Here is a 121,896-nt window from a genome sequence, read left to right on the forward strand (position 1 = left end):
AAGAACGGCTTTAGTTCACAGCGTCGAAATAGCTAGTAGCAGACAGAATGAGCAGATTCGTCAAAAAAAAAAGTAGATCAGAAAAAATAGTCCCAGCCATACATCAAAAAGATTTCTTATCTCTTCCAATCAGAAATCTCCCGTCCGTTGTAACCTTTAAAATGCTATTTTCCATGTCAGCTTTTTGCAATAAAAAAAAAGATAAGCTAGTTATATTTTCTTCCCCCTTAGTTCCGTGAATAAAAAAAGGAAAGTCTTACCTCACCTAGGTTATCTCAATTGCTGTTACTTTGACAAATCTCTTTAGCTGTATAGATAAGAAAATGATGAATGTAGACAGGAGGGTTTGCCTGTTAGTCCGTATAAAAAAAAACGGGTCACTTATCCAGCTGAGCTAGCATAAAAATCCTCGCTCTGTCTGAGCTGCTGGAAGACAGACAATTCTGACGAATTCCAGACTCCAACAATCAAAACAAAGCTATGTGGGAAATCTCACGTTTCTTCTTTAACCGGAAGAAATTATTCCCAGTTCTGACTGAATTTAATCTGGATAAGTTTCATCCAAGACGGAGCTCGTCTCAGAGGCTGCACAGGCGTAGGGATCCTCCTGGGAAGTTCAGACCTGAACTTACAAGATCTGAACAGGGTGGTTCATGACAGATACTCTTGGAGGTCGCTGATTCATAGGGTTGCCATAAGTCGTAATCGACTTGAAGGTACATAACAACAACAGGTATGTAGCTAAGATTAGTTCTTGCAATATATATATACAGTATGTATTTATTTAGTTTCCTTTACAAATCACTTCCCCATGGAGGCTAGCCCATTAGGGCCAGTAGACCACTGCCCCACTAAACTCAGCCTGCCCTCAGCCAGCCCCCACCAGCTTGCCTTCTTACTTACAACCAATCCAAGGGGTGTCCCTGGATGTCCCCTTCCTTCCTCCTTAGTCTCAGGGTTGCCCTTGTAGAACTCAGCAAGGAGGAGAAAGGCGGGCAAAACTAGAATTAGTTGGCTCCACCCATCATTGGCTCTGGCTCCACCCACGGTAGTGCTCCCTGCCTCCTGCCCCGCCAGCCCCAATGGGCACCAGCCACCATTGCCACTTCCCGTGAAAGTCCCCTCACAAAGAACGCCGATGGGAACAAAAAGCAGAGTCCCCTGGCCCTCAAGCTGGCCTTGGTGAAGGAACCCTTTCCCAGGAAGAGAGCTGGAGGGCTGCAGAGATGGAGAATGGGAGAGAAGCCGGCCAGGATGAAACCAGCAGTGGAGCATCATCGCTAACTGATCCTAGGCTAATGATGACTGATTCTGTGTCTATAATTATTATTTTAGGCTGTTTTGGCAGAAATAGGATCAGGTCAAGATCTGGAATTCATTTACTATTTATTAATGGGGGAAGGGCTGTAGCTAAGTGGTAGAGCATCTGCCTTGCATGCAGAAGGCCCCCGGTTCAGTCCCCAATGGCATCTCCAGGTAGGGCTGGGAGAGACCCTTGCCTGAAACCTTGGAGAGATGCTGTCAGTCAGTGTAGACAAGGTGGACCAGTGGTCTGACTCCATGTAAGGCAGCTTGCTATGCTCCTGTGGAATGGGTGAGAGCATTCTAGTGGCACAACGCCCAGGCCAAAAGGATTTGAAAAAGGAAATGGACTGCCTTCAAGTTGATCCCGACGTGGCCACACTATGAATAGGGATTTCAAGATAAGCGGTATTCAGAAGGGGTTTGCCATTGCCTCCCTCTGAGGCTAGTCCTTCCCAGCCGGCTAGGGCCTGCTCAGCTGGCCCCTTCCTTGTCTGCAACTGCCAGCTGGGGGACAACTGGGCTCTTCGGGACTCTGCAGCTTGCCCACAGCTGCACAGGTGGCAGGGCACGTAACCCCTGAGCCACTCAATGTGGGGTGATCTTTAGCTGGCCCTTGACACCCAGAAGAGACGATTTGAACTCACAGACTCTGGACTCCCAGCCAGGCTCAGTAAAAACCTAACATGGAAATGGACTGCCTTCAAGTCGATCCCAACTTATGGCGACCCTATGAATAGGGATTTCATGGTAAGCAGCATTCAGAAGGGGTTTACCATTGCCTCCACCTAAAACCATCAAATAACAAAAAAGAGTAACTAGGATAGCACACACCAAGGGCCAAAGGCGAAGAGTAAGGTCTTTGGTGCCTGAAGAACGGTATCCACATGATGCTGATGTCTGTAAGAAATATATTCCAACCCAGCCAGGGCAGTGAGGTCTTCGGACGATTGCATAATAGATGGTGGGTGTTTAGCCTCCCAGGCTTGAAAGTATCTTAGCGACCATAAGGACTTGCAAAGTCCACTTTTGTGGTCCTGCTGTTAATCCTCATACTAAATGTAAATGTACTGCCTTCAAGTCGATTCCGACTTATGGCAACCCTATGAATAGGGTTTTTGTGAGGCTGAGAGGCAGTGACTGGCCCAAGGTCACCCAGTGAGCTTCATGGCTATGTGGAGACTCATATCCTGGTCTCCCAGGTCATAGTCTAACACCTTAACCTACAGGAGTACAATGTAAAAGTACACGATTTCTCCAATACAAAATTAAAATGGACAACAACTTCAGCCCAAAAAAGAATGCATCACTGGTCAGTCCTCTGCTTTCTCTTCAGATCATGTGAATATTTCTCCTTTAACAACTGGTTGATCCAACATCCATTGTTTAACCTCCCGGCGAGTAAATCAGAACAAATGCTTAATAAAGAGCCAACGTCGCCTAACCACCCTGTAAACTTTGTGCAGGCAAATCAGGATGAATGTGCAATAACCGGGTTGTCTAGAAGCAACCAGAGATGGCCAAGCTACTGCTTGCCATGTTGTTGTTGTTATGTGTCTTCAAGTCGATTATGACTTATGGCGACCCTATGCAGTGGCATCACTAGGGGGGTGCGGGGGGTGCGGGGGGTGCGGACCGCACCAGTGACACCATCAGAGGGGGGTGACTCTCAGCTTTAATTAAAAAAAAAAAGTTTCTAGGTGGTCCGGTTCTCTAGATATACATAAGAACATCAGCCGCCCCCAGTGGCGTCACTAGGGGGTGCGGGGGTTGCGGAACACACCAGGTGACACCATCAGAGGGGGGTGATTCTCAGCTTTAATTTAAAAAAAAATTAAGTTTCTAGGTGGTCCGGTTCTCGAGATATACATAAAAACGTCAGCCACCCCCGTTAAATCTTTTTTTAAACTACTGTATAGCACTTCGTAGCTTTAACCCTGCCCGTTCAGGATTGCAGCCAATCAGTGAAGTGTTTGTTTGACCTGTGGCAGTGTCTAGTAAACCTCATTGCAAGGCCAGAAAATGGTGGTTTCCCCCCCGTTTATCTGAAAATCTCATAAATTGGGTAAGTATATATATTTCAGTTTTTTCCCCTCTTGTGTGTAGGAGTCAGATCCTGGGCAGTGTTTTCAAAACCTTCCCAATACTTGCTTTTGTGGGGGTAAAAGCATTGCTAATCCCATATCTCCAGAGTAAATCCCATTGAATTCAGTAGGATTTACTTTTGAGTAGACATGGTTATGAATGTGCTGAAAATCAATGGGACTTTGGAGTGGATGTAAAAAAGAATTGTGTTTGTGTTCTCTTTCTGTCCCCCCGTCCTCCAGTCCTATTTTAAAGCAAGTAGGCAGGGCTTACTTAGGTATTACAGTTTTTATTCTGTAGGAAACGAATACTGATTTTTCTGCAATGACCAACTGGTTTGACAATAAACTATTATATGGGCTGTATGTATTTATACATCTGCAGTGTGTGTGTGTAGTCTTTCCAACAACCCTGTGAGGTAGGGTTGGAAACCAAGCCAGCTCACAAGAAGAAATAAAGCCATTTAAAATCAATAACCACAAAGCAAGAATAAACAGTTGGAAAACAGCCTAAAGAGGCATGATTCTGAATTTTGGGTTGGGTGAATGAAGTTTATTTATTTATTATTTGATTTATATCCCGCCCTTCCTCCCAGTAGGAGCCCAGGGTGGCAAACAAAAGCACTAAAAGCACTTTAAAACATCATAAAAACAGACTTTAAAATATATGAAAACATCTTTGAAAATATTTTTTAAAAGCTTTAAAAAAAACATTTTTTTTAAAAAAAGAAAAGGCTTAAAAACATATTAAAAAGCAATTCCAACACAGACTCAGACTTGGATAAGGTCTCAACTTAAAAGAACAAGTTGAAAGAACAAGTTCCTTATCACTTGAGGCTGTAGTTCTCTGCACACTTCCCAGTTTGAGTAAGCCCCATTGAATACATTGGGACTTGCTTCTGAGTAAACAAACATCGGATTGCACTATAAATATATTTACAGATTGTGTAATTCATAAACATATTTGAGAGTCATGTTTATATAAATATTTCTTCATACTGTGTCCCAATAAGTATTTGATTTCACACTATGGTTGTAGATGATTTTTTCCTCTACATTTTAAGTGTTCCCTTCTTCCTGAGGGTGGTCATGGTTCTCCATTGTTTTCATCCTGAGGGGAGGACAGGCTGAGAGATGGTGAGTAGCACATTTAAGGTCTCTTCACCTCCCCCCCTTTTTTTATTTGTATTTATTTTATATTTCTCAAATATCTTCCCCTGGCTGTTTTTATGTATTTTAAATATTTTTAGATTAAATAAATAGGAAATCATAATTGTGAACCTCCCTAAAAGCAATTTACCTATCCTTATGTTTTGACAAAGTGATGGTGTGAAGGCATGCTGGTAGAACAAGAGACCATGTTTGAGGCATGTTACAAGGTGTTTGAGGACTTTGTCACACATTACTTTTTGAGACCTGTAGATTCATGTTGGAAAGAACATGTGCACGTATTGAATGGTGGCTTGGGTGCTGTTTTTTCAGTCTACGCTGCATGCGTAGGGAAGGTGATACATCATCTGGCAGCTAGCTTCATAACGTGAGAATGAAAAACATTTGGATCACCATTCACTTGTTTACTTTTCTCACTATTGAGACCACTTCATATATTACTTTTTCATACACAGAAATTTAATCTTTGTATAGGAAAAAGTATTTTGTAAAATGTGAAGGACAGTGGCTGTCTAGTCAGTATAACCACTGTACAAGATCTACTCAGCCACTGTAATTACCTTTTTGTTTTGAGTGCCCTTTTGTCTGGGTCTTGGTTCAGGTGTGTATCCAACTTTGATGTGCTTATGGAAGGGGTGTGCAAGTAGTGCCCCCCCAAGTGTGGTGGCTTGGACAAACATTGTGTTATGGAAAACCAAAGTCTGTGTGAAAGTACATATTTGGGAATGCCATCAGTGTAATCCTAAACACACTTAATAAATAATGTCGAACTTGCACGTCACAAAATATATTACGGTCATGTCCATAAGCACCAGGAGGGTAGTCGCCCAGGGGATCTTAGTCCCTCTGCTGTTTTGGGAGCAAGGTCCCTATGTCTCCAAGCAACCTACAGTCAGCATGAAAAGGGAGTGTGTTAGTCACTGAGAAGAGTCTTCTAATATGCTTCCTTGTCTTTTCTGCAGATTGGAGCCAATCAGAGTGAAAGGAGGTGAGTCAGCCACTGAGAAGACTCTTCTCAGTTGCTAACGCTCTCCAGTTTCATGCTGATTGGCTCCTAGAGATGTTTGTTGTTGTGAGAGAATGCATTAACAAAGATCTCATTCTTAATCCAGGAGCAAAAAAGGGTGTATGTGGCTGTAACTATCATGAAGGGACCCTGCAGCTCTGAATTTTCTACCAAACAACTGATAAATACATATGTAACTTTGTGACTGGAGACTTATTATTAAGAATCACTTTCCATAATTGTAAGGAGGTGTGTCCACACACATGCATCCCAGGCACCTAAATGAGGGGAGAGAGCAGCATAGGGACATAAGCAGGTGTCTTATTCCAGGAGTTCCCAAACCTTTCTTCTACATAGACCACTTGAAAATTGCTGAGGGTCTGAAAGTATCTGAAAATTTACTATGGGCATATGCAAGATAATTAACTCCCATTAGTAATAAGAGCAAGAATTTGGGCTGTGCGTATGATAATTGTAATTTAAAGGCGTAATTTTAATTTTGCTAGTTGTTTATGTCACTACTATTGCCATTACATTCAGTGATATATGGGAATTACGATTTACAAGTAACATTAGTACAAAAAACATTACTAAGGATTCTGTATGGTCTGATACGGGAGGAGGTCCATGGGGGTGATACCATGAGTTACTGCACCAGGTGACACCAACCCTAGTGACGCCACTGGGACCCTATGAATCAGTGACTCCAAGAGCATCTGTCGTGAACCACCCTGTTCACATCTTGTAAGTTCAGGTCTGTGGCTTCCTGTATGGAATCAATCCATCTCGTTTGGCCTTCCTCTTTTTCTACTCCCTTCTGTTTTTCTTGTTTTCCTGCCATGTAGCAGGTCACAAGTTCAATCCCCGGCAGCTCCAGGCTGGTCTCAGAACCCGTTTGCAAGTCTGGAGAGCCACTGCCAGCCAGTGTCGACAATACTGAGCTAGATGGACCAATGGCCTGACCCAGTAGAGTGCCGCTTCCTGTGCTCCTGTTCAGGTTGAGAGGGCCATAGCTCAGTGGAAGAGCATCTCTTGCATGCAGAAGGCCCCAGATGCAGGCCCCAACGGCATCTCCAGGTAGGGCTGGGAAAGTTTCCTTGTCTGAAAACCCGGCAAGGCACTGCCAGTCAGAGTTGATAGTGCTGAGTTAGCTGGAGCAACAGTCTGACTCAGTACAAGGCAGCTTCCTGTGTTCATTCTAAATATGTTAAATCAGCTTATTGGGCCAAGAGTTGGGAGAGAAGACGTAGAAACTGGAGGAAAATGAATTGTTGATACCTTAGTTCAACCTTATAGAACTGGTTCACAGTCCTATCCACACTACACATTTGGAGCGCATGGATTTCATAGAATCGTAACACAGTAGAGTTGGAAGGGGTCTCTAAGGCCATCTAGTCCAACCCCCTGCTCAATGCAGGAATCCAACTTAAAGCATCCCCGACAGGTGGCTGTCCAGCTGCCTCTTGAAGGCCTCGAGTGTTGGAGAGCCCACCACCTCCCGAGGTCATTGGCTCCATTGTTGTAACTCTCTAACAGTTAGGATGTTGTTCCTGATGTTCAGCCCCTGGGAACTGTGGTTTATGCTTCACAGAGCTGCAGTTCTCAGCACCCTTAACAAACTACAGTTCTCTGGATTCTTTGGGGAAAGCCATGCACTTTAAATGCATGGCGTGGATGTGACCTAGTTGCAATGAACTGAATTCCAATTGTGGTCATTCACTTTGAATGTAGATGGTAGAAGTTATTTGTGCACCACTGAAGAATTTCTGGATCAAGCGGTTTGTAAATGGTCTAAATAAATAAACAAATGCTAATTATTATGGCCTGTATCCAGCTAAGTTGTACTCGGAGTAGACCCACTGAAATTGATGGAACTGGGTCTATTCACTTCAATGGGTCTGCTTTGAGTAACAGTTAGCTGCAGTCCCAGAGGATAAAATCAAGTATGTTTTACTCAGAGTAGACCCACTGAAATTAATGAATCTAAGTTATTCATTTCAATGTTTCTACTCTTGAGTAGGACTAGCATCGAATCCTGCCCAATGTGTACAGGGGACTTTATTTTTCTTCTCTATTAAGATTATGTAACTAATCAGCAACTGCTGTGATCATGCTTGTGCGTTCAGGATAAATTTTGCATGGATCGATTTGGAAACCTAGCTAGACCCTTGCATCCATTATATCAAAGTGAGATTCAATTAGGTCTCTCCTCCCCCTGCCTTATTATTCAACATTCAAAGTTCAAACACACCACAGTGATTTTATTAGGGGCAAGGAAATGGGGGGGGGGAGAGAGAGGAATATAAAAAGTATTTTACAGTACAATATCTGAAGCAAAGAATTTCAAACACTGCTTTGCTAGTGGGTTAAAGATCCGCATCATCTGGGAACGTCCTTGGCAGACTTCTTTGGAAAATCTTAACGCTGATTTCCCTCTTGGTGATTTCTCAGGAACATTAAAATTGAAACCCAGTAATCAAAAACACTATTAACAGACATTCTCAGAGAAAAGAGATGATGCAACCCCAACTCTGTATAGTTCTATTAATGGGACCACGACGTAGATCAGGGGTCGAGATGAGTCTGCAGATCTCCAGATGTTGTTACACTACACGCCCATCATCCCTCACCACTGGCTGTGCCAGATGAGGCTGATGCGAGGTGGAATCCCAACAACATCTGGAGGGCCACAGGTTGACTCTCTTGCTGAAAAGATATGATCACAACGACCATTAAGCAGACTTCTTTTGTAGACTTGCTTGTTGTCAGTGATGATCAGCTGATTTTTCTACACAAGGTGTGGAGAAACTTTTTCAGACTGAAGATCACATTTCCTTCTGGGACATCTTCCAGGGACCACATGCCAGCAGTGGGTGGGACCAGAAGAAAAAGTGGGAGGAGCAACAAATATAAATTTTTCCTAGGCTAGTTTCTACACACACTCACACCTCTCTCTCCTTGTCCTCCATCTAGTCACGTGTAGGGCATATTTGAATACAAACCAGAGTGGGGTGGTGGTTTCTGCCCCGCTCCCAATATGGTGTCTTTTTTTTTTTTAACAACCATCTCTGTGTTGAACAGTTGTCTGTAGAGGAAGGCTAAAGTGTGAGTGCCTCCTCGTGTGCAGAGGCTCTGCACATTCAGGACTCCTGGTTGTGCAGGTAACCTGAGGATACTCTTGTCCTCCTTTATGCTGATGAATTTTCATTAGGATTTAAAAAAAAGAAATTCACAAACTGCTGCCGAAATTTGGAGAACTGAATTTTGGAATATGAGCAACTGAGAGAAGTGAAACTGATAGATCCTTCCATCCCTACAGGTAAGTAATGTGTGCATAGGGCTATAGTTTTCATTCTTTTATGGATCCAAGCAATTTCCTCCTTACAAACGTTTAAAGTTTGTCTCATCTATGAGTTCTCTGTTGATTTTCAGCTATCACAAAAGGTCATGCTACAGTGCAACCATTCATATTGTTTCACCCTTGCATGCATTTTTTGATGTGAAGTAAGGTTTGAGTCCTTACAGAAGGTCTTGCCACATTCCCAGCATTTGTATGGTTTCTCCCCAGTATGAATCCTCTGATGTGAAGTGAGATGTGTACCCCGGCTGAAACTGTTTCCGCACTCCAAGCATTCATACGGTTTCTCCCCTGTGTGCATTCTTCGGTGTCTAATAGAGGTGTGAATTCCGACTAAAGGTTTTTCCACACTCTGAACATTCATATGGTTTCTCCCCTGTGTGAATTCTTTGATGTGAACTAAGGCTTGCAGTTTGATGAAAGGTCTTTCCACACTCCAAACATTCATATGGCTTCTCCCCTGTGTGAATTCTTTGATGTGAACTAAGGCTTGCAGTTTGACGAAAGGTCTTTCCACACTCCAAACATTCATATGGCTTCTCACCTGTGTGAGTTCTTTGATGTAAAGTAAGGCTGTGGCTAAAACTGAAATTCTTTCCACATTCTGAGCACCAATACGGCTTCTCCCCTGTGTGAATTTTTTGATGTGAAATAAGGTGTGCACTCTGCCTGAAACTCTTTCCACACACCAAACACTTATATGGTTTCTCCCCTGTGTGAATCCTTCGATGGGAAGTAAGATCTATCTTCTGAATGAAACATTTTCCACACTCCAAGCAACTATATGGTTTCTCCCGTGTATGAATCCTTTCGTGCCTAATAAGTTTTTCCTTCTGACAAAAGCTCTTGCCACACTCTAAGCATTTAAATGGTTTCTCTCCAGTGTGGATTTTCCAGTGAACATTAAGACTTGACTTACTGCTGAAGCTTTTCTCACACATGGGGCATGTATTCCTTTCCTTTCCTTTGTCTAGTTGTCCTTGGACTGAGATTTCATGGAAGTCACCACCCTGAAAATTAGCAGACTGATTGGTTTCTTCCTGTTCTTCCATTTTCCAACTCTGTTGTCCGCCCTCTTCACAACCAGCTCTTTCGAATGACACCCCAGGTGGCTCTCCTTTACCCTCTCTCTCCCACTTATCAGCTGCTGGAATAAAGAGAGAGAAAATAACAAAGTAAGAGCCCAAGGGAGAAGTGGCATTTCAAATCAGGAACAGAGCCAATGAAACCTGTTATAAATGACAGAATGGAAAAGATTTAGATGAGAGGTGTTAACTATAACCAATGTGATGTAGAGCATTCAACTTGGATAGCTGGTTCAGCTCCCAGCTCAGCCATGCAGTTCATAGGGCGGCCTTGAACCTACCTCGCAGGGCTGTTGTGCAAATGAGTGAAGTAACCACATGCCTGCTACTCTGAACTCCTTGGAGGGAGGGTGGGATACTGACATGATAAGCAAACAGTATAAATATCCAAAGAAGGGGAGGTCCATAGTTCAGAAGCAGCATATGTGCTTTGCAAACAGAAGGTCCCAGGTTTGATTCCTCACATCTCTAGTTAATGGGTAAGGTCTAACATGGAAAGGTCAACAGAAAAGTTTAAATTACAGGAAAAGGATTTGAACGAAACATTAAGAACACAGGAAGCTGCCTTACACTGAGACCATTGGTCCGTCTACCTCAGTATTAGTGACACTGACTGGCAGCGGCTCTCCAGGGTTTCAGGCAAGGAGTCTCCTATCCCTACCTGGAACCTTCTGTATGCAAAGCTCTACCACGGAGTTACTCCCCTTCCCGCTTAAATAGAAACATCCTGATGGTACGTGCTGTTGGACAGTGGAGCAGTTAGGGTTGCCAGGCTAAGGGCCTGAGACTGATCTTGTATCTTTAGGAGAAGAGAAAGTCAGCCAAGTGCAGGTGCTCTTGCAACTCTGTAATGGGAAAAACCACAAGGTGGAATTCTCCCTTCCCCTGCACAACTTTTAAAGATACAGAAGACCTCTGGGAGGCCAGGCCTGGCAACCAAGAGGTCTTTTGTATCTTTAAACGTTGTGCAGGGGGAAGGGAGAATTCCACCTTGTGGTTTTTCCCATTACAGTGTTGCAAGAACGCCTGCACTTGGCTGACTTTCTCTTCTCCTAAAGATACAGGATCAGTCTGAGGCCCTGAACCTGGCAACCCTAGGAGCAGTCCCTACAGTTCGAGCGCAAGAGAGGTGTCATTTTTGTTCCCTATTATAACCTACCTTCCATAGTTTTTTTCTTAGCTTTATGCTCCATTTTCGTTCATCAGGCCCTCAAAGCATCTTACAAGGTATGCAAATACAATGTTAACTTCTCCTTCACCCCTTCCCCACCGCTCATGCTGAGTAACACACACACAGAGGGCTCACGATGTACTAAGAGAGCTCATGCTTTACATTAGGGTGCTGATGACATACACTGTGGCCCTCCAGATGTTGCTGGACTCCAACTCCCAGTGTCCCCAACCATTGGTCATGTTGGCTAGGGCTGATGGGGCGGAGTCCAACAGCATCTGGAAGGACACAGCCTGCCCCTGCAAAGTTTCCATGTTTATTCAGTGGCATCTGAAAGGAAAAATTATCAGCTAGCATGGATGACAGTTTCACAAACTCACAGCTTGATAAAGGCCCCCTCCTTCTAAAGAGAGCCCACAATCCTGCGAGCAGAATTGGCTGAAAGAGGGTTCAGGGTACTGTGAGAAATAACAAAAATAGGAATTTCTTCCATCAAGATTCATGAGCCAAAGGAAAAGAACAGGATTATCTGCATCTGCAAGGGGTTGGTACAGATGACCTTTGAGGTCCTTCCAACACTTATGATTCTGTGTCTTATCCAAAGAGGTCACGTTCCCACAGTTCTCCACCATGACTTCGCTGTGCAGGGCCTTTTGGCTGGCATCCAGCAGAGCCCACTCCTCCTTGGTGAAATGCACAGCCACCTCCTCAAAGGTCACCAGATCCTGAAAGAAGGAAGTGGTGTCCTCTGTAGAGATCCTGTAACAGCTCTTCCCTTTCTGAGTACAACCAGAAAGTATAATCAAGAGAACTGCAACAAAATGCTGTAGTGTAAAGTACCACTTTTCAGGATTCCAGCAATCTTTTCATATTTCATCCACTGGCATTGCACCTCTACCTGCACCCGAAATGTCAACGTTCTGTAGCCACAGAGCACGATCAGTACACATTGGCTGCTTTGGGTTCTCCCCCCCCACACACACACACAACTTTTAGGGCGGTTGAAGAGGAAGGGATGACAGAGCCAAGGATGTCCCCTAACCATCTCCCACACAACCCTACCTGATCAGGCTCTGCAGCACCTGTTTCTACTCCACCAAGGTCTTAGAGCAGGTGGTTGCTAACCAGCTCCAGACACTCCTGGATGAAACCAATTATCTAGATCCATTTCAATCCAGTTTCAGGCCCGGTTTTGGTACTGAGACAGCCTTGGTCGCCCTGTATGATGACCTGTGTCGGGAGAGGGATGGGGGGAGTGTAACCCTGTTGATTCTCCTTGATCTCTCAGCTGCTTTTGATACCATCGACCATGGTATCCTTCTGGAGCAACTTATCGAGTTGGGAGTGGGAGGTACTGCTTGGCAGTGGCTCTGCTCCTATTTGGTAGGTCGGCTCCAGAAGGTAGTGCTTGGGGAGCATTGCTCGACACCCTGGGTTCTCCAGTATGGGGTCCTGCAGGGGTCAATTCTGTCCCCCATGCTCTTTAATATCTATATGAAGCCGCTGGGGGCGGTCATCAGGAGTTTTGGAGTGCGTAGTCATCAGTATGCTGATGACACGCAGCTCTACTTCTCCTTTTCATCTTCTTCAGGTGAGGCTGTCAATGTACTGAACCGTTGCCTGGCCGCCATAATGGACTGGATGAGAGCTAATAAATTGAAGCTCAATCCAGACAAGACTGAGATGCTGTTAGTGAGCGGTTTCTCTGATCAGATGGTGGATATTCAACCTGTTCTGGACGGGGTTACACTCCCCCTGAAGGAGCAGGTTCGTAGTCTGGGAGTTCTTCTAGATCCTTCATTGTCACTTGAGGCCCAGGTAGCCTCGGTGGCACGAAGTGCGTTCTATCAACTTCGGTTGGTAGCTCAGCTACGTCCCTATCTGGACAGCGACGACCTTGCTTCAGTTATCCATGCTCTGGTAACCTCAGGATTGGACTACTGCAATGCGCTTTACGTGGGGCTACCTTTGAAGACGGTTCGGAAACTGCAGCTCGTGCAAAACGCTGCGGCCCGATTGTTGACTAGGACCAAACGATCCAAACATATAACACCTGTTCTGGCCCGTTTGCACTGGCTGCCTATATGTTTCCGGGCCAGATTCAAAGTGTTGGTTTTGACCTATAAAGCCTTACACGGCGCGGGCCCGCAATACCTGATGGAACGCCTCTCCCGATATGAAACTACCCGTACACTGCGTGCAACATCGAAGGCCCTCCTCCGGGTACCGACTCATAAAGAGTCCCGGAGGATGACGACAAGATCTAGGGCCTTCTCAGTGGTGGCCCCCGAACTATGGAATGGTGTTGCTGACGAGGTGCGCCTGGCACCAACTTTGCTCTCTTTCTGGCGCCAGGTTAAAACGTACCTCTTTTCCCAGGCATTTTAATATTTTAATATTTTAATATATTTATTACATCTTAGTATACTAGAACAATTATGTAATATGTTTTTAGTCTTTGGAATTTTGTTATGTGTGTGGTATTGATATGTGATTTTATTATATTGTATTTTAAATTTATGCTGTTCATCGCCCAGACAGCCGTTGGCTGTGGGCGGTATAGAAATTGAATAAAATAATAAATAATAATAATAGTGCATAATGCAAGTGTCATTCCCCCACCTATGAGAGAAACATATTATTATTGGTTGTGTCCAATGGTAGTCCTATAACAACTCATTGAAACTAATGAACATGGCCAACTTAAGTCTATCAATTTCAATGGGTTTACTCTGAGTAAGACTTAGTTGACAATGACCCAGTATTATTATTACTACTACTTTTATATTATTACTGTCATTAATTATTGTTGTTTTTCAGTTTACATCCCCCCTTTCCCCCAAAAGGTGCCCAGAGTGGCAAATGCACCAATATTTTTTAAATGTTCTACAGACAGATAAAATCGTTCTGAAAACAGTTCAAAACATTGCCTCAGGCAATGATCTCAGGGTTGCCAGGAACAGTCTCTTTCAGCCATCAAATGCCTGGGGAAACAGGAATGTTTTTACATTCCTCTTGAAAGTCAACAATTAATTGCATCCATTTCCCACTTTTTCAAAGCGACTTACAAAATGTATAAACCAAAAAACTGGTCAGTCGTTTAAAACCAAATACTTAGAATAAAAATACGAGACCAAAAATTCTAAAGATGTTGAGAAGATTGAGGTTGCAAGAACAAGTTTTATCCTTGGCACGCATTCTTCATTCTTACATTCACTGTGAATTTCAGTTCCTTGGACCAAATCAATAAACCTCCCCGCACTGACTCTTGGCCTACGATGCAAAGTGATGGTTTCGATTCCCACAGGATGCAATGATGACCACCAACCCGGACGGCGATAAAGAGGGTTTAGAGCACAAGAGGAGAACTTGCGGCACTCTAGATGTTATTGGCTTTCTACTCCCATCAGCCTCAACCTACGGCCAATACAATAGCAAGAGATGATGGAAATTGGTAGTCCAGCAACAACTGGAGGGCCAGACGTTCCTCACCTCTGGTTTAGACAAACACATGGAGGATAAGGCTATCAATGGCTTCCAGCCTCGATGGCTTTGGCATGGTCCAGCTGTAGGGCTCCTCTGTTTATTTTATTTATTTATTTATTTAATTACATTTCTAGACCGCCCTATAGCAGAAAGCTCTCAGGGCGGTGTACAACAAATAAAATCACAATTAAAATATGAGCAAGTGTGGAAAAAAAAAATATATAGTACAATTATAAAACATTAATAAAATTGCCATTGAGATTTAAATTAAGATCATATTAAGTTTAAAATGTTAAATTAAAATATTTAAAAATTTACAAAATTTAAAAAGCCTGGGCGAAAAGGTAAGTTTTTACCTGGCGCCGAAAAGATAACAGAGGCGTATCTTGTCTGGGAGGGCATTCCATAGTTCGGGGGCCACCACCGAGAAGGCCCTAGATCTAGTTGTTGCTCTTAGGGAGATGCATTCTTAAAAGAGTTGGAATGAAACTCACTTTTAAATGTGGAGGAGACTTCTGTAGCTCTCTCGCACAAATTCAGGGGAACAACAGCAACAAAGGGCAGGCCACAGATCCCAGGGATGCCACATGAAAGAGGGACACTACGTCTGCCCCAGGAATCCTCACCCACCTCGATCGCCTTCCTGCACAATCCACTTGAAGAGTGGGCTCTCTCCGGGGTCCAACGGAACATTCTCTGCCTCGTGAAAATCGGCGCCCCCTTCTGCCAATGGCCCCTGCAACTGAAACAGCAGCGAGGACCCCGAGGGCACAGAGAGGGATGAGGAAAGGAATGCAGGAAGCAAAGGTGGGGTTTTTTGTTACTTAATTCAGGACAATTCTGCCCAATACATGTCAAGCACTCTTATACCACAACAGTCATGGCTTCCTGCGAAGGATCCTGGGAACTGTTGTTTGTTAAGGGTGCCAAGAGTTGTTAGGAGACCCCTATGCCCCTCACAGAGCTACAGTTCTCAGAGTAGTTTAACAACAAATCCCTCTTTCCAGGGAACTCTGAGAATGATAGCCCTCTGAAGTCAATCGGGGTCTCCAAAAAAACTCTCAGCACCCTTAACAAATCACTCTCCCCAGGATTCATTGGGGGAAGCTATGACTGGTGAAAGGGGTATGTGTTATGTGCCTTCAAGTCGATTACGGCTTATGGCGACCCTATGAATCAGCGACCTCCAATAGCATCTGTCATGGACCACCCTGTTCAGATCTTGTAAGTGCAGGCTAAAGTGGTATCATATTGCTTAAAATGTATGGTGCAGATGCAGCTCTGGATATTAATTCAATTTTGTTGTTGTTGTTACATGCCTTCAAGTTGATTAAGACTTATGGCGACCCTATGAATCCTTTTTGGATGTATTCATGGGTTTTCATGGTAAGAGGTATTCAGAGGTGGTTTCCCATTGCCTTCCTCTAAGCCTACGGCACCCAGTAGTCCCAGGCGGTCTCCCATCCAAGTACTAACCAGGCCTGACCCTGCTTAGCTTCCGAGATCAGAAGAGATTGGGAGCGTTCAGGGTACTATGGCCGTAGCAATTCAATTTTATGAGTTGTCTAATACAAAACATTCTCTAGGCAACATTGGATGTCAACGTAAGGCAGAGATGGGGAGGGTGTGTCCCTCCAGATGTTGCTGGACTACCATTCCTATCATCTCTGGCCATTGGCCATAGTGGCTTGGCCTGATGAGAGTTGGAGTCCAAGAACATCTGCAGGGCCACAGGTTCCTCATCCTTCACACAGGGTGCTGAGCTATCTCATGTTTGGACAATTTCCAAAGGAAAAAATGGGACAACCGGATGTGATTTTAAAGATACTCTTGGATATAAGCCCCTTGAACCTACCCTGATAAAAATGCTCTCACCTGCTGCTCTTCCTGCTTCTTGTCCTCTGCCTGGCTCAGGAGGAAAATTTCTGCCAGGGCCACTGCCTGGGAAGTGGTCTCCGCTCCACATTCCCTCACCCAGCTTGCCATCTCCGGGGGAAGGACAGCCAGGAACTGCTCCAGGATCACAGGTCCAGGATCTGGCTCTTTGTGTGTCGCTCTGGCCTGAGCCACTGATGGCAGAGATGGTGGAGTCGGCTGCAAGCCTCTCGGGGGCCCTCAGCTTCCTGGTAGTGGAACTGCCTGAAGCATTGGTGCTGTGTATCTGAGCTGAGGGTGTCCTCTTTACCCAGGATCTTCCGCATGGTTCTTTCCCAGAATTCCCCTCGGCTCCCAGCTTGGAGGGCACCAAAGCCAATTAAATCTGGCTCTTCCATCTTTGATGTAGGCTTCAAAGCAACCTCCAATGTGCCAAGGAACCTCCTGGACTTGCTCACAGGCTTTCTCCAGGCACAAACCACCCAAACTGGTGAGGCCGCCACAGCCTGCAAAGCCCACGAGATATTCTGACCTGTGAATACACATTCCAGGTTGGAAAGTAGTTTACAGTCAAATTCCAGCTAACAAGCGGATCCTCTTCCTATAGGTAAGGCAGGGAAATGCCCCAAGATCAGTGAAAACCCAGAGGCTGGGGAAGGGGTCTTTTTTCCTCTGAAGGGTCATTTCATTTAATTGCCCTATTGCTCCCCACAAGACATCCCTCAAGCGATTTAACAATTAAAAAATCAACAATTTAAAAAATACATCAAAACTATTCAAATTAAATGACAGATGACTGGGATAAAAATCTCCACTTAAAAGGCTTTTTGAAATTGGAAGGTCTGAAAAAGGACCTTTTCTCAGCCCAAGGGCCACATTCTCCTCTGGGCAACCTCCTGGGGGCCACATGCCAGTGGTGTGCAGAGTCAGAGGCAAAGGTGTGCAGAGCATCCAATGTAAATTCTATTTTTGTACCCTAAGCTAGTTTCTAGATACACACCTCTTCACCCCCCATCCTGGCATGATCAGAGTTCCAAGACACATCCCGGCCAGGCAACAACATCCCTGTGAAGCAGGGTCAGTGTGGGATGTGCTCTGGGGAGGGACTTGGAGGTCTGCATTTGGCCCGAGGTTCCTCACCTTTGGTTTAAATCATCCTTCCCCAACCTGGTGCCATTCAGATGTTGCTGGACTAGAACTCCCACCATTTCTGACCATTGGCCCTGCTGGCTGGTGTTGATGAGAGTTGGAGTCCAGCAACATCTGGAGGGCCACAGGTTCCCCACCCCAGGTCTCAATCTACCCACAGTGATGGGGCAGACTGACTTGGCAGAGAAAAAGAAGGGATAACTTAGGAAGCAACCTTACATCAAGTTGGGCTGTTGGCCTGTCTCAGTGGTGGACCTTGGACAGTTCCTTGGAAGTTCGGACTAAAACCTGAAGTGGATTCCGCTCCCCCCCCCCCCGGCATGGAGCCACAGCCACCACTGGCTCATCTAGCTCAATTTCATCTAAAGCAGCTGCGAGGAGCCTTTGGTGAACCACAAATGCCACTATCCCCAGTCATTGTGCATTGTCTGTGCTTGCTGGGGCCGATGGGAGTTCTAGTTCAGCATCATCTGGAGGGCCAAAAGTTTGTTTATTTATTTATTATATTTATATCTCACCTTCCCTCCGAGCAGCTCAAGGTGGCATACAAACACGGTTCTCCCCCTCCCAATTTGATCCTCGTAACACCCGTGAGATGGGTTAGGTTGAGAGAGTTAGAGTTAGGCAAGTGGCCCAAGGTCACCCAGGGAACCCACTCCTGGTCTACGCTTCCTGGCTGACAGCCGCTCTCCAGGGTTTCAGACAGGGGAAACTGCCAGCCCTCCCTGGAGATGCCGCTGGGGATTGAGCCTAGGACCTCCTGCATGCAAAGCAGATGCTCTACCATTGAGCTACAGCCCTTCCTCCAGGAAGACAGGAGGCTGCCTTATACTGAGTCAAACCATTGGTCCATCTAGCTCAGTACTACCTGCACCGACTGGCAGCAGCTCTCCACGGTTATAGACACCAGCCTTCCCCAGCCTTACGTGGAGATGATGGGGATGGGACCTGGGACCTTCTGCGTGCAAAGCAGACGCTCTGCCCAGAAGCTATGGCCCTTCTGATCCCTTCCAAGGACTGTACTGGGAACACCACAGCGTTGTGGGGGAACCTGGAATCAGCCAGCTGCATGGGACATCTCCCTTTCAGGGAAAGCTCAGCACCCCTCCTCCCATCAGCAGCTGCCTTTTGCCTCCCTGGCTCTGATCTGAGGTTAGGAGACTCCATCTGAGGACACACATTTTCCTGTCTTTTCCACTAATCCTCCATTGCAGTCTTGCCTCCCTCTGCATCCATCAGTCAGTGAGAACTCACCAGACTCCCCCTGGATGGAAAAGACAAAGGGCTACTCCCCCCTCCCTCTAGAGAAAGAGGCGGGGCAGGAAGCCACTGTCACACTCCACGCACACTCTCCCTTCTTCCCAGACAGCCCAGTCTCTCCCTTTAACCCTTAGACTGAACCTCGCTAGGAAAGCTAAGGGAAGAAGGCATTCATTACCTTGGCTGGCGTTCAAGCAATGCCTCAAGCATCAAGGCATTTATAGTCAAGCTCTCGCTCCCAATTCAGCAAGCTGGATTCGGCCATCTCTGGTTGCTTCCAGACAACCCGGTTATTGCGCATTCATCCTGATTTGCCAGCACAAAGTTTACGGGGTGGGTAGGCGACGTTGGCTCTTTATTAAACATTTGTTCTCATTTATTCGCCGGGAGGTTAAACAATGGATGTCGGATCAACCAGTTGTTAGGCGAAAGATTCACACGGTCTGAAGAGAAAGCAGAGGACTGTGATGCATTCTTTTTTGGGTTGAAGTCGTCCTCCATTTTAATTTTGTATTGGTGAAATCGTGTACTTTTAAATTGTACTCCTGTAGGTTAAGGTGTTAGACTACGACCTGGGAGACCAGGGTTCGAGTCCCCACGTAGCCATGAAGCTCACTGGATGACCTTGGACCAGTCACTGCCTCTCAGCCTCATGAAAACCCTATTCATAGGGTGCTATAAGTCGGAATCGACTTGAAGGCAGTACATTTACAGTTAGTATGAGGATTAACAACAGGACCACAAAAGTGATCTTCGCAAGTCTTTACGGTCGCTAAGATACTTTCAAGCCTGGGAGGCTAAACACCCACCATCTATTACACAATCGTCTGAAGACCTCACTGCCCTGGCTGGGTTGGAATATATTTCTTACAGACATCAGCGTCGTGTGGATACCATTCTTCAGGCACCAAACACCTTACTCTTCGCTCAGGCATTTGGCCCTTGATGTGTGCTGTTCTAGTTACTCCTTTTTGCTATTTGGTGGGTGTTAGGTTTTTACTGATTTATTATGTATGGCTTTTAACATACAGTACTAATGAATTTTATTGATAAATGTGTGCATGTTTTCATTCTGTTGTAAGTCGCCAAAAACCATTTGCTATTAGGTGACTAACCAATGAAATAATAAAATAATGATAATAATACACACTTCCTCTCCATTCTCCATCTAAGCAACCAAGAGGCATTACTACAATTCAGAGACGCATTCCAGAAAGGCAAAAGTACTTGAGGAGCGCAAAGAGAGCCTCGGGAGAGTCCCAAGGGCCGGCTAGGCCTTGAGGGCCACATTTGGGCCCCTGGCCTGAGGTTCCCTTCTCCTGCTTTGTGTTGTGGTACATATGTCAGGTCCAAGCAGAAAGACTCACACATAGTTATGTTTATTAATAAACAGAACTTCCTTACGGACAAACTTCGGCTACAATAGTTAGGTCTACAGACTCCCAGTGAGTGCAGAGTGCAACAGATATCAAGCTGAAAGGCAAGAAATCTAACAGGATACAGGTAGGTGCTCCATGAGAAAGGAAAAATAATTTTTAAACTTTTTTTAAAAAAATGAATGATCAGAGGGATCATCACCTCACCCCTACAGACACAAACACACACACTCTTTAAACAGATTGTTTCAACAATCATTTTAACATGAAGTAATAATCCAGGATCAATGCATTTTCTGTTTTCCTCCATTCCTCTCCTCTCCAGCTCCCAAAACACATTTTAGGCATTTCTGACGAGTACCTTGACCAATAAAAATATTAATGCCAGGACACAGTAGCACAAACAATATCAATCGCAGTATGCAATTCCTTTCTAAGTTTTACCAGGGCAGCAGCATTTGGTCAATTAACCAGTTAGATTAAGATGCGCTCCTGGTACATAGGGCATCATAAGTTGAGAGACACCAGTCTGAATCCAGACTAAATTACCTGAACTTAGGTCCTGTTGAAATCAGTGTGAATGGGAGTTCATCATGACTTAAATCCTACTGCTTTCAGTGGGAACGTTTTCCCAGAGGGTAGCTGTGTTACAAAAATCTTGTGGCACCTTGAAGACTAATCTTTCATAGAGGAGTAGCCTCTTGTCTATAGGAACTTGTACCATAATAAAAATGTGTTAGGCTTGGGAAGGCACCACAAGACTCTTTGCTGATTTCAATACAACACACATAATGCAGCCACCCCTCTGGATATGAATACGATGAACCAGATTAAGATGTTATGTATTAACTTCATGAAGAAACTTTCCCAGATAAATGGGAACTAAGTGCAATAATATAATTTACAGTGCAAGCCTATGCATACCTACACAGAAGTAAGTCCCTCTCATTTTAGTGGGGCTCACTGCCGGGTAAGTATCTATAGGACTGCAATCTTAGCCTAGATCAAGGTTGGGGAATGAGTGGCTCTCTAGATCTTGCCGGACTTCAACTCCCATCAGCCTCAGCTGCCAGCATTGGCAATGGGAGCTGTAGTCCAGCAACACCTATTGTTTATTATTTACTTATTAAATGTATATCCTGACCTTTCTCCCAGAAAGAGCCCAAGGTGGCCAACAAAAACACTAAAAACCATTATAAAAATTTAAAAAGCAAAAGACTTTCAAACATATCAAAACAAAACACATTTAAAAACATATTAAAACAAAGTATCTTTTAAAAAAACTTTTTAAAAAAGCTTTAAAAACATCTCAAAAAGTAATTCCAACACAGACGCAGAATGGAGGCTCACACATTCCCCACCTCTGGTCTAGATTGAACCCATCGTAACTACCTTTCATTTTTAAAGTACTTAATGCCCCACCTTACAAGAGGGGGGTGTTTCTCCTTCTCATACACACAAAAGTCTTTTCTATGATGGTGCCTGGCGTTCACACACATTTGTGTCACAATAAAAACAAAAAGCGTACCCCTCTGTCCTTAGAACTGTTTTTCCTCTTATGCAAACATACACAGGACTTGACAATTAAAACCGATCTGATGAATGAACTATGGACTTCTTCCACTGAGCGATACCCCTGCTTATCACACTTGCTAAGCGGTAGCCTAACGTGAGCATTTTAAATGTTCTCAAATGGAACATTTAACACAGCAGTCCCCAAGCTGTAGCCCTCCAAAGGTTGCTGGACTACAATTCCTATCTTCCCTGACCATTGGTCCTGCTGGCTGGGGCGGATGGGAGTCGGGAGTCCAACAACGCTTGGAAGATATGAGGTTGGGGAAAGCTGCCTTAACAGAAATGGCTGGTGAAGGGTGGCTGCCAAGCCAAGAGTGGGGAATGTCTGTGGCCTTCAAGGTGTTGTCAGACTACTCCACAACTCCCAGCAGCTTGCAGAGCCAGTGGTCACGGAAGTTGGGAGTCCCAATAACATCTGGAGGGCCATTGGTTCCAAATCCCTGTGCTAAATTTTTCTGGGCCTGGAATAGCTTCGGTCGCAGCTAAACCCAAACTAGAACTGTACCAAAAGAAATGTCACGGGATGACTCTCTTCTTTTGTTTCCTTCCCTTGTGAGATAAGGTGGATTCTCTGGTATGGCTTCACTTCAATGTGGGTCTTTGTCTTTCCTTCACGGTCCCGTAAAAAGCTAGCTCAAGACAAAGGTTTTCCCGGAGCGTCCCATCTGCGGCTTCTCAGTGCCGTGATTCCTCCGGTGCCTGATCAAGTGCGACTTGCTAATGAAACCCTTCTCGCACACGGCGCACTTGTACGGCTTCTCCCCCGTGTGGGTCCTCCCGTGCGCCAGGAGGTTGGACGTGCTACTGAAGCTCTTCCCGCAGGCGCAGCACTTGTAGGGCTTCTCCCCCGTGTGGGTCCGTTCGTGGAGGATCAGGTGGGAGCTCTGGATGAAGCTCTTCCCACAGTAGGAGCATTCGTAGGGCTTCTCCCCCGTGTGGGTCCTCTCGTGCGTGACCAGGTGCGACCTGCGGCTGAAGGTCTTCCCACAGTAAGAGCACTGGTAGGGTTTCCCCACAGTGTGGACCTGCTGATGCCTCAGAAGGTGCTCTGGGCAACCAAGGCCTGCCCCGTCCTCGCAATGATCGGTTGGCTCCTGGATTTTAACTTGTTCGTATTTTATGAACCCCAAGTCCTGTTCAAAGCTTTGCATGGCTGCTTGGGGCTGCTGCAGCGGACCTTCATCAAGAGACTTCTCGCTAGCCTCGCAGGAAACAGATTCCCCCACCCTATTCCTTGGGTGGCTCTCTCGTCGCCTCTTTGGTTCGCTCTGATCCTCAGAGGATTCGCCCTCTTTGCAAGTCCTGGCAATGGTTTCCATTCCTCTTCTCTGGGACAGTTCTACTTCCTCATGGCTTTCCTGGGGGCAGCTCTGCCCGTCGCACACCTCCACTTGCATGTAATCTGTCAAAATTATTTAAAAGAAAGAAAATAATGTTGGATGCAATTCAAACCTGAAAGATGGCCTGCCTCTGTAAAGACCTGTAAGATAGCTTACATCATGCATAGACATTTGCTGTTGTTGTTTCTGTACTGGGGAACTTATTATTAATTTTACTTATCACTACATTTATATACCACCTTTACTCCTAGGAGCTCAAGGTGACATACAGGAATGATTCTCCCTCTCCCGATTTAATCCTCACAAAAACCCTGTGAGGTAGGTTAGGCTGAGAGACAGTGACTGGGCCCAAGGTCACCCAGTGAGCTTCATGGCTGAGCGGGGATTTGAACCCTCATCTTCTGGGTTCCAGTCCGACACTCTGACCACTATACTACACTGGCTCTGCCCTTCCCCCTGCCATATGTGAAAGAGCTTCAGACGTCTTTCAAATATATAATAGGCAAAAAACCCTTGCGGTTTAAGAACGTATCTATAGCCAACAGATATTTCTATCAAACTTTAAAAAGCAGGGAAATTGGGCAGCTATAGCGAATGCACCAGGGGAGCAGGAGACCTGACCTCCTCTCTGAGATATTGGACTGCCCTACAAATTTGTCAAAATGCAAACACAATTTGGGTTGGTCTATCACAGTCCAATCCACTTCCTGTGTAGCTTGGAAGAATGTGGTAACACGTGCCTCTGAGCCACTCTGCTGAAAGAACAACTTTTAACTCCTCTCCTTGAAATCTTTTCTGCAGTGAAGAAACTGTGCCCAAGTTTGCTTTTATTTCCTTCTCCCTCCCAACCCCTTTCCCTTTTGTATCATGCCTTTTTGATTGTAAACCTGAGATTTGGCATCAGCCTTACCTTGTAGGCTCACCTCTCCAGAGTCCCCCTCCTGCTTTGTCTCCCTGTACTGCTGCCTCTGACCCGTGTCAGTCAGAACCTGTGCTGGTTCAGAGAACCTGGAGGCTGCCTCCTCAAACGATGCTGGTATCTAGAACAACACCCAAGATTCCTTGTTCAACTGCACTGCCATTTTGCTGGATGGGGGAACCACAGCTCAATGGCAAGAGGGCATGCTTTGCAATACAGAAAGTCTCAGGTTCCATCTCCAGCATATCCAGTTGTATTATTAATTATTATTATTATTTCTTAAAAATGAACCCAAGGCAACTTACAATAAAAAAATATTAAAACCAATATAAAGCGAACACAAATAAAAAGTTTTTTAAAAGGATCAGGGTGAGCAGGGTAACGGGACAGGCACCTGAGAGCTGCTGCTTGTTACCTAGCAGCAGCTATTCCATCTGACTACAGCAGAGGGAGAGAAGGGGAGCAGGGCCACTCCATCAGCTCTGCTAAGGCAGAAGCATCACTGGGCTCCACTGTCAACTCTTCCTAGCAGTAGATATTCCATCAGGCAGTAGCAGAGGGGGAGAAGGGGAGCAAGGCCACTCCATCAGCTCTGCTAAGGCAGAAGCATCACTGGGCTCCACTGTCAACTCTTCCTAGCAGTAGATATTCCATCAGGCAGTAGCAGAGGGGGAGAAGGGGAGCAGGGCCACTCCATCAGCTCTGCTAAGGCAGAAGCATCACTGGGCTCCACTGTCAACTCTTCCTAGCAGTAGATATTCCATCAGGCAGTAGCAGAGGGGGAGAAGGGGAGCAGGGCCACTCCATCAGCTCTGCTAAGGCAGAAGCATCACTGGGCTCCACTGTCAACTCTTCCTAGCAGTAGATATTCCATCAGGCAGTAGCAGAGGGGGAGAAGGGGAGCAGGGCCACTCCCTCAGCTCTGCTAAGGCAGAAGCTCCACTGGGCTCCTCCCTCAACTGTCACCTAGCAGCAGCTATTCCATCAGGCTATAACAAAAGGAGAGATGGGAAGCAAGACTACTAAATCGTGTCTGTTGAAAGACCAGATCCTTTTGGTTCCTGCTCTCTGTCAAATGTCTCCATCCCAGCTGGTCCTTATAAGAACTCAAACATGAGTTGACGAACTTTCTTTCAACGTAGGAAGCCACCTCATACTAAGACCACTGCTCCATCTAGCTTCAGTATTGTCTTCACTGACTGGCAGTGGCTCTCTAGGATTTCAGACAGGATTCTCCCCTAGCCCCACCTGGAGATGCCAAGGATCCAACCTGGGACATTTTGCATGCCAAGCAGATGCTCTCTATAGCCCTTCTTTCTTCATATTTGCAAAATAACAAATATTTATTTTATAAATATATATATAAACACACACATATATACACGATACAGGAAAAGTGGGCAAGGGACTCCCTTTTCTGACCCTTTGAAGGGCAGAGATATCCTCACCCCACATTCTGTCCCTCTACGCAGCCCACAGAACTCACGACACAAACAGGCTCACCTGCTTTTCCTGCCTTTTGGCGTCTTGCTGCCTCAGCAAGAATTCCTCGGCCAGGGCCACCGCCTGGGAGCAAGTCTCAGGCCCGGCCTCCCTCAGCCAGCTCTGGATCTCCGGCGGGAGGATGGTGAGGAACTGCTCCAGGATCAACAGCTCCAAGATCTGCTCCTTGGAGTGCCTTGTGACTTTGAGCCACCGATGGCAAACGTCCCGGAGGTGGCTGTAAGCCCCTCTTGGCCCTTCGGCCTCCTGATAGCAGAAATGCCTGAAGTGGTGGCACCACCTCTCCTGGGCCAGGGCATCCTGCCGCAAAATGGCCGCTTTCACTTTCCCATAATCCTGTCTGTCTTGGACATCCAGCCTGCTGAAGACCAGCTCGGCTTCTCCACAGAGGGCCGGCAGGAGTCGGGCCGCCCACTCTTCCTTGGGCCACCGGCAGGCTTTGGCCACTTGCTCAAAGGAGGCCAGGAAGCCCTTGGCATCCTCCCATGGGGTGGGCTCTTCTGTCAGAGGTGGGATCGCCCAGTGTGCGTGGGGGGACTCCATTGTCTTCAAGAACTCTTGCCACTGGGCCTCCCAGTGCTGAAGCAGCCCCTCCTCTGGCTCCTGTTTCACTTTTTCTCCTGGTTTGCTTGGTAGGAAGTCCCCAATCCTCTCAAGTTGGGTGGCCGGCAGGGCTGTCCCTTCTCCTACTAATTCCTTCCGCAGGACAGGCCCGCCTTTGTCTTGCGCCTCTGTTTTCATGCCTGAGGATGCCCGCTGCTTAAGTGCAGCCTGGCCCTGGAAGTCTGGTTGGTTCCTCTGATCTCCATCCATATCCTCTCTTTGTTCCTCTACCGGCCTGCAGGAGCCCAGCCGTAGGCCCTCTGGGATAGCAGAGGTTTAACAGCAGAGCATTAGGCTTTCTCCCTCAGTCTTCTAGCCTGTCAAGGATTATGAGGATAATTAATCCATTTATAGTCCACTTAACGCCAAAACAGGCTTTGAAGTAGTTTACAAAGCAGAAAACTAGTTACCCAAAAATTCAGGTGCAAACCTCCACAATTAAAATACACCATTTATTTATTTATTTATTTGTTATTTTATTTACATCCTGCCCTTCCTCCCAGCAGGAGCTCAGGATGGCAAACAAAAGCACTAAAAACACTTTAAAACATCATAAAAACAGACCTTGAAATACATTACATTAAAACAAAACAACATTAAAAAACATTTTTTAAAAAGGTTTGAAGACAGCTTTTAAAAAGGGTTAAAAACATACTGTTTTTTTTTTTAATTAAAAACATATGAAAAAGCAATTCCAACAAAGACGCAGACTGGGATAGGTCTCAACTTAAAAGGCTTGTTAAAACAGGAAAGTCTTCAATAGGTGCCAAAAAGATAACAGAGATGGCACCTGCCTAATATCTAAGGGGAGGGAATTCCACCATAAACTAGTGCCATTAAAACACTAAAATATAAAAACCCATAAAATAAGTAAACTAATGGAATTAGAAATACCCACACCCAACCAAATGTTGCTATACTCCAGTTCCCATCAGGCCCAGCCAGCAGGGCCAATGGTCAGGGACAATGATGGGAGTTATAGCTAATGTTGGTCAAGCCGGCTGGCATGAAGCAGAGTTTGAGTCCAACAACATCTGGAAGGCCACAGTATGTTGGCCCATCCCTCCTCTATAAGGTCTCAGGCAAAGGGAGTTCCCGCTCACCAGCCCTGTCACAAAAATCTTATGTAACTATCATTTATTTGTCTTATATTTACATCCCACCTTTTCTCCAAGGAGCCCGTGGTGCACACATTTCTCCCCTCCCTAGTTTATCCTCAAAACAACCCTGTGAGGCAGGTTGAGCTGAGAGACCCTGACTGGCCCAAGGCCACCTTGTGAGCTTCATGGGTGATGCAGGGGTCAGACCTCAGATCTTCTGCATGTGTTCTCCCAAAGCACCGCATACAACTCATATAGGGGATAATTGTGTTGGTTGATTTTTTTTTTCCATTCTATGTAGCTTTTTAAATAACGCAGCTTATAGCGCAATCCTATGTGCTTCTACACCAAATTAAGTCTCACTGATTTCAGCAGGGGTTATTCCTAAATAACTGGATATAGAGTTGCATCCTTAATTTTTTTAAAAAAATCTCATTGCTTTTCCAACTTGTTTTGACCTGCTCTTGTTGACAGCCAGTGTGGTGTAGTGGTTAGAGTGTTGGACTATGACCTGGGAGACCAGGGTTCGAATCCCCACATAGCCATGAAGTGCATTGGGTGACCTTGGGCCAGTCACTGCCTCTCAGCCTCATGAAAACCCTATTCATAGGGTCGCCATAAGTCGGAATCGACTTGAAGGCAGTACATTTACATTACATTTTGTTTACACAATGCCATTTTGTTGTTGTTGTTGTTAGTAATATTTCCCCCCCCCATAATTTTTGTTGGTTTGTTCGGTTTGTTGCTTTCGTTACTGCACAGATCGCACCCAATGCGTTTTGGCAGTTTTGCAAGCCACTTTGGATTCATTTAGAAAGAAGAGAAAGGCAGACGTGGTAAAATGAAATCAAATGATCCCAGTGTACACAGCTGGAAAAGGCTCCCTGCCTACAACTGGCACTGCCAGTCAGTGTGGAGGGTACTGAGTTAGATGGACCAATGGTCTGATTGGGTAATTTGCTACTGATGGAGGCAATCAATGTCTCTGAATCCTAGCTGCTGAGAATTGCAGGTGGGGAGAGTTGCTGTTGCAGCTCAGGTCCTGCTTGCGGGCTTCCCATTGGGGCATCTGGTTGGCCACTGTGAAAAAAGGATGCTAGATGGGATGGGCCACTGACCTGATCCAGCAAGACTCTCCTTATGTTTTTTTTAATGATTTCACTGAGTTTCCAATAGCAACAGCAAATACATAAATATAAATGAAAATCGCTTTTAGCATCTAAACAAGAACCAAAGCCAAACCAATGTTAGTAATATGAAAGGGAGAAAAGGAAGAAATTTACATTTTCTCTTGTAGAAACTCAGATTTGTCCTTTGCGTTTTATTTCCCACACATTCATTCTGAGGCATCAAGTAGTTTCAAAGTCATTCAAATCTGGAAATTTAAAGGCTACATCAGTTACTCATGAAGAATTCCAGAAGCTTGCATATCTTGTTGGCATTCCAGGGGCCAGACCAAGCTAAATGAAACAAATCTTTCTTTGATATGGCTCTGTATAAATAAATCTTTTGGGTTAATTTTTCTGATCTTGCCAAGAACCAAACTTTACTATATCAGTTTTCCAAATTTGCCTTTACTTCCAATACCTCATTGTAGTTAACCTAGCTGCTAACAAAAATGAAATGGACTGCCTTCAAGTCGATCCCGACTTATGGCGACCCTATGACTAGAGATTTCATGGTAAGGGGTATTCAGAGGGGGTTTCCCATTGCCTCCCTCTGAGGCTAGTCCTCCCCAGCTGGCTAGGGCCTGCTCAGATTTCCACAGCTGCCCGACTTATGGCGACCCTATGACTAGAGATTTCATGGTAAGGGGTATTCAGAGGGGGTTTCCCATTGCCTCCCTCTGAGGCTAGTCCTCCCCAGCTGGCTAGGGCCTGCTCAGATTTCCACAGCTGCACGAGCCAGCCCATTCTGGTCTGCAACTGCCAGCTGGGGGCAACTGGGCTTCTTGGGACTCTGCAGCTTGCCCACAGCTGCACAGGTGGCAGGGCATGTAACCCCTGAGCCACTCCTTGTGGGGGTGATCTTTAGCTGGTCCTTGACACACAGGAGACACAAGCAGGGATTTGAACTCACTGACTCTGGACTCCCAGCCAGGCTCTCCTCCCCACTGTGCTATACCAGCTGTGTGCTGCTAACAATAAAAAGCTAATTTAATTCTTTGTTTTTTGCAATCAATATGTGGCTCTCCCACACGTCCAGAATTGCAAAGGATGGGATCAGAAGAACAGTCTGATGTGTGACTCGCTGTTTCTCGCCAAAGGCCTGGCACCAAAAGTTGCTACTGATGTTATTAAAGCAGCCTTCCTGTGGTCCTATTTACCTGGAGGGCCGTAGCTCAGGGGCAGAGCATCTGCTTTGCATGCAGAAGGTCCCAGGTTCCATCTAACGTATGGTTAGAAAAAGCATCCTGCCTGAAACTCTGGATAGCTGCTGCCAGTCAGTGTAGACAGTACTGAGCTAGATGGACCACTGGCCTCACTCGGACGCACAAGGCAACTAAAACGATCTTGGCGGGACTGGGAAATCCCTCCCCCTCCCCGTGACCTTGGACAGGGGGAGAAGACAGCGCTAAACTGGGGGGGGTCCAATAATCTGACTCCGAATGAGGCAGCTTCATAGGATTATCCGCAATAATGAAAAGCAATATCCAAAAGCAAGATACCTAAGTGGGCATTTCTTACCCGGAGCAAGCTGCCTCCCTTCACCCCCGCCCGTCCCATCCCGCCCCTTCCAGCCAGAGATTTCCCTCCCTCTGGGCGTGTGCAAAAACCTTCCTTCCCACTTACCCAGATCCGCCCCCCTCCCCCCTCCCCAAAGGGGATCGCTCTCTCCAGATTCCAGCCACTCCCGGGAAAAAAGTACATTCAAAAGAGCCAGTTTCCGGGGGGAGGGGACACGGCCGGAAAAGGGCTGGCTCCGACTGGGAGAGGCGCCTTTCTAGGAATCCGGGCTTGGTTGTTGCCAGCCTTTCCCACTGGAGCCAGTGAACTGGGGACGGAGCCCGCAGGGGATTTACTGATGCATTTATTCTTCCCTTCCGGTCCTCCGTTTCCGGACTGGTCCTCTTCCCTGTTGAATCTGCATTTGATCTTTAAAAATAATAACAACAAAAGCTTCTCTTTCCTTGCAAGCAAAAGGGGTTTGCAACGGGCCGGTAGCTTTTTGTTCCACTCGCAAAGGCTCGCGGGAACGGTCATTCGCAGTTCGAGAGAGCCGTGCTCTGACTCAAGGAATTGGGAATGACTATCCTATTTTCGTTCTGTCGGGTGGGAAACCTGTAGCCCTAGAGGTTGCTGGACTTCCAACTCACATCAGCCCAAGGGAGCCTGGCCAATGGTCAGAGATGATGGGAGTTGGAGTCCAGCAACGTCAGGAGCCACACAGGTTCCCCCACCCCTGATTTGCAAACTCTGGTGCAGTGGGTAGAGGGTCCTAAGAAGATAAGAGCTTGCTGGATCAGGCCAGTGGCCCATCTAGCCCAGCATCCTGTTCTCACAGCAGCCAACCAGTTGCCCATCAGAAACCCGCAAGCAGGACCTGAGTGCAAGAGCGCTCTCCCCTCTTGCTGCTTCCAGCAACTGGTTTTTGGAAGCATACCGCCTCCTGCAATGAAGAGCATAAGGATAGCCATCATGGCTAGTAGCCATTGACAGCCTTTTCCTCTATGAAGTTGTCTAATCCTCTTTTAAAGCTATCCAAGTTGGTGGCCATTGCTGCTTCTTGTCGAAGCGAATTCCATAGTTTTAACTATGCGCTGAACCATTTAGTATCAGTCTTCTATATGCCTGATTATTTTGTCTTTCATAATACTTTCTACCAGTTTTCCCAGGACAAACTTGAAGCTAACTGGCCTGTAATTTCCAGGATCCCTCCTGTTGGGTTAGGACCCAAAGAAAAAATGGGTTCAAATCCTTTCCTTGCTACAACAAACTCACTGGTGGACCTTGCGTCTGTTACCAACTCAATGAGGGCTCCCTGTCTGTGGAATGCCCTCCCCAGTGAGGCGTCTCTGGAATAATGTTCTTAACTGTAATTGTGGTTTTAGAATGTTTTTAGCTGTAACTGTTTTTAGCATGTTTTTAATTGTAATTGTGATTTTAGAATGTTTTTAAGTGTTGTTGAATGCTTTTCCTTTTGTTGTTGTTAAATTGTTTTATTGATGTGGTTGCCGCCCTGGGATCCTTCTGGAAGAAGGGTGGGATAAAAGTTTAATAATAGCAACTCTCAGCGTAACCCACCTCCCAGGGTTGTTCTGAGGATAAAAGGGCCATGTACACCACCTTGAGCTCCGTGCAGGAACTGCATGCTAGAAATGTAATTAAGTAAATAAAATAAGAGAATAAATGCTTTTCTGGTCTTGCACTCAAACCAATGACTTCTTAAAAATATGCGTTTAATGCATGTTAAATTTATTATTATTTTATTTATTAGTCTTTTTTCAGAAAGGTGAACTCAAAGCAACATACTAAAACAATCTGATCATTAACTCTGATATATATATATATATATATATATATATATATATATATATATATATATATATATATATATATATATATATATATATATATATATATAATTTAGATACTAACAGTGCAATTCTGTACATATCCACTTAGAACTAAGTCCCACTGAGCCCAATGAAGCGTACTCCCTGGTAAGCGTCTCTAGGAGTACAGTCTTACATCAAATATAAACTTATTAAGAAAAGCCCTTTAAAGCTATTAATGTATGGCAATATAAAAAGACTTTGATCCTATGTCCTCGGTTAACATAAGATCAATGACTTTTCATTTTTTTAAATTCCATTTCTCTATTTTGATGCATGTTCAGTTTTTTAAACCCAGATTTGCTAAGACTCCTACTTTGATCAATTGTGTTGTGTGGCATAAGCACCACAAAATTTCTGGCCAGCGTGAGAAAAAAACAACCCTTTCTGATTTCCCCGCCCCCTTTTTATTCATCTGTCTAAAATGTCCCGATTGACTCCAGTTGTTAAATATATATGTCTATTTAAAAATGTATTCCTGTAGCCGTAGGAATATAGGAATCTGTTTTAGACCGAGTCAGACTTTTGATCCATCTAGCTCAGTACTGAATATACTGGAAGTGGGGGCTCTGGCCTGCAGGCCTCTCCACCAGGCCCTTTTGGGAAGCCACACCCACCCTACACCTGTCATCATCACACATGACATCAGATGGGGGTGGCTAAGGGCGGGGCTTCTCACCCAATAGTTGGGGGAGGGGTTTCCATTTAATGAAAACAGTGTCTCCCTTCCTCAAACTTCTCTGGGGCTTTCTTTGATTCACCAAACCTGAATAAGCTGCCAAAAAAACCCCACCTTTTCATTTCTCTGACCACTTCCTGTTTTGCTTTCTGCACTTTGTGCTAAGATTTTGACAAAACTTTATTTACCCTCTAGGGATGGGGTGTCTGCTGTGGCTTTCCAGATAATGCTGGATGCCACCTCCCAGGAGCCAACGTTGGCCAAATGGGAGTAGTTCAGGGCCACGGGCTCTGCTTCCCTGCTCTAGACTCCCAAAGCCACCACCTTGCTCCAGATCCCCTCCAGAGAAACCTCTGCTAGACTGGGATGCCTATAATATAAATTAGGTGGCACCTATGGGTGCGTATGCACACACAGAGGCCTTCTCTGGCAACCTTGGGATCCCCTCCACATACCCCCCCTCTTGCTGAAATTAGGCTTGAAAGAACATTATATTGTTCCATGGACTAGATTGCGGCGTGTGCTTGGTTGCAGCGTCTGTGTGGTGCCCGCAACAGTTTCTCCAGTTTGCAAATGTGTCCGCATGACCCCAAAGGTTGGCTATTGTGGTTTTATAAATTATTACACAGGGTTGTATTCAGTGTAGCGGTAAGGAAAACTTTACGTCTGCACAAGGATTTCTCCTTGCACAATGGAACGGTCCCTCTCTTCTCCCTCCCCCCCTACATCCCCCCAATCTGTGCTAGGGAGTTCCCCAACCTCTCCGGAAAAGATTTGGGAAGGGTGCGGGGCTCGCACAGGGGGAGGAGCAGAGGCGTTCCATTGTGCAAGCAGAGATCCTTGTGCTGTGGGATGCACTCCCGCCTTCACCTTAACTGCAATTAGCTTTGGGGATGGCATTCACCATTGTACTGATTCGCCATAAGGCATGGTATACATTTAGTAAAAAACAAGAATTACCTGAGCCTGTGATCTTACGCAGTTTTTAAAAAATTACATCTTACCTCTTTTATCCCCTTCACTCTTAAAAACGTAGTATCTGGTTCAGTCACTAATAAAGTCTTGCCTCTCTCGCAAAGCTGCAGCGGTTGTGAAAAGCTGTGCCACAAGCTTTTCAAACGACTCCAACAGACAAACTGAGGAATATTCTATTCTATGCTGTTCTGTTCCTTTCTCCAGAACAACAGCCTCAGACTCCTCGCCATCGTTTCTTGTTCTACTTCAAATGGTCTCAGTGTCATTTAAAAATAGATAAATAAATCTTGGTTGCTGCTTTTAGACTGCATTATTTTATATTTGCACTTTCTTTTGATAATGGTTTTTAACTGGGTTGTATTTCTTCTGGATTCTGAGCTGGTCTGGGCGTCCTATGAGGAGAAGACCTGAGTGTGGTATTAGTAACAGTAGTAGTAGTAGTAGCAACAACATCATCATAAACTATATCTTTATTTTGGAAAGTTGTCCATCTGTCATCTATTCATTCAGACACCCCTTAAGATATTGTAACCAAATTTGCATGAGATCAATGAGCGGTTTTTGTCTATATTTTGATAGAGTTGGACACCATTTTGATTCAAGATGGCAGGCTTAACCTTTCAAAACTGCTCTGATTTTAACCACCGATTTCAAAGCCACTCTGATTTTTTTTTAATTAGAATTCCCTAGTACTTGGCTTCTAGTAATAATGTAACTTGGGGCAGGGAACCTGTGGCCCTCTAGATTTCTTTGGACTCCCAATTCCCATCATACTATTGGTCCCTGATCAAGATTCATACCCACAATCTCGATAAATTAACCAATGGCCTGCGAACCTGGCAATAGGAAAGCTTCCAGCCAAACCAGCCCATGTGGTTATCCCCACCAAAATCAAGCAGACATTTACAGGTAACAGCGGCATGTTTTCTCTCTCTGCTCCAAACTTGAACTGCTCCACCTTTGATTCATATCTTCGTAAGAAATTGGACAACATCCATTCTGTGGTGCAGCCACCATTTTGTTTCCGTGGCGCCTTCATAGGAGGCCTGAAACTCAACCCACACCTGACAGGAGACTCCGAGTTTGAACATCATACCCTTCCGAGAACACAAGACTGACCGCCCTCCTCCTCCCCAAAGTGCCAAATGACCAGCACCTCAGCAGATCTAATCGTTTTCATCTAGACTGCAGCTGCTTTAACGGTTTCCCCCTCCCCTCCCTGTTTTGGAAAGAAACTTTGGCTTCTCATTTGCTCCTTGCCCAATTCAAGAAGGAAATAAGTTCAACATTTGGGAGGTACCAGTTGGGTCTGCAAAAAAAAGTTGCAGCGTGGGTGCTTTCGTTTTAGGTTCCATTTCCACCCACCCTCCACCATAGTCAGTCAGAATTCCATGACCAATGCGCTAGAAGTGGTTTTTGTTTTTTGAGTGGAGGGCAGGAGATTCCTTGCCCATAGGGATTTTCCTGTGTCATAAGATAAGAATGAGCCCGCTGGATGAGGCCAAGGGTCCATCTGATCCAACATCCTGTCTCCACAGTAGCTAACCAAATGCTCCAATGGAAAGCCTGCAAGCAAGACCAGACCACAAGAGCACTCCTCTCTGGCCCTCTAGTGGGAGGACAGCTTGCCTCTTCAGTCAGCATTTCTCTCCTAGTTGGATGGTATTTCTAGTAACATTTCTTGGAGCAGGAGGAAAAATTGTGTCAATCTCCTTGGCATTTTTTGTGTGTGTGTGTGTGTGGAGGGCAGTGATGGCCAACAGCTTGGACGTCTTTAAGAGGATTAGACACATTCATGCAGGATAAGGCTATCAATGGCTATCAATCTGTCTCCACTGTCTGAGACAGTAAATGCCTCTCAGTGCATTTAGGGGAGAGTGTTGCTGTTGCGCTCAGATCCTGCTTGCAGGCTTTCTGTTGCGGCTACTGGTTGGGCACTGTGAGAACAGGATGCTGGACTAGATGGGTCACTGGCCTAATCCAGCAGGGCTCTTCTGATGTGGTATTTATAGGCCCAGAGGGAAGAGTAACCAGGAGGGTTTCTCAGCAAATATGGTAAGAACATAAGAAGAGCCTCCTGGATCTGGCCAGTGGTCCATCTAGTCCAGCATCCTGTTCTCACAGTGGCCAACCAGATGCCCCAATGGGTAGCCTGCAAGCAGGACCTGAGTGCTAGAGCACTCTTCCTGTCATTTCCAGCAACTGAACATACAGCCTCTGACTGTGTTTCCGTAGCTCAGGGACAGAGCACACACGTTGTAGGCAGAAGGTCCCAAGTGCAGTCCTTGGCATCTGCAGATAAAAAGGAGTCAAGACCCCTGTGGCTTAAGACCCCAAAGAGCTGCTTCCACTCAGAGGCGGCAATGCTGGTTTCAATAGACCAACAGCGAAAGTTGGAAGATTCAGGACAGACAGAAGGAGGTACTTCTTCACACTACAGATAGTTGAAACCGTGGATGCAAGATGGAGTAGTGATGGCCACCAACTTGGCTCTAAGGGAGGGTTAGACAAAATTCATAGAGGATAAGGGTGCCAACGGCTACTGGCCACAATGGCTACGGTTGACTTCCATTGTCGGAAACAGCAGATGCCTCTGCAGGCCAATTGCTGAAAATCACAAGTGGGAAGAGTGTTACTGTTGTGCTCAAGTCCTGCTTGGGGGCTTCCCTTTGGGGCATCTGGTTGCCCACTGTGGCCATTGGCTTGATCCAGCAGCCGGGCTCTTCTTAAGACTGACCTGGTGCAAGGGAGCCATCTGAGTTCTGCCAGCGTCCCCAGATGCTTTGGATCCCGTCAGACCCAGCCAGCACCTGCCTGGGGATCAGGTTGGGGGAAGCTGTATGGGCTCTTGACCAAATATGTCATTGATATATTTGGATATAGGAGGAAACTGTCCACAGAAGTGTTTCTCAGCAACAGTACCATATTCCTATATCCCCCCACCCCATACTGGTACAATGGGGATAGGAGAGAGTGAGATGCTTCCTGGTAGGTCAAGAAGAGCAGAGGGGGTAGGGAGATCTCAAAGCAGCCATCTTGCCAAAATTATCTGCGAAATTAGAAAAACATAGACGGTCAAGGGCAAAGAGAGAGAAAACACAGCAGACAGCTGCCTTATACCAAGTCAGGCCATTGGTCCATCTTAGCTATCGACAATGGCTGGCAGTGACTCTCCAGCATTTCAGACAGGGGACATTCCCAGTCCTATCAGCAGAGGCAGGGCATCGAAACTTTGGCATGCAAAGCAGCTGCGGCTACCACAGAGCTACAGGGCGCCTTCAGAAAGCCTTAGTGGCAGTGAAATCAGGATATCTGAAACTACAAAAACAATAAAAACACTGTCCCCATACAGCCTCTAACTCAGGGATAGCCAACATGGGGCCCTCCGGACTGTATTGGACTACAGCTCCCATCAGCCACAGTTAATATGTCCAATCATTGGGGATGATGGGAGCTGCAGCCCAGCAACATCTGGAGGGCACTGTGTTGGCTATCCCTGCTCTAACTGGTTACACAAGAAGAGCCTGCTGGATCAGGCCAGTGGCCCATCTAGTCCAGCATCCTGTTCTCACAGTGGCCAACCAGGTGCCTGGGGGAAGCCCGCAAGTAGGACCCGAGTGCAAGAACACTCTCCCCTCCTGAGGCTTCCGGCAACTGGTTTTCAGAAGCATACTGCCTCTGACTAGGGTGGCAGAGCACAGCCATCACAGCTAGTAGCCATTGATAGCCCTGTCCTCCATGAATTTGTCTAATCTTCTTTTAAAGCCATCCAAGCTGGTGGCCATTACTGCATCTTGTGGGAGCAAATTCCATAGTTTAACTATGCGCTGAGTAAAGAAGTACTTCCTTTTGTCTGTCCTGAATCTTCCAACATTCAGCTTCTTTGAATGTCCACAAGTTCTAGTATTATGAGAGAGGGAGAAGAACTTTTCTCTATCCACTTTCTCAATGCCATGCATAATTTTATACACTTCTATCATGTCTCCTCTGACCCGCCTTTTCTCTAAACTAAAAAGCCCCAAATGCTGCAACCTTTCCTCGTAAGGGAGTCGCTCCATCCCCTTGATCATTCTGGTTGCCCTCTTCTGAACCTTTTCCAACTCTATAATATCCTTTTTGAGATGAGGCGACCAGAACTGTACACAGTATTCCAAATGCAGCCGCACCATAGATTTATACAACGGCATTATGATATTGGCTGTTTTATTTTCAATACCTTTCCTAATTATCGCTAGCATGGAATTTGCCTTTTTCACAGCTGCCGCACACTGGGTCGACATTTTCATCGTGCTGTCCACTACAACCCCGAGGTCTCTCTCCTAGTCGGTCACCGCCAGTTCAGACCCCATGAGCGTATATGTGAAATTCAGATTTTTTGCTCCAATATGCATAATTTTACACTTGTTTATATTGAATTGCATTTGCCATTTTTCTGCCCATTCACTCAGTTTGGAGAGGTCTTTTTGGAGCTCTTTGCAATCCCTTTTTGTTTTAACAACCCTGAACAATTTAGTGTCATCAGCAAACTTGGCCACTTCACTGCTCACTCCTAATTCCAGGTCATTAATGAACAAGTTGAAAAGTACAGGTCCCAATACCGATCCTTGAGGGACTCCACTTTCTACAGCCCTCCATTGGGAGAACTGTCCGTTTATTCCTACTCTCTGCTTTCTGCTTCTTAACCAATTTCTTATCCACAAGAGGACCTCTCCTCTTATTCCATGACTGCTAAGCTTCCTCAGAAGCCTTTGGTGAGGTACCTTGTCAAACGCTTTTTGAAAGTTTAAGTACACTATGTCCACTGGATCACCTCTATCTATATGCTTGTTGACACTCTCAAAGAATTCTAATAGGTTACTGAGACAGGACTTTCCCTTGCAGAAGCCATGCTGGCTCTGCTTCAGCAAGGCTTGTTCTTCTATGCGCTTAGTTAATCTAGCATTAATAATACTTTCTACCAGTTTTCCAGGGACAGAAGTTAAGCTAACTGGCCTGTAATTTCCGGGATCCCCTCTGGATCCCTTTTTGAAGATTGGCGTTACATTTGCCACTTTCCAGTCCTCAGGCACGGAGGAGGACCCAAGGGACAAGTTACATATTTTAGTTAGCAGATCAGCAATTTCACCTTTGAGTTCTTTGAGAACTCTCGGGTGGATGCCATCCGGGCCCGGTGATTTGTCAGTTTTTATATTGTCCATTAAGCTTAGAACTTCCTCTCTCGTTACCACTATTTGTCTCAGTTCCTCAGAATCCCTTCCCGCAAATGTTAGTTCAGGTTCAGGGATATGCCCTATATCTTTCACTGTGAAGACAGATGCAAAGAATTCATTTAGCTTCTCTGCAATCTCCTTATCGTTCTTTAGTACACCTTTGACTCCCTTATCATCCAAGGGTCCAATTGTCTCCCTAGATGGTCTCCTGCTTTGAATGTATTGATAGAATTTTTTGTTGTTGGTTTTTATGTTCTTAGCAATGTGCTCCTCAAATTCTTTTTTAGCATCCTTTATTGTCTTCTTGCATTTCTTTTGCCAGAGTTTGTGTTCTTTTTTATTTTCTTCATTCGGACAAGACTTCCATTTTCTGAAGGAAGACTTTTTGCCTCTAAGAGCTTCCTTGACTTTGCTCGTTAACCATGCTGGCATCTTCTTGGCCCTGGCGCTACCTTTTCTGATCTGCGGTATGCACTCCAGTTGAGCTTCTAATATAGTGTTTTTAAACAACTTCCAAGCATTTTCGAGTGATGTGACCCTCTGGACTTTGTTTTTCAGCTTTCTTTTTACCAATCCCCTCATTTTTGTGAAGTTTCCTCTTTTGAAGTCAAATGTGACCGTGTTGGATTTTCTTGGCAATTGGCCAGTTACATGTATGTTTAATTTAATAGCACTGTGGTCACTGCTCCCAATCGGTTCAACAACACTTACATCTTGCACCAGGTCCCAGTCCCCACTGAGGATTAAGTCCAGGGTTGCCGTCCCTCTGGTCGGTTCCATGACCAACTGGTCTAGGGAATAGTCATTTAGAATATCTAGAAACTTTGCTTCTTTGTCATGACTGGAACACATATGCAGCCAGTCTATGTCCGGGTAGTTGAAGTCACCCATTACTACCACATTTCCTAGTTTGGATGCTTCCTCAATTTCATATCTCATCTCAAGGTCTCCCTGAGCATTTTGATCAGGGGGACGATAGATCGTTCCCAGTATTAAGTCCCTCCTGGGGCATGGTATCACCACCCACAACGATTCTGTGGAGGAGTCTGCCTCTTTTGGGGTTTCGAGCTTGCTGGATTCAATGCCTTCTTTCACGTATAGAGCGACTCCGCCACCAATATGTCCTTCCCTGTCCTTCCGATATAGTTTATATCCAGGGATAACCGTATCCCACTGGTTTTCTCCATTCCACCAGGTCTCCGTTATGCTCACTATATCAATGCTCTCCTCTAAGACCAAGCACTCCAGTTCTCCCATCTTGGTTCGCAGGCTCCTAGCATTAGCGTACAGGCACTTGTAAGCAGTGTCTCTCTTCAAGTGTCTTTGGCACTTGTGGTTAGGCCTGTGGTAATTTTGCTCTTCTGAATTTATATGCTGTGCCCCTGCTCTCACAATGCCTACTTCTAGGCCTACCCCTTTTAAAATTTCATCATTTCTTTGGTTTTTATCCCAGGGGGAGGTTTATTCCAAACCGGACCTTTCTCAGCTCCTGTCGGGTTTCCCCCCTCAGTCAGTTTAAAAGCTGCTCTGCTACCTTTTTAATTTTAAGTGCCAGCAGTCTGGTTCCATTCTGGTTCAAGTGGAGCCCGTCCCTTTTGTACAGGCCCGGCTTGTCCCAAAATGTTCCCCAGTGCCTAACAAATCCAAACCCTTCCACCCGACACCATCGTCTCATCCACGCATTGAGACTGCGAAGCTGGGCCTGTCTGGCTGGTCCTGCGTGTGGAACCGGTAGCATTTCAGAGAAAGCCACCTTGGTTCTGGGAACTCAGTGGGAACACAGTGGGTAGAAACCCCTTCCAGACCTGTTTTTTCCCTCTTAAAACAACAGTCCGGACTGTGGCCTGGTTCATTTGTTGATACATTTTTCTCCTGCCCAAGGGTATCCAGAACGTGTAGAGAGGTTTCACATCACGTTGCAGCTTCCCCCTCCGTTTGAGAATTGACATGCTTCTTACATCTATGTGTTCTACGATGCCTGTTAAAGTAAATCTCTTGACAAAACTCTTTCCTGTACTCCACGCTTTTACATCATTTCTCCCCAGTGTGAATTCTCTAATCCTTTCCCTCCATAGGAGCACTTATAAGGCTTCTATCCTGTATGGATTCTGTGATGAACCTGAAGCTGCCAACGGTATCAGAATGCATTCCTGAATTCCAGACATTTGTATGATTTCTCACCTGCGTTGGATTCTTTGATGCTTATGGAGGTTAAATTTTTTACTGAAATGTCCTCCCCCACTCCAGGCATTTATATGTTCTCTCTTTGGCATGAGTTCTCTGATGAATAAATGCAGAACAGGCTCTCCTGTGGTATTCCTTGTATGAGAATTCTCTAATTTTTAGAAGGTCTAAACTTGGGAGTGAAGATTTTTCCTAAAGCATGGGTGGTGTTTCGCCTCTTACCAGTGTAAATTCTTTGTTGCCCTATATTTTTCCAAAGGTATGTTGTAACCACTTCCACAATGAAGAGTTTCACCCACTGTCTCTGTAGGGTGAGCTTCCTACTTCCATTCATTCTCCTCACCCTCCAAAGCATGTTTCTGTGCATAACAGTGGAAAACTTAGTCTTCCATTTGCCATCTAACAGGATCCCACTGGTTCTGAGTCTTCTGGAACATCTTGCTTCCCCTCATCTACAATCAAGCACCCCTTGACCTGTTGGAGAAGCAACAGAATCCCAAACACAACTCATTCTGGGATATGGAACTTGAAAGCACAAAATGAAGCTAATTAAATGGAAAAAGGTGATGGAGAAGGAGAGCGCAGAAGTGGGGACACGAAACGTGTTAAGTCGTAAGTATCTTGGCCAACAATATAATCAAACTAGAATGTACCTAATACAATTTAACATAGCACTGTTAGAACACCATTGGTATTTTCAGCTCACACTGAAACTTTCCCCATATTCTGGACACTGATATGATTTCTCTCCCATATGAATTCTACGATGCCTATTAAGGTGGACCTTTTGACTGAACCTTTTCCCACAGTCCAAGCATAAATATGGTTTCTCCCCGGTGTGGATTCTCTGATGACGATTACGATCTGAACTGCAACTGAATCTTTTCCCACAATCCAGGCACTCATAGGGTCTCTCTCCAGTGTGGATTCTCTGATGAATGATGAGGTCTGAGCTATAAAGGAAGCATTTCCCACAGACCAGGCATTTGTATAGCTTTTCTTGGGTGTGGATTCTCTGATGACGATTGCGATCGGAGCCTCGACTGAATCTTTTGCCGCAATCAGGACATTCATATGGTCTCTCACCAGTGTGGATTCCATGATGAATGATGAGGTCTGAGCTATAAAGGAAGGATTTCCCGCAAATCAAGCATTTGTTCTGCGATTTTCCTCCTGTGTGGGCTCTTTGGCTAATAAGGAGGCCTGGACTACAGCTTTTCCCACAAACACTGTATGTATTTTGCCTCTTACCAGTGTGGACTGCTTGCTGGTCTGTGGTTTCACTGAAGTCCTTGTAATCACTCCCACAGGAACCAGATTCATGCACTTGTTCTGCTGTGTGGGTTTCATTTTGCCAGTCATGAGTCTCAGGGGCATTTTCCTGTTCGCTACATGAGGAAAAATTTTCTTCTGCTCTCCCTCCAGACAATCCGTATGGTCCCACTTGCTCACAATCTTCTGGCGTATATTTCTCCCCTTCAAATATGCCCATCCACCTTTTACCTGCGGAAGGAACAAGAAAAATAAGACCGATCACGTCTTGTTAAAGAATGAGGAATCCCACAGAGGACCAGGACAAATTATACACTTTCCTAAGTTACTACTTGGCCCTGGACTTGATATCTTCTTTTCTGATGATGGAGATCGAGGCCATTTTGACCAGGGCCAGAGATCATCAAATAGGCTAAGTACCAACAGGAGAGATGAAATCAGCGTTGACATAAGAACATAAGAAGAGCCTGCTGGATCAGGCCAGTGGCCCATCTAGTCCAGCATCCTGTTCTCACAGTGCCCAACCAGGTGCCTGGGGGAAGCCCGCAAGCAGGACCCGAGTGCAAGAACACTCTCCCCTCCTGAGGCTTCCGGCAACTGGTTTTCAGAAGCATGCTGCCTCTGACTAGGGTGGCACAGCACAGCCATCACGGCTAGTAGCCATTGATAGCCCTGTCCTCCATGAATTTGTCTAATCTTCTTTTAAAGCCGTCCAAGCTGGTGGCCATTACTGCATCTTGTGGGAGCAAATTCCATAGTTTAACTATGCGCTGAGTAAAGAAGTACTTCCTTTTGTCTGTCCTGAATCTTCCAATATTCAGCTTCTTTGAATGTCCACGAGTTCTAGTATTATGAGAGAGGGAGAAGAACTTTTCTCTATCCACTTTCTCAATGCCATGCATAATTTTATACACTTCTATCATGTCTCCTCTGACCCGCCTTTTCTCTAAACTAAAAAGCCCCAAATGCTGCAACCTTTCCTCGTAAGGGAGTCGCTCCATCCTCTTGATCATTCTGGTTGCCCTCTTCTGAACCTTTTCCAACTCTATAATATCCTTTTTGAGATGAGACGACCAGAACTGTACACAGTATTCCAAATGCGGCCGCACCATAGATTGACACTTCAGAGCAGTCAAGAAAGGCAAATGGTATCCCTGCTTACCTGCTAGTCTGGCCTCTGTCGCATCCTCCTGCTTGGCCTCCACAGACAGGTGCCTCTGTTCCGCATCAGATAACGCCTGGCCTTCCTCAGAGACATCCGCACCTGCCCCCTCAAATCCCACCTGCAACATCAGATGGGAACCCATTCAGGACACAGCCCCAGGGCACAGAGGGGAAGGGCTAGATGCAAGGGCCTGAGCCTCCTTCAGACCCCATGCTGAAGCAATCACCTGGCAAGGGTATAGGGATCAGAATTTCACTTAGATTAGGTCTCAATGGAAAAGAGAGATCCATGGCACTTAAAAGATGCATTGGTTTATACAATGACAAGGTCAAGGGCCTCCATCAGATACACAACAACATAAGGAGTTAAACTGTGGAATTCACTCCTAAGAACATCAGAGAGTCTGCTGGATCAGGCCGGTGGCCCATCTAGTCCAGCATCCTGTTCTCACAGTGACCAACCAGGTGCCTGGGGGAAGCCCACAAGAAGGACCCGAGCGCCACAGCATCGCTCCCCTCCTGCGGTTTCCAGCAGCTGGTACTCGGAAGCATACTTCCTCTGACTGTGGAGGCAGAGCGTAGCCATCATGGCTAGTAGCCACTGATAGCCTTGTCCTCCATGAATATGTCTGATCCTCTTTTAAAGCCATCCAAGTTGGTGGTCGTCGCTGCCTCTTGTGGGAGCAAACTCCATACAAGGTAGCGTTGGCCACCAGCACAGATAGCTTTTAGAGAGGATTAGACGAATTCCTAGATAAGGCTATCAATGGCTGCTAGCCACAGTGGCTATGCTCTGCCTCCACAGTCAGAGGAAGTATGCTTCCAAGTACCAGCTACTGGAAACTGCAGGAGGGGAGAGATGCTGTTGCGTTCAGGTCCAGTTGCTGGGAATCCCAAACGGGGAGAGTGCTCTTTGCACTCAGGTCCTGCCTTTGGACTTCCCATTTGGGCATCTGGTTGGCCACTGTGAGAACAGGAGGCTGGACTAGATGGGCCACTGAACCAATCCAGCCTCAGGGCCCTCTTCATGTTCTTGTGAGCCATAACATGGACAGACTTAACTATCTTGGTTAGACATCTAGGGAGAGGCAAGCAGCAGACCCAGACCCACCTGGCACGGAGCACCCCTTTCCAGCCCTGGAACCCATCCCCACAACTGCAGGAGGCGCACGGATGCGGTACGATGCAAGGGTCTCTCACCTGTTGCTCCTGCCCATCAGCTTCTCCCTGGGTCTGCAAATATCCCTCAGCCAGGGCCACCGCCTGGGAGCAAGTCTCAGGGCCGACCTCCCTCAGCCAGCTCTGGATCTCCGGCGGGAGGATGGTGAGGAACTGCTCCAGGATCAACAGCTCCAAGATCTGCTCCTTGGAGTGCCGGTCAACTTTTAGCCAGCCGCGGCAAAGTTCCTGGAGGCGGCAGTAGGCCCCTCTCGGCCCCTCGGCCTCCTGGTAGCAGAAGCGCCTGAAATGCTGCCGCCGCTTCTCCCGGGCTGCAGCGTCCCCCCACAAGATGGCGGCCTTCACTTTCCCATAATCCTCTTGGTCACCGGCCTCCAGCTGCCTAAAGGCCTGCTCGGCCCCTCCACTGAGAGCTGGCCGGAGCCGGGACGCCCACTCTTCCTTGGGCCAACGGCAGGCCTCAGCCACTTGCTCAAAGGAGGCCAGGAAGCCCTTGGCGTCCTCCCACGGGGCCGCCTCTTCTTGCTTCCGCAGGGTCTCCCGTCCTGGGTGAGGCAACTCCACCGTCTTCAGGAACTCCTGCCACTGGGCCTCCCAGTGCTGAAGCAGCAGCCCTTCCCCTGGTTCCTGCTTCACCTTCTGTTGCGCCATCGCCTGTCGCAGGCAGTCCCCGGAACTGGCGGCCTGGACGACCCGGGGGGCTTTTTCTGGTCTTCGCAATCTTGCTGCTGCCATAAGGCCTGCTGAGTCCTGCTCCTCCATTTCCATCCCTCCCGGATCCCACAGTAATAATTTCGGAGGGTCAAAAGCTCGGGGGAGAAAAGGAGGGTGGTGAAAGGGAGAGAGATATTGGTGCTTTCAGTGTTCCAAGATGGATGTCTGTCTCCCTGAGAAGAAAAACAGGAAGGAGGGAATTAGATCAAGCATTCCATTTCTGAGTATTGTCTGGAGATGTACTGAGGATGCTTTGAGAAGAGAGATGTTAATATTTTTTTTTAATTAAAAATTTATTACCCAAATAGACTCCTTCTGGATCAGACCAAAGGGTCATCCACCCTATTTTCACAGTGAGAAATCAGGAAGGCACTGAACTCCCCTCCATTCAGTTATCATGGCTCAGAGCAGTCAAGAGGCATCCACTCTGTGAATTTGTCTCATCAGAACATAACAGCCACGCGGGATCAGGGCAACGGCCCATCTAGCCCAGCATCCTGTCCTCACAGCGGCCAACCATACGCCTATTCTGGGAAGCCCACAAGCGGGACCTGAGTGCAACAGCCCTCTCTCCTCCTGTGATTCCCAGCAACTGGTATTCAGAACCATATTGCCTCCAGCAGTGGAGGGACAGCACAGCCATGACGGATACTTGCCTTTGTCCTCCATGAATTTGTCTTTATTGTTAGGTGCCTTCAAGTCAATTTCGACTTATGGTGACCCTATGAATCAGCGACCTCCAATAGCATCTGTCATGAACCACCCTATTCAGATCTTGAAAGTTCAGGTCTGTGGCTTCCTACATGGAATCAATCCATCTCTTGTTTGGACTTCCTCTTTTTCTACTTCCTTCTCTTTTTCCCAGCATTATGGCCTTTTCTAGTGAATCATGTCTTCACATTATGTGTCCAAAGTATGATAACCTCAGTTTCATCATTTTAGCTTCTAGTGATAGTTCTGGTTTAATTTGTTCTAACACCCAATTATTTGTCTCTTTCGCGGACCACGGTATAGGCAAAGCTCTCCTCCAACACCACATTTCAAATGAGTTGATTTTTCTCTTATCCGCCTTTTTCACTGTCCAACTTTCACATCCATACATAGAGATCGGGAATATCATGGTCTGAATGATTCTGGCGTTGGTGTTCAGTGATACCTCTTTGCATTTGAGGACCTTTTCTAGTTCTCTCATAGCTGCCCTCCCCAGTCCTAGCCTTCTTGAATTTTCTAATCCACTTTTAAAAGCATCCAGGTTGGTGGCAAGACGCATCTCCTTTTCTCTGTCCCGAATCTTCCAACATTCAGCAACATTCCTACTTGAACTATCTGCTGAGTGAAGAAGTACTTTCTTTCCTTTGTCTGCCCTGAATCTTTCAGCTTCGTTGGATGGACCCCCAGCTCTAGTATTATGAAAGACAGAAAAAAAGTTCCCGCTCTTCAATTTATCCTTGTCAATACATGATGTTATACACCACCATCATGTCTCCCCTTAATTGTCTTTCTTTCTTAAATAAGAAGCCCCAAATGTTGTAGCCTGTCCTCATAGGGGAGTCACTCCATCCCTTTGGTCATTTTGCTTGCCTTTTTCTGAAACTTCTCCAACTCTGCAGCATGTTTTCTGAGGTGAGGCAACCAGAACTGTACACAGGATTCCATGTGTGCTTGCACCATAGATTTTGAACAATGGCATCATGAGCATCCCCTTTTTAAAGTCATCCAAACTCGTGGCAGAGAGTTCCATAAGGCCATTAAGCATGGTGGGATAAAATGGCGTGCTTTGTTCAGTCCAGAGCAAAACCCTTTCCACAAAAGTAATCTTTCTCACAAAGCCTTTGGCTAAACTCTCACTCCTCATATCATCCTTTTAACAGATCCCCCCCCCAAGTATGTGCAACTGAAATAAAGGCCACAGGCGCACCATATATTTCAAACACAAGGATGCCCCCAAAGGCTCCTGGGAACTGTAGTCTGCCCATCACAGAGCTGCAAGTCTCAGCACTCTTAACAAACTACAGTTCCTAGGATTCTTTCGGGAGGAAGCCACGCACTTCAAATGTATGGTGTGGATGTGACCAGAGTTATCTTCTCCTGCATCTTACCCCTGCCTTCCATTTCTTCTGTTGTCTCTCCTTCTGTCACATTTTAGACTGTATGCTCCTTGGGGCAGAGTTCCAGCTGTCTTGGAAATTAAGTCCCAGGGGAGTAGCTGCGCTTGTTGCTTTTCCTATGACACGCTAAGGTCCCACCTGCGCTATACATTTACAGCAGTATCATAACACTTTAAACAGTGATGGCTTCTCCAAAAGAATTCTGGGAGTTGTAGTTTGTTCAGATGATGAGCATTGTTAGGAGATTCCCATTCTCCTCACACAGCTCTATCTCCCAGAGTCCCCTGGGAAGAGGAATTGATAGTTAAACCACTCTGAGAATCATAACTCTGTGAAGGGAATAGGGGATCTCCTAACAACTCTCTGTATCCTTAACAAACTACAATTCCCAAGGATTCTTTGGGGTGAGCCATGATTGTTTAAAAGTGGATTAATACCACTTTAAATGTTTAGTGCAGATAGGGTCTTATGGAAACTTAATGACCAACCAATTTGACATCATATCCACAGCATACCTTTAAAGCACTTTTGTACCAATTCGAACAGCCATGGCTTCCCCCAAAGGATCCTGGGAACTGCCGTTGGATAAGGTACTGGCAACTGTAACTCTGCAAGGGGTCTTCTAACAACTCTCATCACCGTTAACAAACTACAGTTCTCAGGATTGGGGAGGGGATGACTCCTAGAGTGGTATAAAAGTACCTTAAATGTATGGTGCAGATATGGAATTAGCCTGATCCTATTCTACAAGCACAAAATCATAGAGTTGGGAGGGACTTTGGAGGTCATCTACACTGACCCACTGCTCAAGGTCTGCAATGCAAGAAGCAACTACAGCATCCCTGACAGAGTGCATCCACCCTCTCCTTAAACCCCCCCAGCGATGTTCCTGCCCCTTCCACCTCTTCTTCCCTCTGATATCTTACCAATTGTAATACTAATAATAATTGGAAGCTTCTGGGGGCAGGGACTTGTCACAAGTGCTTATAGGTGAAGACAGATCATTTTCAGCACGGTGGCCTGAACAGACATTTGCTGCAATCCAAAGCAGCTCGTTTCCAGAAAAAGGTGCATACAAAATTCAAAACCGTATCCATTACACTCAAAAACACACACCATACATTTAAAGCACACACGCCCCTCAAGAACCTTGGGAACTGTAGTTTACCCTTCACAGAGCTACAAATCCCAGCACCCTTAGCAAACTACCGTTCCCGGGATTCTTCGGGGAGAGGGAATGTGCTTTACACGTATGGTGCATACGCAGATGCTCTGCAAAATCACCACAGACATCCATCCCGCAATTATATCTATGAAAAAGTGAACCTAGGAACTCAGGAAGCTGCCTCATACCAAGTCAGACCATGGGCCCATCTTGTCCAGTATTGTCTACACTGACTGGCAGCGGCTCTCCAAGGTTTCAGGAAGAGGTCTTTCCCCAGCCCTACCTGGAGACGGAAAGCACAAAAGCAGGACTACATCTGAACGTCAAAAAGACTAAAGTAATGACAACAGAAGATTTATGTAACTTTACAGTTGACAATGAGGACATTGAACTTGTCAAGGATTATCCATAACTCGGCACAGTCATTAACCAAAATGGAGACAATAGTCAAGAAATCAGAAGAAGGCTAGGACTGGGGAGGGCAGCTATGAGAGAACTAGAAAAGGTCCTCAAATGCAAAGATGTATCACTGAAGAACCGAAGTCAGGATCATTCAGACCATGGTATTTCTGATCTCTACGTATGGATGTGAAAGTTGGACAGTGAAAAAGGCGGATAAGAGAAAAATCAACTCATTTGAGATGTGGTGTTGGAGAAGAGCTTTGTGCATACCATGGACTGCGAAAAAGACAAATAATTGGGTGTTAGAACAAATTAAACCAGAACTGTCACTAGAAGCTAAAATAATGAAACTGAGATTATCATACTTTGGACACATAATGAGAAGACAGGATTCACTAGAAAAGGCAATACTGCTGGGGAAAAGAGAAGGGAGTAGAAAAAGAGGAAGGCCAAACGAGATGGATTGATTCCATAAAGGAAGCCACAGACCTGAACTTAGAAGATCTGAACAGGGCGGTTCATGACAGATGCTCTTGGAGGTCACTGATTCATAGGGTCACCATAAGTCGTAGTCTACTTGGAAGCACATAACAACAACAACACCTGGAGATATCAAGGATTGAAAGGGGGACCTTCTGCATGCAAGGCAGATGCTCTCCCACTGAGTTACAGCCCTCCTCCGTTTTAGGAGGGCCTCCACCATGCCATCTCTCCCTCACCCCGCTCCCCGCCTAGTGCCCCATGGCAAAATCCCCAACCTACCTAGGAAAAAGTTGCAGGGAGGTCCACGTACCCTTTGACCCTATGAGACACTGGTTGTGATGGGATGGGGGGAAATAGTTGCTAAGAGAGTTTGCGTCTTATCATCCGGAAGGAACTGATTACGAGAGAACCAGCAGCATAAATACCCCCTTTGGTGCTAGTCAAAGGAGGGAGAGGAATGGGGGGGTCTCCTTCACCCCCTACAATTTCCTGCCTCTCCTGCGGAGTCCCTCCACGCACCCCCTTAGTCATCAAAGCACCTCTCTCCCCTCCCCCTTTCTTTTTCTCCTTCCTCCTCCTCCTCTTCTGCAGCAGCAGGGAAATTCAAAACCAAACCCCACCCCTTGCAGGGAAGCCCCCGCCAAATCCCTTCCTGACTTTCACGCGCCTCCCTCGGCAGCTCTAGTAAGTAGGGCTCTGTGGGTTTAACCCTTTCGCCGTGTCCGAAGAAAGGTGTGAATGGGAACTGGGATCAAGAAGGGTGCCTCCAGCTGGCCTGTTTGATTGAGCAGTCCTCCTGATGTGTTGGCACAAAGCTTGAGCAAAGATGGTGATGATGGTTTGAATTTATATTCTCCCTACCTCCCAAAGGAGCCCAGAGGAGCAAACACATCAACAAAACAAAACACTCTTAAGAACACTTTTATGTGCCTTCAATTCGATTTTGACTTATGGCGACCCTATGAATCAGCGACCTCCAAGAGCATCTGTCATGAACCGCCCTGTTCAGATCTTGTAAGTTCAGGTCTATGGCTTCCTTTATGGAATCAATCCATCTCGTTTGGCCTTCCTCTTTCTCTACTCCCTTATGTTTTTCCCAGCATTATTGTCTTTTCTAGTGAATCAGGTCTTCTCATTATGTGTCCAAAGTATGATAACCTCAGTTTCATCATTTTAGCTTCTAGTGATAGTTCTGGTTTAATTTGTTCTAACACCCAATTATTTGTTTCTTTCGCGGTCCATGGTATAGGCAAGGCTCTCCTCCAACACCACATTTCAAATGAGTTGATTTTTCTCTTATCCGCCTTTTTCACTGTCCAACTTTCACATCCATACATAGAGATCGGGAATACCATGGTCTGAATGATCCTACCTTCTAAAAACAGTGGTTGTTAAATTGATTCCCCACCCTCCTCCCACAAGGAGCCCAGGGCAGCAAATAACACATGCTAAAACAACAACAAAGAACATATATATATATATATATATATGTTTTAAAACTTAAAAACAAAACACGTTAAAAAAAATCTTTAAAAACACTCCAATAACAGGTGCAGGCACGGTATCCACTTATAAAAGGCTTGTTGAAAGGTAAGAACATTCTTTCATCTGGACTCCCTGAGGAGGAAGGGCGGGATATCAATTCAATTAAAAATAAAATACACGATCTCCGCTGTTTGTTGATTCCCCTTGATTTGTTTGTTATAGTACAGTTCTCAAATAATATGTATCATCACAAGTATCACTATACTTGTGTGATGACAAGTGACAGGAACGTCTTGTTATAATAAGTATTATTTGAGGACAAATTGCTGTCGGTATGGTTATTGCTGTACTTTAAAAGAGGAATAGTTTTTTCCTCCCCCGTATCTACCAAAGAGCCTCGTTGAATCAGGTGACGTCAAGGTTGGATTACTGAAATGTGCTCTATGTGGGGTTTCCCTTCTTCTAGACATCACCTTATTTAAAAACGGTGTTATTTAGACAGACCTTTGTGATGAGATTTTTTACCAAGCAGTATTCACTGATGATTTTTTACTCATATTCATATGGTCATTTTGTAAGTTGCATACTGCCTTACTGTATTTTTTTATTAAGATCCAGTCTGCAAATATTTTAATTAATAAGTAAAGGGCTTGTTTTAATGTATATTTTAAATGTGGATGTTTTAATATTTTGATGGAATTGTTTTATTGTGCATTTTAAATATGTGTTTCTATTTGTTTTGTAATTGGTTTTATACTTGCAAACCACCTTTAAGCCACTTTGACAATTAAGCCGCATATCAATCAATCAATAATAATGATGCTATTAATTTAGTTAGTGGATTGCTTAATTGTATTGTCCATATTAGCTAATTATTACATTTATATCCTACCTTTCCTCCAGGGAGTTCGAGTTGGTATTCATGGGTCTCTTCCCCCCCCAATTTTATCCTCACAACGTCCCTGTGAGGTAGGTGAGAGAGTGACTGGGCCAAGGTCACCCAGTGCATTTCATGCCTGAGTGAAAACTGGAATCGTGGTCTTGGGGGTGCAAATTAGAGAAGCTAACTAGGAAAAAATGAGAGGGGGGAGTTTTTTTCCCCCTGGGGTTTCCAAAAAGGGCTTTGGAAAAGCCTATTTTTGTGTTTTTCTGTTTTCTTTCTGGGCCTTCAGCTCTCTAGACTTCTGTCTGAAACCCTGGAGAGCCACTGCTAGCAGAACAGACAGCATTGAGGTAGATCGTCTAATGGTCAGACTCAGGCAGCAAGCCAATAATGTTTACTCAGAAGTAAGCTCCACTGGGTTCAATGGGACTCCCAGGTAAGTACTGGATTGCAGCCTGTTTCAGGCAGCTTCCAACAGGGACAGGTGCTATTGTTATAGCCAGCACATGCATAGTCACTCGCTCTTTAACCTGAATAACTTGTCTTTCCTCCATTGTATAACATCATTGTCATTTATTTGTAAACTGCCCAAACTATGGCAAAAGTTTGAAAGAGCAAGACTTCTGCCCGCAGTTATAAAAAAGACAATTACATCAAGGAGAGGTAGGGAATCAGAAATCACACCAGAGGAGAGCTCTGAGCAAGAAACATCAACATTCAAAAGGGAAATGCAAAGACAAATGAGAGCCACCTTTACACATTTTCCAAAAGGGGATTAAAACAACAGCAACAGAGGTAAGGCGGATACTGGCGGATAGTCAAGTATTCCAGGAATCGTAGCTCAGTGGTAGAGTGCAAGCCTTGCATGCAGAAGGTCTGAGGGTCAATCCCCGGAATCTCCGTTAAAAAAAAAAAAGATGAGGTAAGCAGGTGATGGGAAAGCACTTCTTCCACATGAGATCCCGGAGAGTCGCTCTCTGCAGACAATACTTGAGATGGCCGAATAATCTGACCTTGTATAAGGCAGCTTCCCATAGAGACAGAAGGTCAGAATGTAAGCTGGTTCACACATTCACTAACAGCACATCTTATACGTGTCTGCACAGAAATCAGTCCCACTAAGTTCAACAGAACTTATTGATTTATCATTATTTTAGTTATTTATTAAATTTATTTCCTGCCAGGAAGAGCCCAGGGCAGCAAACGTATTCCCAAGTAAGGGATGTACAACTGGATTGCAGCCCAGGGCAATAACCCTCTACATGTGTGGATTCAGTGGACACGCACCCCGCTGGCCCACACGTTAGGAAGGGGCTGTAGCTCAGTGGGCAGAGCACCTCCTTTGCATGCCAGAAGGTCCCAGGTCCAATCCCCAGTGGCCTCTCCAGGTAGGGCCGGGAGAGAATTCTGTACGAAACCCCAGACAGGGCTGCCAGTCAGTGCACAGTCAATACTGAGCCACACGGACCGATGGCCTGACTCAGTGTAAGGCGCCTCTTGCGTTCCTATTCACTGTTATGTGTGGCACAAGCGATGGGCTTGTATGTCCCTGTTTGCATATTCTCTCCTCCACCCAGGAGAATTTAAAGAGCACAAATGAGGAATACCCTCCCTCCCCGCTTTGCCGGGTGCATAAACTACCCCCTCAGATCCGAGTGTCCAAAAAACATAAGGCATGGGATGAAGCATATGGAGACTCGGGGCCAAATCCAGCCCTTCCAGATCTCTCTTCTCTGGCTGTTGGGGCTCTCTTTAGTTTAGAGCGGGGGAAAGGCAAGCAATGGGTGACAAGATAGAAGTGTATAAAATTATGCACAGTGTGGAGAAAGTGAATAGAGATTTTTCTTCCTCTTTCATAACATGAGAACCCAACAGGGGCCATCCAATGAAGCTGGAAGACTCAGGACAGACAAAAAGGGAATACTGCTTCACTCGACGCACCGTCATGGAATCCACTTCCACAAGATGTAGGCATGGTCACCACCTTCAACAGCTTTCGAAGGGGGAGTAGAGAAATACACAGAGGATAAGACTACCAATGGCTACTAGTCAGGATAGCTATATTACTTCCAGTAGTGGGATGCCTCTGAATATCATAAGAGCATCAGAGGAGCCTGCTGGAAAAGGCCAGTGGCCCATCTAGTCCAGCATCCTGTTCTCACAGTGGCCAACCAGATGCCCCAATGGGAAGCCCACAAGCAGGACCGAGTGGTTTTCCAGTAACTGGCATTCCAAGATATGCTGCTACTAAACATGGAGGTTCTATTTAGCCAAAATAAGAAAGGTCTGGCTGCTGTCAGACAAGTGGCCCATCTAGCCCAACATCCTGTTCTCATAGTGGCCAACCAGATCCCCATGGGAAGCCCACAAGCAGGACCTGAGTGCAGCACACTCTCCCCTCCTGCGGTTTCCAGCGACTGGTATTCAGAAGCATGCTGCCTCCGACCGTGGAGGCAGGGCACGCAGTAGTAGAACCTGGCTAGTCGTAGATCAGTTGCTGGGAAGAACAAGTGGACAGCACACCACTGTCCTCCATTCATATTCTGATTACAAGATTCCTGTTGGGGCATCTGACTGGCCACTGTGAGAACAGAATGCTGGACTAGGTGAGCCTTTGAATTGATCCAGCAGATCTCTTCTTATGTTAATCAAGCTCGTTATGTATTGTGCTGAGTGACAGTTGGAAATCATACGTTTGGGCTATTGTGGCAGAAGATCTCTCCAACCCATCCGTCACCCTCAACAGACAATTTGTGGACACTGCAAAGCAAATGAAGAAGCACAGTTTATATACACAGAAATTAGACCATTGAGGGTTGGATGTGGATTCTCTGATGTCTGATAAGATGTTTGCTCCGGTAGAAGCTTTCGTCACACTTGGAACATTTAAAGGGTTTCTTCCCAATGTGACTCCTTTGATGTCTAAAAAGGGTGGATTTGTCGCAAAAACATTTGTTGCACTGTGAGCATTCAAAAGGCTTTTCTCCAGTGTGGTTTCTCTGGTGGGTGATCAGATGCTGGCTCTGGCTGAAGCTTTTCCCGCACTCAGAGCAGGTAAATGGTTTCTCTCCAGTGTGGTTCCGCTGGTGCGTGATAAGATGCTGCCTCTGGCTGAAGCTCTTCCCACATTCCAAACAAGCATACGGTTTTTCTCCTGTGTGGGTTCTCCGATGCCTTATCAGGCCAGATTTGTGACAAAAGTTTTTGCCACAGTCTGCGCATTTATAGGGCTTCTCTCCTGTGTGGATTCTTTTATGTGAAATAAGGTTTGTGCTCCGATTGAATCTCTTCCCACAGTTCAAGCACACATAGGGTTTCTCTCCTGTATGGGTTCTCTGATGGCTATTAAGGTCTGAGCGTCGGCGGAATATCTTCCCACAGACTGAACATTCATGCGGTTTCTCTCCAGCGTGAATTCTATTAAGGTTGGATTCATCCCAGAAAAGCTTCTTGCTCACTGTAACTTTGCTCCTTTTCCTCCTTTTGAGTATCCCTTGGGCTGATATTTCGCAGACCTCACCATCCTGGCAAGGGATGAATTTATTCCTCCACTTCTCCATTTCATGGCTTTGAAGCTTCTCTGGCCTCTCTCGCGTTCCATTTTTTGCTTCCTGCTCCTGACCTATGGCTCTGCCTGATGGCATCCAGAGCAGTTCACCCTCATTCCCACACTGCTCCCCTTCACCTGCTGGAATAAGAGACAAGACGGTTAAGAATGCGCTGGAGAACCTACCCTATCATATTAACCCAATTTGGAGAAGAGGGCTATAACAGGTTCAATTGCAGAAATTGCCTATCATTTGCGAGACTGTATCTGGTGTTTGTTCTACCCAGACTCAGGGGGTAGCCAATTTAGAACCCTCCAGGTTTGGTTGGACCCAACTCCCATCATCCCTGATTATTGGCCATGCAGATTAGGGCTCATGGGAATTGGGTATCTAGAGGGCATCACGGTGGCAATCCCTGCTCTACTGATTTGCCTTCCTAGAGATAAAAGAACTCCCATAAGGAATGCAAGAGGCCCCACCAGTACTGGCATTCTGCTGGATCTTGAAGCCACACCTCTTTAGGAAAACATTCCTCTGAACTTGACCTTCCTGATCTAATTGTTTTTTGTTTTAATTGTTATGCTTTTTAGCTAGGTTGTTTTATTATATATTTTAATTATGGATGTTTTTAAGAACATAAGAACATAAGAAGAGCCTGCTGGATCAGGCCAGTGGCCCATCTAGTCCAGCATCCTGTTCTCACAGTGCCCAACCAGGTGCCTGGGGGAAGCCCGCAAGTAGGACCTGAGTGCAAGAACACTCTACCCTCCTGAGGCTTCCGGCAACTGGTTTTCAGAAGCATGCTGCCTCTGACTAGGGTGGCAGAGCACAGCCATCACGGCTAGTAGCCATTGATAGCCCTGTCCTCCATGAATTTGTCTAATCTTCTTTTAAAGCCATCCAAGCTGGTGGCCATTACTGCATCTTGTGGGAGCAAATTCCATAGTTTAACTATGCGCTGAGTAAAGAAGTACTTCCTTTTGTCTGTCCTGAATCTTCCAACATTCAGCTTCTTTGAATGTCCACAAGTTCTAGTATTATGAGAGAGGGAGAAAAACTTTTCTCTATCCACTGTCTCAATGCCATGCATAATTTTATACACTTCTATCATGTCTCCTCTGACCCGCCTTTTCTCTAAACTAAAAAGCCCCAAATGCTGCAACCTTTCCTCGTAAGGGAGTCGCTCCATCCCCTTGATCATTCTGGTTGCCCTCTTCTGAACCTTTTCCAACTCTATAATATCCTTTTTGAGATGAGGCGACCAGAACTGTACACAGTATTCCAAATGCGGCCGCACCATAGATTTATACAACGGCATTATGATATCGGCTGTTTTATTTTCAAAACCTTTCCTAATTATCGCTAGCATGGAATTTGCCTTTTTCACAGCTGCCGCACACTGGGTCGACATTTTCATCGTGCTGTCCACTACAACCCCGAGGTCTCTCTCCTGGTTGGTCACCGCCAGTTCAGACCCCATGAGCGTATATGTGAAATTAAGATTTTTTGCTCCAATATGCATAATTTTACACTTGTTTATATTGAATTGCATTTGCCATTTTTCCGCCCATTCACTCAGTTTGGAGAGGTCTTTTTGGAGCTCTTCGCAATCCCTTTTTGTTTTAACAACCCTGAACAATTTAGTGTCGTCAGCAAACTTGGCCACTTCACTGCTCACTCCTAATTCTAGGTCATTAATGAACAAGTTGAAAAGTACAGGTCCCAATACCGATCCTTGAGGGACTCCACTTTCTACAGCCCTCCATTGGGAGAACTGTCCGTTTATTCCTACTCTCTGCTTTCTGCTTCTTAACCAATTCCTTATCCACAAGAGGGCCTGTCCTCTTATTCCATGACTGCTAAGCTTCCTCAGAAGCCTTTGGTGAGGTACCTTGTCAAACGCTTTTTGAAAGTCTAAGTACACTATGTCCACTGGATCACCTCTATCTATATGCTTGTTGACATTCTCAAAGAATTCTAATAGGTTACTGAGACAGGACTTTCCCTTGCAGAAGCCATGCTGGCTCTGCTTCAGCAAGGCTTGTTCTTCTATGTGCTTAGTTAATCTAGCTTTAATAATACTTTCTACCAGTTTTCCAGGGACAGAAGTTAAGCTAACTGGTCTGTAATTTCCGGGATCCCCTCTGGATCCCTTTTTGAAGATTGGCGTTACATTTGCCACTTTCCAGTCCTCAGGCACGGAGGAGGACCCAAGGGACAAGTTACATATTTTAGTTAGCAGATCAGCAATTTCACCTTTGAGTTCTTTGAGAACTCTCGGGTGGATGCCATCCGGGCCCGGTGATTTGTCAGTTTTTATATTGTCCATTAAGCTTAGAACTTCCTCTCTCGTTACCACTATTTGTCTCAGTTCCTCAGAATCCCTTCCTGCAAATGTTAGTTCAGGTTCAGGGATCTGCCCTATATCTTCCACTGTGAAGACAGATGCAAAGAATTCATTTAGCTTCTCTGCAATCTCCTTATCGTTCTTTAGTACACCTTTGACTCCCTTATCATCCAAGGGTCCAATTGTCTCCCTAGATGGTCTCCTGCTTTGAATGTATTGATAGAATTTTTTGTTGTTGGTTTTTATGTTCTTAGCAATGTGCTCCTCAAATTCTTTTTTAGCATCCCTTATTGTCTTCTTGCATTTCTTTTGCCAGAGTTTGTGTTCTTTTTTATTTTCTTCATTCGGACAAGACTTCCATTTTCTGAAGGAAGACTTTTTGCCTCTAAGAGCTTCCTTGACTTTGCTCGTTAACCATGCTGGCATCTTCTTGGCCCTGGCGCTACCTTTTCTGATCTGCGGTATGCACTCCAGTTGAGCTTCTAATATAGTGTTTTTAAACAACTTCCAAGCATTTTCGAGTGATGTGACCCTCTGGACTTTGTTTTTCAGCTTTCTTTTTACCAATCCCCTCATTTTTGTGAAGTTTCCTCTTTTGAAGTCAAATGTGACCGTGTTGGATTTTCTTGGCAATTGGCCAGTTACATGTATGTTTAATTTAATAGCACTGTGGTCACTGCTCCCAATCGGTTCAACAACACTTACATCTTGCACCAGGTCCCGGTCCCCACTGAGGATTAAGTCCAGGGTTGCCATCCCTCTGGTCGGTTCCATGACCAACTGGTCTAGGGAATAGTCATTTAGAATATCTAGAAACTTTGCTTCTTTGTCATGACTGGAACACATATGCAGCCAGTCTATGTCCAGGTAGTTGAAGTCACCCATTACTACCACATTTCCTAGTTTGGATGCTTCCTCAATTTCATATCTCATCTCAAGGTCTCCCTGAGCATTTTGATCAGGGGGACGATAGATCGTTCCCAGTATTAAGTCCCTCCTGGGGCATGGTATCACCACCCACAACGATTCTGTGGAGGAGTCTGCCTCTTTGGGGGTTTCGAGCTTGCTGGATTCAATGCCGTCTTTCACGTATAGAGCGACTCCGCCACCAATACGTCCTTCCCTGTCCTTCCGATATAGTTTATATCCAGGGATAACCGTATCCCACTGGTTTTCTCCATTCCACCAGGTCTCCGTTATGCTCACTATATCAATGCTCTCCTCTAAGACCAAGCAGTCCAGTTCTCCCATCTTGGTTCGGAGGCTCCTAGCATTAGCGTACAGGCACTTGTAAGCAGTGTCTCTCTTCAAGTGTCTTTGGCACTTGTGGTTTGGCCTGTGGTAATTTTGCTCTTCTGAATTTATATCCTGTGCCCCTGCTCTCACAATGCCTACTTCTAGGCCTACCCCTTTTAAAATTTCATCATTTCTTTGGTTTTTATCCCAGGGGGGAGGTTTATTCCGAACCGGACCTTTCTCAGCTCCTGTCGGGTTTCCCCCCTCAGTCAGTTTAAAAGCTGCTCTGCTACCTTTTTAATTTTAAGTGCCAGCAGTCTGGTTCCATTCTGGTTCAAGTGGAGCCCGTCCCTTTTGTACAGGCCCGGCTTGTACCAAAATGTTCCCCAGTGCCTAACAAATCCGAACCCTTCCACCCGACACCATCGTCTCATCCACGCATTGAGACTGCGAAGCTGGGCCTGTCTGGCTGGTCCTGCGCGTGGAACCGGTAGCATTTCAGAGAAAGCCACCTTGGAGGTCCTGGCTTTCAGCATCCTACCTAGCAACCTAAATTTTGCTTCCAGGACCTCACGGCTGCATTTCCCCATGTCGTTGGTGCCAACGTGCACCACGACCACTGACTCCTCCCCAGCACTGTCTACCAAACTATCTAAACGACGGGCGATATCCGCAACCTTCGCACCAGGCAGGCAAAACACCTTACGGTCTACACGCCCATCACACACCCCACTGTCTATGTTCCTAATGATCGAATCACCCACTACAAGGATCCCTCCACCCCCTGGAGATATATCCTCGGCACGAGAGGATAGCTGCTCATCCCCCAAGGAATGGGTCCCTTCTAAGGGGTCGTTTCCCTCTTCCTCAGCTGGATGCTCTCCTTCCCCGAGACCATCGTTCTCCATGATAGCAGGAGAGCTATCATCGTTGGAGTGGGACACAGCTATAACATCCCTGAAGGCCTCCTCCACACACCTCTCTGCCTCTCTCAGCTTTTCCAGGTCCGCCACCTTGGCCTCAAGGAAATGAAGTCGTTCCCGGAGAGCCAGGAGCTCATTGCACCGAGAGCACACCCACGACTTCTGTCCAACAGGCAGATAGTCGTACATGCTGCAGGCGGTGCAAAACACTGGAAACCCCCCACACCCCTGCTGGCTTCTTACCTGCATAGTTTTGTTTAAGGTTTATTACATCAATGGGTTGGAGACTGCGGTTTAGTTGAGGTCAGGGAACAGACGGGCAGAGTAGGGGGCCCTGGCCTCCTCGCCCTGCTGCCGAACTCGCTCTGCTGCTTAACTCGCCTTGACGCTTTGTCAGCTGGGGCCTTGATACTTTGTCAGCTGGGGCTCCCTCTAGCTCGTGGAGCAGGCCAATGGTTTGATGGAGTTGTTTTATTGTGTATTTTAACTATGAACAGATTTCATAATTGATTTTATACTTGTAAACTGCTTACAAGCCATTTATAAGTGGTATAGACACTAATTTAATTCCCAGAGTCGTTTAACAGTCAATCCTTCTTCCAGAGAACACTGGGAATTGTAGCTCTGTGAAATGAACAGGGAGGTCTCCTAGCAACTTCACAAATACACTTTCCCAGGGTTCTTTGGGGAAAGCCATGACTGTTTAAAGTGGTACCATAGTGCTCTAAATGTATGATGCAAATGAGGCCAGTCTAATTTATCGAGACCTTTCATGGACTGGTGGGCAGACAGGCACCAAGTTGGCGACCCCTAAGGTAAGGCATTATACATACTTCAAACTGGACAGCAATTCAGGGATGAGTAGTCCTTACCCAGTGCACTGGCAATCCCCTCATCTTCTCGCTTAAACTCCCCGCTGAGCTGCCTCTGAGGGGTTTCCAGCAGCGATGCCCCTACATTTCCCGCAACGGTCACAGCAACCTCCTGCAAGGCCCCCAGCACCTGAAATACCCGTCAACATTTTAGTCAGGACATAAAAAGGCTAGTGGAAGGAAGACAATTATTTCAAAGAACTACAGGAAGAGGGAAGAACCGGATCTGACAGGCAGACCAGAACCGTACCTCCCCCACCCACACGGCGGTCCAAGTTTGAGAGGGAGGCGGGGCCACTCATCTGACCTCACAGTGATGTCAGGTGACCAGGTTTTGCCCTCATAAGAACCTAAGAGGAGCCTGGCTGCTGAATCAGGCCAAAGGCCCATTCTATACCAGCATCCTGTTCTCAACAGGCTCATCCATGAATTTGTCTAATCTTTTTTTAAAGCCATCCAAGTTGGTGGCCATCACTGCTTTCTGTGGGAGCGATAATTCCATAATTTAACTAAGCACTGTGTGGAAGAAGGACTTTCTTTTGTTTATCTTGAATCCTCCAACATTCAGCTTCACTGGATATCCTCGTCAAGTTCTAGTTTTATGAACTTCCACCATGGTTTTTCTTCCACCATGCATGATTTTATCTACCTCTATCATGTCCCTCTCTTACTGGTTTAACAATCAATGCTTCTTCCCAGGGAACTCTGGGAATTGTAGTTCTATGAGAGGAATGTCCCCTAACAACTCTCAGTGCCAGGAACAAACTACAGTTCCCAGGATGCTCTGGGGGAAGCCATGACTGTTGAAAGTGGTATAAGAGGGCTTTAAATGTATGGTGTGGATGTGGCCCAAGTCCTGCCCTCTGGCGCAGCGGAGGGCAAGTCTGCTCCATCTTTCCTGTGACAGCCCCCTTCATGTCTTTGCAGAGGGCTATCATGTCTGCAGGAAAACATACTCAGTTCCTTCCATCTTTCCGTTCCTTCCATCTTTCCTCATGGGACTAATTCTTTCTTCTATATATCCCTGACCATGGTTGTTGCCCTCCCCTGAACCCATTCAGATTCATCCGGAATCAAGGGTGGGGCCCATTTTTCAGTCTAAGGGCCATGATCCTTTGTGGGAAACCTTCCACGGGGCAATGGTGGGTGGGGCCAGAGGCAAAAGTGGGCAGGGCAACAGATGTGATTTTTAGGTTTGCACAGGAAGCTACATTCTAGCCACAGCAAAGCCAGAGGTTTCTACATGCGTACACCCCACACTCTGACCTGAGGGCCAGATAGAGGCCTGGAGGGCCACATTTGGCCCTCAGACCTGAAATTCCCCATTCTGGTCCATATTCTTCTTAAAGTATGACATTCAGTTATTTGCACCATAACACCTGGCAACAGACTCCAGACCACGGAGAGGATGAGATGTCCTCACCTGGCCTTCCCGTTTCTCGGCCTCCTGGTGCCTCAGAAGGAAATCCTCTGCAACGGCCACAGCATGGAAACAGCTATCGGAGTCTCGCTCCTTCACCCAGCTCCCCATTTCCAAGGGCAGGACAGCCAGGAATTGCTCCAGAATCACCAGGTCCAGGATCTGCTCCTTTGTGTGCCTCTCTGGCTTCAGCCACTGCACACAAAGCTCCCGGAGTCGGCCATAGACTTCTCGGGGGCCCTGGGCGTCCTGGTAGCAGAGCTGCCTGAAGAGCCGGCGCTGGGCCTCTGAACCAATAGCACCCTCCATCTTGATCTCCTTCGTTTGCTTGACGTCTCCCCTGCCAGCGGCATCTGGCCTGCTATCGGCTTGCTGTTCTGTTCTGTTAAGAGCAGGTGTGCAAATAGCCTTGCTCTGCTCTTGAGTCCCCTGGCTAATGGCTGCTGTTCCTTCAAAGTGGGGCAGGGCACATTTCGTCTCGCCCCACGGCGCTGTCTCTGGCAGCTGTGGGTTGCCCTCGCCAGAGTGAGGGGTCTGCACCGCGTTCAGGAACTCCTGCCATTGGGCTTCCCATCGGAGCGACGATGGACCCTCTTCTGGTTCTTGTTTAATGCGCTGCTGCTCGTCCCAACTCATGAGCTGCCCGACAGTCCCCATCTGAGCACTGGGCAAGTCGTCTCCTGTTTCACTCGGCCCCGTTGCTGGTTTGAGGCCCGGCAGCTCATCTTGCTCCATCTTCATTTCTGGGTCCCCACTTTCCTCAAGCACAGTCTGCAGCCGGAGGCCCAGATCTGGGAATCTTATCTCTTGATCTGCAGCCATTCCCACTCGCAGGCAAGGTTCCCAGCTTAGCTCAGGCCCTCTGTCCTTGTTCTGCAAAACTTTTGGGAATGAGAGCTCGCCAGCTCGCCGTGGGCCTGCGGTTGCATCAACGCAACAGGTAAGCAGCGACGGGGGCAGAGGGGTGGAAAAGCTCCTTCAGTGACACCTCATTGCATCACGTCCCCGAGAGTCATTCAGGAGCTGATGGCTTTCCCCAGTGGCCTACAAGCCGAATGTTCACCGCCCAGAGAGCTGTTGCTAGTCGGGCGGTATATAAGCTTAATTAAATAAAATAAAATAAAAAAAATTCACCCTGAAAGAAAAGAGACATAAACAGCAGTGAGGAAGGGGGGGGGGAAGGGGATGCACAGACTGGTGTGATTCTGAGCAATTTGTTCTTTTGCAGAGAATTTTTTTTTGCAGGGAAAATGCTTCCCTTGGAAACATCAGAAGGAAGATGTCCAAGGGCCTCTTATTCCTTTGACTTGGACCTTCCTCTTCCAACAAGCCTTTTATAGAGATACCTTTCCCAGTTTGCATCTGCATTGGAATTGTTTTTAAGATGTTTTTATTGTTTAATCACTTATTGTTTGCCACCCTGGGCTCCTTCGGGAGGGATATAAATTCAGATAATAAATAACAGAAGATAATAAATAACAGAAGAGGGATTTTGGAGCAAGTGCACTTTATTTATTATTTATTTATTTGATTTGTATCCTGCCCTTCCTCCCAGCAGGAGCCCAGGGCGGCAAACAAAGCACTAAAAACACTTTAAAACATCATAAAAACAGATCTTAAAATACATTAAAACAAAACAGCATTAAAAACATTTTTTTAAAAAAAACAACAACTTTAAAAAAGGGTTAAAAACATTATTGAAAAACATATTAAACAATTCTGACACAGATGCAGACTGGGATAAAAGGCTTGTTGAAAGAGGAAAGTCACTTGGTCACACTTTACAGCAGGAGTGGGGAACCTTTTTCAGCCCACCAGGCCTCACTCCCTTCTGGCAACCTTCCCCAGGAAAGGGGGACAAGCCAGGAGTGAGCAGGGCCAGAGGCAAAAACGGGCAGAACAACACATGTCAGTTTTGCCTTTGTAAAATAGGCCAAGTTCTACACACCTCTCTATGCAAGAGGCATCGTCAGAATTCAAGGACACATTCAAGAGCCAGTGAGGGATGTGGCCTAGGGGTAGGGGTGTGGCCTGCAGAGAGTTCCAAGGGGCAGATATAAAGGCCTGAAGGCTTCATTAGGTTCCTGGGCCTCAGGTCGCCCACCCCTGCTTTATAGGTCCAGGACTTTGGCAGTCTTTCTCGATGGTTTGACCACCCTAATAACCCCTGTCCTCTCCCTCAAACAGCATCATCATCATCATCATCATAACCCACCCTCCACCTTAAGGTCCCAGGCAGATAACAACAATTTTAAAATATGTCATTAAAAACAATTTAAAAACAACCTGAAAGCGAAGGGATCAGAGGATCCACATGGCTCTCTTTTGGGTGGATTTCTTCCTCTTCCTTTTCCTGCAAGTAATGCTGTTTTGGTTAAAAAAATGAGGTGTTGGTATTCATACCTTGATAAAAGGGATGTGGGTACCAGCACATTATGTTTGCCATAGGCAACAACAACAACAACAACAAAGGTTCTGGTACTCAGTACCAGTGAGTACCAGGGCTGTGGAGTCGGAGTCATGGAGTCGGAGTCAGAAGCAATTTTGGGTGGAGTCGGAAGAAATGTTCCGACTCCGACTTCAAAATAAATTTAGATTGACAAATTTTTTAAAATATAAATTCAAAATGTCAAAGAAGCTTCCCATGAAGTCAGCTGTAGTTCAGCATTTCACCATAACTCAAGATGGAAAACATTTTGTGTTGTCAGTGTGTGACACAAGACCCAGATGAAGACAAATGGTGTGATGCCAAGATCAGTGCATATTCAGGCAGCGATAAAAATGCTCCTACGAGAGCTTCCAATGTAAAAAGACATTTACAGCCCTTTCCAGGGCTGTGGAGTCGGAACCATTTTTGGGTGGAGTCGGAGTCGGACAGTAGAAAAATAGAAGAGTCGGAGTCGAAGGTTTGGCGTACCGACTCCACAGCCCTGTACTGTCTACACTGACTGGCAGTGGCTCTCCAGGGTTTAAGGCAAGGAATCTTTCCCAGCCCTACCAGGATTGAAATGTGGGCAGGGGGCAAGCAGCCCCTCCTGATGCAAGGAGGAAAGAGGGTCCTTGGGAGGGAGTCTCCTCTCTTCCTCTCCACAGGCAATTTGTATTCTCTCTCCCAACACGAGATAGTGCTGGAAGATGAGACCCCCAGGTCAGAAGGCACTCACCAAGCTACTGGGGAAGAACAAAGGACAAGTACGAGAAGCGCTGTGACTAATGACGCAGCTAGGTCAAAGCCGAAAGGAAACCCAGAGGCTGATGCGCACAGATGCGAAAGGAGAGTCCGGAGTTGTACAACGCACACAATAGGAACATGGAATGTGAGAAGCATGAACCAGGGAAAGTTAGAAGTTGTCAAGCAAAAAATGGAATGTATCAACATTACAATACTTGGCGTGAGCAAACTAAAATGGACGGGAATAGGACATTTTCAATCAGGCAACTACAAAATATTTTATGCAGGAAATGAGAAATCAAGAAGAAACGGGGTTGCTTTAATAGTGAGAAGTGATGTAGCAAAAGCAATTAGGAGCTACAACGCAAGGTCTCAGCGAGTGATATCAATGAGATTAAATGGGAAACCTATTAACATAACCATCATCCAAGTCTACGCTCCAACATCAAACGCAGAAGATGAAGAACCAGAGAGATTTTACGCAGAAGTACAGGAGGAAATTGATCACACACCAAAACAAGATATGATTATTATCATGGGGGACTGGAATGCAAATGTGGGGAACAGAGAAGAACTAGGAAATGTGGGGAAATGGGGCTTACGTGACAGAAATGAAGCAGGAGAAAGACTTATTGAATTCTGTGAAGCCAATAATTTGTTTCTTGTGAACACTTTTTTTGAGCAACCCAAAAGACGACTATACACGTGGACATCACCAGATAGTCAGTATAGGAATCAAATTGATTATATAATTGGAAACAGAAGATGGAGAAGTTCCATACTTTCTGCAAAAACAAGACCAGGAGCAGACTGCGGTACAGATCATGAACTGATCATATTGAAAATCAGAGTAAAGCTAAAGAAGAAGAACAAAGCACTCATAATGCCAAAATACAATTTAAATAACATCTAAGAAGAATATAAAGATCAAATAAGGAACAAGTTTGAGGCTTTAAACTTAGTTGACAGAGAACCAGAAGAACTATGGACTGAAGTCAGGGACATTATCAGGGAAGAATGCAAAAAGGCAATACCTCTTGTTAAAAAGAAAGAAAGACCTCAATGGATGACTGAAGAAACTCTTCAAATGGTTAAAGAGAGAAGGAAAGCAAAAGCAAAAGGAGAGAAAAACACAGTCAGAACCCTAAATGCAACTATACAACCACTAGTACGTACGGACAAAGAGAACTATTACAATAGTTACTGTATAGAAATAGAAGAGAACAACAAAATGGGAAGAACAAGAGCCCTGTTCCAAAAGATTAGAGAAATGAAAGGAAATTTAAACCAAGAGTAGGGATGTTGAATAATCAACAGGGGAACACACCGACTGACTGAGATGAAATAAAAGGAAGATGGAAGCAATACACTGAAGAACTCTATAAAAGAGATGCCAGGATGACAGTTTCATTCACGGAGGAACCATATGATGAAGAACCAGAAATTTTAGAATGTTAGGTGAAAGCTGCTCTTAAAATTCTTGGAAGAAACAAATCACCAGGAATAGGTGGCATATCAATAGAGTTGCTACAAGCTACTGAGACTGAATCTGTCCAACTTTTGACAAAAATTTGTCAAGAAATATGGAAAACTAAACAATGGCCCACAGGCTGGAAGCGTTCCATATATATCCCACTTCCAAAGAAAGGGGATCCCAGTGAACGCAGTAATTACCGAACTATTGCCTTAATATCCCATGCAAGTAAAGTAATGCTCAAGATTCTACAACAAAGGCTCTTACCATATATGGAGTGAGAAATGCCAGACATCCAAGCTGGATTTAGAAAGGGAAGAGGCACCAGAGATCATATCGCAAACATACGTTGTTGGATAATGGAACAGACCAAGGAATTTCAGAAGAAAATCAAACTGTGCTTTATAGACTACAGCAAAGCCTTTGACTGTGTAGATCATGAAAAACTATGGAATGCTTTAAAAGAAATGGTACCACAGCATCTGATTGTCCTGGTGCACACACTATACTCTGGACAAGAGGCTACTGTAAGGACAGAATATGGAGAAACCGATGGGTTCCCCATCGGAAAGGGTGTGAGACAGGGGTGTATTTTATCACCCTGTTTGTTTAATCTGTATGCAGAACATATCATACGGAAAGCAGGATTGGACCAAGATGAAGGTGTGAAAATTGGAGGGAGAAACATCAATAATTTAAGATATGCAGACGATACCATACTCTCAGCAGAAACCAGTAATGATTTGAAACAAATGCTGATGCAAGTTAAAGAGGAAAGCACAAAAGCAGGACTACAGCTGAACGTCAAGAAGACTAAAGTAATGACAACAGAAGATTTATGTAACTTTACAGTTGACAATGAGGACATTGAACTTGTCAAGGATTATCAATACCTCGGCACAGTCATTAACCAAAATGGAGACAATAGTCAAGAAATCAGAAGAAGGCTAGGACTGGGAAGGGCAGCTGTGAGAGAACTAGGAAAGGTCCTCAAATGCAAAGATGTATCACTGAACACCAAAGTCAGGATCATTCAGACCATGGTATTCCCGATCTCTATGTATGGATGTGAAAGTTGGACAGTGAAAAAGGCGGATAAGAGAAAAATCAACTCATTTGAAATGTGGTGCTGGAGAAGAGCTTTGCGCATACGATGGACTGCAAAAAAGACAAATAATTGGGTGTTAGAACAAATTAAACCAGAACTGTAACTAGAAGCTAAAATGATGTAACTGAGGTTATCATACTTTGGACACATAATGAGAAGACATGATTCACTGGAAAAAATAATGCTGGGAAAAACAGAAGGGAGTAGAAAGAGAGGAAGGCCAAACAAGAGATGGATTGATTCCATAAAGGAAGCCACAGACCTGAACTTACAAGATCTGAACAGGGTGGTTCATGACAGATGCTCTTGGAGGTCGCTGATTCATAGGGTCGCCATAAGTCATAATCGACTTGAAGGCACATAACAACAACAACACTCCCATTGTACCTGCCCCTCTCCCCCAAAACACCAAATCCCTCCCTCTCTCCCGACTTTTAAATGCACCTTTAATTAGCTCTTGCAAAGAACCTCTAACCTACCTTTTTGCAGAAATACATGGGAGGAACGGAAGGAGGAGGAGAATGTATGGCAGGAAGTTGCGCTCACTACTGACATCCCCCTTGTACCGCATTTCCTGCCTCTCTAGGAACTCTCGTGCCCTTTCTCTGCTGGTTTAACTCCTACAGCGCCAAACGGTAAAACAGAGCACGACCTGTCTTCTTGTTCTATGCAGAATGCATACATGGATTCTGGCTAGCCGCTGTGAGTTCGCAGAGCCGGGGATGGATGGATGCACGTTCGCTTGGGAGGAAAGCCCTGTTGGCCTTAGGTAGCCCAGAGCCAGAGTGGTTTTATATAGAGGGTCAGGCTAGGACCTGGGAGACCTGGGTTCAAATCCCCACTCACTCAGCTGTGGAGCTCACTGGGTGACTTTGGGCCAGCCACAGTCTTTCAACTTCGCCTACTTATTATTATTATTATTTAGACAATTTATATACCGCCTATATTTAAATGAAACTCTGAGGGGCGTACAATCTAAGTTAAACATCTTAAACAGCAAATATGACAACAAAAATTACAAAGTCCATAAAATACAACTGATAACTGAACATTTGGTATAAATATTGCATGTAAAAATGAATTACAAAATAAAACAAGAAAAATTGTAGCAAACAGAGTAGGCTGAACAAAATATCTCCTAGGCGTCAATTTTTAAAAATTGAATAAAAGTCAAGTGGAAAAACATCACAAGGTTGTGGTGTGAGGATAAAAATGGACGGGAGGGGGTGGGAGGAAACCCATACATGCGTCCCCTTGAGCTCCTTGGAAGAAAGGTGGGATGTGAATGTAATAATAAATAAATAAATAATAAAAATAAATCTCAATTTGATTCATTTCCCAATCCAGATGCAATAGGATTGGGCTGCATTTGGGAGGGGGCAGTGAGGGAAGGGTTCCTTTTTCTGTCTGTGTTATTCCCTGGAATCAGGAGCCAACTGAACCTAACCTGGCAATGTGTGATTATTATTGTTATTTCCCCTCCTCACTTTTTTTTAAAGTGAAGTGCGGAGAGGTAGTATATTCAACTAAGTCTTACTCTGAGTGGAAGACACAATGAGATTAACCAAACCTAAGTTAGTCATGCCTATTAACTTTAATGAGACTAGCACTGAATACCACTCAGAGATCCACAGACCATGCTTCTTTGTCCTGAAACAGTTGTTAAGAGTTGGAAAAGATTTAGAAAGGGGGGGGGGGACAACCAATAATCAAGGGGATGACTCCCTTATGAGGAAAGGTTGCAGGATTTGGGGCTTTTAAGTTTAGAGAAAAGGCAAGTCAGAGGCAACATGATAGAAGTGTATAAAATGATGCATGGCATGGAGAAAGTGGATAGAGAAAAGTTTTTCTCTCACTCTGATAACACTAGAACTTGTGGACATCCAATGAAGCTGAATGGTGGAAGATTCTGGACAGACAAATGGAAGGGATTCTTCACGCAGCGCATGGTTAAACTATGGAACTCACCCCCACAAGAGGAAGTGATGGCCACCAACTTGAGGATTAGATAGATATATGGAGGATAAGGCTATCAGTGGCTCTCCCACCATTGTCAGAGGCAGTACGCTTCTGAAAACCAGTTGCTGGAAGCTGCAGGAGGGGAGTGTGCTCCTGCACTCAGGTCCTGCTTGCAGGCTTCCGATAGATGTCATCTATCTAGATTTCAGCAAGGCGTTTGACAAAGTCCCCCACGACCTTTTGATTAGCAAACTAGTCAAATGCGGACTACATGGAAATACTGTCAGGTGGATTCACAACTGGTTGGAAAACCGTACTCAAAGAGTGGTCGTCGGTGGCTTTGCTTCGGACTGGAAGGAGGTCTCGAGTGGAGTGCCACAGGGTTCTGTCCTGGGGCCGATACTCTTCAACATTTTTATCAATGACTTAGATGATGGGGTGGAGGGAAGCCTTATGAAGTTTGCGAATGATACGAAACTGGGAGGGATAGCTAACACAATGGAAGACAGGAATAAAATCCAAAGGGACCTGGATAGACTAGAAAATTGGGCTGAAATTAATAAAATGACATTCAATAAAGACAAATGCAGGATTCTGCATTTAGGCCACAAAAACAAAATGCATGAGTACAGGATGGGAAATACCTGGCTTAGCAGTAGTGCGTGTGAGAAGGACCTTGGAATTGTAGTGGATCGCAAGTTGAACATGACCCAGCAGTGTGATGCTGCGGCAAAAAAGGCAAACACGGTTTTGGGCTGCATAAACAGAGCTATAGTTTCCAGGTCGAGGGAAGTAATAGTCCCACTATATTCTGCATTGGTCAGGCCTCATCTGGAATACTGCGTTCAGTTCTGGGTGCCTCATTTTAAGAAAGATATAGACAAGTTAGAGCGGGTTCAGAAGAGGGCGACAAGGATGATAGCCGGTATGGAGAACAAGTCTTATGAGGAAAGGTTGAAGGAACTTGGCATATTCACTCTGGTGAAGAGAAGGCTGAGGGGTGACATGATTGCACTCTTTAAGTACCTGAAGGGCTGTCACATAGAGGAGGGTACAGATTTGTTCTCTGCTGCCCCAGAGGGTAGGACTAGGTCTAATGGTTTTAAGTTGCAGGAGCGTAGATTCAGATTGGATATTAGAAGGAACTTCTTGACAGTAAGGGCGGTTCGGCAATGGAACCGACTGCCTAGGGAGGTGGTGGGATCCCCTTCTCTGGATGTCTTCAAGCAGAGGCTGGACAGCTATCTGCGGGAGATGCTCTAGCTGTGGATTTCCTGCTGTGAGCAGGGGGTTGGACTCGATGGCCTACAAGGCCCCTTCCAACTCTATGATTCTATGATGAGCATCTGGTTGGCCACTGTGAGAACGGGATGCTGGACTAGATGGGCCACAGGGCTGATCCAGCAAGCTCTTCTTATGTTCTTAAAACAAATTGAAGAGTTTCTCCAGTTTATAGAGAGGCAGAAAACACTTGGGGGGGGGACAGATCCAGTCCTGGGGAGGGAAATTGCCTCCCCTGAAATCCTCAAGCAGAGGAAGCTGCTACATCAAAGGGAAAAAAATCACTGCATGGTGAAGCTCAGCAGGTACGTCTAGAGAGGCCAGCCTGGCTGGGTGGTTCTTTTTCAGTGACATTTTACGATACATGTACAAGTAACAACCGTTAACAGGAGTTCACAGCTTTCAAGCTCTACCAATGAAAGAGAAAAAGGATCCTTACTCAGAGAAGCCACATTCCCATAATACTTGAGCATGACTTCCCTATAGAGAACCCTTTGGTATGGATCCTGCAGAGCCCACTCCCTCTTTGAGAAATATACCACCACTTCCTCAAAGGACACTGGGACCTACAAAAAAAGAATCCCTTATCATTAGAGCTTTGCAGATATCATAGACTCTGAAAAAGACAAATGGGTGTTAGAACAAATTAAACCAGAACTATTACTAGAAGCTAAAATGATGAAACTGAGGTTATCATACTTTGGACACATAACGAGAAGACATGATTCACTGGAAAAGATAATAATGTTGGGAAAAACAGAAGGGAGTAGAAAAAGAGGAAGGCCAAACAAGAAGCCACAGACCTGAGCTTATAAGATCTGAACAGGGCGGTTTGTAACAGATGCGATTGGAGGTTGCTGATTCATAGGGTTGCCGTAAGTCGACTTGAAGGTACATAACAACAACAGCAAATCATCATCACCCTTCTTGTAAATGGCACCAGGGAGGGTGTGAAAAATTCACTCCCAACCTCAAAGATCAGGGCAGGGTATTTGGGTTCTTCCCCACATTTTTATCTGACAAAAATAAGCAGCGCTTACAGCTTCCATTTGCGATTGGTTTTCAGGAAGATAGTCGACTTGGGATTTTTGACCAACTGAAAGGCAGGGGTAAATATTTCATAAGTAAGAACATAGGAAGAGCTCTACTGGATCAGAGCAAGTGCCCATCTAATCTACCATCCTGTTCTCACAGTGTATATATAAACAATTTTTTAAAAATTATAAATACAAAAACAGTTTAAAACAACAGGGCATACAGAAAAACAGGTAGATATCAACTGGGATAAAGTTTTTAGAAAGCCTGTTGAAAGAGATTGCTCTTTGAAGCTGGTTCCAGGAGGATCTACTAACTTCAATGGATCTATTCTGAATAGGACTAGGATTGAATACCACCCCAAGAGATTTTTGAGTTGCCTGTTCTTTTGGAGCTCGCATCCAGAATGTGCCACACAACACATTGGTCTAGCCTCACTTTAACCGTTTGCTCTTTCCCTGCTTGCTGTCCCTTGGATCTGACACAGCAGAAAGGATCCCATACAAGGACAAGGGAGAGGAAGTGAAGTGGTTTGGGCACAGCCTAAAGATGGGTGATTTCCCTTCTTCCCCAATTCTGCAACCCTGTTCTGCAATCAGCCAGACCCAGAATCATGCTGGACCTTCCCCGGCATCCTGGATGGTTATCTGGAAGAGGCAGGGAAGCCACAGAGCTGCCTAGAGGGGTCCTGAAACACCAGCGATGGCCACCAACTTGGGTGGCTTTAGAAGAGGATTAGATAAATTCATGGAGGATCATAAGGCCATTGATGGCTCCCAGCCACCACTGCTTGGCTCTGCCTCTATGTTCGGAGGCAGTATGCGTCTGAATACCAGTTGCTATCAACCACAGGAGGGGAGAGATGCTGTTGCCCGCAGGTACTGCTTGCGGGTTTATCATGGGGGCATCTGGTTGGCCACGGTGAGGACGGGATGCTGGCCGAGGTGGGCCACTGGCCTGATCTGCTGTCCCGTCCAGAGCCGAAATAATGAGGCTGGAGTGTGTGTGCAAGTAAATCTCGTTTTATTAGAGTAATGGATACATCAAAGGCATTGCGCTTCATAGGAAACCCTATGCTAACTCACTAGATTCCCTAACTATACTCTAGACATGCTCTGCAGCGTGTGAAGGAAGTTGACTCAACGACCCCCCACTGGGAGCGGCAGGCTTATATAGGAAATGTTTTCGAACGTAATCTCTGACTCCTTCGTAATTCCTGTCTTTACCCTGTCCGTTTCTCGCGGGGGATGGGAAAGAGGAGACAGGGGACGCGCATCCAACGGCTCATCTGAAGACACCTGCTCCCGAGCAACGGGCTTGAGGTCAGGGGGCGGTGCCACACTGGAATCCTCCTGGGAACTGCTTGGTAAAGGAGGAGCTGGCACTGACTCTGAAGCTTCCCCCCACAAGTCCTCTGCATCAACTGGGGGTGGTGCGCTCGGCTCCTCGGAAAGGTCGTTACTCATGGGAACTGGCTGGAGAGCAGGCTGCCCCCCTCCCGCACGATCCTGCTCAGACACAACAATCCCCAACTCTGCTTCTTCTGGCTGCGGAGGTGACTGAAACTCATGCCTCCCCCCTTCCTGTCCCTTCTGAATTGGCTGCAGCGCAACATCTGCCAGCCAGGCTCTTCTTATGGACACTTCTCATGGAGTGCACAACCAGTTTGCAGCAGAGCTGCAGGACTCCTTGCCCGGACTCTCCCTGCAGGAAACACTCTCACCTCCTGCTTCTCATCCTCTGCCAGACTTGGGGGGAAATCTTCTGCCAGGGTCAGCCCCTGGGGATCGCACTCTTCAAGCCCACCTGTCCTCACCCGGCTCTGCATTTCATGGGACGGTCCCCAGATCTAGGACCTTCTTCTTTGCGACCCTCCCCAGACTCTTTCACTGGCTGTAAGCAGAGTTCTTTGCTCTTGGGACCTCCTTGCAAAGACTTTACGGTGCCACAAAACTCTTTGCTGCCTTTGGCCGTCAAAGGGTCAGACCAGATTCCATCCCCTCCACCTCCCTTCCCAGCTTTCCCCAAGGTGTGTGTGGGGGGGCAGGACAGAAAGTGACTTCATCAGTGGGTTCACATCATAGATTTTTGGATGACAGAGTTAGAAAAGATCGCAGCTTCTGGGTTTGATTTGGAATTACCCTTCTACACACTGCGTGAGGCTGTGCAAAAGCACAGCGGGACTGCATGGGACATCAATGAATTGCAAGGTAGTGTGCATTTAATTGAGCCCTGGCTTTGGGCTGGGGTCCTGAGCAGAAGTGTATTCGTCCAGGGTCCTGTGGGGTCTTAGAGCCCTTACTTTCTTGGGAGCTAGGGCCCAGCAGAGTCCCTATGTCTCAGGCATTATATGAGCCAATCAGCATGAAAGGGGGAGTATACTTGCCATAAGGAGAGTCTTCTGACTTGCTTCTTTGTCCTTTCTTGTGGTTTGGAGCCAATCAGAGTGAAAGGAGGTGAGTCAGCCACTGAGAAGACTCTTCTCAGTAGCCAACACACATGCCTCTTTCATGCTGATTAGCTCCTAGGAACATCTGTTGTTGTGGGCAAAGGCATTAACAAGGATAGAGAAGCAGAAAGCAGTATTCAACCCTGGTCAATTATTCTATAATCGTAGAAGGTTGTATAATCTTAGAAGGGGTGTGGCTGTGACTATCATGAAAGGACCCTGCGCTTCTGGATTTGCCACCACAATTCTGGCTCTTGGACCCTTACTGCCTCTGGTAAAGTGCTTTGCTTCAGGTAGGGCTGGGAAAGACCCCCTGCCTGAAATCCTGGAGAGCTGCTGCCAGTCAGTGTAGAGAGTACTAAGCTAGATGGAGCAATGGTCTGGCTTGGTATAAGGCAGCTTCCTGCATTCTTAATGTCAGGAGCCCCCAATCCAGCTTGTGTAGGGGAAGGACCATAGCTGGGTAGAAGAGCACACCCTCTGCATACCGAAGGTCCCAGGTTCAAATCCCTGATAGGTAGGACTGGGAACATCCCCCGTCTGAAACCCTGAAGAGTTGCTGCCAGTCAGTGTAGACTAAGCAATAATAAGATAGATGGACCAATGGTCTGATTCAGTGTACGGCAGTTTTCTATGTTCCTAATTATTTTAATGGAGAAAGCGGGATTGGACCAAGATGAAGGAGGTGTGAAAACTGGAGGGAGAAACATCAATAATTTAACATATGCAGATGACACCATACTACTAGCAGAAACCAGTAATGATTTGAAACGAATGCTGATGCAAGTTAAAGAGGAAAGCACAAAAGCAGGACTACAGCTCAACGTCAAGAAGACTAAAGTAATGACAACAGAAGATTTATGTAACTTTAAAGTTGGCAGTGAGGATATTGAACTTGTCAAGGATTATGAATACCTTGGCACGGTCATTAATAAAAATGGAGACAATAGTCAAGAAATCAGAAGGCTAGAACTGGGGACGGCAGTTATGAGAGAACTAAAAAAGGTCCTCAAATGCAAAGATGTATCACTCAACACTAAAGTCAGGATCATTCAGACCATGGTATTCCCGATCTCTATGTATGGATGTGAAAGTTGGACAGTGAAAAAAGTGGATAAGAGAAAAATCAACTCATTTGAATTGTGATGTTCGGCATACCATGAACTGCGAAAAAGACAAATAATTGGGTGTTAGAACAAATTACACAGAATTGTCACTAGAAGCTAAAATGATGAAACTGAGGTTATCATACTTTGGACACATCATGATTCAGCAGAAGAGACAATAATGCTGGGAAAAACAGAAAGGAGTTTTTTTGATTGGGTAACCTCCCTTGTAGACTGTGGGAATGCTGTGGACATAATATATCTCAACTTCAGCAAAGGTTTTGACAAAGTGACCCATGATATTCTGATTAGTAAGATAGCTAAATGTGGGCCGGATGGAACAACTATCAGGTGGATCCACAGTTGGCTACAGAATTGTACTCAAACAGTGCTTATCAATGGTTCCTTCTCAAACTTGGGGAAGGTAATGAGCGGGGTACCGCAGGGCTCAGTCCTGGGCCCAGTGCTCTTCAACATTTTTATTAATGACTTTGATGAAAAGGTGCAGGGAATGCTTATCAGATTTGAAGATGATACAAAATTGGAAGGGATAGCTAAGACCTTGGAAGACAGAAACAAAGTTCAAAGGGATCTTGATAGGCTGGACCATTAGGCTGAAAACAATAATGAAATTTAACAGGGATAAGGGCAAAGTTCTACACCTAGGAAAAAGAAACCAAATGCACAGTTATAAGATGGGGGATACTTGGCTCAGCAATACGACATGTGAGAAGGATCTTGGGAGTGTTGTTAATCACAAGCTGAATATGAGCCAACAGTGTGATGTGGCTGGAAAAAAAGGCAAATACTACTTTAGGCTGCATTAACAGAAGTATAGTTTCCAAATCGTGTGAAGTATTGGTTCCCTTCTGTTCAGCACTGGTTAGGCCTCCTTTTGAGTACTGCATCCAGTTCTGGTCACCACACTTTAAGAAGGATGCAGACAAACTGGAACAGGTTCAGAGGAGGGCAACAAGGATGATCAGGGGACTGGAAACCAAGCCCTATGAGGAGAGACTGAAAGAACTGGGCATGTTTAGCCTGGAGAAGAGAAGACTGAGGGGAGATATGATAGCACTCTTCAAGTACATGAAAGGTTGTCACATAGAGGAGCGCCGGGATCTCTTCTTGATCATCCCAGAGTGCAGGACACGGAATAATGGGCTCAAGTTGCAGGAAGCCAGATTTAGACTGGACATCAGGAAAAACTTCCTAACTGTTAGAGCCATACGACAATGGAGCCAATGACCTAGGGAGGTGGTGAGCTCTCCCACACTGGAGGCTGCTGGACAGCCACCTGTCAGGTATGCTTTGATTTGGATTCCTGCATTGAGCAGGGGGTTGGACTCAATGGCCTTAGAGGCCCCTTTGCAACTCTATGATTCTATGTTTCTTCTGGAATTTTAGGCTAGAATCCTGTAGCTGGGACTAAACCCAGTTGGGCTCAATGTCACTCACTATTGAGCAGGTCTGTATAGCCTTGCACTGTTAATATTGCTGCCTTTTGATCTGTTAATTGTTGGATGTATCATATTTTAATTTGGTGGGGTTTTTTTTGCTGTGTTTGTAAGCCGCTTTGGTTATTATTTTTAATAATAACAAACAGTGGGATGCACATAACGGTGCAGGATGATCCATTAGGGTGGATGGGGCACTGCCCCGCCAACCTTAGCCAGCCCCTCCCTGCCCGCCTGCTTTCATAACATACAAGCACTCAGGGAGTTGCTCTGCTTGTCATTGCCTCTGATTCTACCTACTGCAGGGTCTTTCGCCCCACCAGCCCCCAGCACGCACCAGCCACCACTGACACATCACAATCTAAACATTTATTTTTCAGGAGCAACCCTCAAAATCTGGCACAGTGTACTCTATAGCGCTGCAATCCAAAGCTTGCTAGGACAGCAGGTCTCAAACTTCCCCAGCCTCCCGGTGGCCCACTTGAGAATTGCTGAGGATCGTGGCGGCCCACTTAACAATTTTCCTGCCAGCAAGGAACTCCAAAATCTGTCTCCAGTACAGTTACAGCTCTGCTCTGCCCTTGAAGAACTTCTTCCTCAGCTCTTCAGCAGAATGTAGTCCTGGTTCTGCTAAGTTCTGACAGTGACGATTCACTGTTAGTTCTCTCAGTTTAGAAAAAATGTCAGAGGACAGGCCTCAACTCTTTTTTCAGGGCCTCCAAGTTTCTCCTCTGTTCTTTACAAATCCTTCTCTTCTCACTTTATAGTAGGCGCAGGAGCACAAGCTCGGAGAGAGTCTGACAGTAAATAGGCGCAACAGATTCAGCTAGGTAGGCTGAGGCAGCACCCAAGGCCACATTCACACCATACATTTATTCCACTCTTATATCACTTTTTCACTAGAAAAGACAATAATGCCAGGGAAAACAGAAGGGAGTAGAAAAAGAGGAAGGCCAAACAAGAGATGGATTGATTCCATAAAGGAAGCCACAGACCTGAACTTACAAGATCTGAACAGGGTGGTTCACGACAGATGCTCTCGGAGGTCGCTGATTCATAGGCTCGCTATAAGTTGTAATCGACTTGAACGCACATAATAACAACAAATATCACTTTAAACAGTAATGGCTTCCCCTGAAGAATCCTGGGACGTGTAGTTTGTGAAGTGTGCTGAGAATTGTTGGGAAATCCCCTATTCCTGTCACAGAGCTACAATTCCCAGAGTTCCCTGGGAAGAGGGACTGACTGATAAACCACCCTGACAACTGTAGCTGTGTGAAGAGAAAAGGAGTTTCCTAACATCTCCCTGCACCTTTCACAAACTACACTTCCCAGGATTCTTTGGTGGGAAGCCATGATTCTATACAATAAGAGTGGAATAAATGTATGGTGTGAATCTGCCCAAACTGAAGATAGTGAGATATGTTTGTGTCCTGAACCTATTCTGATATTGCAGGTCTACTAAAAACTCAATAGATCTACTGAAATATATACTGAACTAACAGATTATCTGAAAAATACCTTTCAGTGAGACAAAACTACTGATATTTGACCTTTTGTGGATTAAAAAAAAATAGTACAGCAAAGCAGCAATAAACTCTACACCAGTTGCTTCTTCAGCCAGGTGACTCAATGCAGTAACAGCCAAGCCAGAGCCAGGTTGGTAGTTGGGTTCAGTGGGTACTCTGCAATGGGCAGGATGGTCTCCCCAGCTCCCTCTGCTGGTGTATTTTGTCTTGTTGGCCCAATCAACTTGTTGCCAATCAATAAAGCTTTTTCAGAGGGTTTCTCAATGGTCTAGCTCAGACTCAGTCCAGGCCTGTGATTGGTCTGGTTTGGGACAGCTAGTTTTAAGTATGGAAACTGAGAGCATTCTACCCTTACATAATTTGAGTACTTGCTGTCCCTGTCGTTGCCTGTCATTTAAGTGCTTAATAAACCCATATTAACCAAATGGAGACAACAGTCAAGAAATTAGAAGAAGGCTAGGACTGGAGACAGGACAGCTATGAGAGAACTAGAAAAGGTCCTCAAATGCAAAGATGTATCACTGAACACTACAGTCAGGATCATGGTATTCCCGATCTCTATGTTTGGATGTGAATGTTGGACAGTGAAAAAAGCGGATAAGAGAAAAATAAACTCATTTGAAATGTGGTGTTGGAGGAGAGCTTTGTGCGCACCATGGACTGCGAAAAAGACAAATAATTGGGTGTTAGAACAAATGAAACCAGAACTATCACTAGAAGCTGAAATGATGAAACTGAGGTGATCATATTTTGGACACATCATGAGAAGACATGATTCCTTAGAAAAGACAATAATGCTGGGAAAAACAGAAGGGAGTAGAAAAAGAGGAAGGCCAAACAAGAGACGGATTGATTCCATACAGGAAGCCACAGACCTGACCTTATAAGATCTGAACAGGGTGGTTCATGACAGATGCTCTTGGAGGTCGCTGATTCATAGGGTCGCCATAAGTCGTAATTGACCTGAAGGCACATAACAACCACCACCACCAAAACACCTAAGGTGTCTAGTTTCCTCCCCATTATTCCAACTGCACATTTTCTGGCCAGTTGCTCACTAAAGAAAACCCAAACAAATGCTGGCTTTCAGCGCAGCTCCCATTTTCTTCCCATGAAGCAGCTGCCAGTGTGATCCTATACATGTCTACTCAGAAGCAATTCCGGTGGTAGCTGGTGCCCATTCAGACTGGTGGGGTGGAAGGTGGGGAGCCCCCAGTTGGTGAAGCCAGAGCCAATGACAGGCAGAGCCGATTAATACTAGTTTTGTCTTCATCCCACGTGAGGGTTGTACAACTAAGTCCTACTCAGAGCAGACCCACTGAAAATGAACCTAAGTTAACCATGCCTATTCACTTCAGTTTGTTGATTCTGAGTAAGGCCTCATTCACATTATACATTTAAAGCACAGTTATTCCACTTTAAATAGTGATGGTTTCTCTCAAAGAATCTCAGCAGCTGTAGTTTGTTAAGGATGCTGATGTTAGACGACCCCTCCCCCCATCTGTTCATGGAGATATAGTCCTCAGAGCTCCCTGAAAGAGAGACTGACTGTTAAACCACTCTGAGAAGTGCAGCTCTGTGAAGAGAACGGGTTCTTCTTTCAACTTTCAGCACCAAGGGTGTAGTCGTCTGAGGTCTCAGGGTCCAGGGTCTCAGGCTCCCTATATCTCCAGCATCGTATGAGCCAATCAGTATGAAAGAGGAGTGTATTGGTCACTGAGAAGAGTCTTCTAACTTGCTTCCTTGTCATTTCCTGTTGATTGGAGCCAGGTTTCTATTAGTTCCTACTTCAAAAGGCCACATTGTTGAGAGTGAGAATTCTGTAACTGCAGAAGAAGAGACGGTGAATCCTGCTGATAGTATCCCCTCTACATCATCAAGTAGTTTGGTGGTAGCAGGAAATAAACATGTAGATGCTAAATTCAGTAATATAAGCAATATCTCTGACAGTGAGAAAGGACAGTCATATGCTGACAGTGACAGAGAAGCAGAAAGCAGGATTCAAGCCTGGCCAGATTATTCTATAATTTTATAAGGGGGGGCATGACTGTGAGGGGATGTGGCTGTGAGTATTATGAAGGTACACTGCACTTCCAAGTTTGCCACTACACTATTGCTCAGCACCCTTCACAAACTACCCTTCCCAAGATTCTTTGGGGAAAACCATAGCCACATTCACACCAAACATTTATTCCACTATTATTCCACTTGAAAGTCACAGCTTCCCCCAAAGAATCCTGGGAAGTGTAGTTTGTGAAGGGTGCTGAGAGTTGTTAGAAGACCCCCTAGTCCCCTGGGAAGAGGGACTGACTCTTAAACCACTTGGGAAATTGTGGCACTATGAGGGGAATAGAGGTCTCCTAACCACTCCCGGCAACCTTCACAAACTGCAGTTCCCAGGCTTGTTTGGGGGAAGCCATGGCTGTTTCTAGTGGAATAGTGCAATAAATGTCTGGTGTGAATGTGGCCCATGATGGTTTAAAGTGACACAATAGCGTTTTAAATGTGTGGTGCAAATGTGGCCTTAGACTAGCATTTAATACCATCCCGAGCTCAACAAGGGCAGAACTGAGACTGACAGCTGGGGGCATCCTCTGGACTGGTGCTTGTAAGGAAGAAGGCAAGCAGGTGGGGACTGGCTAAGGGCAGGCGGAGATGGGCAGGGCAGTTCCCAGTTGGCCCTAATGGAGCAGCTGCCAGTAAGTCCAGTGGGGTTTACACCAAGGTAAGTGGGTGTGGGACTGCAGCCTAAGTAGCATGTGCAGTCTTTCCCCGTTTACCAGGGCCTTTCCTTCTACAGTTGTCTCCCCTATAGCTGATTGTAGGCTTCTTGGGGCAGGGACCTGCCCCATTTACTCTTCTGAAAGCACCAGGCACACCCATGTTGCATAATTAGTGCTGGGAGCCAGCCTGAGTGCTTTTTTTAAAAAAAAACTGTGGATGGGTATATATTTTTTTTAGTTTTCAAAATGAGTTAAAATATAAATTTCTCAGAGGTTTTTCGACATAGCTCCTTTTTTCATCCCAGGAGAAAATGAAACAAACAGTTCCTCTATTAGCAAAAGGCATTCTGTACACAGGCAGGCTCTTTTTCCAGAAAGAAAGAAAAAAAGGTCCCTTGCTCGCGCAAGACACTCTCCCTGTGTTCAGTGGTGTTTTGCATATTGGCCTTTTTCCAGGAGAAAAAACACAGCTTCTGACTAGAGCAAGGCTCTCTGCACATGCTCGAAGCCCTTTTGGCCATAGATTCTCCCCCCCCAAAGGGTAAACGTGATTTTGCTGCTGGGAAAAAAGGCACTTTGCACATGCTGGAAACCATTATGCCCACAGGTCCGTTTATTTTCCCAGAAAGGAAGAAAAATAGCAGTTCCTCATTTGGAGAAAGGCACTCTTCACATGCTTACTAGGTCCATTGTCCATTACTGTTACTTTTTTGTTTATCCAGACAGAAAGGGGGTGGAGGAAGCATTGCCCTCTGGAGAAAGGCACTCTGCATAAGCTCAGAAGACCTCCCCCCCTTTTTTTTTAAACAAACAAACCAAATCTGGCAAGAACGCTCCGCATCTTTGCGCGCCCAGCGGCTACGACCAGCAGAGGGCTCTGAGGCTGGCTGGCCCTGGCCCGACCCTGCAGGGAGGACGGGCAGGCGGAAGGGGCTGAACCTCTCGCCAGGTGGGGGGGTTTGCATCCGGGGCTGCCGCTGAAAGTGGGGCGGGGGAGATCGCCGAGGGGCGCCGATATCCGTGGAGCGTTTTGTGCCCCTGGCAGCAACGAGGCTGGACGGGAGAAGATTCGCCTTTGCCCCGGAGCAGCGGCTCAGCCACCGCCGGCTCTGTAAGGAAGGAGCCGGCTCTGGATTATCTCTCCCTCACCCCATTCAGACATAAACGGGGCACCTGGAGCTTCGGAGATAACGAGGTAACACACCGTCCAAAATAGCCGCAGTTCCTGATGCGCCTTTTCTGTCTCTACATTAGAGCGATCTGTTCTGCAGCGCCAACCTAAACAGAGGTGTAGCGGGGGGGGGGGGTCTTATGTTTTTTGAAGCAGAGTCCCTGTGTCCCCTGCGTCCTACGAGCCAATCCGCAAGTGTGTTCGCTGCTGAGAGGAGCCTTCTAACGCGCTTCTTTGTCCTTTCCTGTTGGCTGGAGTTGATCAGAGTGAAAGGAGGCCAGTCGGCCACCGAGAAGACTCTTCTCAGTAGCTAACACACTCCCCTGTAATGCAGATGGGCTCTTAGGGACATCTGTTGTTGTGGGAGAAGGCATGAACAAGGATCTCATTCTCAACTCAGCAGCAAAAAAAGGGGGGAGGGGCTGTGACTGTCACGAAGGCGCCCTGCACTTCTCAGTTGGCCGCTACACTACTGCCCAGAAGCAAGCCCCCTGGAGATAAATCAATGGGACTTCGTTCGCAGATTGGAACCTAAGAGGCTGCTTTATAGCGAGTTCGACAATAGGCCAGCTGTTGTCTGCACCGACTGGCAGCCTTTTTCCAGTTTTTCAGGCAGGGGACACTCCCAGTCTGCTTTGGAGATGTCGCGGATTGACCCTAGTTCTGTGAGGGGAATAGGGGTCTCTTAACAACCCTCAGCACCCTTCACAAACGACACTTTCCAGGGTAGCCATGACTGTTTAAAGGGGAATAATAGTGGGATAAATGTATAGTGTGCATGTGGCCTAGCTCAATATTGTATACACTGACAGGCCACAGCTCTCCTGGCTTTCAGGCAGGGAGTTTTCCCCGACTCCGCACGCAAAGAAGACTTTCAGCCACCGAGCTAGGGTCCGTCCCCATTTAAAAAGCTGCTTTATTTAATAAAAATATTTTTAGATGGCTTATTAATTTTAAAAAAGAAAGCCATGGGCAATGTACAGAATAAAACCGTATACAAAAAGAAAAGTGGAAGCCATGCACTAGTTATTGCAGAAAGACCTCTTTCTTACGTCAGACCCGCTGCCCATCCGGCTTGGTGTTGTCCACACGGGTTGGCAGCAGCACTGCAGGGTTTTCAGAAAGGGAGCCTCCCCCAGCGATGCCAGTGGGGATTGAACCTGGGACCTTCTGTATTCAAAGCGGGTGCCCTGCCTCTGAGCTACGGCCCGTCCCCAATCACTGTACATAGCATTGCAGCCATCATCTGTCTGTTGTTCTCTCTTCATTTATATAATCTCTCTTTTTTCCCCTTCTGATTTAATCTGCCTTTTCTTCCACATGCACAGACCTCGTACCCCTGTTGGGTCCAAGCATCCAGGAAAGGAGGTGAACAAGAGCAATGGATGGCAAACAGCTGAGTCAAGTAAGGAATCGTGCGTGTGGCTGGGGGAGATACTTATTCACAGATGTTGACTTGGGATTCCTACCCCCCAAAATATCCAGAAACTCAGACCAGACCTGTTTTTGTTTTTTAAAAAAGGTTTCTCTGAGTTGCCTTTTGTCTTTCTGCCCCAACTTCTAATCTAGATGAGTCTGTGTTTATTGGGGTTAACAATCGTTCAACAGCTTGTTGGAAAGATAGATAACATAATTCAAGTAAGGAATTTTACACGCTGCAAAGCACTGTGGAATTAGTTTTAAATTGTTTAAAATTAAATTTATTTAACTAGAGTACAGTCGATAATTAAAAGCACACATGCACATAATGGACAAATATAAATGCAGATCAAATGGCAGCACCTTAAATAACAAATAATACAAAAACTTTATAACTGTTACAGGGTCTTCCTTTGAAGGTGAGCTGTTGGTGCCAAACACCTGCCTGTGATGGAATGGGGGGAGCCCTCCAGCTGAAAAAAGGCTCCTCACCCCTGCTGTCTGTAGAATTGGATCCTCACTGTTCAGGACTTGAGTGGTGCAGCTGGGATGTCTTCAGGTCCACCTGAGCCCTATCCCAGCTTGATCACCCAAAATCATCCAGAGGAGTGCTGCTAGTTGTCCCCCATGTTACAGAGGCCCGAGTGGTCTCTGCTAGAAGTTGGGCATTCAGTGCTGCCGGTCCCATGCTGTGGAACACTTTTCCAGCCGAGATTCAAGAGGCAACCTTGCTTTTGACTTTGAGATCTCTCTTGAAGGCTTTTTAATGCCAACAGGCCTTTACAGCTGTTTACATTTTTCGAATAGCCCATCCCTTTAGCTGATAGTCTGTTCTGTTTTAATGGTATATATATTAGGGTTGCCAGGCTCAGGGCCTGAGACTGATCCTGTATCTTTAGGAGAAGAGAAAGTCAGCCAAGTGCAGGTGTTTTTGCAACACCATAATGGGAAAAACCACAAGGTGAAATTCTCCCTTCCCCCTGCACGACTTTTAAAAATATAGAAGACCTCTTGGTTGCCAGGCCCAGCCTCCAAGAGGTCTTCTGTATCTTTAAAAGTTGTGCAGGGGAAGGGAGAATCCCACCTTGTGGTTTTTCCCATTACAGGGTTGGAAGAACACCTGCATTTGGCTGACTTTCTCTTCTTCTAAAGATACAGGATCAGTTTCAGGCCGTGAGCCTGGCAAAAAACAACAACCCCACACACAGCCTAGAAATTACCCCCCCACATTGAGAAGTAAGCAGTTCAGTCTGTAAATTAATTCCTAGAAGTACACCCCCACACCCCAAAAAGTGTTCCAACTTTCTTCGCAGCCATCAGTAATTCTCCTGACAACTTTTCTTGTTCTTTCTAGGGTGTTGAAGCCCTAGGAGACAGGTGAGTTTAACGTCAGCGATGTGCGCATGGGTCCTTCTTGCTGATATCATCTTTAAGCAAAGCTGAAAAAAGGCTTTGAACGTGGGTGCGTGTATATGTAGGGGCAGGTCTCATAATTCAGGCCTCCTGTCTTAGTCATCTCCTGAGACCTTTTTCCTAGTCTACATCTGTACTGGGATTGTTTTTAAGATTTTTGTTTTTTATTGTTTTCGCGCTTGTTGATTGCTGTCCTGGGCTCCTTTGGGAGGAGGGGCAGGATATAAAGTTAAATAAATAAATAGCAGGTAGGAACAGCAGCCCCATCCTGTAAGGTCCACAGCAGGATGGGAGCTTGGCTCCCTATTCTCCTCCACAGGAGAAGATAGGATGAGGACAGACAGACAGACATTGTAGAAGGAGTTGGGAACCTCAGGGCCCAGGGGCTGAATTCGGCCCTCTAGCCCTGACTATCTAGCCCTCATAGGGTTGCCAGGTTTATGGCCTGAGACTGATCCTGTATCTTTAGGAGAAGAGAAAGTCAGCCAAGTGCAGGTGTTCTTGCAACACTGTAATGGGAAAAACCACAAGGTGGAATTCTCCTTTCCCCCTGCATGACTTTTAAAGATACAGAAGACCCCTTTGAGGCCAGGCCTGGTAACCAAGAGGTCCTCTGTATTGCATCCAAAGTAAAAGTGGGTAGAGCAATGGAGTAGATTTTCCCCTTGTACAGTGGGCTAGTTTATTATTTATCTGTTACATTTCAATCTGACCTTTCCTCCAAAGAGCGTACATGGTCCTCTTCCCTCTCCATTTAATACCCACAACAACCCTGTGAGGTAGGTTAGGCTGAGAGACAGTGACCGGCCCAAGGTCGCCCGTTGAGCTTCATGGCTGATATGGGATTTGAACCCTGGTGTCTCAGGTCCCAGTCCAGCTCTCTAACCGCTATGCCACACAGGCCGTCTCTGCTTTCTACATGGGCTCACACACCCTTCTGTAGCTTCAAGACAGGCAAGCATTATCAGAGTTCAAGGACATATCCCAGGTAGGCAAAAAAACACTCGAGGGGGCAAAGCAAGGTCGGTGAGCGGGTGTGGTCTGGGGAGAGTGCCAGGGGCCAGACAGAGAGGCCTGGAGGGCCGGCCCAAAGTTCACCACCCGTCAGTCGCAGTTGCTTGGATGGCCACTTACCCATAGCCAAAAAGAGAGAGAGAGAAAGGAAATGCATCACCAAAAAAAGGACACAGGTTGGCATTGCTGGCATGTGTTAATTTGTAAGTGTACATGCACATTTATTAATTTTAAATAGAAGACCTGTGACCAGGTCACCTGGGTGGCCGGTCAGTTTGCTGTCTAGGTGCTAACGGGTGGATGGGGACCTGTTCTCCCTTCTTAGGGGACCTTATCTTTAACCAGCCTGGGGCCAAATAACCCTTCAACGAGAAGGCACACCTTTGAACAAAGGCACCCTTGCAGTTGGCAACAGGAGTGACTGGGAGGGGAGAGGTCAGGATAGCATCTTGAAGGAAGAACGGCCTGATTGACAGTGTTTTTTAAAAAATCCTTCTTACTTTTTTCTAGGAAGGAAGGCAACGCTGATCCCAAAACCGAACCAGTTTTGGTGGAGTTCAAACAGGGACTCGGTGCTCTCCCGGAGGAAATGTCCGCCCTTGGGGATGAGCTCCCTGGAGGCAAAAGTGAGTGTGAGCTTTCCTTAATTCTCCTCCAGCCATGATGCAAAAGCTTGGGGGGGGGGGAGGAAGGATCTCACTTTCCCTCCATCGTCCTATTCCCCACCCCTGCAACCTCCCAATTTTGCTTGAAGAGCGTGGTGCTAGTTATATTTATGTACAGTGCCTTGCAAAAGTATTCCGAGCCCTGACCAACACTCTCATATTACTGAATTAGAAATGGTACATTGCAATTTCCTTCTGTGCGGTATTTTATGTTGAAACACTGAAACTCAAAATCAATTATTGTAAGGTGACAGTGGTTTTATTTATATATTTATATATTTAAAATATTTCTATCCCGCCCTTCTACCCCATAATAGGGCACTCAGGGCAGCTTCCAAAAACAAAATCAAACACGTACATAATACAATTGTAAAATTGTAAACAGTAAATGTGATTCCACTTGTAATTCAGTAATATGAGAGCATTGGTCAGGGGTCTGAATACTTTTGCAAGGCACTGTATATTAAATTACTGTATGTCATTTCTGGTACATCTCCAGTGAGGCTGATCTCTGTCTTCTAGCTATCTCTATATTTTCAGGGGGGCTTTTTTATGGTAAATGGACATGCCACATTGGACTGTGATTTGTCTCCCCTGCCTTCTTGCAGAGTTGGGATGGGGTTAGGGTTAGGGTAAAGACGGATTAATCAGATTACTCATGCGGCACCTGAGGCTGGCAAATGGGGCACTGCCCCACCAACCTCCATCAGCCCTTAGCCAGCCCCCCCCCACCTGCCTGCCTTCTTACAACCACCAGTCCGGAGGGTGACCCTGCCTGTCAGTTTCCTCCTCCACGGTCTCAGTCCTGTCCTTGTTGAACTTTTTTGTGTTTAGAGAAAAGGCGAATCGGAGGCGACATGATGCATGTGTATAAAATTATGCATGACATGGAGAAAGTGGATAGAGAAACGTTTTTCTCCCTCTCTCACAACACTAGAACTGCGCAGTCTGAGGGGTCAATACTTTGCACTTCGGCCACATGCAACAGAGCCTTGGTGGGCACTTGATGCGACCAGCATGTCAAAGAAAAGGCTTCTAGCACTGCTGTCTTTCTGATTTGCTAGACTTCTGTGTGCAAGGAACAGGGACAGGGTGGAAAGTTTTGTCTGAAATCGCATTCCGTCAGGTGAGTCCTCACCTGCAATCTGGCGGTACGGCCCAGGCACAGGTTTGCTATCCCAGGTAGAACTAGGCCTTACACATTGCGTCATAACAAGGGTGGGGGGCCTGTGGCCCTCCAAGTGCTGTTAGACTCCAGCTCCCATCATCCCCCTGACCATTTGCCTGGTTGACTGAGGCTGTTGGGACTTCGAGTCCTGCAACATCTGGAGGACTACAGGTCTCCTGCCTTAGAAAACTGAAAATATAAATGATCTAGGGCCTGTCCTCTTCTGCTTATTTGGATTAAATGAAGAATCCAGCTAGGTAGTATGGCAGCATAGCCTTCCTTTTTGGTGGCCCCAGTCTGCTCAAAGTGGTCTCCCATGGCTCAGATGCGTGGCCCATGACTACCAGAAGCTGTACATTCAGTGTTGTGGGCACAAGCCTGTGGAACTCCCTCTTGATTGAGATTAAATAGGCAGTCTCCATGCTGAACTTCAGGCCCATGAGAAAGACTTTCTTTCAGCAGACATTTTAAAGTAGTGTTCGAGTTTCTGTTTTGTTTGATTTTTTGAATTTTGTTCTGTATGGGGTTATTTTATGTATGCTGCTTATAAATGCAAATGATTCAGTGGTATATAAATGTCAGAAATAAATAAATAAATATCCCTTTATCTTGTCATTTGCCTCAGGCAGCAGAATGTCTTGGGCCAGCCCTGCTTGACTTTATCACCTCCTTGTTTCAACAGGTCAAGGCTGGGTGGCTGAGAAGGAAGAGGACAGTGATGAAGTGACTCCCAGCATAGACAGTTCTGAACAACTGGATAAACTTGGGAAATTGTTAGGAAAAGCAAAAAGAAAAGTTTTTCAGGTTCCTCAGCAGGAAGAGACTTTGGGAAACGAGCAAAACAAAGAAAAGCAAGAGAGAATTATTTCAGGAAAAGGCCTAAATAAGCTAGTTCTTTGTGCAGCTGGCAACAAAGACACTGTAAACAAGTGCAAGAGACAACTAATATGCGTCAAGTGTGGCAAAAGCTTCAGTAACAGCTCCAATCTTATTGCTCATGAGAGAATCCACACAGGCGAAAAACCCTACAAGTGCCTGAGCTGTGGGAAGAGCTTTGGTAAGAAATCGACTCTTATTGCTCACGAAAGAATCCACACAGAGGAGAAACCCTATGAATGCTTAGTGTGTGGAAGAAGCTTCAGCCAGACTTCAAGCCTTATCGCTCATGAGAGAATCCACACAGAAGAGAAGCCCTATGAGTGTTCAGAGTGTGGGAGGAACTTCAGTTTGAAATCGAGCCTGATTGCCCACGAGAGAACCCACACAGGAGAGAAGCCCTACAAGTGCTCGGATTGTGGGAAAAGCTTCAGCCAGAAATCTGCCCTTATTGCACACGTGAGGACTCACAAAGGAGAAAAACCCTACACCTGCTCAGTCTGTGGGAAGAGCTTCAGCCAGAGCTCAAACCTTATTGCACATGAAAGAATTCATACAGGAGAGAAACCTTACCAGTGTGCGGACTGTGGAAGAAGTTTCAACTGCAGCTCAAGTCTTATTAGGCACCAGAGGATCCACACGGAGGACAAACCATATGAATGTTCAGACTGTGGGAAAAGCTTCAGCTGCAGCTCAAGCCTTATTAGACATCAGAGGACTCACACAGGAGAAAAACCCTATGAATGTTCTGACTGTGGCAAAACCTTCAGTGTGAGCTCCCAACTTAGTGTGCATCAGAGAACCCATACAGGAGAGAAGCCATACGAATGCTCAGACTGTGGGAAAAGCTTTAGTGTAAGATCGAGCCTTAATGCTCATGAAAGAATCCACACAGGTAAGAAACCTTACAAATGTACAGACTGTCCCAAAAGTGTCTACTTGCGATCCAGTCTCAATGCACACAAGAGACTGCACAGAGGAGAAAAGCCGTACGACTGTGCAGAGTGTGGAAAAACCTTTCCTTGCAGCTCAAGCCTCCTTAGACATCAGAGAATTCATACAGGAGAGAAACCATACAACTGTGCAGACTGTGGGAAAAGCTTCACTTTGAGCTCAAACCTTATTACCCATCAGAGAACTCATACAGGAGAAAAACCATACCAGTGCCTGGATTGTGGCAAATTCTTCAGTGTGAGTTCACAGCTCAATGTACACCAGAGAACCCACACAGGAGAAAAGCCATATGAATGCTCAGACTGTAGCAAGAGCTTCACTTGTAGCTCAGGCCTTATTAGACATCAGAGGACCCATACAGGAGAGAAACCATATCAGTGTTCAGAGTGTGGGAAAAGATTCAACCTGAGTTCAAATCTTATTGCTCATCAGAAAACTCATACAGGAGATAAACCATATAAATGTGTGTATTGTGAGGAAAGTTTCTATACAAGGGCAAATTTTGTTGAGCATCATAAAGCCAGCCACATAGGAGCTACAGATATGAAAACAGATGACAACAAAGTTAATCATGACTCCCAGTCTATTAATTACCAAATAAACTATGTAGGATGGGATTGACAAAACTTACTGAGGAGAGCATAATATATTGGAAAGTTCTTTAGCCATACATCACTGGGGCTGGTGGAAGTTGTGGTCCAAAGCTGGAAGACACTAGGTTGGCAAATGCTGCTGTAAGCCATTCTCTTGGATGTGTCCAATTTTTTTTTTAAAAAAACCATGTTTCATTCTATATCTGACATGCTGAAAAGTGTGAAAAGGAATTATTTTACTTGATAATTTCAGATGTATCAGTTTCTAGACATCTAATAAAGGTTGTGGAAACGGTTTTTTTTTTTTAAAGGGGGCAGGCTCTGGTCTTTTTATTAGAAACTTGTTTGGAAGTATCAAGAAACAGAATTTTCTGAACAGATTAGTGGAGTAGGGCAAGGATGATCAGGGGACTAGAAACAAAACCTTATGAGGAGAAATTGAAAGATCTGGGCATGTTTAGCCTTGAGAAGAGAAGACTGAGGGGAGATAAAGATAGAGCTCTTCAAGTACTTGAAAAGTTGTCACACGGAGGAGAGCCAGAATGCAGTTCACAGAATAATGTGTTCGAGCTGTAGGAAGCCAGATTTGGGATGAACATCAGGAAAAACTTCCTAATTCTTAGAGCAGTAAAACAATGGAACCAATGACCTTGGCAGGAGGTGGGCTCTCCATCCCTGGAGGCATTCAAGAGGCAGCTGGACAGCCACCTGTCAGGGATGCTTTAAGTTAGATTCCTGCGTTGAGCAGGGGGTTCGACTCGATATCTGTAGAGGCCCCTTCCAACTCTATGATTCTATGATTGGGGGGAGGGAAAGGTTGAAGTATCTCTATGAAAAATTGTTATGGGAACTTAAGGCACAGTCCCATAGTCCCTGGGAAGGCATCCCAGGGGCCATAGGAATCAATGAGAGAACTAGAAAAGGTCCTCAAATGCAAAGATGTATCAATGAACACCAAAGTCATTCAGACCATGGTATTCCTGATCTCTATGTATGGATGTGAAAGTTGGACAGTGAAAAAAGTGGATAAGAGAAAAATCAACTCATTTGAAATGTGGTTTTGGAGGAGAGCTTTGTGCATACCATGGACTGCGAAAAAGACAAATAATTGGGTGTTAGAACAAATTAAACAGGAACTGTCACTAGAAGCTGAAATGATGAGACTGAGGTTATACTTTGGACACATCATGAGAAGACATGAGTCACTAGAAAAGACAATAATGCTGGGAAAAACAGAAGGGAGTAGAAAAAGAGGAAGGCCAAACAAGAGATGGATTGATTCCATAAAGGAAGCCACATACCTGAACTTACAAGATCTGAACAGGATGGTTCATGACAGATGCTCTTGGAGGTCACTGATTCATAGGGTCGCCATAAGTCGTAATCAACTTGAAGGCACATAACAACAACAAATTTTATTTTGAAACACTGAAATTCAAAATAAATTATTGTAAAGTGACTTTGGTTTTATTTTGGGAAAAGTTTGTAAAAAACATAAAAAATGGAAATATTGCTTGCGTAAGTATTCAGTTCCCACACATTAATAGTTGCGAGAGCCACCTTTCGCTGCAATAACTGCTTTAAGTCTTTGGGGGTAGGTATGTACCAGCTTTGCACACAGTGTCGGAGGGATTTTGGTCCATTCTTCTTGGCAGATTTGCTCCAGGTCATTTAGGCTGGTTGGACATCTCTTGTGGAATGCAATTTTCAAAGAGCGCCACAGACTCTCAATGGGATTGAGATTAGGACTTTGACTAGGCCACTGTAGGACATTCATATTTTTGCTCTTGAGCCACTCCAGTGTTGCTTTGGCCTTGTGCTTGGGATCATTTTTCTGCTGAAAAGTGAATTTCCTCCCAAGTTTCAGTTTTTTAGTGGACTGAAGCAGGTCCTCTTACAGTATTTCCCTCCATTTTGCTCCATCCATGCTTCTGTTTTAACAAGATGACAAGTCCCTGCTGATGAGAAGCATCCCCACAGCATGATGCTTGTCACCACCGTACTTCACTGTAGGGATGGTGTGTCTTGAGGCATGGGCAGTGTGAGGTTTGCACCACACATAACGCTTTGAGTTTTGGCCCAAAAGCTCTACCTTGATCTCGTCTGGCCACAAAACCTTTTTCCACATCACAGCTGGGGCGCTCTCATGCTTTCTGGCAAACTCCAGATGTGTTTTCAGATGGTACTTTTTGAGTCACAGCTTCTTTCTTGCTACCTTCCCATACAGGCCAGTGTTATGCAGAGCTCTTGATATGATTGACAGGTGCAATATTACTTCACTCTGAATCGTTCCCTCTAGTTAGAAGGCTGGAAGGGGCAGGGGGGAGGTTTGCAAAAGTACACCAAAACGTAAGGGAAAAAAACCTTAGTTGGGGGAACTCTGCAAAATTGCCCAGTTAGGATGGAGTATACTATAGAATGTTCATTGGCTGTTTTTCAGGTGGGAGAGACAGAAAATGGGAGAATGGAATGGAATGGATTGAATCGGGTTTCAGGACTGGTCATGGAACGGAAACAGCCTTGGTCGCTCTGGTAGATGATATGTGGAGGGCATTGGATAGGGGTGAATACACCTTCCTTGTCCTCCTGGACCTCTCAGCGGCTTTCGATACCGTTGACCACGGTATCCTTTTAAATCGCCTAGAGGGATTAGGAATAGGAGGCACTGTCTTGCAGTGGTTCCGTTCCTATCTCTCGGATAGGCAGCAACGGGTGGCATTGGGAGATGAGGTTTCAGACCCTTGGCCTCTTCATTGTGGAGTGCCACAGGGTTCTATCCTCTCTCCCATGCTATTCAACATCTGTGTGAAACCGCTGGGAGCAATCATCAGGAGTTTTGGGTTGCAGTGCCATCAGTACACCGATGACACTCAGCTCTATCTCTCCTTTAAGTCCTCACCGGAGTTGGCTGTGAACACCATGTCCAAGTGCCTGAAATCCGTAAGTGGATGGATGGGAGAGAATAGGCTGAAGCTGAACCCCGACAAGACTGAGGTATTACTTGTGGGAGATAAAAGGAAATTAGGAATTACTGACCTGATGCTTGATGGAGTAAGTTTGCCCCTGAAGGACCAGGTCCGCAGTCTTGGGGTCATACTTGACTCCCAGCTGTCCATGGAGGCTCAGATTACAGCAGTGAGCCGGGCAGCTTGGTATCAATTACATCTGATACGGAGACTGCGTCCCTATCTTCCTGTTCATCTGCTCCCTCAGGTGATACATGCCCTGGTCTCCTCTCGCTTAGACTACTGCAATGCGCTCTGCGTGGGGTTACCCTTGAAAACGGTCCAGAAATTACAGCTGGTACAGAATGCGGCGGCATGCTTGATTACGCATAGCCGTCGCTGGGAGCATATCACCCCAGTGTTATTAGATCTTCACTGGTTACCAGTTGTCTACCGGGCCCAATTCAAGGTGTTGGTGTTGACCTTTAAAACCCTATACGGTTTCGGCCCAGTATATCTGAAGGAACGCCTCCAGAATCACCGATTGTGCCGCCTGATGAGATCAGCCTCGCAAGACCTTCTCTCGGTCCCACCGGTGAGAACAGCTAGGCTGGTGCGGACCAGAGAGAGGGCATTCTCTGTTGTGGCCCCCACCCTCTGGAACTCCCTCCCTTTTGATCTCAGACATGCTCCCTCCTTGTCCAGCTATCGCCGAGCCTTGAAGACCTGGCTGTTCAGGCAGGCCTACAAGATTGGGACAGATTAATTTATGTTATAATTGAATTAACGGATGGTTTCTTTCGCTTAAAATTTGATTATGTTGATGTATATGTATTGCTTTATTCTGTTGTTCGTCGCCTAGAGTGTCCCTAACCCGGACAGATAGGCGGCTGAAAAATAAAATTTATTATTATTTATTATTAAGACTCTACACTGCAACATTCTGTTGCAGGTCCCATTTCTTATCAATAATTCTGTCGTCCGTGCACTGGTAGTCTCTAGGTTGAATTACTGCAACGTGCTCTATGTGGGGCTGCCATTGAGGTTTGTCCGGAAGCTGCAGCTAGTGTACAGCATGGTGGCTCAACTACTCACTGGGGCAGAATATTGCCAACATATCACCCCACTGCTGAAAGAATTGCACTGGCAACCCATTAGCAAGCAGGCTAAGTTCACAGTGCTGGTTTTGGTGCATAAAACCCTACACAGCTTGGGACCAGGATACCTGAAAGATCATCTTACCCCTTATACACCCAGTCGATCACTGAGCTCTGCAAGCGAGGGCCTCCTGCAGATCCCATCTTGTCAGAAGGTCCGTTCCACACAACATAGGAAGCGGACCTTTAGTGCAGTGGCACCGACCCTTTGGAATTCCCTCCCCTTAAATATTAGACAGGCGTCGTCTCTGTTATCTTTTTGGTGCCAACTGAAGACCTTCCTCTTTCAGCAAGCCTTTTAAGTAGAGGCCTTATCCCAGATTGCATCTGCATTGGAATTGTTTTTTATATGTTTTTAAAAGATTTTAGATGTTTTAATTATTTTATCATTTATGTCTTCGCTGCCCTGGGCTCCTTTGGGAGGAAAGGTGGGATATATACATTTAATAAACAAGCAATTACATAAAAATAATAGGACAGCAACAGAAATAGTAAGCACGTGTGGATCAGTTCGAATTAAAATCTGGGTGCAGAACATTTTCTAACCCAGTGCACACTTACTCGGAAGGTAAGAAGAGCCTGGCTCCTGGGTCAGGACAAAACTCCTGTCGGAGAGTGGCGAAATTGGGAATGGAGAGACCTTTAAGTGTGTTTGAATCTTTGCTAAAGATTATACCTTCCCTGCAAATTAGTCAGAGACTTTTAAGCTTTAAAATAAGAAATAACTACTTTATTCTGGAAATTGATAGGAAAGAGTTCTACATCTAGCTAACTAGCTAAGTTGGAGATGCAAACTCTAAGCCTAGTGTTTGCCCTCATGCTTGGAGAGGGAGAGACAAAGAGAAGATAGGGCCTTTTCGGTGGCTGCCCCTAGGCTCTGGAACTCCCTCCCTAGGGAGGCAAGAATGACCTCCTCTGTGCAGTCTTTCCGCCAACAGCTAAAGACTTTTTTCTTCCGGTAGGCCTTTGGAACTGAAGGTTTTAAGGGTAGTGACTGAAGAGGATGCTGTATGTTATTGTTTTACTTGTATGCTCCTAAACTGGGCTGCAGTTTTTTAAGAGTAACTGGTTTTAACATCTTAATAGTTTAATCCTGTTTTAATGTTGATTTTATATGTTTATATGTTTTATATTTTTATAGGTTCTTAATGATATGTACTATTTTTATCTGGAAGCCGCCTTGAGTTCCAGTTTGGAAAAAAGGGTGGGGTATAAATAAAGATAATAATAATAATAATAATAATAATAATAATGTCTGCTCTCCCTTTCAAGAGAAAGGAGGAGGAGGAGGAAGGAGATGTGGTCAACATCCTTTGCATATCAGTCTAGCAGGAAGGGAGAGACAGCAGGAGATCAAAGGACAGGTATTAGCCTAGCAACCAGGAGGTCTCCTCTCTAGCTACCCTTTTAAACCCCATGCAGCCTCAATCCACAAGTTGGAGTTGAACCACATATTCCAACAAGTCCATCATAGTCCAGCCAAACCGATGCCCAATGGGAAAACCACAAACAGGACCTGAACACAAGAGCATTCTCCCCTCGTCACTTCTGGCAACTGGTTATTCAGAAGCATTTCATTCATTCATTTGCTCCCACAAGATGCAGTAATGGCCACCAGCTTGGATGGCTTTAAAAGAAGATTAGACAAATTCATGGAGGACAGGGCTATCAATGGCTACTAGCTGTGATGGCTGTGCTCTGCCACCCTAGTCAGAGGCAGCACGCTTCTGAAAACCAGTTGCTGGAAGCCTCAGGAGGGGAGAGTGTTCTTGCACTCGGGTCCTGCTTGCGGGCTTCCCCCAGGCACCTGGTTGGGCACTGTGAGAACAGGATGCTGGACTAGATGGGCCACTGGCCTGATCCAGCAGGCTCTTCTTATGTTCTTATTCGTGGCCAAAAGTCTTTAACAGTGGGTCCGTAAGTGACTGTGGAGACCAATTCTGGATCCACACAGCCTCCTACAGTGAGGACATAGGCTTATAGCCTTATAGTTCATGGCAAATAGCCATTGATAGCCTTTTCCTCCATGAATTTATCTAATACTCTATTAAAGCCATCCAAGTTGGTGGCCGTCACGGCCTCTTGTAAGAGCGAATGCCATAGTTCAGCTATGCGCTGTGTGAAGGACTTCATCTGTCCTGAATCTTACAACATTCAGCTTCATTGGATGTCCACAAGGGGGAAAGTTTCCCTATCCACTTTCTCCATGCCATGCATAATTTGATACACTTCTCCAGTGTCACCTCTTACTCTCCTTTTCTCTAAACTAAAAAAATTGGTTCTCTAAACTTTTCAGCTGGCCACTGTAGCTGTGCCTTTAATGGACATTTATTCACCCGTTTATTATGTTACTGTGACATTTACACCCCACCTTTCATCCAAGGAGCTCAAAGGGGTGTTTGTGGCTCTTTTCCCCCCTCCCCATTTTATCCTCACAACAACTCTGTGACGTAGATTAGGCTGAGAGAGAGAGTGACTGGCCCAGTGAGTGTTGGATGTTGGATTGGGCACAAGCAGATGCCCAGGATGCAGAACAGAATAGTGACAGGCTAGATCCCAGTTGAATCACTCAGCCAGACAAGACATAGGTTTTAAGAGTCACTTTTACTGACATTAGAGGTTTTTAGAATACAGTACAAGCTCTCTCTATATACAAGCGCTTTTCTCCTTTCTCTTGCCCCCACACCAACTGGCCAGATCTGCCAAGTCTTATAGATAAGGCCAGCTGGTTGCCTTGGATACTTGTCCTTGAGATCTGCACAGACTCTGAGCGTCTTGGCCTTGTAACTCTGCCATGGAAAAAATACTCTCAGGAACCCTTCACTTGCCAACAGTGAGCTTTGTGGCTTAGTGGGGATTTGAATTCAGGTCTCCCAGAGCTGAGTCCAGCACTCTACATCACGATGTCTCAGTGTGTGTGTGTGTGTTAATCTCTCTGTTGTGAAAAGCTTTGCCAGTTGACGTCTGCACATCAAACTACCTTAAAGGCTTAAGAGCGATCTAGGCTGTTTTTTTCTGGTCAGTTGGCAACCCGGCTCCTTGCAACTCTCCCATTCCTTCTGCTTTCCCCCCAAACAAAGCTGAATGTTGGGAGATTCAGGACAGACAAAAGGAAGGCCTTCTTCATGCAGCACATAGTCAAACCACAGAAATCGCTCCTACAGGAGACAGTGATGGGCACCAAGTCCAATGGCTTTAAAAGAGGATTAGACAAATGCATGGAGGAGACAATAACACTGGGAAAAACAGAAGGGAGTACAAAAAGAGGAAGGCCAAACAAGAGATGGATTGATTCCATAAAGGAAGCCACAGACCTGAACTTACAAGATCTGAACAGGGTGGTTTATAACAGATGCTACTGGAAGTCGCTGATTCATAGGGTCGCTGTCGACTTGAAGGCATATAACAACAACATGGAGGCGGCGGCTAAATCGATGGCTACTAGCCACGACGGCTATGCCTCCACAGAGGCAGCATGCTTTGGAATACCAGTTGCTTGCTGAAAACCACAGGAGGAGAGTCGGGCTTCCCATAGAGGCATTCGTTTGGCCACTGTGATAACAGGACGCTGGGCTCTGATGGGCCACTGGCCCGATCCAGTAGCCAGGACTCTCCTTACGCCGATGCCCGCAAGAGGGCTCTGGGGACCCCGGAGAGAGCGGGGGGGGGGAGCGGCACGCACGCGCGCGCTCTCCACCGCGGTCTCTCTGCTGGCGGGCGGAGCTTCTCCCGGCGGCGCCCAATCGCCGCAGAGGCTGGAAGGAAGGAGGCACATCAAAGAGAGAGGGGAGATCAAAGTCCTTCTTGGCGGCTCCTTCTGCGCGGAGACAAAAGCAGGGCAGGGAGAGGGCGAGCAGCTGGAACAGCTGGACTGAGGGGGGGGACAGTTTTTGCTCGCCCCCACACGCAGCCAGGGTACCTGCCTGGGGGCGGGTCTGGGCTAGACCCCCCCAATAGGCGCGGAAGGGCTGCCTCAAGATGGGGGAAGCCCCTTTGGGACAAGGCAGCCATTGAGCGGCTTGACCTCCTTCAAACAAACCGCCCCTGCTCCATCCTTTTAGGCCTCCTCTGCCAGCCGCCTAAGGCGTCATTCGAGACCGGGGGAGTAGAGGGGGCGGCCACCCCGGAAGCTGCTCGGGTAAGCGAGGTTTGGACCGAGGTGATGCATTTGCGCTTGCCGCCCCTTTGGATGCCTTTTCTCGTTTGCTACGTTTTGAACCCTCCCCTTTTTGGGGGGGGAGGGAGGGGAGGGAGGGCGGAGCGAGCCTGCCACTGTTCTTATGCTCTTTATTTTTAATTTTTATCTTTTGAGTCCTTTCAGTATCACTCCCCCATATATCTATGCCTATATATACATGTATGTTTGTATGTATATGTATGCATACAGTAGGGCCCCGCCTTTCGGCGTTCCGCTTCTCGGCGTTCCACTAATACGGCGGTTTTCAATTATATCCATGTTCATTATGTTTGGCGGTTGTTCCGCTTTTTTGGCGTTTTTGCGGCATGATGCACAGAGCCTGGAAAAGTTACTTTTTTAAACTACAGTAGGGCTGATGGGAGTTGTAGTTCAAAAAAGTAACTTTTCCAAGCTCTGACGACACACTCAGCAGCTGAGTCCGAGAAGGGCGTCAGGCGCCATTTTATTGTCGGTGATTCAGTCTGTTTACAGCATTTGTCCTCTGCATCTCTCTGTATTCTGGCAATTTTCCAAACTTTCAAAAGTTAAGGTTATTATATTATATTATATTATACAATACTATTTATATATCTGTATATAAATATATATATATAAATATATTAATTGCAATGGCATCTCAGTGTAGTACTAGTGATAAAAAAAGGAGTCGCAAGCCTCTTACTTTAAGTGCCAAGTTAGAAATGATTAAACTGAGTGAGCAAGGCCTGTCCATGGCTGAGATAGGCCGACAGCTAGGCTTGGCTCGCCAAACAGTTAGTACAATTGTGAACGCTAAGGAGAAAGTGTTGAAGGAAATTAAAAGTGCTACACCAGTGAACACTAAAGTTATAAGAAAACGTGATAGCCTTATTGCTGACATGGAAAAAATTTTAGTGGTGTGGATCAAAGATCAAACCAGTCACAACGTGCCTTTAAGCCGAGCCATCATCCAGGGCAAGGCCTTAAGTCTCTTCAATGCTATGAAGGCTAAGAGAGGCGAGGAAGCTGCTAAGGATAAATTCGAAGCTAGCAGAGGCTGGTTTAATAGGTTTAAGGAAAGAAGCCGTCTCTACACCATCAAAGTGAAGGGTGAAGCAGCTAGTCCTGATGCAGTAGCTGCAGAAAGTTATCCACGTGAACTTTCAAAGATCATCGAAGATGGTGGATATACTAAGCAGCAGATTTTCAACGTGGATGAAACGGGCCTATATTGGAAGAAGATGCCGTCTAGGACTTTTATTGCTAAAGAGGAGAAGTCAATGCCTGGCTTCAAAGCTGCAAAAGACAGGCTAACTCTCTTGTTAGGGGCTAACGCAGCTGGTGATTGCAAGTTAAAACCTATGATGATTTATCACTCAGAAAATCCTAGGGCCCTAAAGAACTATGCAAAAGCTAGCCTCCCTGTTTATTATAAATCCAATTCAAAAGCATGGATGACTGGCGATCTTTTCTCAAATTGGTTCACGGACTATTTTAAGCCTACAGTTGAGGCTTACTGCAAGGAAAAGAACATTCCTTTTAAGATTTTACTTCTTGCAGACAATGCCCCTGGCCATCCTAAAGCTCTAATTGGTTTGTACAAGGAGATAAATGTTATTTTTCTACCTGCAAATATAACTTCATTGCTGCAGCCTATGGACCAAGGTGTAATTGCAGCGTTTAAATCCTATTACCTAAGAAGAACTTTTGCTAAGGCTATAAATGTCTTAGACAGCGATACAGTAGCTGGGCAAAGAGAAAATAAATTAAAAGCATTTTGGAAAGGCTTCACGATTTTGGATGGTATAAAAACTATTAGAGATGCGTGGGAGGAAGTTAAAGAAACAACATTGAAAGGTGTTTGGAAGAAGCTAATTCCCACACTTATGGACGATTTTGAAGGCTTTGAGAATCCAGTGGAGGAAGTCACTACAAATGTTATGGAAATGGCAAGGGAATTAGAATTGGAAGTCGAGCCTGAGGATGTTGCAGAATTGCTTGTATCTCATGACAAGACCCTAACAGATGAAGATCTTCTTCTGACTGAAGAGCAAAGAAGGATGTTTTGCGAAGAGGAGTCCCATCCTGATGATAGTCCTGCTGCGCCTAGAGAAATGACAACCAAGGAATTGGAAGAAGCTATCAACTGTATAGAAACAGGGATGGCAGCTTTTGAAAGGATTGATCCAAATTTCGAAAGAAGTTCTAAAGTGAGTGCAAGCCTTCTAAATGCTATTGCATGCTATAAAGAAATTCTAAGGGAAAGGAGACGGGAATTCATGAGGCACAGTTCATTGCTTTCCTACTTTAAGAAAGTACCATTGCAACCTTCAACAGCAACAGCTAGCCTTGAACAATCTTCAGCGTCAACATTGGAGCTGGACGCGGCGGTGCGGAGAATCACAGTCCAAGGAAGCTCCTTCTCTAACCTTTGCGTGCGCAGGAATAACACCTGCATCAGCCCCAACCTGCTCCTCAGCGCCGTGCCAGGAGACCCAGCAAGAATAGAAGCGCTGCAGCCAACACTCAAATATTTTAAGGTAAGCAATGTGTGAACTGTATACTGTATTCATTTTACTTTCGTATCTTTTTTTTAGGCCTAGCTCTATTGCGTATTGTGTAAACATGTTATCAGGCATTCGCAAGTGGGGAAAAAGGCTATGTTCCACTTTTTGGCAATTTTCACTTTTCGGCGGGGGTCTGGAACCTAACCCGCCGTATGAGTGGGACCCTACTGTATTATATTTTATGTATTTTAATCGTACTTTATGTATTTTAATTTACTGTAATGTTTTCTGTTTTTATTGTGTATAGTTTTATTATGTATGTGTGTGATTTTATTGTAAGCCACCTGGAGTGCCCTATTGTAGGGTAGAAGGGCGGGATAGAAATATTTTAAAGAAATAAAATAAATAAATAGTGGCAAATCCGGAAGCAAAGGGTTCCTTCAGGATAGTCACAGCCACGCCCCCTTCCAAGATTAAACAACCTTCAAGATTATAGAATAATCTGGCCAGACTTGAATCCTGATTTCTGCTTCTCCATGGCTGGGTCACCTTCTTTTGCTCTGATTGGTTCCAATCAGCAGGCAAGGACAAGCAAGCTAATTAGAAGACTCTTCTCAGTGGCTAATATATACTCCTTTCATGCTGATTGGCTCATAGGCTGCTGGAAGCATAGGGACCACCCTGGGACCTGGCCCTCAAAAAAGTAAGGGATGAAACCCCTCCGAGACCCTAGACGGCTACACCCCAGCTAGGAATGTCCCCTTTCTAAAACTGTGGAGAAATGCTGCCAGTTACTGGAGGCAGTATTGAGCTGGATGGCCTGACAGTATAAGGTAGCTTGCTTAGCCCTCTGGGCGCTCTCAGAGGCACTCTCATTGTCAATATATCACACGTTCTAGTGCTGATCCCTGGCATTCAAAGCAAATTCTGGGTGTGTGGAGTCCCAATATGATAGCCAACATGGTGCCCGCTAGATGTTGCTGGGCTACAACTCCCATCATCCTCTCCAACCTATAGGAATGATCAGGGTGGTGGTGGTATGCTTCTGGAAACCGCAGGAGAGGAAAGTGCTCTTGTCCTGAGGTCCTGCTTGTGGGCCATCTGGTTGGCCACTGTGAGGACAGGATGCTGGACTAGATAGGCCAAATATTGTTGTTATGTGCCTTCAAGTCGATTACGACTTATGGCGACCCTATGAATAGGGTTTTCATGAGGCTGAGAGGCAGTGACTGGCCCAAAGTCACCCAGTGAGCTTCATGGCTGTGTCGGGATTCAAACCCTGGTTTCCCAGGTCGTAGTCCAACACCTTAACCACTATACCACACTGGTTCTTATTACATTCTTATGTCTTCCTCCTTCTGAAACCTTGGAGAGCCACTGCCAGTCAGTGTAAGCAGCACTGAGCTAAATGGACGAATGTTCTGACTCTGGATAAGGCAGCTTCCTGTGTTCAAATGTGTTCAAATGAATAGGCTTCCAAAAAGGGTTGGGGATGGTATAGGATCAAAGAACTTGGTAAGGGTAGTTTATTTAAAAAGGGCCAGAGCACTGCAGGTATATTTTCAGAACCTGGTATCCTTGTTGTTACATGCCTTCAAGTCGATTTTGACTTATGGCGACCCTATGAATCACTGGCCTCCAAGAGCATCTGTCATGAACCACCCTGTTCAGATCTTGTAAGTTCAGGTCTGTGGCTTCCTTTATGGAATCAATCCATCTCTTGTTTGGCCTTCCTCTTTTTCTTCGCCCTTCTGTTTTTCCCAGCATTATTGTCTTTTCTAGGGAATCATGTCTTCTCATTATGTGTCCAAAGTATGATAGCCTCAGTTTCATCATTTTAGCTTCTAGGGATAGGTCTGGTTTAATTTATTCTAACACCCAATTATTTGTCTTTTTCACAGTCCATGGTATGCGCAAAGCTCTCCTCCAACGACACATTTCAAATTAGTTAATTTTTCTCTCATCTGCTTTTTTCACTGTCCAACTTTCACATCCATACATAGAGATTGGGAATACCATGGTCTGAATGATCCTGACTTTGGTGTTCAGTGATACATCTTTGCATTTGAGGACCTTTTCTAGTTCTCTCACAGCTGCCTTCCGCTTTCCTACCCACCTTCTGATTTCTTGACTATTGTCTCCATTTTGGTTAATGACTGTGCCAAGGTATTGATAATCCTCTTTAAAGTTACATAAATCTTCTGTTGTCATTACTTTAGTCTTTTTGTGCTTTCCTCTTTAACTTTCATCAGCATTCATTTTAAATCATTACTGGTTTCTGCTAGTGGTATGGTATTGTCTGCATATCTTAAATTATTTGTATTTCTCCCTCCAATTTTCACACCTCCTTCATATTGGTCCAATCCTGCTTTCCGTATGATATGTTCTGCGTATAAATTAAACAAATAGGGTGATAAAATACACCCCTGTCTCCAGGGCCCGCTCCAGGCATGCAAACGTGCAGCCCCCCACGCCCCCCTATTGTCTCCTGTCTTTTACCATTGCCCGTAATAAAGATGGTGGCCGCGGTTTCACTAAGGGGATGACGCCTCCGCCGCCACCTTTGTTGATGGCACAAGTGCGGGCTATGTACGCGCATCTCTGCCATCAGCTAAGATGGCGGCAGCGGCTTCAGTACCTTAGGGAAGCTGCAGCTGCCATCTTCATTAAGGGCAATGCTAAAAGGCAGGAGACAGGTAGGTGGGCAAGGGAATGGCGGGCAGGTGGAAGCTCCTACCCTGTGATCTGCAGATGGTGCCGCAGATGGCAGATGGGGAACGGAGAGCCCCTCAGGGGCTCCTGTAGTTCTGGGGCCCCGGGCCAGTGCTCCACCTGGCCGCCCTTTAGAACCGGCCCTGCCTGTCTCACACCCTTCCTGATTGGGAACCAATCAGTTTCTCCATATTCTGTCCTTACAGTAGCTTCTCATCCAGAGTATAGGTTGCACATCAGGACAATCAGATGCTGTGGCACCCCCATTTCTTTAAAGCATTCCATATTTTTTCATGATCTACACAGTCAAAGGCTTTGCTGTAGTCTATAAAGCACAGGGTGATTTTTTTCTGAAATTCCTTGCTCCGTTCCATTATCCAACTTATGTTTGTGATATGATCTCTGGTGCCTCTTCCCTTTCTAAATCCAGCTTGGACATCTGGCATTTCTCGCTGCATATATGGTAAGAGCCGTTGTTGTAGAATCTTGAGCATTATGCTAGCAGTTAATAAAATGTTAGACTGCGGACAATGATGTGGGTGGGTGTGGCTTTTTAGTGGGCACTGTGGATTACTGAATACCAGTTGCTGGGAATCGCAGGCGGGAAGAGTGTTGCTCTTGTGCCCCGGTCCTGCTTGCAACTTTCCCATTGGGTCCTGTAGTAGACCACTGTGAGAACAGGATGCTGGACTATATGGGCCATTGGTCTCATCAAGCAGCCAGACTCTACTTACGTTGTTAGCCAAGGTCCTTAAAGGACTCGGTTAATCAACCCATGTCACAAATTTGCATCAAACTGGCAGAGGCTAATGTGCATGTCTAGATACAAAATGCATATTTTGGAGTAAATTGAGATGGTGGGTGGTTGGGGGTCTCATCGGCCTTGCGCTTTTCAGAAAGCCCAGCTACCTGTGAGCAAAGTAAATATATATTATTTATTTAACCATTTTTTTTATCCCAGCTCTTCAGTCAAAAAGGGCTTCCAGATCAGCTTATAGATATCAGTTCCTGCTCTCAGGCGTACAGTCTAAAAGATACAGCACAAAAGGAAAGAGGGGTTGGAAAGGAAGAGGAAAACAAGCAAGCTCAGGCAAGCATTAGATCTTTGTACCCGAGTTCTAGTAATGGAATGATTTAGAGAGGAGAAATGAAACATTTGCCCCTTGTTCTTTCTGGGAGGGACACACTGCACCTTTAACCACTATGTGACAGGCAGAACTACATCAGGAGAAGCCTTTCCCTCTTGCTGTACCTCCATGCTGAGCAGTATTGCTTATTTCCCTTTGAACAGATGTGGGAGACTCTGCCTTGTCCAGGAAGACCAAGAGAAGATGCTGATAAGGAGCAAAGGATGAGTGAGGAACTGCTGGTAGGCCCTTTGTTCTGCCTCCATCTCCTTTATATTTTGGAAAGTTTGTTTGTTTGCTATGCATTTGGACACCTTTTAAGCTATTGTAACCAAATGTAGCATGAGGACTCCTGAGATGGAGGATCTTGTCTATGTCTGGATACTATCAGACGCCACTTTGAATCAAGATGGCGGAGCAAACCTTTCAAAATTGTGCTGGTTTTAACCACTGATTTCAAAACTGCACAGATTTTTGAGGGTTCTTAAAACTCCTGAACAATACCCCGTACAAGGCAGCTTAACAATATATTTTGTAAAGTTGTTTGTTTTGCATTTGGACACCTCTTAAGATATTGTTATCAACTTTGGCATGATGGTTCCTGAGATCAAGGACCAGGTTTTCATCCATGTTTGGATGCTATTGGACACCATTTTGAATCAAGATGGCAGATGGAATCATTAAAAACTGCACTTTAGGAGGGGGTCTAGATACAAAATGCAGATCTCAGAGAGAATTCCTGAGCAACTCTGGATACAAGGCTGCTTATGCATAATTGAAGTCTTGTTTGAAAATAACAATCCATAACATTTTTTTATATAATGCTTTATTTAAGTCCCTGCAAAGAGACCCAGTCTGGTGTAGTGGTCAGAGTGTTGGACTACGACCTGGGAGACCAGGATCCGAATCCCCACACAGCCATGAAGCTCCCTGGGTGACCTAAAGTGCCTGCAGAGACACGTTTGAGCTGGCAAGCCTCATGCAGAAGCATTTGCTGCACTATTTGTTATTGATAGACCAACTAATGTCAAAACAGACTTCTAAGCAGTTTACAAAGGACAAAAACCAACTGTGTGATAATTAAAAAGTGCAATAATGAAAAAGTGCAATAAAACATTGCTAATTTACTGCTCTGAATCCTTTTTAAAGGTATCTCTGGTGATGCCATTTTGAGTATTTAAAGCTCTTTCACAGAAATGTCTAAGCCAGCCTTCCTTAGCCTTTGGGTCCCCAGATGTTGCTGGACTACAGTTCCCATAATTCCTGATTATTGGCCAGGCTGGCTGGGGCTGATGGGAGTGTAGTCCAGTGACATCTGGGGGCCCAAAGGTTGGACAAGACTAGTCTAAGCAACAGGTCTGAGAGGAGCTAAGTGTGGAATTTGGCACTTTTACACGAGCCACATAATGTTTGTCTGCGCTTGTGAGAAATTGATCTTTTAATGTGGCAGCAACTGTTCTCTGGGACTCCCTGCCCATTGATACCAGGCAGGCATCTTCGCTGTATTGTTTTTGACGCCTGCTGAAAACTTTCTTCTTTAGGCCAGCCTTCCTAGACACGTCACTTTATTATATATGTTTGTTTTTGAAAAACATTGATTTTGGGTTATATTCAGCTGCTCAGAGCAGACCCATTGAAATGAATGAACCTACGTTAGCCATGTCCATTAATTTCAACGGGCCTATTCTGAGTTGGACTAGCACTGACACAAACCTTTACCTATGTTTGGATAATTTTATTGCCTCTGGTTTTTAGTCATATTGTCCTATGATGTAAATCTCTTTAGGATATTTTTTAATGTCAGTTTAATCTATTTTAGGATTGACCAGACCAGCCTTCGCTATCCGGGTGTCCTCCAGGGGCCTCATGGGAGTTGTAGTCCAGAACATCTGGAGGACACACGGTTGGCGAAGGCTATTGTTGGTGGGACGTTGTTTCTTCAAGCCACATTTCATTCTCCTGTTCGATCGCAGAGGAGGACAGCCGTGGAGAGGGAGAAAATTGTCCAGGAATGGGAGGATCTTTGTGGATTTCTGGAAGAGCAGAAGCAGCACTTGATGAGGTGGCTCGAAGGCCTGGCCAGGGATATTGGCAGGAGAAGGGAGGAGAGCCCATCTGCAGAGATCCATCTGCGTAGCAAAGTGGGAGGTGTGAAGGAGCAATTTGAATGCCTGCAGGTGAGGCTTGGCTAATCCAGTTGGCTAATTGGGGGAGGGCTGTAGTTCACTGGGCAGAGTGTCTGCTTTGCATGTGGAAAGCTGCAGGTTCAATCCCTGGCATCTCCAGGTAGGGCTGGGAATGTCTCCTGCCTTGAATCATGGAGAGCCGCTGCCAGTCAGTGTAGACAATACTGAGATAGATGGACTAGTGGCTTGACTTGGTGTAAGGCGGCTTCTTATGTTCCAGTTAGAAAATTGGGGGGGGGCTAGCTCATGTATTAGTTTCCTATGGCAACCCCCCCCAACAAACCCTATTTTGGGGGGCATTTTTGGCATTGAGCCACGGTCAACCCCCTTGGGATTACATGCCAGTGAGGGCTTGGCCAAAGTGTAAAAGTGCCCGGGGTGTGTGTGAGTGGAAGTACAACCCCCCCCCCTTTTTGGCACAGGAGCAGGGGTCCTATTGGGTGGTTAACAACTTTTTTTAAAAAAGCTTAAAATAGACCAAGAAATTTATGTATTTATATATATATGTATGAGAGAGTCTTATGGGGGGGAACAGGTTTTTTTAAAGGGGGGGCAGATACACGCTGACAGCCACAGGTTAGTCCTCCCTGACTTAAAGGGTTGTATCTTTGTCTATGTCTAAGGAAGGCCGCATGTTAGGAGAGCCTGGGTATGAGCCATAAGACTGACTTGGGCATCTGTGTAACCCTTTGTTTGTCTCTGGATGAAGAGAGACTGAATATAAAACAAGCGCCATAGAAGGGCCGGCCCCACCACTGGGCAGAGCGAAGCGGCTGTCTTGGGAAGCTCATTCGGGATGTTACGAAATGGCAGCAAATTGTTGTTTGGTTATTAATAATGTTCCCGCCCTGGATCCCTTCGGGAAGAAAGGCAGGATACAAATTCGATGAACAAATAAATGTTATCTTTGTTTTATCATCTATCAGTTCATTGTCTCATAATACCATTAAGCTTTGCACATCAATAAACCTGGTTTCAGTTACAGTTTTGAATTTGTGGTTTTCCTGTGGTCGTGCATTGCTCCCTGTTCCCCTGGGTTACTGCTGGGCAAATTCAACCAGGATTGAAGGATCCAATGAAGGTTAATGCACAGGCTGGAATTTGGCATGATGTACATGTGTCTGTGTGGTGTCGTGGCTAGAGTGTCAGACTGGAACTTGGGAGACCTGGGTATCAAATCCCCACTCGGCCACGAAGCTCACTGGGTGACCTTGGGCCAGCCACAGTCTCTCAGCCTAACCCGCCTCACGCAGTTGTTATGAGGATAAAAACAGGAGGGGGAGAACAGTGTTCGCACATCACCCTGAGCTCCTTGGAGGAAAGGTGTGATATAAATGTAATAAATAAATAAGCCCTGATTGGATTTCCTGATTAACGATCGTTACTATTTATTTATTGCTCCATCCCTGGTGTAGGCAGTTACCGAGTCAGATGGGCCAGTGGTATGACTCAGCAAGAGGCAGCTTCCTATGTGAGCCAAAACGGCTCCAAGCACAAGAGAAAGTTATCGGGCGGGTTGGAGGGAACCCCAAGGACTGCAGAAACTTTGGAGGGGAGAAAATGCCCTAGTGAGACCTGGATGTGCTCAGTGGCCATAGGATGCTGGCTGGCTGATTCACGGGGGGGAGGTACGACCTGAAAACCAAGGTGAAGTTCAAGGTGGGGGTGGGAATGGCGTGGAACAGTTCTAATCATGAATGGAAGCCCTCCACAATTTGTTGCACGAGCCACCTGTCTAACCCATTCAGTTGCCACAGCTGTGACTCTCAAGGCGTGTTACTCTCAAGGCCTGTTACTGTTGCTCTCAAGGCCTGTTACTGTCGAGGCCTGTTACTGTTACTCTCAAGGCCTCCCTCTTTTCCTCTCTTCCCTCTAGGCTCTCCGTAGCTCCAGCGGTAGGAAAGAGACTGCGTTTCCAGCAAGGCAAGGCTGCTTCCTGGAAGTGGAGCTGAGGCTTTGCCGTTTCTCTGAGAGGAGGAGCACCATCTTGGGGGAGGCACTGAACCGCTTCAAAGGTGAGCAGGAGCCTCGCGGAGTCTCTCCTGGGTGGGGAGACGCCCATAAAATCTCTAGCGATGACTGGGGTGGGGGGACGCGGCGCTTTGCACCCCCAGCAGGGCACTGGGCTCCACCCGCCCCAGTGCTGTGTCTACTTTTAATTCCTTGCCGCTGTCAACAAAAGTGGGGTTTTGGCAGGCCAGATCAGGCCCCAAACTGGAACATAGGATTCCAGTTTTTGCAGTATATGGAGTCAGACCATTGGTCTCTCTTGCTTAGTATTGTCTGTACTGATTGGCAGCAGCTCTCCGGGATTTCAGGCAGAGAGGCTTTCCCCACCCTACCTGGAGATGCTGAGGATTGAACCTGGGACCTTCTGCATGCAAAGCAGATGCCGTACCACTGAACCACAGCCCTTCCCCAAGAGGGGTATCTACCCTGTTTTCGAGGGCTGACACATTTTTGAGCCTTATTGAGATACCTGGAGGCCCATGAAGGTCACCTTGAGGTGACATCTGTAAAGGAGCACTAAATCCTGTATTGGTCTTCTCACTGGTAACAGTCATAGCTCAAACTAAGGCATAGTTAGGCACATTCCTGGTATATTTGTGTTTTAATCTGTTAGTAGTGATTATGATTTATTATGTTAGTTATTTTAGGTTATATTAATGTCTAAGACTTTTTAAAAAAAATGTTTTGTATTGTCTTAAATATGTAATTTGCTTTCTGTGTTGTTTATTGTTAATGTTAAGACGTTAATGTTTAAGATGACTTCTTTTAAATGTTTTGTATAGTGAACAAATGAATGAATGTATAATGAATGAAGTCTTTATTGTTCAGAGCCATAGGCTACCACAGTTAAACAGATATAAAAAGAAGACACAAAATACGGATTAAAAAAACAGATCATATTACAATAGAATGTTTGTATTGCTTTAAATGTGTAATTTGGTTTGATTTTTTTTTTTATCCCAACACTGTAAACCACTTAGAGGCTTCTTTTCAAGTAGGAAGCAGTATACAAATTAAGTAAAATAAATAGGCCTTGTCAGCATGTTTGTTTCCCATATTCCAGAGTCTAAACAGAGAAAGAGAGTCATTTCTGTCCTCAAGACAGACACTCAGGCCTGTTTAAGCCATGAGCCAGAGTTCCTTGACCCATATTTGATCCCATAACACTCTAGGGAAATTGCCTTCACCATGCAGAGAAAAGAAAGTCCTCCTTCACACAGGGCATAGCTGAACTACAGAATTCGCTCCCCTAAGAGGCAGTGACAGCCACCAACCTGGATGGCTTTAAGAAAGGATGAGGCACATTTGTGGGAGGATAAAGTTACCAGTTGCTGCTAGCCATGATGGCTGTGCTCTGCCTCCATGGTTAGAGGCAGCGTGTTTCTGAATACTAACTGCTGGAAACCACAGAAGGGGAGCGTGCTGTTGCACACAAGTCTCGCCTGCGGGCTTCCTATGGATGCTGGACTAGATGGGCCGTTGGCTTGATCCAGCAGGTTTTTCTCACATTCTTAGATTTATCCTGGACCATCCACACATCATTCTGCATTATTATGGCTATGTTCCCCCTCCACTGTCGGAGGCAGTAAATGCCTCTGAAGGCCATTTGCTGGGAATTACAAGTCAGACAGTATTGCAATTGCATTCAGGTCCTGCTTCCAGGTTTTGCAGAAGTAGCCTCTGGCTGGCCACTGTGAGAACAGGACGCTGGACTAGATGGCTCTTCCTATGCCCACAGACTCCACCCCACCCCCCCAAATGAACTAAGAAACACCCCTCAGCCACGAAGCTCGCAGCGTGACCTCAGGCACTTTGCTGTTTCTGAGCCTAACCTACCTCACAGGGGTATTGTAAGGATCAAATGGGGGGAGGGGGGAAGAGGAGATTCATATCTCTTGCCCTGCCCTGGGGTCCTTAGAGGATTGGTGGAATAAAATGTAAAAAATAAATTACATGCCTTTCTCTTGTTTTCCCTAACCTTGTTTGTTTTGTAGAGTCCCTGAAGATGGAGCTGGAAAACCTAACAGGTATGTCTTTGGCTCTGACAGGACCACAGGGGCAGTTTCATTTCAGTTTAAAACAGCTTGGGAGGATAATTGTTCTTAATGGGCCCCACTGAGCCCAACTCTTGAATTTCCTTGCAGCTTCTCCATTGCTTCCCAAGCCACCTCTTAAAGCCTCCAGAACTCCCACCTCGTTTGGCTTGGAAGCATTTCCTCTGAAGCAAGGTGAAATGGAAGCAGATATGGTACAGGTGGCTCAGGTAAGGGTGTTGTTTTGTCTTATGCTACTGGGCAACCAAAATTATCAAGGGGTTAGAATGACTCCCCTGTGAGGAAAGGATGCAGCGTTTGGGGCTTTTCAGTTTAGAGAAAAGGCAAGTCAGAACCGACATGATAGACCTGTATAAACTATGTATGGCATGGAGAAAGTGGATAGAGACATTTTTTTCTCCCTCTCTCATAAGAAGAACTCAGGGACATCTAGTGAATTTGAATTTTGATAGATTCGGGACAGACAAAAGGAAGTACTTTGATAAGAGCATGCTTATCAAATTGGCAGATGATACAAAATTGGGGGGCACAGCTAATACCATGAAAGACAGAAACAAAATTCAAAGGGATCTTGATAGGCTGGAGTGTTGAGCTGAAAACAACAGAATGAAATTCAACAGGGATAAATGCAAAGTTTTACACTTAGGAAAAAGAAACCAAATGCACAGTTATAAGATGGGTGATACTTGGCTCAGCAATACAACATGTGAGAAGGATCTTGGAATTGTCGTTGATCACAAGCTGAATATGAGCCAACAGTGTGATGTGGGTGCAAAAAAGGCAAATGCTATTTTAGGCTGCATTAACAGACGTATAGTTTCCAAATTGCGTGAAGTATAAGTTCCCCTCTATTCAGCACTGCTTAGGCCTCAACTTGAGTACTGCGTCCAGTTCTGGTCTCTGCACTTCAAGAAAGATGCAGACAAACTGGAACAGGTTCAGAGGAGGGTAACAAGGATGATCAGGGGACTGGAAAGAAAGCCCTATGAGGAGAGACTGAAAGAACTGGGCATGTTTAGCCTGGAGAAGATTAGACTGAGGGGAGATATGATAGCACTCTTCAAGTACATGAAAAGTTGTCACACAGAGGAGGGCCAGGATTTCTTTTCAATCATCCCAGAGTGCCCTTGCCCCCCTTCCTTTGCTCCTCAAAGCACACTCCTCTTCCCTCTTGGCCCCACCCCTTTAAAGTAAAACAAATCTTGACCAATAGGAGAACCCTCTGTTGTCAAAGAAAAAAAATACAAACTTTTGAACTTTTGGAATGATCAGGTGCCACTTCTTCATTACTCAATGGATACACCACTCCCACACATCTAAAATTAAACCTTGGGTCTCTCTACTATAACCTCGTTTCACAGTTCCTTTTTTCTTTTTCTTTTTTTTAAATAAAAATATAACACTTTTGTACAGGCAAGACACATAAATAAATAATTGATATTATAGCAGCATCCATAAGCTATATCTGCAGGCAAGGTTGGGCTGGGGCCAGTGAGGGGCCCCTCTGAGCTCCTGGGCCCTCAGCCAGTGCCCTTTATGGCCCACTGCTGGAGCTGGAGCTCCGCAGGATGCAGAATGCAAAGAAAGAGCTTGTCTGTTTCCCAAATCTTCTAAATATCACCCCAGCCTGGTTACCTGAGACTAGGGTTACCAACCGTACTCTTTTAGAGATGGTGCAACAGCATACTCTTACTTTTCACTTATTGAAGCCAAATGTACTCTTTTTGAAATGACATAATGATGGTAACCCTACCTGAGACTAACCATGAATGCTGATTTTTCTTCTTTCTCTAGAATCTGCTGATGTTTGAGGATGTGGCTATACATTTTACAGAGAGCGAGTGGGCCCTTCTGGATGGCCCTCAGAGAACTCTCTACAAGGATGTCATGCGAGAGAATTATGAGAATACAACCTCTCTGTGTAAGGCGCAGATCTGGGTTTTAAACCAGGGACTGGGGAACCTTTCTTGTATTAATTGACAAGGCCCTTAAAAATGTCGGTCCAGGATACCACCTGATCCCTTATATCCTGGCCCAATCACTGAGACCTTTGGGGGAGTTGTTTGGCGGCCCCACCTGGCTCAGATTTTCAGCTCATAACTGCTAGAAACCGCACATTCGGTGTGGTGGGCCCAAGCGTGAGAACTCCCTCCCACCTGAGATCCTATTGGTGGTATACCTTTAAACCAGTAGCATACCACTTTAAACAGTTGTGAGGAGATCCCTATTCTCTCCATAGAGCTACAATTTTCAGAGTGGTTTAACTCTCAGGAACTCTGAGAATTTTAGCTCTGTGAGGGGAAACAACAGACTACAGTTACCAGGATTCTTTGGGAGAAGCCATGACTGTTTAAAGTGCTATAATACTGCTTTAAACGTATCATGCAGATGGGATCTGAGGTTGGATGGGCAATTTACTTGCTGAACTTCAAGCGCATGACTAAGACTTTTTTGTTCCAGCAGGCATTTTAAGGTAGTGTTTGGGTTTATGATAACTGGGTATGGTTTTATTATTTTGTTTTTCTGGATGGTTTGTTTTTATGTCTGCTTAGAAATGCAAATGATTTAGCGATAAATACGTAAATATTTTTACTTCAGCTAGAGGGCCTCATTTCCTCCTGGCAACTTTGCAGGGGCCATATGGCCACTACAGGGGATGGCAGAATTTTTGGAGCCACTTTGCGTGCAGAAGCCATGGTCCACCCCTTGGATGTGGCCCTTGGTAAGTTGTCTAGACAGGATTGCGGCCCTCAGGGTGAAAAAAGATTCCCTGCTCCTGCTCTACAGTTACTGACAGAAGAGCAGAATCGTTGTTCATTGGTCAACGTTGCGATCTCAAGTTAAAGTTTATTTCTGTGCCACCTTTCAGTTAAGAAAGCACCCTCCCCCAAGGCAGCTCACAAAAGGTAATTCAACCCCCAAAATAAATAAAAACTTAGAAAACTAACAAAAGCAAAGGGGCACAAGAAATACACCAGAGAGAGAAGCAGCAGCTTTTCCTTCTAAGGGTCCCAGGCAGGTGGGGAGGGTGAGGGGGCAGGTGGGAAACTTGCCCCCTTGATGGTCTCCCCTGGAGCAGATCGCCCTTTCTCAAAAAGAGCTGGGGGCTCTGCATATCAGGGGTGGGGAAACTTTTCCAGCTCAAGGGTCGCATTCCCTTCTGTGCAACCTTCCGAGAACCATATGCCATTGGTGGGCGGGGCCAGAGACATAAGTGGGTGGAGCCATGGTTGTACATTTTACCTTTGTACGGTAGGCTAGTTTCTAGACACCCTCTCAAACTCCTCCCTATCCTCCTTCTAGGCAAGGAAGCGGCATGATCAGGGTTCAAGGGCATGTTCCACACTGGGGGTGCGAAGCAGAGCCAATAAGGAATGTGGCCAGTGGGGAGGGAGTGTGGCGGGAGAGTTCTGAAGGCCAAAGAGGGAGGCATGGAGGGCTGCATTTGGTCTGCAGACCTGAAGTTTCCCACCTGCCCTTGTTATATGCCTTCAAGTCGATGGAGACCCTATGAATCAGCGACTTCCAATAGCATCTGTTATACCACCCTGTTCAGATCTTGTAAGTTCAGGTCTGTGGCTTCCTTTATGGAATCAATCCATCTCTTGTTTGGCCTTCCTCTTTTGCTACTCCCTTCTGTTTTTCCAAACATTATTGTCTTTTCTAGTGAATCCTGTCTTCTCATGATGTGTCCAAAGTATGATAACCTCAGTTTCATCATTGTAGCTTCTAGTGAAAGTTCTGGGTTAATTTGCTCTAACACCCAATTATTTGTCTTTTTCACGGTCCATGGTATGCACAACGTTCTCCTTCAACACCACATTTCAAATGAGTTGATTTTTCTCTTACCCACGTTTTTCACTTAAATGTGTGCAAGCTTTTTTTAAAAAAAGAAATAAATCAGTGGTTCCCAACCTGGGGGCTGGGACCCCCAGGGGGGCTGCAAAGTAATCCAGAGGGGGCCGTGAACATTAAAGAAATGAATTATTTATTAATTTTTTAAAAAGTCTTCACTCCTACACTGTCTGCTTCCTGCTGGCGCTGCAGATGACACCTCCCCCTTGCTCCAAACAAGAGGGGAGGCCTTTTGCTGAAGCACCAGAGCATCTTGCAGGTGCACTAAGGGCAGGCATCTGCCTATAAAATACATGGCAGATGCCAAAGGAGGCTGAGGGTGGAGCTACCAGGAAGAAGAGGGGATTACTATCACTGATTCCCGTCTCCTTGCACTGCCGCTACTGGCGACGCCCTTGCTTAGAATGAGAGGAGAGGGCTTTTTGTGAAGCAAAAGAAACAAGCCTGCAAAGAAAGGCTGCTTTCCCCCTTCCTTCCTGGCAGCCAGCCTGCCTCCCTGAGGGGAGGGGGCACAAAAAAATGTCAGCTTATACAGGGGGTCCCGTGCTCATAAAGGTTGGGAACCACTGAAATTTATTTATTTATTTCATTAAATTTATAGACCGCCCCATAGCCGAAGCTCTCTGGGCGGTTCACAAGAACAAGAACAACATTAGAAATACATAAGCATATACAATATAAAAACACAATTTAAAAGTACAAAATATTAAGAATTAAAACACTTCCAATAAATGCAACCTACTTAAAATAATTAAAATGCCTGGGCGAAGAGGAAAGTTTTAACCTGGCGCCAAAAAGATAGTAACGTTGGCGCCAGGCGTATCTCCTCTGGGAGGGTGTTCCACAATTCGGGGGCCACCACTGAAAAAGCCCTTTTTCGTGTTGCCGCCCTCCGAGCTTCTCTATGGGTAGGCACTCGGAGGAGGGTCTTCGATGTTGAGCGTAGAGTACGGGCAGTTTCATATCGGGGGAGGCGTTCCAACAGGTATTTAAATCATTAAAAGACAGATTCACACATTGCTGCCTCTGGCAGGAGTGTGGGGAACCTTTTTTAGCCTGAGGGCCGCATTCCCTTCTGGACAGCCTCCAGGGGGACCACATGCCAATGCTGAGCGGGGCCAGAGGCAAAAGTGGGCAGAGCAATTAATATAAATGTTACTTCTCTACAACAGGTTAGTTTCTAGGACACATTCACGTACACCCCCTCCCCGTCTCCTTCCAGGTAAGCAAGTGTCATAATCAGAATTCAAGGGCACATTCCACCCAGGCAGAAATACTCAAGGGGTGTGTGTGAAGTAAGGCCAGTGAGGAATATGACCTGGGAAGAGGGTGTGTGGCCTGGGGAGAGTTCTGAGGGCCAGATAGGGAGACCTCGGGGGCCACATTTGGCCCCAGGCCTGAGGTTCCCCTGTTGTGCTGTCATCATAAATGACCTGCGATTTCCTCCTCTTCTCACCTGGCTTCCCTCCTGACCAGTTCTGGCCATCACTAAACCTGACGTGATCTCTCGGCTGGAACAAATGGATGAGCTGCAGGCAATGGATTTCCACAGTCCCGAGGAAAACATGAGAAGTATGTTGTTGAAATAGAATTTTGGGTGAAAATGGGAAAGATCCTGGGATGGGATCACGAACGGTGAAAGATCCTGGAATGAAGTGCGGCTTCCAGAGGGACTAAACTTGGTGTTTCTTCATCATGTGTCAGAGATACTGGCAAGGATCGTTAGGTTTTGTGGTTTCTTTGAAGTAAGGCCTCTTACCTCTATCCTCCATCCAGACAAGCAAGAGGCGCCAGCCAGACAGACAAAAGCGCTCATGGAGGGTGGGAAGCGGACCAGTGAGGGGTGTGGCCTGCAAAGAGTTCCAGGGTCCCCTGGCCTGTGGTTCTGCACCTCCCCGCAAGCGTTGCGCAAACATAATGGGATGAACGCTCAGTAAACTGGAAGCAACCTCTGCCTCTGGGGTTAGTAATATTATGGGGTTGGTGTAAATAGGATGACAAAATAATGTAGGTCAAGTGCTTTGAACTGAAGTATTAACTATACATTGAAGTGGGGGCTTTCCTACACTGGAGGCATTCAAGAGGCGCCTGGGCAGGCATCTGTCCGGTATGCTTTACTTGGGATTCCTGCACTGAGCATGGGGTTGAACTCGATGGCCTTATAGGTGCCTTCCAACTCTACTATTCTGTGATTCTGTGATATGAGTTGTTATTGGTACTGTGCCCAAAATTTGATGCCAGTGTGTCATCTCCTCAATTTTTTTCCTCTGTTAGTCATCGCAACCCCTGGTGCGTCTGCTTACACGGAGCAAGGGAATGATCTGTGGGCTGAGGATCTTCATAGGATGGAAGGAAATACTCTCAGTGAGCAAACAGGTGAGGTCCCTTAAGAATGTGGGTAGATCTGTGTCCTCAGAAGTTTGTGTTTAGCCACTATGGCTAATAGCTTGCTAGATATCTCCTCCCTGAATGGATCTAATAACTCTCTCTGTTTCTTATGTTCAGGTGCTAAGTGCCATTGCTAACATAGCCAACATGACAAAACACACACACAAGGGAGGTAAACAGCAGACTGGGGAGGGATCTCCAAGATTTGTGGAAGTCCCAAAGTCTTCTCTTTTTTTCTTCTTAAACCCTACGTGGAGGGACCAAGAAAGAGTCCAATCAGTGGCGTCACTAGGGTTGGTGTCACCCAGTGCGGCCCTCAGCGCCTTGTCTTCCGAGAGTGTGAGTGATCTCACGCGCATAGCGTGCGCGGCTTCGCGTAGCGCGCGGCCAAACAACAGAGCCCAGGAGCGCGCCGCCACCTCGCTGCTGCTGCCACCCGCCGCCGCCACCTTCTAACAGCCGAGGAAGGCAGCCAGCGCGGCACGCGAAGGCTCTCGTTGGAGCCTAGGAGGTGTGTGGGGGGGCGGCTCTGGGTGTCACTCCCGTCTGGTGGTGTCACCCGGTGCGGCCCGCACCTGCTGCACCGCCCCAGTGACGCCCCTGAGTCCAATGAGGAATGCGCAATCTCAGCAGCCACATACTGACGAATGACTGTTAAGTGCAATGGAAAACAAAGTAGAAGGGGAAATGGAATGGAGTATTGTAGAGAAGGCATGGCTGGCTGGCTGAAATAGGAGCGCTCCAGGCTGTGATATTTTGTTGCATGGCCCACCACTCCTCTTTTTAAAGCCATCAGAGCCAGTGACCATCCTTACTTGTCTACTCTTTCTGTTGTGTTTTCACTCCATTATTATTGACGTTGCCATCGCTGTGTGTATCTGATAACTGGATATGAGTCACATAGATGTGTATTCTCCTTATTCCAGGATTTGCTGAGAGACTGAGAGAGAACAAAGAGAAGGTTCTTCAACCAGAGAATTTTCAGCTGGTGGGGCCACACTGGACATTGCTGAGAAGTGCTGAAGAGACAATGTCCCAATCCCATGAAAAGAAGGAAGCCCCTGAGATTCTTCAAGGATCAGATAAGCCACAGAGAAACCACTCTGGGGAGCAGCCACCAGACTCAGTTATTTGCATGGGCAAGAATGTGGCTAATGCAAATACAGGGCAGCTGACCCAAGATGTTTGTTCTGTGTGTAGGAAGGGGTTTGACAACAGAGCAAGTCTGGTTAGACATCAGAGAATCCCCACAGGCGAGAAACCATACACTTGTGCGGATTGTGGGAAAAGCTTCAACAAGAGATCCAATCTTATTACCCATCAGAGAATCCACACAGGAGAGAAGCCGTACAGATGTGTAGATTGTGGGAAAAGCTTCAGCTTGAGCTCAAGCCTTGTCAGACACAAGAGGATCCACACTGGGGAGAAGCCCTACCAGTGCTCTGTCTGTGAGAGAAGCTTCAATCAGAAGCCTTCCCTCATTGTGCATGAGAGAACTCACAAGCGCGAGAAGCCGTACAAGTGTTCAGTGTGTGAAAAAAGCTACAGTCACATTACGAGCCTTATTGCTCACGAGAAAATCCACAGAGAAGAGAAGCCGTACAAATGTGTGGAGTGTGGGAAAAGGTTCAGCTTCAGATCACAGCTGATCACACATCAGAGAATCCATGTGGAAGAGAAGCTGTTCAAGTGTTCAATTTGTGAGAGAGGGTTCAGCCGGCCCTCGAGCCTCATTGTACATGAGAGAATCCACACAGGAGAGAAGCCCTACAAATGCACAGAGTGTGACAAGGGCTTCCCCTCAAACTCTAATTTGGTTAGACACCAGCTAACCCACATGGAAGAGAAGCCATGCGGATGTGCGGATTGTGGGAAAAGCTTCAGTCCAACTTCTGTTCTCCAGAGGTTCCATACTGGGGACAAACTGGTTAAGTGTGCAGACTGTGGAAACCAGATCAGCTTGAGTCCAAATGGTTTTTCAGAACAGTCACTTCCCAAACGGGAGAAAACCTTTGGTGGACAAAACGGCATTCAGCACAGTGATATTCAAGGTGTAGATTATGCAGCAGTGCACACAGAGGGCAGCGTTTTCAGAAAAAGTGCACCACCTCTACCTTATCAAATCCACTACATAGGATGGGAGTGAAATAAAGAGGTCATTGTTGCATGCTGCTCAGGGCTGTTTTGTAGTCCAAAACATCTGGAGGGCACCAGGTTGGTGAAGATTGTCTTGATATGCTTGGGGTATGTGTAAAACAAGCTATGTATCGTGGGTCCTATTGTAAATATATTTAATTTTCAGGAAAATATTCTTGGTAGATGAAAAAATGTTTTCTCCCTGGAGAAATCCAGTTTGGTCCATCTCTGTTCTGGAGTTATTAAAACTGCTGGGCAACTTCAATTCAATCTCTTCTTCTTCTGAAGAGAAGCTGCAGTCCTGAAGTGAGATGAATTTGAATGTACAGTCATTTAGAAGGACCCATTTTCTGTCTGTGTTATGTGAGTGTACACACGCACATGAACTCAGCTTGCCTTCTGCAAACATAGGTATACATTGCTGATTGCTATTGGAGACTTGCGCCCTCAGGGCTAGTTTTATTTTTATTTTATTATTTATTTATTACTTTTATATCCCACCTTTCCTCCAAGGAGCTCAAGGTGGCATACGTGGTTCTCCCCCGCCCCATCTTATCCTCCCAAAAACCCTGTGCGGAAGGTTAGGTAGAGAGAGAGAGTGACAGGCCCAAAGTCGCCTAGTGAGCTTCATGGCTGAGTGGAGATTTGAACCCTGGTCTCCCAGGTCATAGTCCAATACCCTACCCATTTACACCACACGGGCTCTCACCAAATATATTCAGATCTATGAAGAGGCAACGGAACCCCTTTAGTCCAGCACCAAATTCCTTGTAATTCCAACACTCAAGTGATATGTTTCTTTATTATTATATTTATTTATTTATTTAGATTTATATCCTGCTCTTCCTCCCAGTAGGAGCACAGGGTGGCGAGTAGTTACTTATGGGGCCAAACCCATGGGCAAGAGGGAGGCATTGGAAGGCTTTCAGGTAGGAGTGGGGAACTTTTATCAGCCTGAGGGGCGCATTCTCTTCTGGGCAGCTTTCTGAGGACCACATGCTAATGTGGGTGAGGCCACATGCAAACATGGGCAGAGCAACAAATGTAAATTTTATCTTTTGTACAGAAGGCTAGTTTCTGCACACACTCTTGACTTCCCTATCATCCATCCAAACAAAAGGCATGATTAGAGTTGAAGGACGCCGTCCAACCAGGTGTAGCGGGTGCAAAAGGAAGGCCATGAGAGGTGCAGCCTGGGAAGAGTTCCGAGGGCCGGGGAGAGAGGCCTGGAGGGCCTCATTTGACCCTTGGGCCTCAGTTTCCTCACCCGCTTTAGAGGAAAGCTGAGATTTCAGAGTGTTTTAAAACAAACAAGGACCAGGAAAACAAGAGGGTTTCCTTTCTACCCCATGTGACCCTTACAACATCTCTCTGAGGTAGGTTAGGCCCAGAGAGAGCGACAGGCCCAAGGTCGTGCTGTGAGCTTCATAGCTGAGCTATGTTACTCAGTTTGGGAAAGGGTGAATCTCTGTGCACAGGGAAGGCAATTGCCCCGGAGAGCAATGTAGTGGAATGGAAGCAAATGCAGGTTAAGAAACTCTGGTTTGTGGTGTAAGCGGGCCTGAATGTCTGTCTTGAGGGCAGAAATGACTCCCTCTTGCTCTGCCTGCACTCTGGAACGTGGGATGCAAAAATGCTGCCAAGACCTTAGTTTGAGCTAAGACAATGCACTGGTGCGAAAAAGGTACAGGATTGGATGTCCCATTACAGGTAGCAGTTCTGAGTGATCTTCACAGGCCTCCCATATATCTTGATAAGGCTTGAGAATGTGTCAGTCCTCTAAAACAGGTGGCTAACCCCTAGTTCAGGAGCCTGATTGTCTCTTTCCCCCCCCAAGCAATTATTTCCTAGGCCCTCACCCCAAATTTTGAAGGCAGTGGAAAAAAGGAGGAAAAAGTAGAAGAGTGTGTGAGAGAATGTGAGGTGGTCTC

At 45.8% G+C, this 121,896-nt stretch overlaps 5 protein-coding genes and 2 pseudogenes across 12 annotated transcripts; 2 read left to right on the plus strand and 5 right to left on the minus strand.

The window, feature by feature from the left end:
* Nucleotides 1-8,990: 8,990 nt before the first annotated feature.
* Nucleotides 8,991-16,648, minus strand: LOC133378928 (zinc finger protein 501-like; annotated as a pseudogene).
* LOC133382492 (5S ribosomal RNA) lies at nucleotides 16,090-16,208 on the minus strand (annotated as a pseudogene).
* Nucleotides 16,649-20,326: 3,678 nt separating the features above from the next.
* On the minus strand, nucleotides 20,327-31,674 carry LOC133381439 (zinc finger and SCAN domain-containing protein 31-like). Of its 4 annotated transcripts, none has more exons than XM_061620553.1 (5): nucleotides 31,607-31,674; nucleotides 28,646-28,737; nucleotides 25,660-26,579; nucleotides 24,148-24,277; nucleotides 20,327-23,299 (listed from the first exon to the last, which is right to left on the minus strand). In XM_061620553.1, exons 3-5 carry the CDS (start codon nucleotides 26,470-26,472, stop codon nucleotides 22,527-22,529), a joined length of 1,716 nt encoding a protein of 571 aa, XP_061476537.1. In that variant the 5' UTR covers nucleotides 26,473-26,579; nucleotides 28,646-28,737; nucleotides 31,607-31,674; the 3' UTR covers nucleotides 20,327-22,526. The 4 variants fall into 4 exon arrangements, with proteins under 4 accessions (XP_061476537.1, XP_061476534.1, XP_061476536.1 ...); XM_061620550.1 differs by lacking the exon at nucleotides 31,607-31,674 and adding an exon at nucleotides 30,031-30,096; XM_061620552.1 differs by lacking the exon at nucleotides 31,607-31,674 and adding an exon at nucleotides 30,050-30,080.
* Nucleotides 31,675-40,145: 8,471 nt separating this feature from the next.
* On the minus strand, nucleotides 40,146-50,035 carry LOC133381442 (zinc finger protein 397-like). 2 transcript variants are annotated; one of them, XM_061620564.1, is made up of 4 exons: nucleotides 49,763-50,035; nucleotides 44,602-45,467; nucleotides 43,400-43,520; nucleotides 40,146-42,468 (listed from the first exon to the last, which is right to left on the minus strand). In XM_061620564.1, exons 2-4 carry the CDS (start codon nucleotides 45,346-45,348, stop codon nucleotides 41,663-41,665), a joined length of 1,674 nt encoding a protein of 557 aa, XP_061476548.1. In that variant the 5' UTR covers nucleotides 45,349-45,467; nucleotides 49,763-50,035; the 3' UTR covers nucleotides 40,146-41,662. The 2 variants fall into 2 exon arrangements, with proteins under 2 accessions (XP_061476548.1, XP_061476547.1); XM_061620563.1 differs by having other exon boundaries at nucleotides 49,732-50,035.
* Nucleotides 50,036-52,453: 2,418 nt separating this feature from the next.
* On the minus strand, nucleotides 52,454-68,464 carry LOC133381437 (zinc finger and SCAN domain-containing protein 30-like). Of its 3 annotated transcripts, none has more exons than XM_061620545.1 (4): nucleotides 68,400-68,464; nucleotides 62,170-63,301; nucleotides 60,747-60,876; nucleotides 52,454-55,505 (listed from the first exon to the last, which is right to left on the minus strand). In XM_061620545.1, exons 2-4 carry the CDS (start codon nucleotides 62,986-62,988, stop codon nucleotides 54,622-54,624), a joined length of 1,833 nt encoding a protein of 610 aa, XP_061476529.1. In that variant the 5' UTR covers nucleotides 62,989-63,301; nucleotides 68,400-68,464; the 3' UTR covers nucleotides 52,454-54,621. The 3 variants fall into 3 exon arrangements, with proteins under 3 accessions (XP_061476529.1, XP_061476527.1, XP_061476528.1); XM_061620543.1 differs by having other exon boundaries at nucleotides 52,454-55,508; XM_061620544.1 differs by lacking the exon at nucleotides 68,400-68,464 and adding an exon at nucleotides 64,453-64,531 and having other exon boundaries at nucleotides 52,454-55,508.
* Nucleotides 68,465-81,293: 12,829 nt separating this feature from the next.
* LOC133381428 (zinc finger protein 883-like) lies at nucleotides 81,294-91,042 on the plus strand. 2 transcript variants are annotated; one of them, XM_061620534.1, is made up of 5 exons: nucleotides 81,294-81,461; nucleotides 83,959-84,035; nucleotides 85,404-85,426; nucleotides 86,987-87,102; nucleotides 88,992-91,042. In XM_061620534.1, the coding sequence occupies exons 2-5, from the start codon at nucleotides 84,012-84,014 to the stop codon at nucleotides 90,758-90,760; spliced, it is 1,932 nt and encodes a 643-aa protein (XP_061476518.1). In that variant the 5' UTR covers nucleotides 81,294-81,461; nucleotides 83,959-84,011; the 3' UTR covers nucleotides 90,761-91,042. The 2 variants fall into 2 exon arrangements, with proteins under 2 accessions (XP_061476518.1, XP_061476517.1); XM_061620533.1 differs by lacking the exon at nucleotides 81,294-81,461 and adding an exon at nucleotides 82,422-82,654.
* A 7,505-nt stretch (nucleotides 91,043-98,547) lies between these two features.
* On the plus strand, nucleotides 98,548-120,230 carry LOC133381418 (zinc finger protein 436-like). The gene is made up of 10 exons (XM_061620519.1): nucleotides 98,548-98,972; nucleotides 105,501-105,578; nucleotides 107,310-107,513; nucleotides 109,399-109,537; nucleotides 111,527-111,559; nucleotides 111,677-111,795; nucleotides 113,381-113,507; nucleotides 116,918-117,013; nucleotides 117,716-117,817; nucleotides 118,756-120,230. The coding sequence occupies exons 2-10, from the start codon at nucleotides 105,501-105,503 to the stop codon at nucleotides 119,973-119,975; spliced, it is 2,118 nt and encodes a 705-aa protein (XP_061476503.1). The 5' UTR covers nucleotides 98,548-98,972; the 3' UTR covers nucleotides 119,976-120,230.
* The last annotated feature ends 1,666 nt before the right edge of the window (nucleotides 120,231-121,896 follow it).

The sequence above is a fragment of the Rhineura floridana genome, chromosome 3 (genome assembly GCF_030035675.1).
Source record: "Rhineura floridana isolate rRhiFlo1 chromosome 3, rRhiFlo1.hap2, whole genome shotgun sequence".
In the NCBI taxonomy this organism is placed as follows: Eukaryota; Metazoa; Chordata; class Lepidosauria; order Squamata; family Rhineuridae; genus Rhineura; species Rhineura floridana.

Excerpts from the sequence above, each read along its gene's own strand:
- LOC133381442 (XM_061620564.1), bottom strand. The coding sequence starts at position 45,348 with ATGGAAATGGAGGAGCAGGACTCAGCAGGCCTTATGGCAGCAGCAAGA. Across the intron at positions 43,521-44,601 it reads CTGATGGGCAGGAGCAACAG|GTGGGATTTGAGGGGGCAGG; the intron begins GTGAGAGACCCT and ends CTGATGTTGCAG. Across the intron at positions 42,469-43,399 it reads GACAGAGGCCAGACTAGCAG|GTAAAAGGTGGATGGGCATA; the intron begins GTAAGCAGGGAT and ends TTCCTTCCGCAG.
- LOC133381439 (XM_061620553.1), bottom strand. The coding sequence starts at position 26,472 with ATGGATGGAGATCAGAGGAACCAACCAGACTTCCAGGGCCAGGCTGCA. Across the intron at positions 24,278-25,659 it reads CCAAAAGGCAGGAAAAGCAG|ATACCAGCATCGTTTGAGGA; the intron begins GTGAGCCTGTTT and ends GTGTTGTTCTAG. Across the intron at positions 23,300-24,147 it reads TGGAGAGGTGAGCCTACAAG|ATTACATGCAAGTGGAGGTG; the intron begins GTAAGGCTGATG and ends TAATTTTGACAG.
- LOC133381437 (XM_061620543.1), bottom strand. The coding sequence starts at position 62,988 with ATGGCTGCAGATCAAGAGATAAGATTCCCAGATCTGGGCCTCCGGCTG. Across the intron at positions 60,877-62,169 it reads CCGAGAAACGGGAAGGCCAG|GTGCTGGGGGCCTTGCAGGA; the intron begins GTGAGGACATCT and ends CGGGTATTTCAG. Across the intron at positions 55,509-60,746 it reads GGGGATTGCCAGTGCACTGG|CAGGTGAAGGGGAGCAGTGT; the intron begins GTAAGGACTACT and ends CTCTTATTCCAG.
- LOC133381428 (XM_061620534.1), top strand. The coding sequence starts at position 84,012 with ATGGATGGCAAACAGCTGAGTCAA. Across the intron at positions 85,427-86,986 it reads GTTGAAGCCCTAGGAGACAG|GAAGGAAGGCAACGCTGATC; the intron begins GTGAGTTTAACG and ends ACTTTTTTCTAG. Across the intron at positions 87,103-88,991 it reads TGAGCTCCCTGGAGGCAAAA|GTCAAGGCTGGGTGGCTGAG; the intron begins GTGAGTGTGAGC and ends TTGTTTCAACAG.
- LOC133381418 (XM_061620519.1), top strand. The coding sequence starts at position 105,501 with ATGTGGGAGACTCTGCCTTGTCCAGGAAGACCAAGAGAAGATGCTGAT. Across the intron at positions 113,508-116,917 it reads TGAGAATACAACCTCTCTGT|TTCTGGCCATCACTAAACCT; the intron begins GTAAGGCGCAGA and ends CCTCCTGACCAG. Across the intron at positions 117,818-118,755 it reads TACTCTCAGTGAGCAAACAG|GATTTGCTGAGAGACTGAGA; the intron begins GTGAGGTCCCTT and ends TCCTTATTCCAG.